A 144179-nucleotide genomic window follows, 5' to 3' on the forward strand; every position below is an offset into this window, starting at 1 on the left:
TGAGTGCGAGCTGCTGACCTTACCTTTGGACGGCAATTAATCTAGAAATGAAGTGGAGGAGGCATGTGAGTTTAGTCCTGTTTGCTTTGTGAATTTCACTTTTGTGAGTGTTGGTTTCCTCAACTGAAAATGAAAGTAGTAATACCTACTTTTCAAAAACAAATAGGAGGATACTCATGAAGTATCGAACTCCTGCGCCAGAAACTTCTAGTTGCTTGGTCAATACTACCTTTCCAAGGGGATAAGAAAGATGCTAGTACTCAAGTCTTCAAATTAATAAACAAGAACCAAGAACCATTACGTCTGGTCAAACAAATCTGGCCAGGCTTCCGGTAAGATTGGCATCTGGCCTGAGGCCTGAAGGATAAAGACATTTCTGCATTTGAAGACTGTAGCCGTGGAGTTAATTTGTGCCTCACATTGTTAAGAGCAATTTACTCACTGAATACTCACCAAAACAGGCTCTAGCTGCCAGCCGCTAGCGCTGTCATCCACTTTGCAAATGAGAAAATCAGGGCACGGGGAGGGCAGGTGGCTGATCCAAAGTCCCACATAGGGTTGGGGGCAGAGCGGTAACTAGACCCAAGTTGTGGGGTTCCTGGGCTTGAACTCATAACCTTGGCATGGAACAGGACGGGGCGGAGGCCGGGGGTTGCAGGTGGGAGGTAAGAGGGTTGGGGGAGGCCTGTATGGGAGCAGAGAAGGTGAATGAAAAGCTCAGGGTCTTCCTCTCCTGAGGAGCAGCGCATGAAGAGAAGAAAGACGCACGGTCAGAAGGAGATGGTGTGTGTTGAAGAAGCTTTGGGATACAAGGGCTGGAGGGACAAGGCTTGGCACTGTGGCCACCGAGAGGTCACAGAGAATGGCCTGGCATTGAGCCCTGTTAATACCTTGACTTCGAAGGCAACAAGAAGGAGGGTTCCAGATTTTGCAAAGGCAGGCCAGATTTAAACACAGGGCCTGGGTTTTCTTAGAAGGCCACCTTGTCTAAGAAAGCAAGGTTAAGTCTTTTCCTTCTCTGTCCATGAAATGCTACTGACCCTTGACTTACACCAGGGACTCATCTGAAGGGCTTTCCTCCAGTGTCACCGTTCATCAAGTCTTGATGATAGTGTATGCTTTTTTAAAAGGTTAGACTCGCAAATTTTGTTATGAGCGCATAATAGTGTGTTTTGTGCTCGTGTTTCATCAATCACATCGGCATCTAGACTTTGAAATGTACTTCAGCAAAGTACAGGGAAGGAGACAAGAAACACCTGTCAGTCTTTCAAACGTGAATTGTTATAAAAATGCACGTTTCCCTGAAACATAAAGCCTCTGAGTACATCTAGTTTGTATTGTTATTTTGCAGAAGATCTCCTCTCCTCTTTCAGGCTCAGAGTCGTATGGACACAATTTCACGAGGCCTCAAGTGTTGGGCTTTCTTTTAAAGAGAATCATGATGTCTTTATACAGCCCAATATTGTTGGCATTTAGATTCAAGGTTGCTTCCTCTGCAAAAGTTAATTGGATGGGATGATGGTTATTCCAGGATCATACATTACATTGCCTTAGTGTTACTCTTGGGCCTGGCATTTCATTAACAGTCCAGAGAGCGTGTCTCACTAAGGCTTCTTGGCTCCCCATCACGAGCTCACCTCTGTATGCAAAATTAGAGCCACTGAAAGGTAGTTCGCATAAATTATTCCATCATCCAACCACAAAAGCATCTTTTTTTGGGCAAAACATTTATGACTTTCAAGTCACTTTCTTGTATGTGCATTTCTGCTGCCTGTCCAATGAAGGGAAACCTAATGTTCTGTTAGAGTAATCTAAACAATGGCTTGTTTTTTGCTCAAAAGACCCAAAGATCTACTGGGAATGTCTTCTCTTCTTCTTTTTTTTTTAATTATAAGATTTTATTTATTTATTTGACAGGCAGAGAGAGAGGAGGAAGCAGGCTCCCTGCTGAGCAGAGAGCCCGATGTGGGGCTCCATCCCAGGACCCCGGGATCATGACCTGAGCCGAAGGCAGAGGCTTTAACCCACTGAGCCACCCAGGCACCCCTACTGGGAACTTCTTTAGTGTAAAAATAAAATTACTGTAAAAACTACTTGCTGGAAATTTTGTCAGTTTTGTTCCTATAAAGATAGATAAATACCACTGGTGAGTAATATATCAAGGAGAAGGGTGAAAGTTATTTGTTTTTCGTCTTCCTACAATGTTGATTTTCCCCTCCATTTCCTTATTTCAGAAACTGCTTCAAAGGGGATTTTTTTTTTTTTTGCCACTAATCATTATGTATCCCAGAACAAAGGCTTTATTCAGTCATTTATTTATTCATTCAACCATTTATGCATCAAATATTATCTGAGAACCTCTTAAGTGCCTAGCGCTAGTCAAGGCCCTTGGAAATACATTAGAGCAAAAGAAAATTAGTGGAAAAGATTCCTGCCCTCCTGGAGCTTATATTCTCAAGGGAGATAGGTAATAAACAGTAAACATAGTAAGTAGGAATAATATAGTACCTAGGAAGTTCAAGTGTTCTGGGAAAATAAAAATAAAGACAAAAAGGAAGGTAGGCTAATGGGGATGGCGGGCTAGAGTGTGCATATGTGGAGACAGGTTAAACAGGGCCACCAGGACAGGCCCTGTGGAGAGACCAGGATGAAGAGAAGCAAGGCAGTTGGCCAAGGAACATCCAGGTTAATGCAAAAGCTATGATTAGAGTAAGGGCCCCAGGTGGGAGGCTGGTGTCTTTCTGATTTGGGCAAGAAAGTCAGAGTGGTTGGAGCAGAGAAGACAGGAAGAGGAGGAGCCTTGCAGCCATGGGGACAGAGATGGGGATGGGGGACGGGCAATATAGGGTTTTTGAGCGGCCACAGGACATGATCTGTAAGTTTAAAAAGATCCCTCTAGCATTGGGTTGAAATGGACAGTGGAGGAAGGTGAGCATGGAAGCAGGAAGACAAATGATTTCTTAAACAGAAACCACATCAGAAAGTATGAAAACCTCTTTGGTTTACATTGTTTTATTTTTTTTTTAAGTATTTTTATTTATTTGAGAGAAAGAGCAGTGGGGAGGGGCAGAAGGAGAGGGAGAAGTAGGCTCCCCGGTGAATAGGGAGCCCAATGTAGAGTTCGATCCCAGGACCCCGGGATTATAACCTGAACCAAAGGCAGACATTTAACCAACTGAACCACCCGGGCGTCCTCTGGTTTACCCTGTTTTAAAAACCAGACTTTGAACTAGAAGACCAAAAACATAATACCGTCTTCGGTTCAGCCCCTCTCTTGTGCTCTATGTTTTGCACAGAAAACTTGGCCACATTCTTCAACACAGGCTGCAACGTCCCTAACATCTGGCTTCTTCCACTCAGGTGGGGCATTTCCTTTGAACTAACTTGGTAGTTCCCTAGGGGGATGAGGGGCATACAGTTATATCACAGAAGACAAAGCACCAAGTCAAGGGGCACTGAGGCAAACATAGGGTTGGAAGTTCCAGAGTAGTTCTGGAATGCTTGGTGATGCAAGCAAACAACACAAAAGGAGGCCAGCACAGGGCTCTGGAGTTAATGTATCTAAATTATATAGTGGATACATAGAGCTGCTCTTGGTTTATTTTTGTTTTGTTTTGTTCTGGGAATAAAAGCAGGGAAGTAGCAGGGAAGAGAGAATTTTAAGCAGGCTCCACGTGGAACCCCTTGCATGGCACTTGATCTCATGACCCTGAGATATGACCTGAGCTGAAATCAAGGATTGGACACTTAACTGCCTGAACCACCCAGGTGCCCCAGAGTTGCTCTTCTTTGCATTTAGAGTGACAAGATGTGATATACCACACCATTCCTTACTCAGTCATTGTCTTTGAATTTCGTGAGGTAGTTTGGACTGGTGTCATCTATTTTTTTCCTTTTTCAATATCTAACACTAGGGCATTACAGATGTAGTTGAGAGAGAGATCACTGTTACAAAAGAGACCATCAAACACCAAGACACAAGAGCTGTGGGCGATAGTAAGGTTGAACCTGACGCTTGGAAAGAACCGTCTTCATGGTCCATGTCACCATCAGGAAGACAGTGAGAATTCTTAGGACGGAGAATGTAGGAGCACAGCTATTAGAAGAAATTCTGCGGGACATCACTGCCCTAGAAAGGGAGGTCTCTAGGCCTCTGCTGAACCAAGTAGAGCCATCAGAAACTTTAAATGGGACCACAGGGAGATATCTACTCACAAGAGATAAGAAACAGTGTCAGAAGCTCATTTAGCACTAGGATGACAAATAGGTTGCAGACCTCATTGTCTACTGGGAGTAACGTCTAGAGTGCTGAGGGGAGCGATTCTGAGGCCACATCTGGTATTGGTATAGATGTGGTACCATGTGGACAAGTGATGCCTTTCTCAGGGCAAGGGAGTGGGAGCGGTGTACGCAGACAACATATTTGCCCTTCCTGACTAACCGGTCCTTGTGCCTTCATATTCATCTACATTTAAATTGTCTTAGAAAGATGAGGTGCTATTCTATTTTTAAGGGATTTGCGGTAGAGGACATTCTATAAACTGCTTTCAGAAATGCAAAGATTGTTACTTAAAATAAGTTCTCCTTGCATTATCCGAGGCTTTGTTGCTTTAATGTAAAGTTCTCTTTTGTCTTGGCCTCAGTGGAGAGTGGAAGAGAGCCAGGTCCTCGGAACCCACTGTGGTGTCCTGGCCGCCACCACTGTCGAAGACATAGCCCTTGGACTCTCTCCTTGCTCTAAACATTGTCTCTTTTAGTCTGGGGCTTCCCCTCCCTCGGCACCAGCTTCCCCCTCTTTGTCGCCTCTGCTGGCAAACCAGGGTCATCAGACTGAGGAACGGAAAGAGCCCCCTGATGGGGGCAGGGGGTCGTGGAGAACCTGGGCTCTTTTCCTGAGTCTGTCACAGATCCCTTTGAGGTCTTTCTTGCTTTAGATTCCAGAGGCTGATGTTCCTCATCTGTAAAACGAGGGGGATTTTAACCTCTGCACAAGGACGGAACTCAAATGGTATCTTATATGTTTGGTGCATATAGTTCAGGGATGAGAGTTGGCATCTTTTATTGGATTCTCAAAAAAGAGCTGTAACCCCCACCCCATTAAGGGTCAGAGGCAGAGGTGATTCCTAATACTCATTTAATTTGAAACGTTGCATGTAGAGATCCCTTGTCCTGTAAGGGTCACTGTGTCTCCTGCTCACAGCTGCAAGATGGGACCAAGCACTCTTCAAAGAGCAATTTCCAGTTCCTACAGAGAGTGGACCCACCTTGATATTAAAGGACCTATATTAATCAACTTTGTAGAAAATGACTAAGGGGGACCAAAAATGTAACCTGTAGGAGAAAGAGGAAGTAACGTGAAATTACCCTGAAAGTCCATGAGTTATGAAAGAAGAAGACATTGTTCTAGAAGATTCCCTTGTCTTTTAAGGTTGGGAATCAGAGGCAATATCCACAGGGGACAGGATATGGTCCGTAAAGTTTCCCAGACAAGGCTGTGGCAGCAGCAGACCTCATCCTGGCCGTGGTCTGGGGGAAACAGGTTTTACTGACTTGTATTTAATGTTAGGGCTGCTAGTTTCACAAACTAGGTGGCTGAAAACAACTGGGCTTTATTCTCTCAGAGTTCTGGAGGCGAGGAGCTCAAAATCAAGGTATCAGCAGGGCCATGTTCCTCGCAAAGGCTCCACGGAAGAATCCATACTTGCATCTCCCACTTCTGGGTGGTCCCAGGTGTGGCTCAGTAAATGACAGCCCAATCTCACCCAATCTCTGCCTCCATTGTCACATAGTCTCTTTCCCTGTGCCTGTGTGTGTGTCCTCTTTTCTTTTTCTTCTTCAAGATTTATTTGTTTATATTAGAGAGAGAGTATGAGTGAGCAGGGGGAGGGGCAGACAGAGGGAGAGAGACAGGAGGAGACTCTACGCTGAGTGTGGAGCCCAATGTGGGGCTCAATCTCATGACCTTGAGATCATGACCTGAGCTGAAATCCAGAGTCAGAGGCTCAACTGCCTGAGCCACCGAGGCACCCCTCCTCTCATCTTCTAAGGGCACCAATCATTGGATTTAGGGCCCACTCTAAATTAGGATAATTTCATCTTGAGATCCCTAATTACATCTTCATAGGCTCTATTTTTCTTCTTTTTTTTTTTTTAATAAAGGTTTATATTTTATTTATTTACTTGTCAGAGAGAGAGAGAGTGAGCAAGCACAGGAAGGGGAGCAGAAGGCAAAGGGAGAAGTAGATTCCCTGCTCAGCAGGGAGCCTGATGAGGGCCTGGATCCCAGGACGCTGGGATCATGACCTCAGCCAAAGGCAGACAGTTAACTGACTGAGCCACCCAGACAGCCCTTTAGACCCCATTTTCTTTCTTTCTTTTTTTTTTTTTTTTAAGATTTTATTTATTTATTTGACAGAGATCATAAATAGACAGAGAGGCAAGCAGTGGGGGGGAAGCAAGCTCCCCGCTGAGCAGAGAGCCCGATGTGGGGCTCCATCCCAGGACTGTGAGATCATGACTTGAGCCGAGGGCAGAGGCTTTAACCCACTGAGGCACTCAGGCACCCCTAGACTCCATTACTAAATAAGATCACCTCCTGAGGGTCCAGTGAGTGGAGGATGAGATGTAACTCACCACACACCAGCATTGTTTGAAGTTTTGTTTTTTTGTTTGTTTGTTTGTTTTAAAGATTTTATTTATTTATTTTACAGAGAGAGAGAGACTACAAGTAGGCAGAAAGGAAGGCATAGAGAGGGGGAAGCAGGCTCCCCGCTGAGCAGAGAGCCCGATGCGGGGCTCGATCCCAAGACCCTGAGATCATGACCTGAGCCGAAGGCAGAGGCTTAACCCACTGAACCACCCAGGTGCCCCTTTTTTTTTTTTTGTTTTGTTTTGTTTTAATGAGATTGTACTCCTGTAGTACTTAGGATATTAAAAAAAAAAAAAAACAAATGAAATAATCACAGAAAAGAGTGTTCTAGGAAGCTAGTACATGTGTACACACACACACACACACACATATATTTGCTTGTTTACCTTGGCTGAGTTGCAGGTGAGGCAGATGAGGGGAAGGGAAGGAATATACTAGAAACCCCTAACACTGTAGGGTGCTTTCTACTTGCCAGACACTGTTTTAAGTGCTTGCTTTTACCTTTCAAATCACTTAATTCTCATAGCAATCTTATAAAGCAGGTGTTAGTATCATTCCCATTTTACAGGTGAGAAAACTGAGGCATAGACAAGTGACGTTACTTGCTCAAGCTCCCACGCGAAATCCAGGATCGGTGTGCAGACAGTCTGACCCAGAACCTGTGTTCATAGCTGCCCTCCTGTCCTGTGCAAGGCTCAAGTAGGAGATGTAGATCTGTTTCAAGAAACGTCTCACTACCTCCTAAACACACACAGAGCCACATGCTCTCCCTCCTCTCCAAATAGAACAATCATCAATGAGTGGTGGCTTCTATGGTTAGACATGTTCGGAGCATTTCATCTGCAGAATCTATTGAACAAGATAAAGTCAGACATTTACTCTGAGCAATAAAAGCCAGTATGGGCTGAGTTCGTGCATAGCACAGACTGCCTTGCAGATTCCTCAGACCACACGTGATTTCCACCAATCAGAGTGGGACGTTGCCCTGGTCAAAGAGTAGCCACAGATGGGGGGGTGGGGGTTCACTTAGAGCAGCTTCTAGCAAATTGGTGCTCAGCAGCAATTGTGGTTAACTTGGTGCCTTACAAGCAACACACACGGAGGAAGGAAAGGGAATTCATAGGCATATTTAAAATAAGAATGATTAGAGCTTAAATGCTGGGCACTGTGCTGGGTACATCACACATTCAGTCCTTACTGCAACCTTCTGAACCATCAGTAGCCCCAGGGCTGGGATGGTGACTAATAAAATAGAGGTACATTATCCTTATCATAACATTGACTGTGGGCTTGTTCCTGTAACTTGCTCCAGGGGCTCCCCAACCTCCAGAGCACACTTGGCTCTCCAGAGCCCCACACACACCCAGGGAGGACTAGATCTGTATGGCAACAATTACCTAAACAAACATTCGGGATGATTTTCCCTATGGGAACTTGGTGTGTGTGGCTTTTCAGGTAATTTTGCTCAACTAAATAGCTTCTTGAGAGAAGACAGGTCCTTCAAGTGCACAACCTAAAGCTCTGGGGGGAAGGTTGCATCCTCATCAGCAGAAACTTCGGGCTAATGCAGCCTGGGCTGTTCAGACCCTCAGCAGCCAGATGGAGAGCAGGAAAGCGCACATACCTCCTGATTTTTCCTGCTCTCCTGTCGGATCGGGCTTGATTAGCAAGAGCATCCCGTAGGGACTGACTGCAGTGCTGACCATGGAAGCTGAGGCACGGGCTCCAGAGTCAAAGGGCCAACTTGCACCAACTTGCAGATGCCAGCTCCATCACTTCCTGGCTGTCTGACGTTAGCAAGGTCTTTAACTCTGGAGGCTTAGTTTCTTTATCTGTCGAATGGGTATAACAATGAAAGGTATCACGCAAGGCTGGTGTGAGGATGAATGGGGTTACTCTGCTGCATGTGCTCTGCGTAGGGCTTAACGCTTCGGGCCAGGAAAAGCTAGTCACCATTACTGGGATAGTAACAGTGCAATTCCGTGCAATTTCTTCCCTTCCGGAGTTGAGGTGTGATGGCAACATCATTCAGTCAGGCTCAAGAGAGTTACTTTGTGCTCAGTTCACCCCCTGTTGTATAAGGCGTCATCACCCATCTGCCAGCATTAGGTGAGAACTAGACAAGGAAAAGGAATCTTTTCAGAGATTCATTTTAAAATGTCTTCATCTTACCCCTTTCGAATGGAGGGCTGATGGGGAGGGTCCATTTTCCCTTTCTGTAAGTCTCATACGCCCTGCTGGTGTTTCTTTTCTGTTAACTAGAGCAGGTTTCTCTCCCCACAGGGGCCCCTTTCTTTCCCCTGAACCAGAAGGGAAGGTCCCCTTTCTCTCTTCAGTAATGGGCAAGAACAACGTTCCATTGACAACGTGAATGGAGCGTTTCTTACCCTGAGAGTCTTCCTGCTGTGGAGGCAGGGACCTTTTCTCTCTCCCTTGGCTCCCAAAGATGATGATTCCAGTTCTCCAGAGGCGGCCAAGGCAGGGCGGTTCAGGATTTCTGCTTCCAGCATGATCTGAGGGGGGGGGAAGCTGATCGGTAGCAGGGTCTCTGTAACAGGCCATTTTCCCTAAGATTTCAGACATTTGCAAGTGCCAGAATTTTCCCTGTGTCACCGCCTCTGGGCCTGCCCTGACCACCCAGGAACACCCCTCCTTTCACACTACCTTCCCTTACTCGGCTTCCCATTAGAGCGCTTAGCCCCACTTCGTCTGTTTCTATTAACGTGTTCATTGCTTGTTCTTACTCTTGTGGGAGAGCTCCAGGAACGTAGGGACTCTGCCTTGTTCGTTGCCCAGTCCCTAGTGGCTGGGACAGGGCCTGGCAGCCAGCAGATGCTCAATGGAGGTTTTGTAAATGAATGAATGAATGATGGATGAAAGTCATTTCTGGTTTTTCTCTAAAATCTGGAAAATGCCTTTCTGATACATGGATAACTGAAGTCTAGTTGCAGTCGTTCTTCCAGAATGTTCTGGGGTTGGATCCGTCAACCAATGGCATGGCCCTACTAGGGTACTAGGGCTTAGTAAACTAGAAACACAGGTTATGACCTGATGATCCCTGTTCTTTGAGAAAACAGATTTTGGTTAATATGACAAAAGCTCACAAAAGACAAGGTACAATGAACACCAGCAGACAAGAAGGTCTTCAACTGCTTGGACAGCTGTGTGTGTGGGTGGGAGGAACAGGTCTGTAGCCTCTCTGCTTAACCTAGTGTCTTTGGGGAGAAGGAAGACAGGTGACAGCCTGGTTCTGAGGGTCTCGGGTTGTTCAGGTGTCTAGTTTCTTGGCGCTCTCGGCCGAGACTACCCAGAAACCACACCGATGTTTCCAGGAAGTGGGCACGAACTGCATATCTTCTGTAGGTTTTTTCCCCTCTTCCTTTCCTATCTCACTGCTTCTTGCAAATTAAAAAGCAACTCAGAAAGCAATGTTAAAAATAATCAAACCACAGCTAAAGGAAGGCACGATCAACAGAAGAAAGGAGGAAAAATTGAGTTGAATATTATTCCGTGGTGCTTTATACACAGACCCTCTGATTATTCATTCTGTGAAACCCTGAAGGCCTGGGGGAACTATGGGGCCACCATTACTTGCCTTCTGCATTGCTTAAACGAGCTACAAAAATGAGCATTGGTTTAAGGACCACAAGCAGGAAAACGTCACACTATGGGGAGGGGAGCTGTCAAGAAAGAGGGAAAACCCGCAGTCCAGTTTTTCAAGATTGTAAATTCTCACTCTTGTCTGGTAACACCTCTCTTCATCAAAATCAGCTTGGGGTATCAGGGAGTCCTGAAAGAAAAGAAGATATGAAGACCCTAAGAAGATAGAATTAAGCCTCCCCAACAGCCTGGGCTCACCAGTCCGAAACTGGGTGTCTGAGGGAGGACCCAGAACTTCTGAAAGTTTAACGCTCCAAGCTAGAGCTGGGCAGAGAGGGGAGGAAGAGGGAACTTGGCACTGACCTCAGAGAATGTTTATGCCCCTTCAACATTTTCAAGGCTTCCAGTTTATTAAAACATGAAAAGATGTCAAAATAGAACCACAAAAATTGTGGCATATTTAAAAATAATTATGCTTAACAAATGAGACATTTTAATACCTAATCAAACCAAGAAAACAAGACAATGCTACTATTCACAAAGTAAATCCAGGACTTATTAGAAGTATGAATTCAGGGTATGTGGCAGGTGGCAAGGATGGACATGCGTGTGTGTCTGGCAATATCTTCTTTCTGTTCTTTGGTGGATCTTCTTGACCCTGTGGGTAACTCAATTAGAGATTATTGTTAAGTCTAAATTTGAGTCCTGCTTGAATGGGGAGCCCTCCCCTCCTCACTCCGATGCTCTGGGTAACAAAGTCACTTCTAGCTATCCTCTGATTCTTGTGAACGCTTGTTCGGCTCTGCTGTCTGAGCAGAGGGCCCTCCTTTCTGGGCCTGGCCTCTAGGCGCAGAGGGTGGGGTAGCCTAGGATGAGTTGGCAGCTCCATCGCTGGCTCCTTGGGGCCTCTCCAAACACCAGGGTTTGTTCAGGACATTTTCTCTGACTCACTCTTGGTGATAAGACAGGCAGGAGCTTCTAGAAGCAAGTCAGGGTTTTAGATTCCTACCATCAGAGGTTTGATTTCAGAATTTACAAGTTCTTTAACAAAACTCTAGTAGCTTGGACAGAGCTGTAGTTATTCCAGGAGCCAAAAGAGCAGAACAACAATAAACAGAACCCAGAATCCACTGCATATGATTGAAGGAAGTTTTATTCTCACTGCTGTGTTCATTTATTCATTCAACCAATATTTACTAAGTCCCTTCTAAGAGCCAGGTTCCATGCTAAGTGCTGGAGGAGTAATGGTGAACAAATGTGGACTGAGGCCCCTCCTGAGTCAAGTCCACTGTTTAGTGTGTGTGGAGAGGGGTGGATTAGGGACCCTAAATGAAAAATCACAAAGCATTGTAAATAGCCACAGCAGCAAGTGCTCTAAACGAGAGGTACATGCTACCTTGAGCACCTATTATGGGGTCTGGCTTAATTAGGAGGGACAGAGAAGGATCTCTGAAACCAGATATTGAGCTGGATTTAAGGAATAAGAAGGGAAAGGGAGGGAAGTCTCTTTTTGGAACCAACAATGCATGTGCAAAGGCCCTGAGGTGGGGCAAAAGAGAATATAAAAACGAAAGAAGGAAGTAGGACTGGAGCAGGGTGGTAGAGATGGGAGCTGGAGCAGGGTGGGGAGGCCTAGCATGGTCTGCAGGAAGAAGGCCACTTTCAAAAGGTTTCTGGGCCTCCCAGATTTTCTTTCAGCCAAAGAGAATGAGAAGTCACCCCCTGAAAGGCTTTAAGCAGGGGGAGGAGACTAGGGATGCCTGAATCACATTAACATTTTGAAAGATCAGTCTTGCTGCAGTGCTAACATCTCTGAAGGTGATTTGTGCTTCATAAGCAGGGCCAAGATTCAGTTACTGGAAGCAGAAGCTGGGGCAGCCCAGCCTAATGTGGGTTTGAATCCCAGCTTCTTGCTTCCTTTCCAGCGTGGCCTTGGGCAAGTCAGCATTTCAGACTCTCAATTTCCTCCTATATAAAGTGGGGATAATAATACCTCCTCGCGCGTTGGTGTGAAGGATAAGCAAATTCAGTAATAAATAGTCTGGCCTGACACACTGTGAACTTCCCTTGGGATTTTTAAAAGTAGCAACCTGCTTTGATATTATACAGAATACAAAAAAGCCAAAATTCATCCCGTCATATGGACTTTCAGTTTTAAGTGTAGAAAATGTTTTGGACTTCACCTGAACTTCAGCTATCCAGATGGGTGGTCTGGAAATACTGTCTGCGGCTTCATTCAACAACACGATAATAAAACAACCCCACAGTAAACTGTTTGTACAAGGTGCTGCGGCCACGCCTTCTGATTTTGGCATTTATCAGATGACAAACCATGGAAAGGTGAACAACCAGAAAACATACAAATGCCAAAGGATCATCACACACAGGGAAGCAAGGCATTGGCTGTGGGTTAAATGCATTTGTTGGTGATGAATAAGTCTGCTGAGTGTATTATATTTAGCCAGAGTGGGACTGGTAAGTGAGCCTCTGTTTTGATCAGGTTGGACATTCCAGTGCTGTCGTCTTCTAAGCAGCCCAGGGCCCTGCCATAAGGGTACTCCAGGTGACCTTAAGTCAAAGGTCTTATCAAAAAGTCTCAGGAGCCTCCCAACAGCCAGTGATGAGACAGTGGAAGCACCAAGGATATGAAACATATCTAGTAGGTTTAATTTCTTGAGTTAGTCATGACATTGACAAACATGCTGATCACCATTGCAAGGAGACAGGAAACCAATATATTATTTTGAAAATTTGTGAATAAAGGGATCAAACATTTATCCTGTCTTTCTGACAAAAATCTGTGCCAGAGAGTAGCAGAGGGGAAATATTTCAGCTGAGAAACAGAGAAAGAATGACAGAGTCATTCACTCTGTGACCCTTCATAAATTAAGCGATCTAGATATTAATCATCAATGGCTGCTAATAGAAAAAGATAGAAAGAACCCTCCCCTCCCCCCCATTAGGTGCTGCCTGATGGAAGGAGACAAAGAAATAAAATTTTGTCGGGTGCCTGGGTGACTCAGTGGGTTAAGCCTCTGCCTTCGGCTCAGGTCATGATCCCAGGGTCCTGGGATTGAGTCCCGCATCGGGCTCTCTGCTCAGCAGGGAGCCTGCTTACTCCTCTCCCTCTCTCTCTCTCTCTCTCTGCTATTTGTGATCTCTCTCTGTCAAATAAATAAATAAAATCTTTAAAAAAAGAAGAAATAAAATTTTGCCAAGAACCACAAAAGAACTGAACCGGAAACAAGGGAACTGGACCCACCCACATGTTAAATAACATAGGCTGTGGAAAACTGTAGGGCAAATGGCCAGTTCCTTAAAAAAAAAAAAAAAAAAAAAGGAATTACAAGGGAAAAAGAGATAAGAGATAGAGTGGAAACACAAAGACTTTAGTACCCATATATTACCCACTACATGTATGAATTAAAATAAACTATAAGCATTTTTTTTTAAACATCAATGGGAAACTTCATTTTTTGCTGAGATATTTCATGATTCTTAAGGAATTATTGTTGGGTTTTTAGGTGTGCTAACAGTATCCTGTTTCAGTTTTAAAAAGTATTTATTTATGAATGTATGTATTTTAGCAATTGCAAACTAATGTATGTGCGGATGAATGGTACGCTATCTGCAATTTGCTTCAAAATAATAAGAAGGGTGAAGGGAGTTTGGGATGGGTAAAAAGCACATTAGCCATGAGCTGATAATTATTGACGATGGGACACAGTCTCATGGGAGTTTGATATTTTCCCTAATAGAAAGTTAAAAATCCATTGACCATCCAATCTGTTGATCACTTTCTTGTAATATTTAGCTATTATTAATAGCATTTTATTAACATGAAGTCTCACTTGGGTGTTTTGTCCAGTTACTTTCAAGGGATGTCTGAGGGCTGGCCTTGGCAATTAGGAAATGTGCGTTCTAAGCTTACTTTCCCATTCACCAGCTGAGTGATTTCAGAACTTCAGCTCTCTGGGTCTCCCTGCACTCCTCTGGGAAAGGAGGGGCAGGGACGATTTCTCTCCTCCTGCCGGCTGTGTTTGCTTAGAGCGATGAAGAGATTTGGGTCTTACCGTCCGACTGTCTGGGTTGGAATCCCGGTTTTCCCTTATGTATCCTCCAGTAAATTTACTTAATCCCCCAGAGCTTTAGCTTCCAGATTTGTGAGATGGAAAGAACAGGAGTGCCTACCCCAAAGGGATCTTGTGAGGATTAAATGAGATACTGAATGCATTCATTCTGGGAACACTGAGCACGAGCTTCCAGCTCTGGGAGGGGCAAAGGGTGGAGGAGTAGTGAGGAAATTCTGGAGCCTAACGGGGGATCCCAGACAGCACTAAGTAAACACCAAATAAGCAGCAGGATTTCAAATAGCTAGCGCTAGGAAGGAAATCCAACACAGCTATTTCAGGGAGGGCTACTTTCAGGAAGATGGGTGGCAATTTTAAATAGGTTGATTGGGTTAAGGAAGGTTGCCCGCCAGACGTGCATAAATGAATTGACTACATCTCAGTCTCCCCTTGGCAATGTGTGGGGATTTTGGGTTGCCACATGTAGGGTGTGGGAAGGGGTCATTCTGTCATCTAGCGGGTAACGGTAGGGATGCCATGAAATACCTCTCAACGCAATATCCCCCACACCAAACAATTATCAGTCCAAAATATGAATAGGGTCCGGGTTGAGAAACCTTAACAGAGAGAGAACAGCATGGCAAGGGTCCTGGGTCAGAAGGGAGCTTATCATGTTTGGGGGACAAACGGAAAGCCAGTGTGGCGAGAAACCGGGATGGGGACAGAGGTAGGTAGGTTGGGTTAGATGAGGGAGCACCTTTTAGAGTACGGTGAGGAACCCTGGAATTATCTCCAAAGAAGTGGGCAGCCCTTGGAGAGTTATGAGCAGGGGACGAAGTTAAGTTCGGTGATGCGCTTAGCACATATAAGCTCCCTAATAAACACTATCTATCTTCACCACCACCTTTGCTTTGCTGCTTCGCCCCCGCCCAAACCCGGGCCTCAGCGCGGCCGCAGTAACTAACTCCTCCTGGCCAGCAGAGGGCGCCGGCCAACACTTGGCTTCCGGCCGCCCAGGGCGGGCCTTCTCTTGCCGTCCCCCTTCCTCCTCTTTTCCCCTCAGGAGAAGTCGGGAAGGTGGCGGTCGGTGGTGGTGGCGGCGGAGGAGGAGGCGGCGGCGGTGGCGGCGGCGGTTGTCCCGGCCCGGCCGGTTGGTGTGGCCCGTCAGCCCGCGCTCCGCAGCGTCCGCGCCGCGCCCAGCGAAGTCGAGTCGAGCCGAGGCGGCCAGGTCCAGCGCGGGCGGCGCGCGCTGACGGAGGGCGGCGGCCGCGGCCAGGGCGGCCCGTGGGACCGCGGGCCCCCGGCGCAGCGCCGCCCGGCTCCCGCTCCTGGCCCTGCCGGCCTCTTCCCTCAGCGCCGCGGCCATGGCGGCCAGCGCGAAGCGGAAACAGGAGGAGAAGCACCTGAAGATGCTGCGGGACATGACCGGTCTCCCGCACAACCGAAAGTGCTTCGACTGCGACCAGCGCGGCCCCACCTACGTGAACATGACGGTCGGCTCCTTCGTCTGTACCTCCTGCTCCGGCAGCCTGTGAGTGCCGGGCGGCCGGGCGGGCGTGGGCCCTTCCCCCGTGTTGGGGGGCGGGGGAGCGGGCAGCAAGGCCGGGGGGGGGTGTGGGGGGGGTGCAGGCGGCGCGGGAGGCCAGCGGGGGCGCCCGCTCGGGCCGGCGCGGCGGTTGGGGCGCGGGCTCGCGGGGAGGGGCTGCGGAGGCCGGCGGGTGGGATGCGCTCTGCCCCTGCTCCCGAGCTGGGGATGCGCTTTCGGTTTCTCTGGGCGAGGGTCCCGGCCCAGGGCAGCCTTCGTGGGTGGGGCGTGGGCGAAGGTGGGTTAGCCCGCGGCGAGCATCGGTTCCCGGCGGAGCCGGCGCTGTTTCCCTCGGGCCTCCGCTTGTTCTCCAGGGCACTGACCCGATGGGACTGTAGGGGAGACACAGGAGTAGGCTGGGAGGGCCGTGCGGGTCTTTTGTGTGCCCCTCTGGGCGGCCCAGGGTGGCGCTGAGGTTTCCAGTGAGGCACCTGCAGGGCGCCCGTAGAAAGGGTGGGGGAGAAGCTAGGGTGGGTAGGGTGGGAAAGGGCAAGGATGAGTAGCCTGGGTTTTGGTGGTTTTTTTTTTTTTTGTTTGTTTTTTTTTTTTTTTTTGTTTTTTTACTCGGGTCGAAAGCACCTAAGTCACTGGGAGAAAGGAAGCTTTTCGGAGTAGTAGCGGGATTAAAATGTCTTGATGGCAGAGATTTGAATCCCAAGGGAAAAGTTCGAGAGGCTTAATTGCGAGAGAAGGAGGCAGAGAAGCAGATGTGAGATTGTGGGGTTTTAGTTTTATGGTCCAAAGAGAGTCTTGAGTTTGGGGAAAGTTTTAATGGAAATAAGATATTGACTAGAAGCTGTGTCATTGTACATGTGGTAGTGTCTGTAAGACTTCTATCAGTACCGATACAAGGCTGTATACAGAAATTGGGAGAGATGGGAAGACAGCATTGCTTCAGAAAAATGGAGACTATCGTCTTGAATTATTGGGATGGTTTGCGTTCTTTGCTTCATTAAGCTTTATTTTTATAATATTTTTGTTACTTTGTTACTGTGAAATTTTCGTTGGAAAGTTTGTGGATGATTTTTGGAACTGATAAGTTGCTTTTATGTAATAATGATTTTGTATTTAAAGTAGTCACTAAATATTCTTAAAACCTTTATTACATCAAAACATCTACTTAAGTTCTTTCATTTGTAGCATTTCTTCATAGAAATTAATTTGTAAGATTAATACTGAGACGGAGTGCATAATATATTAGAAAACTCGTTATTTGGAAAATGCAGGACATGCCCAGCAGTGCTCCATTTGGTTTTTTCCCTTCATGTTGGGGATCAAGGCATTATTAGTCTTCCATGAATGTTTTTTCTTCAGCAAACATGTACTCGGTGTCTGCTGTGTTCTGTGTAAAGCCTTGAGATGTGCTGATGAATACAGTAAAATCCCTGTTCTTTTGGAGCTACATTCTGCTAGGGGAGATGATAATATGTAAGTCATTAAATGAGAAAAATGTCTGGGATAAGTATGCATCAAAATAGTATGATAACAGAGCCCTTGTTTGAGAGGTTACTTTTAGATTATAGTTAGGGAAGCACTCTGAGAAGTAGACAGTGATATTACTGAATTCCAACAGAATCATAGAGCTGGGTGGAATCTAGGAGATAGTCTGGTTCATACTTTTCATTTACAGATAAACTGACGTGGGTTAGGCAACTGTGGTTCTAGAATGAATTCAACAGTACAGTGTTTTAAGTATATTTGATTTTTATTATGTGCATAGTAAATATGCCCTGTGTTTACTAGACACAAGATCCTTTGGTACACATGAAATACTTGGTTTGAAAAAAATGTATGTAGTTACTGTTTTGAATTTCTGGCATTTCTCGTGGTTCTTCACAAGTCTAGCAGGGCAACATTTTCTGCAGCAAAAGTATGAGATCAAGAAATATTTACTCATTTCCTAAAACCCACATTTCTGAAGCATTGTATATAAGACAATATCTCAGTGTAATGACAGTTGTTTATTTTAAAGACTTTAATCTGTGAGAGATAGGACTTCTATCTCCATTCAGGGATAATTTTACAAATGTTTATTGCTTGACTGGCCTATGTCATACATTGTGGGAGGCACTGGTGTTCCTTGGATCCTCTTAAATTTAAGGAGCCTGCATTTTAAATAAACAGTGATGGTACATTGTAATATTTCCTTTCTTTAAATGAGCTATCCCTGAAATATGTAAATGGATAGAAGAGGCTTCACAAAAGATGTGATGCCTGAGCAAAGACCTTTAAAGACAAGATCCATGGGACACCTGGGTGGCTCAATTGGTTGGACGACTGCCTTCTGCTCGGGTCATGATCCTGGATTCCCGGGATCGAGTCCCGCATTGGGCTCCCAGCTCCATGGGGAGTCTGCTTCTCTCTCTGACCTTCTCCTCGCTCATGCTCTCTCTCACTGTCTCTCTCTCAAATAAATAAATAAAATATTAAAAAAAAAAAGACAAGATCCATGTGGCTGACTGCTTCATGTTGTTGAAAGAATAAGACTCATGAGTTGAAAACACATGTTTTCTTAAATCCTGGCTTTGCGTATTAGCTGTGTGGCATTGGCAGTGTCACTTAGTCTCCTTGAGTTTGAGTTTTCTCATCCATGAATACTGAGAATAAAGTTTACCTTGTAAATTTTGGCTGTAGATTAGTTTTCAGTATTAGAGATAACATGTGTTTATCTCTAATCTCATTTGATGCCTGGTACGTAATAGCTGCCCAGTAGATGGGAGGTATTAACTATATAAGGGGGGAAAGGATATTCCATGAGTAGGGAACAGTATTGGAAAAACATTGAAACAAGATGTAACCCCTTTAAAAATCTATGAGTTTGGATTTTTCTTTGTTTTAAGTAAGACTTTATCTAGTGGCTTGATGATGTTGCCTAGACTTCTCTCATCTGTGGATGGCTGCTTCCAGCTCCGAGGGCTGCATATGGCCTTATTTTATATTGGTGTCCCTCCCAACTTTTACAGAAGTTTTGCACTTCCCTCAGGTTATATAGCTACCTTAAAAGCAGTGCCCTGATTGGACTCATATTCTACAATGACTTCATTGAAACAACAAAGATCTCCAAATAGAATTCTCAAGTCAGAAATCTGGGGTTCTTGGGAAGGAAGGAATAGATGCTGGATCAGATATCTACTGTAGAAATATTGAAGGAATCTATTGAAGCTCCTAAGGATTTCTGTTCTTGAAAACCAGGAATAAAGGAAAATCATTTGAGAAGAATTGAGTAACTATTGAGTAATTATTATATGTTTTCTATTTTGATGATATGGATACTTGGAAGACAGTAATTTTGAAATCAGATTCTGACATTGCCACTAGCATTGAGACTTAGGGCAGGGTATTAAGTAAGCCTGGCCACCATGTGTCAGTTGACCTGGATCCATCTCTTCAGTCTTAGTTTCTTTTGCATTAAGAAGATAATGCATAGCTTAAGGTTGATATAAGGATTAGATTGTACAATTTGAGTAGTTATTGAACATATACTGTATGAGAGGATGAGGCTAAGCAGTGGATTTACAAAGAATAAAGCTTCTAGCTACCATTGGGAAAACTTGATTGCCTAGAAAATGCTTGTATACAATAAAGAGTATCTGCGGTCATGAATTCTAAATTTTGGAGGTTAGTCACATACCTTTTATCATTAACAGTATTTTGCTTAAACAAATTGAACAAGCATCTTACTGTTTATTTTACTAGACTCCGAATCTTCTTCTGGGTGACTGTCATATACTTGTTTGGTGCTCATTTAGAGTATATAACTGAATTCAGTTTGTGGAACTTTAAATTTAGAGGCAGTTTTACTGTTTATTAATGAGGTAGAATGGGGGTATTGTAACAGATAGATTTGTCACTTTCTTTCATGTTCTAGCTACCAAAATACTTCAAATTATGAATGGCTAGCCTACAACAAAAACATTGGCCTTCATGCCAAAGAGATTTAGTTGATTTAAAGACGAGGTTTAGACCAAATTATTTAACATTAGTTTAATCAGTAAATAAGAATTGTTCATCTTTAAAAAGCGATTGACAAGTTTTTCAGAGAGGGTTTAGGGAAAGTAAATTTTAAGAAACATTGTCTCAGTTCCAGCTATTTTATGTGGACAGAGTATTTAAAGTGGGAATTTCATAGGTGTATAGATAGAGCTTGATATTAACTTACATGTTAATTTTATGTGTATTTTGACTTTTATGGTGAATATTGCATGAATTTTTAAAGTTAAATGAAAAGGCATTTAATTCATTTTTATACCTTTATTACCATTAGAGTGGATTGAAATCAAATACTTTTTGGAGCTCTTTTTATAATATTCGAGACGTTGTGAGGTAATAGTGGGCAGTGATTTATATCTTTAATTCCTTTTTCATTTTTTTTTTTAGTACTCTAATGTGGCTATATTTGATGAGGTATTTTGAAAATATAGTACAATTTCAATTTAGTGTAAGTGGGAAAATTATTTGATCCCATTATGAAGGACAATTTTTAGCAGATTGGCACTAGTACATATGTTGGGGATATAAGATAGTATTTGTTGAAATGGAAAATATAATAATAACTATTAATCACATTTATTGAGTGCTAGCTGTGTGTCAGGTGTGATTCTAATAAAAATCTTATGAAGATTCCTCCCCTGCCCCCAATTTCAAATTGTAAAATTTGCTTACATTCTTAATGCTTTGTTGTGATACCCTGATCTAGGTATCCAGAACTAGTGAGATCCACCACTAACAAAGGTATATATGTTACTCATGAATTATTGTAAATTATTTGTGAATTCTGTATTTTGGGGATTTAAATAGTAGATTTTAACTTCATGTTTATTTTAAAAGCAGAACAGATAATTTATGGATGTACGTGCATTTTTGCCTTATAGCTATGCTTTTTTAAAAAAAATTTAAAGGATGTTAGCTTTTCTTAACTTTGTGTTTTCTTTGGATTTTATTCTGAAACTGCTGTTGTGTATTGTGAGTATAATGGGAATTCGGTGGTGCCTGTTTTGAATTTGGGCCATCTATCCTGCCATAAATGAATTCTCTTGCTATTTTCTTTATCTGAATTGTAATTAAAACATCTCGCCCTATGCATGTAGGATAGATAGTGATTAGATTTATTTGAAAGTAAATTATGTATGTATGCATATATGTGTATGTTTTTATATACTTAGGTTTTTTTTATTTTAACATAATTGTTAATTTGCCAGTCTTTTTTTAACGTAACACCTAGTACTTCTCTTTGAATGTGGTTCCACTGATTAGATTCTTTGTCCCATTGATATAACCCAGACTCACATTGTGTTTTACAGTGCTTAGAATTTTAAGTTAACTTTTTTTTTTAAGATTTTATTTATTTATTGGACAGAGAGAGAGAGATCACAAGCAGGCAGAGAGGCAGGCAGAGAGAGAGGGGGAAGCAGGCTCCCCACTGAGCAGAGAGCGTGATTCGGGACTCGATCCCAGGACTCTGGGATCATGACCCTAGCCGAAGGCAGAGGCCTTAACCCACTGAGCCACCCACACACTCCTAAGTTACTTTTTAAAGTAAGTCGAGGGCTGGATTGTTCTAGATCTTTTTTTCAGTCTTTTTTCAGTTCTTGTTTACAGTTAAGTAACAGCTTTTCATGGCAATTGAATTTAGTTGTCTCTAAAATACTTCGTTTTTATGGGAACAGTTCTCACTTGTGTCAGTATTTCACACAATACTCACTTCAACTATATATTTACCAAATTCTGTGCCAACTGTATTACCAAGTTATTATATTAAACAACTCTTGATAAACATAAAACTCAGTTGGAAGGAGCAGGAGAGCATGCCCTCCTAGCTATGAATGTTTGTTGTGCAGTAGGCCTTTGCTGAAGGTTTTTCAGCAGGGAGGAGAAACATGGATTCACCTCGCAAATTGATTAAGAGGGACTCTTCTGTGGTACTGTGAACATCATCTTGTCCTGGGAAAACTCTTAAGCATATGTGGTATGGTGACATCATATTTTCACTCTTTTCTATCCAACATGCATAATGTTCATATTCTTGAGAAACTCCTGTGGAGATATTCAGGACTGGAGCTGTTACCTTTGCATTTTCCCCCAACTCATTAATGGATTTCCCACTTCATATAGTCAGAGTGATAATTGGTTAGGAATACCCATATATATAAAAGGGGAATCATTCATAACTTTGGGTACTTTAATTAGTAGCAGATTGCTTGTGACATTTTTTATAGGCCCACACACCTGAGAGCTCTTGCCCTACAGACCCCTGATTGGGTGTGTTAAGAATGAAATTCAATTACTTCTATTACAGTAAGGATGGGAAACTTGTTTAAATTGTTCAGAATATGAGGAATGATAGGGTTTTTTTTGTTTTTTGTTCTTTTTAAGTTAGAACATATTTCTTTCAAAGACTTCCTGAGTAAGACGTGGTCTCTCTTTGATTGGTACTATGCTGTTTTAGAGGGAGGGAAGTCACAATTACACCTTGCTTTTATTCTGGTTGCTTCTTTTAAGAGGTATATTAACTATAGCATGCTCTAAGGAATTTCATCAGGATGATAAGGAATCTTAAAGCTATGTATGAGGAGAACATTTGCAGGAGCCAGAAATGTTAGCTTAAAGAAGAAAAGACTAGTGGGTGCGGGGAGCTGTACATATGGTCACTATCTTTGGGTAATTTTAAGGCCTATATGTGAAAGAGGTAATAGATATATTCCCTAGGGGGAGATAGGAGACAAATGTATGGAAGTTACAGAGAAACATGCATGTTTACAAAAGGAAGAGAGGAGTTTTTCTTGTTGTCAAATTCTAAAGATTCTTGTTCTTCCCCCAGTTTTTGTTAGACTGTGCAAGCTCTTTGATGGGGAGAGTTAAAATCAGTGGAACTAATAATATGGGAACATGTGAAAACTCTTTTTTGTCTTCAAAGCTTTATCCCTTACTCAGTTAATCTTGGTGGCTTTAACTTCGAACAGTTGTGTTCAGTAGGTACCTCTACAAAAAGATCTCTGGTGTCTAGTAAAGAGACTTGATACTTCAGAAATTTTAGAAGTTCCTCAAACTTTTTCATCAAAGATAATAATCTATAAGTGTATGTCAGTTAAATTTGGTTTTGAAGAGCAAGAACTGTTCATCTCCATTCTTGTTTGTGCTCAGTTTTTAATTCAGTTTTAATTTTTATCGAAAGAACACATGCCTGTAATTTAAATAGGCAAAGGCTTTAAATGAACAACAGTAGTCACCTGTTCCCTTCCTCCATTTCTGGTTGCCCTAGACAGTGACTGTCAACTTTTATCTCTGCCCTCCTTCTATGTTTACCTTAGTATTTCTAGCTAACACACAACTGTTTAAATTTTTTTTCAGTTTGGCTTTATATATTGACTTCTGCTGTACGAGGAGGAAGATAAGGATTTGGTCCTCTTCATACTTCTTTTTCCTTTTCTACCTACTGTCTCTACCTCTTCCATATAACGTTATCACAGTTGTTGGCTAAATCACTTATTTGGTATTTGCCTTGTTGCAAGTATACGTATTGTTCTCAGCTGAGTCATACAGTATATTGCTATTATTTTCTTACTTGTACAGCCTTTTTCCCCAGGAAGTTTATACTTGTGTAGTTCTCATCTTTTCCTTTTTCATATATGTATCATTAATATATCCCAGATAAAAAGTCTCCAGCTGAGGCATAAAACTTCTTTCAGTATCATCAGATACATAAGGTACCTGTTTATTTTTGTTTTAAATCGGTAAATCTTTTCTGGGTACTTTTTTCATCATCTAGTCTGGAAATGCTGCTCTCTAGACCTGCTATGCAGTGATCATCCTGGGACTTTTCTTCTGCCATCATTCTGGAAATTCTTTTCATGCCTAACCAGTGTTGGACCCTCTGTTTTCAGGACCCCCACATCTCCCTTGGCCTCCTGATTGAAAGTCACTGGGAGGTTATTTTGGGAGGTGTATGGCTATAAATGTCTCTCACTCCACTTCATTTTTAAATTGATAGTCTGTACCTATTCATAAGGTGGAAATACTTTATCCTTGAGGTTTTAAGGCAGTGCTTAATTATCTTCATATCCTTAGTATCACTGTTGAGAAATCTGATGCTATTTTGTTTTTTTTAAGAATTTATTTATTAGAGGGAAAGAATCTCAAGTGGACCCCATGCTGAGTACAGAGCCCAAGTTGAGGCTCCATCCCAGGACCCTGGGATCATGACTTAGGCTGAAACTGAGTCAGACTGTTAACCGACTGAGCCACCTAGCACCCCCTGATGCTCTTATTACTGATTCTTTGTGCCCCATTTCCCCCCTCCCTCTTTGGGATTATATATGATCTTTTTTTTTTTTTTTAATTCCTGCTTTTCTGAACTGTACATGGAAACATTTTGGTTAGGTCTTTTGTTCAATATTGTAGCCATTCTTTTGGACTCATTGGTTTGGAAGTCATGTGTTTTTTGTTGTTGTTTTAAGTTCAGAGATATTTTCTCCAATATTCTTTCTTGTTGGTGACTGAAAGAGCCTGGCTGCCATTTTTCTAGGATCCAGTTGAGGGAGGAAATGAGGGGCATGTAATCAGTCATTCAGTAGGTAAAGTCTCACTTAATTCCTTAGTTTTTAGCAGGGTGCCTAATAACAGTCCTTAGTTATGACTGAGTCCGGAGTCTTTTTGGATAACCTCTGCAGATTAAATTGTCGTTCAGACTTCTGCGTAGGACCTGGTAGAGGTAGTCTTGTGGCTGAAGGGGAACTGGAAGTTTACTTTTGACCCTATGTGAATCCCCCTAACCTGCCTCTCCTTCCTTTAGTGAATTTTTCAGGGGTTCTCTAGTGGGAATCAGCTTCTAGTTGGCCTCTCTCTGAAGGAGCTTCTGTTTTGCTTTTCTTTACTCTGCAAAGTCAGTTATTGTTGGTATATTCACTTTTTATCTTCGAAAACTTGTTACTGGAGACCTATAATATGCCTTTGGCCTCCTCCCTTATTCTCTGCCTCTCTGTCTCTGCAGGTTAATGCCTTTTTATTCTTTTGCTTTCATTTCAGTGAGGTTTGGAGAGGTTTGTGAAGATTTTCTTGGGCTTTGTCTGCTTTTTTTTTTTTTTTTTTTTGAGAGAGAGGAGGAGAGAGTGCATGCATAGAAGCGCATTAGCAGGGTAGGTGGAGAGATAGGGGCAGAGGGAGAGAATCTTAAGCAGGCTTCCCAACCAGCGTGGATCCTGGAGCTTGATGGCAGGCTCAGTCTCACAACCCTGAGATCATAACCTAGGCCAGAATCAAAGAGTTGGTGCCCCCTCTTTTGGGGGTGGTGGTGGCAACATTTAACTGGGATACCTTAATTAGGTTTAAATTGTTGCTTGAGCATTATTTTTTAGATGTCTCTCCTAAGTGTTACAAGCACTTTACAGTGTAGTTTTGTGACTTTCAGGGAAAAAACAAAACAGAAAACGAAAATAACAAATGTGGTTTACGTTTTGTGTGTGTGTTCTGTATTTTAAATTGGGTTCTGGATAGACTAATAGTTTGGACTGTCCAGTACATATAGTGCCTTGGCATCAGTAGTTTGTAAAATCTAGATGTCCTGTTAAAGGCATCGTCCATCTGTTGTAGACTTTAAGTATATAATTTTTCTGAATTAAACATTTATAGGATTGGGATAGATCTAAATGTCAAATTAACTTTATTACTTTATGTCAGGATTAGCAACCACATAAATTTTCACAGTCTATTAAAATATTTTAGCCAGCTTCTCTCCCAGCAGGAGAAAAGTAATGAATAAAACTAAATAAGCTTTCTTATTCATGTCACATACATTGTTATTTGAGTTGAACAAATGGCTATTTGTAAGATGGTTTGAGGCATAGTTAAGAGCGGCATACTGGTGGACATATGGAATGAGTCACACCATCTGGTTACAGTCATACCTGGGTGGTGGTCGTTAAAACTAAAGCTCCTGGGGATCTGCATATGACTTAATTATACTGCTGAAACATATTGGGCTTACTAGTAGGTGACTTTGGAACTTCTTGAAACCAAATAACTGGCAAACATGCTTTCAAAATATCAATACTGTTGTTACTAGGTGTGTCATTATTTATTTTTTTTTTTTTTTTGCACTTGAGACTTAAAATGTGTATTTTAGGATCTGAAATGGTCACTATATTGGCACTACAGATTATGGGGCTTACTTGTCCAGCGCTCCCATCCTGTAGTTATGACTAGTGTCATTACAGTCGGCTGTTTTATAAACATTGAATTCACATGACAGCTAGACTAGACTTAGCAAAAAAAAGGAAAGTGGCACCAACGTCCACAAATACTCCTTTGAAATAACTAGATAAGTAATTCAGTTTTGATTAGATTTCATTCAATTAAATGATCAGATTTGGTAGGTAGAGAAGAAGGTAGGTCCACTAATGAGAAAATATTTAATTAGTGTAAAAATTGTGGTTACTGTGAATAGTAACATAGAATCAAGATGGTAGTGTTTTGTTTCTTTAACCTACATCAGTATTAACTTTTGGTATACAGTTATAGGAGTCTTTAACGTGTATGAAATCATGTAACTTCTGCCACAGTCAGCTGCCACCACCCCTGAAGACTCTTCTTAACCCTTATCTGTTCTTAACCCCTGCCAACTACTGTTAGTTCTCTCAACATTTTAGTTTTTCTTTCTGAGAATGTCACGGAAATTCTGTCCTAGGTATGTAACTTTTTCAGATTGGCGCCTTCACTCAGCAGAGGATCTTTAAGATTAATCCAAGTTAGTTGCATATTCCAATAGTTCATTTCTCTTTTGTACTGAGTAGTTAGTATTCCGTTGCTTGTGAATTTATCCATTTCCCATTTGAAGGATGGTTGGGTTTCTAGTTTTTGATTCATATGAATAGAGCTGCTACAAATATTTATATACAGATTCTTGGGTGAACATAAATTTTTTTACTGGGTAAATAAGAGTGGAATTGCTAGGTCATGTGGAAATTGTATATTTAATGTTATTTTAAAAAAATGACAGTTTTTTGTTTTGATTTGATATGATTTTCCCTTTCTACTGGCTTGAAAGCTGTAAAATTCCATGTACTTCCATGGTCATCATTGAAATTTAATTCTCCATATTGACATTCTAGAGTTAATCTGTATTTTAACCTTTCCCTAATAACACAAGGTCTTTAAAAATACAAAGTACCCTCGCTTAAGGGCTGTTGTTGGTGAGACATTAAATTTGTCCCTGTTCTTATAAATTGGACATTTTAAAATCAGATGATGTTTGGTTTCACCTAAAGGTGTTTACCAGTTTCTTTCCTTACCTCTTTGCATTTCAGGACCTTCCTGGGGTCCTTCTTCTATTATCTGTATTTTTTCAGTGAGGATCTTCTGGGGTAAACTCTTGGTTTTTGTTTATCTGAAGATAGTATTTTGATCTTATACTTTCAGAGATAGTTTTGCTGGGTTCGCAATGGTTATTTTTTTCTTACTACTTAAAGATAATGTTTTGTTATCTTTTGGTTTCTATTGAGAAGTCTACTTTTAGTCAAATTTTGTTTTCTTGGTCTTTTCTGTCTGACTGCTTTTAAGATTGTTATGTGTTTGAAGTTTCAACAAAATATTTCTGAGAGTGGGATTTATTTATCTTGTTTTTGATAAGCTATAATTCCTGTATTTGTAGATGCATGCCTTTCACTGGATCTGAAAAATCTCAGCCGTGATCTCTTCAAATATCACCTCTCTTCATGTTTTTCATTTACACTCTCAAAAGTAAGAGTGTTGATTAGAGGGCACCTGGGTGGCTCAGACAGGTTGAGTGTCAGACTCTTGGTTTCGGTTCAGTTCATGATCTCAGGATCCTAAAACCTGAGCCCTCACTGGGCTCTGTGCTCAGTGGGGAGTCTGCTGGAGATTTTCTTTCTCTCCCCTTCCTTGCTTCCTATGCCCACTCTCTTTCTCTCAAAATAATCTTTAAAGAGTGTTGATTAGATATTTTAGACTTTCTAATATCCTTTTTTCTTCCTTTTGTCTTAGTCTGTGCTACTTTCTGAATTTTTTTTCCTGTCTTTTAATTCACTGATTTTCTAATCTGCCCTTTACCTTCTTTGTTGAGTTTTTAATTTCCACATTTATAATTTTTCATTTCTAAAAGTTCTGACTTTTAAAGTGCATGGTTATTCTAATAACTACATATATCTTGTTTATTTTTATGCTGTCTTTTATTTATTACTATGTTTCCTATATACTATGTTTTCTGTTTTGTATTTGATCATTCCAATATCTAAAGTCTTTGGGAGAGGTCATTCTAAAGATGTTTCTACTGACAAGCTTAGTGTCATGTTTTGTTGCTGTGTGATGATTTTATTTTTTCCAAATCCTGATAGCATAAATGGAAATTACATTCCTTCTGAGAGGATTTGCATATTCTTCTGCTGGGACCAGGGATACTGCAGCCTGAAGCAGCTTTATTTCTTATCCAGGGTCTTAGGTTTAACAGGTTTGTTGTCTTGTCTCTGTTGTCTTGTCTTAGCTGTTGTTGACTGGTATTTGCCGTCTGAGCAGTACTAAATTTTGGATATAAAATGTGTCACTCTTCTGGTTTTAGCTCAGTTTTTAATTTTTAATTCTTTTTTCCCTTTTGGGTGGGTATCCTTAGAGATTTCCTTTACTTTGTAGGTAGCTCAACAATATGTTAATAGGATTTTTTTGTTCATTTTGGTTTGTAACCCTACAGAGTATCTCTCATATTTTAGCAGAGGAAACTTTTCAGAATATCTGGTCTGCCATACAATTGAAAGTAGAAATTGGATGAGATTAAATAAGCCTTATAGGTACTTTATAAATAATTATTTTGTTCTGCCTTATTAACTTACATTTTGCCTATGCATTTGTATTAAGCATGCTTGACATTAATACAGTTCCATGTTTGTTTGTTTGTTTTGTGGACACTTAGTATTTTCTAATTTAAATTTAATATGTACAATACAAATTTTAATCTTGTATTATTTATTTTGTTATTATTTTATAGAAAAAATGTACATTTCTATTTTCTGTTCTTCTGAAAATAATGAATTACGGGAAAATTCCAACTTTTTTATTGTATATGGGGTGAATGTGTAGAGTGTTTTTTGTAGACGATTAAACCTAGGTAGGGTTTATATTCAATAAAGATCCAAAGGAATTCCAGTAATTTCTTTAGCTTGGCAATTAACATTTGGCTTATTTAGAGCAGTGATTCTCAACTAGAGGAATTTTGCTGCCTGGGGGAGATTTGGCAGCATCTGGAAACATTTTTTTGTTGTCTCTACTGGTTGAGGATGCTACTGGTATTTAGTGAGTAGAGGTTGGGGTGCTGCTTTACATCCTACAATGCACAGAGCAGCTCCTTTGCAATAAAGTTACCTGGCTCAAATGTCAGTAGTGCCCAAATTGAGAAACCTCTGATTTAGAGAAACAAAGTGAAGATAAGGTGTTGATGCTGATAGATATATTTGGGAAGAAAGGCTTTCCAGTTTTTTTTTAGAAAAAATGAAGGAAAGCCTTAGAAAGGAAAATTGTTCTCCCCTTCCCATATTTTCTTTCTCTAATTCTTCAGCACGTACATTCACATCCATATTTCCAGGACTTGAAAGTCCAAAATCTTTGACTACTGCTACTAGTCAGTTGGACTCTCTGTTATTTCTTGCTGTTTCTTTTTCCTCTTATAGAATAATGCATATTCATTGTAGAAAACTTGGAGAGAATAGAAAATTATAAATAGAAAAAAAAAATCATCTTATCCCTATCATTTATATGCAAGAACTGCTAACATTTGGGGATATTTAGTTTGTTTTCTTTGCAGATATTTTTTATATAGTTCTGAGAATACTATATAATTTGCATCCTAAAAATTAAAATATAACCATAAGTATGCATAATGTTTACAATGTTATTGTCATTTAATCACTTCCTCTTTGATACTGAGGTGTTCCTGATGTTTTCCTGTTATAAATCCTGTTTGATGAACATCTTGGAGATAGCTGTGTTTCAGATTCCTGTTTTAGAGTAGTTTGTTAAAGGGTACTACTAGATCAAAAGGTGTGAATGAGGTTCTTGATACAGATTGGTGAATTTATCCTACCGTAGTGTATGAGATTATCAGCTTTCACTTTGGACTTAACAACATTTTAACAGAATTATTTTATAAGCATGTAATATCTTTATAAAACTTTTGGAGACTAAAAGGGGAAAAATCTGGGTATATCCTTGCATTGAGCGTATGGTTAATCTGCTTGGGTAAATGGGATATAAAAGGGTGATTAGAGAAGGCAACATGAACAAATGTAAAATTTCCTCAGAGTTAACGTAATTTGTATAATTATTGTGGCCTGGCAAAATCGTGTCTTGCAGTTTTGTAAATTGAGTCCTATTTTAAATGCACCGAGTCAGCTCACTTAAAGAAGTCCTGTAGTAAATGTTCTTGTTTAGTGGGGAAAAAAAATGTCTTTTCATAATTTGGTTATGAGTTCATTCTGGTTGTATTTGTTTTGTAAGTTCAAAATTTTGTCACATATTTAAGTAATATGAATGCCTTCTTTATGCATAAGTAGACCCTGTGATACCGTAGGGCCATGATATTTGTAAGTGAATAAGCTATACACTGTACTGTTCTTATGAGAGGACATCTGTATAATATAACTAAAAAAGAATCAGAGGTTTCCTCATTTAATGTTCTGAGAAATACAGGGGCATAATTCTGTGCTCTAAAATTTCTTACCCAAAACATAAACCATTGTAATAGTGCTTGACATTATTCCTTTGCCTTTTCCTTTTTTTTTTAAAAGGATACTGTAAGAGAGGTGGAAAAGTAAACGCTTGGCTGGAACAAAGAAGGACGTATTAGGAAATAAGGAGAGATAAAGTTGCTAAGTTAGAGGGAGAAGTAGTAAAATTTAAGAGAACAGTAAGTTAATTCCTTCTTAAGTTATGTTGGAACAAGGTAGGATGTAATTACACATCATAAATTAATAAGCTTCCCTGAAAATGGCGAATCTAGTCTTGGTCTCATAATACAGGTGAATTGGAAAAAGAAGCCTACTGCTTTAATTGAATAATGGCTTTCCTACATTTTCACTTTTGGAAATTTGGAAGATACTTTTATTTCTTATTTTTATTATCTTTTAAAGATTTATCTACTTTATTTTACAGAGAGAGAAACGTGTGAGTGGGGTGAGTGGGAGTGGGGAAAGAATCTCAAGCTGATTCCCCACTGAGTGTGGAGCCCAGGGTAGGGGTGTGGTGTGGGGTGGGGCTTGATCTCACAACCCTGAGATCATGGCTAGAGCTGAAACCCTAAGTCAGATGCTTAACCAGCTGAGCCACCAGGTGCCCCCTTGGAGATATTTCTGAAGCCTTAATTTATGATTGCAGATTTACTTGGAAATAATTCATTCTGTAGTTTTTTTCATAGCAAAGTTTGTAAGTTTTACAAGGATGAAATTGCTGTACTCAGTTTTTTCTACTGTGCAGTCTTTGTTTCTGTATTTGTAACTTAAGAGTTAGAAATAAATGAGTTAGTTTAAAATTTAAACAAAACAAAACAGCAACAAAACCCAACTTAATGATTTCCTCCTTCAAAATATGAGACAGATAAAGTACTTTGCCCTCATTCAAAGCATGATTCAAAAGATGTACCATCTATCTCTGACAGTTCTGTCAGAGAGAGAGGAATGGGATATGATAATTGAGGACTTAGTTCTGAATTTCTCTTGTTGAATTACAACATTGTGAATTTCCAGGATTATTATACACCGTATTTATTCAAAAATGTTTTCAGGTTATTTTTGGAAGACCTTTTGCTCATTTATTATTTTACATTGTTGTTAAATCTCTCAATTAGCATGATGACTATGACAAAATATGTAAAAGTACTAATAATCTGTTCTAGAACTTGGATTCCAAATGAGGCCTTTGGCAGAGGACATGACTTAAACATAATTTTATGAAACTTTGCATAGGTTACTTGTTACTTTGCATAGATTATTTAGCCCTTATATTTGTAGGTGGTAGAGTATTATATATACTCTATATTATAGTTAGACAAAATATATATATAGTTGGACATAATATATAACTTATGTTGTAGTTGGATAAAATGTAAATAGTTTTTACTCTTCTCTGAGTGCTTTTCTATGAGTTTTTTATATGCACTGTAAACATTATCAAGAAACATAGAGATAAAGTTTTCTTAAGGCCATCTATACAGAAAGGCTTTAAGACTGTAAAAGAACTTCAGAGGCATTTAATCATGTATCCAGGTATTTCTCGAGTTCCCTCATGTCTTTTAAGTTTCTTCTTGAGCACTTACTACTTTCTGAGGTGATTGAAAATGTCCTTTACTATAAATTTCTATTTGAATTGAAGGAGAGGTGAGACTTCATTCTTATGGGTTAATAATTTCCAGTTTTCTTGGGTTAGTTTTCAGTTTTCAAATCAGCCTCAAGCTTAAATGTAATGGCTATTTGATTAGAATATGTGTATAACTCCAAGCTTAACAAAATATTGTCATTTTCTTAGGAAATGTGAAAATATTTAAATGGTTAATTACTTTTTGAATTCTTTACCATAGAGTTCTTACATAGTCTTCTTCCATTAGAAACACAGTAAAGCAATATTTTATTTCCTAGAAGCTCATGTGTTACAGGTGCCATGTATTCCTAACTAGATGGCACTTGAATTTATATTTAAATGCATTATTTAATGTGAACCTAACTTACCTTGACATATCTGTTATGGGGATTAATAGTTTAATACTTTTAGTTTATAAGCGAACACTCTTCACTTTAAATGTTTAAATGTGCTATTAAAAATGTTTTACATTGATGTGTAATTTTTAAGATACATAGTAATAAATTTGTAAATATTTTATCTTTTAGGAGAGGGTTAAATCCACCACACAGGGTAAAATCTATCTCCATGACAACATTCACACAACAAGAAATTGAATTTCTGCAAAAACACGGAAATGAAGTAAGTGTTTTTATAATTTTTAACTTTTTTGTTGGCAGTCATTTTAATAAGATTTAATAAGTTGCTTAGAATGGTGAATTTCACTGTCTAAAAAGTTATCTTTGTATTCTATATTTAGCTATTTTAGAATTACTCATTTAATAATGTACTTAGAATTAATATCTACTAAATATCTAATAAATGCCTTTATCCTGAGGTGAAACATGCATCCAAAATTCATCAGTGTTGAATGTAAAAGGCATTTTTGGAGGACATCTAGTATTGGAGTAACCATTAGTTTTTGCTTTAAAAGGCCAAAAGAGAGAGAACAAGAAAGAGAAATAACTTTGTGGTACTGTAGTAAACTTCTCTTAGGTCATTGTGTGATCAGCTTTTACTTGAGGTCCCCTCATGCCTTCTTATTATATGCCGAACTTTCTGTTGAGCAGATGCTGGGAGGAAAGGGGGCTGGCAGTGCTGGGGGCAGCCCATCATTAAGGGGGAACCCAGTAAGAATTTGGAGGGGAGCTTTTTCCTTCTAACTCTGCTTTAATGGGTTTCCAGTAATTGCATTCTGATTGTTTGCTTTCTTGTTTTTGGTTTTATGGTTTTACCATGCTGTTGGTAAAAGTGGTGATCTAATAATTGAAAAAACTATAAAATTGACAAGAAAAGTGGACATTTTGGGATAAGATTGAGCCAGTCATCCTAATTGATTAATAATAACCATTATTCCTTATTTAATAGGAAGGAAATACTACTTTAGTTATACTATTCTGCTTGCATATTTTTGATAGAAAGTTGTTTTAAGATTTTATTAGTTTTAATCTTTTTCATCCTGAGATGTTATATGTAAACATTTTATAATTTGCCTCTCTTTCTTCCTTAACATTTTGATAGTAGTATCTTAAACTTGCTGCCTTCTTGTTATGCACATGTCATTTTGGTTCTAAAACAGTGAAGAAGTATAAATTAAAAACTATGAAATATTTTTAATACATGATATAGAGAAGTGAACACACTATTTTGCTGATAAAAAATTATTTTGCATAATCAACTTCCAGACTGATGGGGAAAATCTAAAGCTAGAGGGAAGGGCAGACGATTTGTAATGGCTGTAAGTATAGAATAATATATTTACCAATTGAAATACAGTTTGAACTATTTATATATGAAGTTTGAGGTTAGACCTGTAGTGTAAACTTTTAGCTGCACTCTTAGAATGTTGGCCTAGAGTACAATATTTTGGACATCAGAATGTGGAGTTAGAAATAAATATTATTCTGGGGGCACCTGGGTGGCTCAGTGGGTTAAGCCTCTGCCTTTGGCCCAGGTCATGGTCTCAGGGTCCTGGGATCAAGCCCGATAGCGGGCTCTCTGCTCAGCAGGGAGCCTGCCTCCCCACTCTCTCTGCCTGCCTCTCTGCCTACATGTGATCTCTCTCTGTCAAATAAATAAAATCTTAAAAAAGCAAAGAAAAATATTATTCTGTTCTTAGATTAAAAATCTAAATTCAGAGTATTTATTCAGATAAATTCAGAGTTGTAGAACTAAAATAGTAACGGTCCATTGGAGAAGAAAGTAAAAACATCTGTACCTGTCAGGAAGTAGCTAAGTTTGGGTGAAGACTGGTCTCCACATACTAAGATTGAAAGAAACTTTAATTTTGGTAAGAATGCTTAACATAAGATCTCCTCTTTTTAAAAAGTTACAAGTATCAATACAGTGTTCTTAGAAAGAGGGATAGTGTTGTACCTTAAGTCTTTTTAGAACTTCCTCGTCTTGCATAAGTGAAGTTTGTACCCACTGACAAGCAACCCCCATTCCCCCTTCTGAGCCCTTGCCATTTGCCATTCTACTTTCTGCTTCTGTGAGTTTGACTGTTTCAGATACCTCATGTAAGTGGAATCAGACAGTTTTTGTCCTGCTGTGAGTGGCTTATTTCAGTTAGCCTTGTGTCCTCAGGGTTCAATCATGTTGTCAAATATGGCAGTCATTAAGATTGATAGCAAAATAAATTTAGAATATATACAAAGACATCCTTGATTTGGGGCAACTCATATAAAAATAGAAAAAGAATGTAAACTTAGAGATGACTGGAATGGGTTCATGAATATTAATCCTAAAAAGAGTTGTACAAATCGGTAGACCACTTAAACACTCACCAAGGCACTTGCTGTGCTAGGTACTGCAGATGCATTTATAGGCATTTTTCATAGGCTTAGCTGACAGCTTAAAATCTAGTTGGGGAGACAGATAATGTAACAGTGATAGTATGTATTAGATAATTAATGGTAACAATAAAAAGTTTCAGAAGTATGAATATGGAAAGAGGCTCAATTTGTTGGTGAAAAGGACAGGATTGGAAGATCTCATAGAGATAAAACAGTTAGGACCTAAGCTGGCAGGAAGATACTGGTTTGGTTCATTTGTTTTTAAGTTTGTTTATAAGTAATCTCTACATCCAGCGTGGGACTTGAACTCAAGACCCTGAGATCAAAAGTCACATGCTCTTCTGACTAGCAAGGTACCCTGTGGCAGGAAAAGATACTGAAGGCACATCAAACACAGTGCACAAAGAAGGGAAATTTATACTATTAGAAAATATACCAACTTTTTAAATGTTTGTTAAGGAAGACACACACACATTGTGTCCCTAAGAACATCTTAGAACCAAAGTATTGTGCTGGGTATATTTAATTCTTAACAATAGTAACAGTATCTGTGTTTTTAAGAACTTAAGAGATGCATAGAAGGTGAGGATTGATAGGAAATGCAGAGTGGTTAACAACTTTAAAACTTCATAGACTTCAAACGCAGATGCTTCATTATCAGTTTACCTTATTTAAACATTTAAATCATAAATATAACATGCATAGAGAAAAGTATACAAATCTTAATTTTTCATTCCAAAACATGTTGCCGTATTCTTCGTGTCATCTGTCAGTAGTTTGGAAAGGGCCATACTTAATCACTTAAATTTTGGTTTAAAAAGATACTACTGTTGTGGCAGTAGTGGCTCAATGGGTTAATAAGCCTCTGCCTTCGGCTCAGGTCAGGGTCCTGGGATCGAGCCCTGTGGAGCAGAGAGCCTGCTTCCTCCTCTCTCTTGCCTGCCTCTCTGCCTACTTTTGATCTCTGTCTGTCAAATAAATAAATAAATCTTTAAAAAAAAAAGAAAGAAAGAAACTACTGTTCTATATCTTGTGCATGAATGGGTCATGCCTGAAGAGAAGTGCTTCACCAGTTAACAGTAAACTGACTGACAGCAGTCTGGGTTCTTCTACTCTGTCCAGGGGGCTTAGTGTTCTGAAGGGCATATTTGGTTCATGATTCCAGTATTACAGGCTTAAGTAGGTAAGCACAGTGGGTGTTGGATGACTCAGAGAGTGATGAATTAACCTATGTTCCACATGCTTTGAATGTTCCTCCAGTCATTTATATGTAGGAAAACCTGTGCAGTCATTTGTGTGTTTAACTTTAATCTGTTTTAATGCTTGCATTACAGTTGTGAAAAACCTACCAAAGAAAATCATGCTGCCAAATTTGGGAAAAAGAGTAGGAGGGCACTGCCAAGTTACAGGGCAAAGGACATGGATACAGGAAAGCCATTTAATTCACCATCAGCGCAGTGGCCTAGCACATGTGTATATCTAGGGAAGATTTCAGTTTTCCTTCATTACTGTATTACGGATTATTCATTGTTTTTGGAAAATCTCAAAACTGATGGCAGTGCCACTTATGGTATTTGAGTCATTAATAAAGAACATCTGTATTGGTCTGTAAGCCGTGGTAAGCAAATAAAATTATTACTATTTATAAGCATGTACCAAGGACATGCTTAGTATTTATAAAAATGCATCATTAGTTTCTATATATGTAGTTTACAAAATACTTGAATATTACTTTAGTATCCTCAGACGACTACAGTGAGTTCAGTCGAGCAGATATGTACATTATTACATTATAGACCATAGTATGCCAGATGTTAGTAAAATATTTTGCGGTGAAGCACTTTTTACTTATTATTTGAGGAAATTGTTTTAACTTTTTTTTTCAAAAGTAAAATATTTAAAAAAAATCCACGTATTTATCTTGCAATACTTTCTTTTATATCATGATGTTAACTTTGAAAAAAATCTTTAGGTAATCTTTGGGTAATTTATGGTCTCTAGTTGAAGGAATTTCACTATTGGGTTAACTTTTTTTTTTTTTTAATAGATTTTTATTTATTTATTTGACAGAGAGATCACAAGTAGGCAGAGCGGCAAGCAGAGAGAGAGAGAGAGAGAGAGAGGAGGAAGCAGGCTCCCTGTGGAGCAGAGAGCCCGATGCAGGACTTGGTCCCAGGACCCTGAGATCACAACCCACTGAGCCACCCAGGCGCCCTATTGGGTTAACTTCTGATTATTAAAGTTAATGGAAGGAGGGCTGGGGATCAGAGCTATACATAATTCAATAAAAAGAAAATGTATTTGTAATTTTATTTGAAGCATCAGTTTTTCTTTTCTGGTGCAAATGAACTCTTCATAATTATGTTTTAGGCCTGAGAATAAAAGAGTTACTACTGATGCTCCATAGGCATACAGTCTACACAGAGAAAATCATGTGTTTTGACAGTATTTGGTAATTTTTATGCTAGATTATTAAAATAACCCACAAAACAAACTGCTGCTTTAAAAAAAAAATCCTTCTAAAACAATAAACCCATAAAGTAAGGTGTTCTTCTCTGTTAACCATTATGATGGATTCATTTTTCATTTTTGAAGTAGAGATTCATTAATCACCTACTGTATACCAGGGACTATCCCCTTGGGTACCAGAGATACAGGGATAAGCAAAAGCAGGTATGATTTTGCCATTATGTAACACTAAAGAGTTTAGTGGGGGGAGAGAGACAAGAACAATTATTTCTGTCAATTCCATTTTGGTTGAAGAGTAAGAAGGGGCTTCAGGGTGCCTGGGTGGCTTAGTCGTTAAGCATCTGCCTTCAGCTCAGGTCATGATCTCAAGAGTCCTGGGATCGAGTCCTGTGTCAGGCTCCCTGCTTGGTGGTAAGCCTGCTTCTCCCTCTTCTACTCCCCCTGCTTGTGTTCCCTCTCTCTCTGTCTCTCTGTCAAACAAATAAATAAAATCTTTAAAAGGGGGGGGGGGGGGGGTTCATTTGTGAGTTGCAGGTGCTTTGAGAGTACAGAGACATAATATTTTTCAGGAAGTTATACTTATGATTAAATAGGCCTTATTTTATGAATGAAACTATTCAGAGCTTTTAAAGGGCAATTAAATTGTATCTTTGGGAAAGATTGGAGCCATTTATAACCACAGGCAAGCACTACCACAAAAAAATACTAGTTTCTAAAAAAAATGTAAGATTCTAAATTCACTTGCTCTGATAGTTTTGCTGGAATATCCAGGTATCATTTTATGATATTTTATATATACCTAGTCTGTTATGAGGCTAAACAGCACACTAGTGGTTATTTCCTAAATCATCCAATCCTGTAATCTATAGTACGTAATGGTGGTTCTTTGTACAGAATCATGGACTCTGAAAAGTAGATAACCAATATTAGGAAGATTGTTTAGGACATTATCAGAGCAAAGACAGTGAGTTTTTGAATGACTTGTGAATCAGCTTATGGAAATATCATGTAGGTTCAAAGTATTGTATTCATCTCTTTTTTTGTTTTTTTTAAAGATTTTATTTGAGAGAGAGAGGGAGAGTGCGTGAGCACATAAGCAGGGAGAATGGCAAAGGACAAACAGGCTCCCCACTGAGCAAGGAGCCCAAGGAGCTCAGTCCCAAGGAGCCCAAGACCCCAGGATCATGACCTGAACCAAAGGCAGATGCTTAACCAACCAAGTCACACAGCCACCCCTAAAATATTTTGAAGTCAGGCAACCTATGAAAGCTTTTAGTGTAGTTTTTGCCAAGTAATGTAGATATTTATTTATGTATCAGATGTTTATTGAGTACAAAATCTGAGATAATAGAAATTATAGGGGAAGGATTATCAATATTTTCACTCCCTGCGCTGAGTGGTTTTATTATTTGAAAGATTTTTTTAGTTTTCATAGAATTCAAAAGTGTATACATTAATATTTGTTTTATGTATTTAAACTCTGGGGATATTTTAACCTTTATGGTGAGCTTAAATAGTAATAGCAAAAGTTGGCTCTTATTTTAGTAACAACATATTTGATGTCATTATTGAGTGCAGAGCTAAGTTACAGACTCGTTATTCCAGTATTTACACTTACTGTGTTGCTTTTAGCAGAAGTTTGCAAACTATTTCTGTAAGGGACCAGTAAATATTGTAGGCTTTGTGGGCCATCTACATAGTCACTGTTTCATATACTTGTTTGAAAAAAGCATTTAAAAAAATAATCCTTTAAACATGTAAAAACCATTGTTAGATCAGGGGCAGTGCAAGAGCATGCTGATGTCCCAATTTGATCTACAGGTAGGTGGTGGGCTTAAGACTCCTGGTCTGTGACATTCCAAAGTTTTCTTTTCTCAGTGTAAATCCTTTTATAACCTTCCTATTTAATCTTGCTTCATTCCCAGCAGAAATGTTTTAACTGTAGTGATCTCTGTTTTGTTTTCCATATTTGCTGTCTGTATTCGTTTTCTTGCCCTTTTGCCTATGCTGTTTTATTTATTGTGAATCTTTTTTTAAGTCCTATCAAATTTTTACTCTCCTGTCAGGTCTTCCAAGAATATAATGTGGCTGAAAGGGACTATAAAACCCCCACTCATACTTTATATATATATATATATATATATATATATATATATATTATTTATTTGTATGTGTATGTATATATATAGTATTCACTCTAAGATGCTGCACAAATTTTTTTTTTAAGATTTATGTATTTGAGAGAGAGCTAGAGAAAGAGTGCCTGAGTGAGTGGGAGGGAGGGACAGAGAGAGGGCGAAGGAGAGAATCTCAGGCAGACACCCCACTCAGCAGAGTCCCACATGTGGCTTGATCCCAGGACCCTGAGGTTATGACCTGAGTGGTAATCAAGAACTGGTCACTTAACTGATTAAGCCCCCCAGGAACCCCGACACAAAATTTTTATTGCTCTTGTAGTTCTTCTGTGTTGGTTTTATTACCTTTGAAACATAAGAGACATTTCTGTGGCATAATCTTATATACCTTTTCATTACACATACAGCAGTGAAAAGGTACAAGACTATATATACCCAAGGGAGTTTGAAACTTAAGATCCATGTGAGTTTCATTGGAATTACTCTTCGTAAATTTTTTTTAATATTTACTTTTCTGTGTGAAAAGTCCTGGGTGTTACTCTCCAGAGATTCTCATCCTGGCTGAGGGAAAGGACTGTCTATTTGCATTTTTGGCCAGAACCCCACTGTGATTCTGAAGCTGAGGGCTAGGGACCACCATTTGAGACAACCAGTATAGCAACTAAAGACACCTGACTACTCAAAATAATTTGTGGTCTGGTTTCAGCACCACTAATAAAATGAATCTTGTCACTTTGGGCAAACTCTTTCCCTGAGCTTCGTTTTCCTTTGTAATCTGTGAGAAGTACCTGTTTTTTTTTTTTTTTTTTTTAAAGATTTTATTTATTTATTTGACAGAGATCACGAGTAGGCAGAGAGGCAGGCAGAGACAGAGAGAGGAGGAAGCAGGCTCCTGCTGAGCAGAGAGCCCGATGCGGGACTCGATCCCAGGACCCCGAGATCATGACCTGAGCCGAAGGCAGCGGCTTAACCCACTGAGCCACCCAGGCGCCCAGAAGTACCTGTTTTGTACCTTTGTTTTGCATGCTCTTTTCCAGTGGTGGCTGAAAACCCAGAGTACTGAAGAAAGACCTAGATGTTAGGTTGTAACTACTGTTCTGAGCATTTATTAAACTTTTTTTTTGCACTGGTATCCAAGTTCACATGATTTATTTCCTTCTAGTTTATTGGCCTCACCCATTTTAGCTGCTTTTTATCTCAGCTTTTTGTTTGTTTCTTGTTATTAGTGTGTTATCTTTTTAAAAACTTACTTGGATTTAATTAAAAATAGAAATTATTAGTCTTTTTTTGTTCCTTTTAAAACTTTTTATTGTGGAGATGTTCATATATCTATGCAAGGAGACAGAATGATATAACAAACTTCTACCAACTCATGGTCTTGCTTCTCCTTTATTATTTTGAAGCAAATCTGAGACCTATAATTTCATCTATAAACTCTCCAGTGATGTTATCTCTAAAACACAAGGACTTTAAAAAAATATATAATCACAATATATACCATTTTCACATCCATAAAAATTAATAATAATCTAGTTATCTAGCATATCTAGCACATATTCAAATTTCTTTCATTTCATAAATCTCATTTTTTCCTTCTTATAAGAGTTTGTATAAATCAAAATACAAGTAAGGTCCACATGCTGTGAGTGGTTAATATGAGTTTTGAAACTGTACTGCTGATAAAGGATCAGAGACTAGATGATCACAGTCTGACCAGGCAACTTCTTGGGCCCTGTATCCCTTGGACTCAGGGAACAAGCCAGTTTTGCTTCTGAGAGTGAGGGCCTCAGACCAGTGGAGCTGGATACCCTGTAACCTGGAGGCCCTGCCATCTTATGTCCCTGGGAAACATAACAGCTCAGATTACTTTAGGCCTTGCAGTCAAACCTACGGCACAGGTACCCTGTGGCACACCTCTAAGGCATAGTCCCTCATCCGTGTTTCCTCCACTGCTCCAGTGTCAGCTGTTGTACAGCTTCCTCATGATTGATGTTTAATTCTTAACTACAGAGCAGGAAGTCTGTTTGGCTTCTGTGATAGCAGCTGGCATTCATCTTGGCAGCACAGGGTGCCATCTGGTTGTGGGGTACTTTATGAACTGTTAAGAAGAAAGTTGAAACAGGCTCTGGGCTCATAGATTTTTGAGGAATTGGTGATGACATTGAAGACTTCTTCATCTGTTTCATGAAAGTCAAGCCATCCTGCACAGGCAAGGTCAGCTTTGGGAAGGAATAAGCAAAGGCCATGCCCAGCAAGAACTTCATAGAGTTTTAGATTGTGTCTTGTTAGTCCTCTGTTCGACTGTGGGCTCCACCGATTCCCCAAGGACAGTCTCATATTGGCCTGTAACTCTAGGATCTTTGCAAGGATGGGATGATTGTGAGCAGTCATCTTCTGTTGGAGAACTTGTTGCAGCTTCATCCTCTAGATCTTACTGAAGGTGAGTGGGGTCTCCCAGTAGTGCGAGCGCTGTGATGGAGCAGCGGCTCTGCTTCCCACGTTGAGCTACGGGCTGCGGTGCCTCTCAGAGCCCCTTCTCATGGATGGTCGTGGCACGATCTCGTCTTAGCAGAGGCTGCTCGAAGCCGCAGCACAGTGACCAGATTTGCCTGTCTTCTGCCCCTCCGTCTCCTAACATTTTATTATGAAGAATTCAAATATACCTAAAAGCAGAAAAATTACGCAGGTACAGTAGATACTGTGCTATGTTTGCTTTAGCATATATGTATGTATCTGTGCATTAGTCAATCCATCTTATATTTTTCTTATATTCCAAAGTATGCTGCAAACATTGGTTCACATCACCACTTAAATCTTTAGGATATCATTAATTGAAATTCAGTATTTGTTAAAAATTGTTTGAGGTATAATTTACATTATAAAAATCTTACCTTGGGAAAGAGTTTTAATAAGTATATCCAGTTTGACAACCCAGACTCCTGCAAAAATAAAGAACATGACCATCTTCCCACGAAATTCCCTGTCATTCCTTCATATTTAATCCCCTCCAGAGGCAACCAATGTTTTGATTTTTATTTGTATTTATATAAATAAAATGTGTGCTTTTTTTTGTTATTTTGAAAGTTATGGATGTGGATACATATAGTTCCTTATTTTTTTATTACCTAGTACTTTTCTATTATATGATTAGATAAAAATTTGTTCATTCTTTGTAAGATCTGTGATTAGTGAGTATTTTCTTTGTCTATGGCTTTCTCATTTATTTTCTTATTGGGGTCTTCTGACAAGCAAAAATTTGTCTTCTTGATGAATTTTATATGTTTCTAGTTTTATAGTTAGAGCATTCTCAGCTCTATTTTAAGAAATCTTTGCCTTCTAAATCATCATAATCTCATTTTATTTTAGAGGCTTTGAAAACTTTGGCTCTTACATGTACATCTATGATCAATCTCAAATTAATTTTAGTATATGGTGTACTAGAGGTTGAGGTTCATTTTTTTGTTGTTGTTAGTCACCATACATTATATCATTAGTTTTTGATGTAGTGTTCCATGATTCATTGTTTGCTTATAATAATACCCAGTGCTCCATGCAATACATGCCCTCCTTAATACCCATCATGGGCCAACCCATCTCCCCATTCCTCCCCTCTGAAATCCTTAGTTTGTTTCCCAGAGCCTATAGCCTCTCTCAGTTTGTCTCCCCTTCTGATCCCCCTCCCTTCATTTTTCCCTTCCTTTTCCTAATGTCCTCCATGCTATTTCTTATGTTCCACAAATAAGTGAAACCATATGATAATTGACTTGCTTTGTTTGACTTATTTCACTTAGCATAATCTCCTTTAGTTCCATCCATGCTGACATAAAAGTTGGGTATTCATCCTTTCCCATGGCTGAGTAATATTCTATTGTATATATGGACCACATATTCATTATTCATTCGTCTGTTGAGGGGCACCTTGGCTCTCTTCACAGTTTGATTGTTGTGGACATTGCTGCTAGAGGTTCATATTTTTCTATGAATATATACAGCTGTTCTAGCTCCATTTGTTAAAAACACTTTTCTCAATGGATTGCCTTGAAATTTTTGTCAAACATGAAATGACCATGTAAGAATGATTATGTTTTAGGGTTCTGTGTTCGGTTTCATTCATTTATTCATTGGTCCTTACACCAGTGCCACATCAATCAATCTTGAGGTCAGCTAGTGCAAGTCTAGTTTCCCTTTCTTTGAAGAATACTCTACATGTCTAGATCAGGAGTTGGCATACTGTGTCCCCTGCACCTCCACCCAAATTTGGCCAGTTACCTGTTTTTATATGTCCCACTTAGCAGTCTACTGTTGTTTGACATAGGGACCAAGCCCAGGCTGCCCCCCTGGCCGTCCCCATTCCCCTTCCCCCTGTTGGTACCTTCTGTACCAAGTGTTGGGATCTTAACGTGGGAGTGGGCGACTCCCATCATCTTTGGCCAGCTGCTCAAGTTGAGATGACTGGGGTCTCTAGGACAGGAAGAATGCTGGGATCTGAGTGTCACTGGGGCAGAGAATGAAAGTGACCACTGTGGTTATTCAGATTATCTGTTTCTTGTATCAGTTTTGATGATTTCTATTTTTCAGGGAATTTGCCTGTTTCATGTAAGTTGTCATATTTATTAACATTAATGAGAGCCCCTTTTAAAAGTGTACAGATTCTATAACAGTTTTGCTCTTTATTATTTTTTTCCTTCTCTTTGCTGTGTTATTTGCTCTTTCTTTGCTTAAAGTAGAGCCTAAAATCATTGATTTGAAAGCTCACTTTTCTAGTATTTTAAAACAATAAATTTCTCTCCTCTGCTTTATCTGCTTTGAACAATTTTCGATATGTTGTGTTTTGTCATTCAGTTCAAAATGTTTTCAGTTTTCTTGTGATTTCTTCTTTGATCCATGGATTATATAAAAGTGATTGCTTAATTTCCACATGTTTGGCATTTTTGTAGGTCTTTTATTCTAATCAGCTTCTAATTTACATCTGTTTTTGTCAGTGAACAGTCTCTGTATGTTCTCTCAACACTTTCTTACTTTTTGAGACCTGTTTTATGGTCCAGCACATAGTCTGTATTGGTGAACATATGATGTGCATTTGAAAAGAATCTGTTTCTGAAGTTGTTGGGTATAGTATTTTGTAAATGTCATTTATAGGTTTGTGGTTAATAATGTTGTTCAGTTCTTGTAGGTCTGCTTTACTGATTTTGTCTAGGTGATTTATCAGTTACTGATAGAGCAGTTAACAAATGATTGTGGATCTGCATATTTCCCCCTATTTTATTGTTTGCTTCATTTATTTTGAAACTGTTGTTAGGGACTGACATTTATTACTATGTCGTCTTGATAAAGGTGTCATTGTGTCATTACACAATACCTCTTTTTATCCTTGGTAATATTCTTCTTTGAAAAGAGTATATTATATGATATTTATATTGTTGTTGCTCTGTAGTGATAGGCCATTTTAAAGCTCTTTATCTTTGTTTTCTAAAGTATGACTATGATGTACCTATGCATGCCTTGCAAGTGTATATATGTTTGTGTTTATACTCATAGTGTTTGCTGAGCTTTGTCTTCGAGATTATTTTATTTATTTTAAAGATTTTAATTATTCATTAGAGAGAGAGAGAGAGCACAAGCGGAGGGGAGAGGCAGTGGGGGAGAGAGAAGCAGACTCTCCGCTGAGCAGGGATCCTGACCTGGGGCTTGATCCTAGGACCTGGAGATCATGACCTAAGCCGAGGGCAGACGCTTAACCATCTAAGCCACCCAGGTGCCCCCCAAATTATATTGAAATTGAGACTTCACCGGCATATATGTTAACATTCTGATATTGTCCTACAAGTCCCTGAAGCTCTGTTAATTTTTTTTCTCAATCTTTGATTCTTCACATTTCTATCAATTTATGTATTCAAGTTTACTTAGCTGCTTTTTTCAGCTCCAGTCTCCAGTCATCAGAATGAATAATTTGTTTTTCCCCACCTGACTCTTCTGTTATCTCCATACTGTAGTTTTTTTTATTTAGAATTAATTTGATACTTTTCATTTCTAGAATTTACAGTTGGTTCTTCTTCTTTTTTTTTTTTTTTTTAAATTGACATATAGTGTATTATTTGCCCCAGTTGTACAGGTCTGTGAATCATCAGGCCTATACATTTTACAGCACTCACCATAGCACATACCCTCCCCAATGTCCATAACCCAGGCACCCTCTCCCTATCCCCCCACCCCCCAGCAACCCTCAGTGTGTTTCATGAGATTAAGAGTCTCTTTATGGTTTGTCTCCCTTCCTGATCCCATCTTATTTCATTTTTTTCCTTCCCTACCGCCCACAACTCCCCATCCTGCCTCTCAAATTCCTCATATCAGAGAGATCATATGATAATTGTCCTTCTCTGATTGACTTATTTCGCTCAGCATAGTACCCTCCAGTTCCATCCATGTTGTTGCAAATGGCAAGATTTCGTTCTTTTGATGGCTGCATAGTATTCCATTGTTTGTATGTGTGCGTGTGTGTGTGTGTATTATATATATATATATAAGATGTGGTGTGTGTGTGTGTGTGTATACACACATCACATCTTTATCCATTCATCTGTTGATGGACATCTAGGTTCTTTCCCTAGTTTGGCTATTGTGGACATTGCTGCTATAAACATTGGGGTGCAAGTGCCCCTTTGGATCACTACATTTGTATCTTTAGGGTAAATACCCAGTAGTGCAATTCCTGGGTCATAGGGTAGCTCTATTTTCACCTTTTTAAGGATCATTCATACTGTTTTCCAGAGTGGCTGCACCAGCTTGCATTCTCACATTTGGTTCTTTTTTATAGTTTTTATTTCTCTGCTGAGATTTCATAGTTTTATTCATTTTAAGCTCTTGTGTATGGTGATACCATCAGCTTCAAATCATTGTCTGCTAATTCAAAAGTCCTCGTCATATCAGATCTGTCCCTACTGATTGCTTTTCTTTTGGTTGTAGGTCACACCTTGCTATTTCTTTGTGTGTCTAGTGATTTTGGATTATATCCAGCATATTGGAAATGGTAGGTTGTAGATTCTGTGGATTCTGTTTTGTCCCTTAAAGGTATTGGTTTTGTTTCTTTTGTTCACTTTTTTTTTTTTAAAGATTTTATTTATTTATTTGACAGATCACAAATAGGCAGAGAGGCAGGCAGAAAGAGAGAGGAGGAAGCAGGGTCTCCGCGGAGCAGAGAGCCTGATGTAGGGTTCAATCCCAAGACCCTGGGATCATGACCTGAGCCAAAGGCAGAGGTTTTAACCCACTGAACCATCCAGGCGCCCCTCTTTTGTTCACTTTTTACTTTAGCACATACTGCTTTTCATGAGGATACCAGTTAAAATCTCTGCTTTAGTTCTTTTAGTCTCTAATTGCTTGGAGTGGCCCCATACATGATTAGGTTAAGGGTGAGCCAGAGATCTGGGTAGAGTTCTGCAGGTTTTGTGACTCCTAGTCTCTGATTCCCTCCCTCCCTGGATTTGCCCCCCCCCCCCTTTTTTTCCCCCCGTTACTGTGGTTGCAGGAATCTCCTTTTTAAGAATTGTGAATTTCTGTTCAAATTTTACACAGCTCTGGTTGACACTGACTGGGTCCTACTTTCTAGTGATGATCTTTAAAAAAACAAAACAAAAAGAAAATACCTAGTTTCCTCTCCAGTTTCTGTTTGCTGTGGTTGGTCTTTAGTGTCTTCTGATAGTTACTGTTTGCACAGAGTTTATAGTTGTCCTCTGCTGGAGGGTTGGGGGGTTAATATAAGCTATTCTGACATTACTGGAAGTGGAAACTGTTTTGCTTGCCTTTTAAATCTTCTCTTTTTTCTATAAGGTTCTCCTCCAGCAATATTTACTCCTATTCTCTCCCCCTCTCTCTTCTTCCTTCTCCCCTCCCTTTCTCCTCTCCCTCTTGCTTCTCTCTTCTCCCAGCCCAGTTATTTGTTCAGTAGTTTCCAATGTCTGGATTTCCTGATTCTGTCCATGTCATAGTGTCAGTGTTCCTCTGTCATCATGGTTACCTGTAAATTGGTAGTTGGATCTAGTAGCTTCTTAAGGTTCATGTTTAATTTGGAGAAGGGGAAGATGCGATGTTTCATAGGCCCTCAGGTGGTATGTTAGTGTGGTGGTGGGTGGTATGTTAGTAGCTGTTATTGCAGTTCTCTATTCCTAGATCCATTAATTTGGGCTTAAGGTGGTGATTTCTAATTTAGTGATTTTCCAAGTGCAGTCTGGGGACCTGTTGATCATTCTTCATTCAGATCTTTTCAGGGATTCTATAAAGTCAAAAATTTTTGATAATAAATACTTTATTTTTTATTTTTATTTTCATTCTCATGAGTATATAGGAGAGTTTTCCAGATGCTATATAACATAAAGATGCAGAAGCAGATGAGAAATAAGCTGTCTAATGTTCAGTCAGGTATTAATGAAATTTGCAAAGATGTAGAACAGTGCCACTTTTTTTCACTAATGGTTTTTAGTTTTAGAAAATACAGCTGTTTTTCATAAATAAAAGTCATTTACAATTAGCATGGAATGTTTTTATTATTTTTTTAAGTACATCAAACTACTTCTCATACATATCAGGTATAGTGCACATAGAGCTATTTGTGGTTCTCAATATTTAACTGTTTTCAAAATGAGTTAGTTCCATTGCATCTTCAACAGTGACCAACTAGGTGTGTTTTTTTAAATATCATTATGACATTACTTGATGTATTTAGTCTGTTGTAGTATTCCTAGTAATGCTCAAATTGTCCCCTTTGGACATGGAAATAATCTCTTTTGGAAACCTACTTAAAACTCAGCTCTTCTGCAAACCTCAAGTCTGCTTTGAAGAGCTTTGCCTGAATATTCCTCCTTTTTTTTTCCTTTTTTATCAACCGATGAGTCACTCTTGTATTTGCATATGTTTAAAGAAAACTAAATGTTTCTTCTTCTGATCATTCATTTACATAGAATATGGTAGAGAACAGGTTTACTTCAGAGGCTTGTTTTGCATTTGGGGCAGTTTAGTCTCTCTATTCCTCAGCCAAAGGCTACATTCCCAGCCTTAGTCAGCTGTCTGGCAAATGCATGCCTTTAGTCACCAGGACAACCAGACAATAGCAGTGTCAGTACAAATCAATTATTATCGTTGAGCCTTTGAGTTAAACACTGAATGAGTAGTGTTCTTGTTAGAGTTGGTTCGCTGTTATTTAATGCTATCCTTAAACCACTGGTAATCCACAAACAGTTCTTATTTCATATCATGGCAAGTAAATAAAACTGGTTCTTAATATTCAGTTCAAAAAGAAATGTGATTATGTTAACTTGCCCATTCTCCTCCCTTGCTCAGTACCTTGTCTATTCTAGTTATATTCTGGAAAATGTAAAAATTGAAAACTTTCTCTGTGGAGAGAGAGAAACCAAAACCTTGGTTAATCTTCCTTCTTGGCAGTCTGGCATGTAAGATTCATAACTGGCTTTGGGAATGAGAATGCTGTGCTTTAAGAGGTAAAATTAACTAGGAAGAAATTGTAAACCGAAGAAGAAATAAGATTGGCTTTACTTAGATACTAAATGTATCTGTGTTTATAGGCAATAATTTGTAATATAAACGTGTGGCAACTACAGTAGTCTGTAACTAGACTAGGCACAGATCGGTAGAGTAGATTCTGAGATATGCTATAATTTCTCTCTGTATTAGGTGTATGAAGTTATCATAAAATAAGTGAATTTCAGCAGTTCGGTATGGAAAAAATTGTTTATTCAGTAAAGGGAAAGTCAGAATGTTAATCGACAGAGTATATCAAAATATATTTCAGAAGTATTTTTAATTTGAAAAATTTTTTATATTTTATTTATTTATTTGTCAGAGAGAGAAAAAGCACAAGGAGGGGGAGCAGCAGGCAGAAGCAGGCAGAGGGAGAAGGAGGCCTGAGCAAGGAGCCTGATGTGGAATTTGATCCCAGGACCTTGGGATCATGATGTGAGCTGAAGACAGGTGCTTAACTGACTTACCCACCCAGGTGTCCCCAGAAGTACTTAAAGTTACAATTTAAAAGCCCCCAAACAATAAAAATATAGAAAATGTCTCAGAGTATCTCCCTATAAGATTTTTTTAATCCCAAAGGGAAAAATGTGACTTTATTTTGGAGAAACCTGGTTTATTTCACTTAACATCACCCAGGAATGGGATTAAGTCATGTTGTAAACTCCTCAGTACATATCAGGAGCACTGATGGACATGCACTGAGGAGTTTACATCATGACTTACATGCATGACAGAAATTTTGTTTTGAGAAAACCAATATAAAGGAACATACTAAAAAATAACTGGCCTGTGCTCTTCAAAGATGTCAGGGTCATGAAGGCAAAGACGCATGAAGGAACTGTTCACCAAGAAACTGTTCCAGATTAAAGACAACAAGACGGTATGGATTCTGTACTGGGTGATTGATCCTTTTCCTTTTGCAATAAAGGACTTTATTAAGATAATTGACTAGTCTGTGGATTAGATAATAAATTGACTAGTCTGTGGATTAGATAATAAAAACCCCAAATATTTATTTCCTTATTTTGATAATTTTGCTATATTTGTCATATAAAAGAATGTCCCCCTATTTTTAGAAGATACATTTAGGAAAAGAAGGTCCATATCTAAATGGCTCAGAAAAAATTTTGTCTATCTCAAGAGAGAATGGTAAAGTAAATGTTAACATTAGAGACTTTGGGTCAGGGATATGTAGGAGTTCTGTTCTATTGCACTTGCAGCTTTTCTGTAAAATAAATTATTTTATGGCTAAAAAACAGACTAAATTGTAGTATTTAAGGTTGTATATGGTTGGTGGTAGACAATTAAGAAATCCACAAGTGATTACCATAAAACTTAATAGAAAATATAGCTGACAGTTTAACATTTAAATTTGTAAGGACTTTATATACTAAAAGCAGTGGAAAAATCACAGAGTAAATATTGATAAATTTAACTAGCTAAAACCAGGAAGCTTTTTAAAGATTTATCATACAAAAATTATTAGACCCAATTGTTTTGTTACCCATACAGGATAATGTACATATGTCATCTTAGTTTGAGAAGTTAGGGCAGATGATAATCTTTCTCCACACTAATGTGACTCACTGAAGTAGTAAATTTTACATTTATAAAGCTTTGTATAATTTGCAAAGCACATTTATGAATCAACATGTATTTTGAGTTGAGGAGTCCTTACCATGCTCATGTTCCTTGCTGACGGAAGAAAGAGGGAAGGCTCCTTTGCTGTCTTGGGAAAACCACAAAATAAGGACACAAAACACACAGTTTGTTGGACCAGGAATGGACAGCTAACCCCGGGGGCCAGTGACTAATCAGATCCTCCCTCTTTTAAGAAATTGAATTGAGGTTCACTGGAGGCTGGATTCAACTGATGAATCACTTAAACCGAAGACAGTAGGTACTTGGGCCATGTGCAATCTTAACAAATAAACAGGAAAAAAAAAAATCAAGTACTAAGAGAGTAACTTTATAGACATACTGTGAGAATCAGAGGTAATAAACTGTTTGATGGGACAATTTTGGAGAGGGGTTTTGGAAGCAGATACTCAGACTGCCTAGGTCCTAGATGGCTTTCTCTTTACAGGCTAGGTTCCCAAAAGTCTTTGTTTTCTTGAAGTGTTGCTGTATGCGTCCTGTGAACTTGTTTTATCTGAACTATTGTGGCTGGGTTTTTGTTTTTTGAAACCTGTCTGGAATACTGTCTGACATTAGAGACTTTAAATGAAAATTAAAATCCTGGGAATGCGCTGTGTATTGTATACTGCATTTTACTAAGTGGCCACGGTAGGTTTCTGAGTTAAAGCTCCTGATCTCCTTCACAGACCATGGATATTTGCAAGTAAGTTTTACTGTGGTTTCCACTGCATTTAATTTCTCTCTAGTGTTCTAAATATTTGCTGCTTTTATCTTTTCTCTTTGTACTCATTAGTTACTTAGAAAACAATTGTTAAATACCTATTAATCCTTACATGAAACTTACTCTGATACTTTTTCTCCTTTATTCTCTAGGGAATAAATTTGCCCTTATATAGTCCTCATTCTTGGAAAGGGGTCATTTTAGTTTCATCTCTGTTATTCCACATACACAGTATGATACCTGCCTCTAAAATAGGCTTTTAGTTATTATCCTATTTAAATCATTTTTACTTTTGGATGCTGGGATGGTATCCTAGTAAAATTCATACTTGCAGGTAAGTAAGGGGTTGGCGGACCTTTTCTGTAAAGGGTCAGACAGTACATATGAGGTTCTTGTGGACCATACAGTCTCTGTTGTAGCTACCCAACAAAGACAGTAGATAAACAAGTGCACGTGGCTGTGTTCCAATGAAACTGTAGCTGCTAACCCCGTAGGCCAGATTTAGCCTGTGAGGTCTAATTTGCTAACCTCTGGTCTATATAGAATGTGAGAATTTGGATCAGTGAATTTATTACTTCTGCATGAGTAAGTTGTTAAGCTAATGTTCTAGGTCAGCATGTATATTTTAAGTGGAATGAAGGGCAAACACATTTCTGCATCACATATATTTCAGTGGCTGATAGGAAGTTGCTTTCACTCATGCACTAGGTTATTTATTTCATGTCTGCTATGTGTCAGACACTGAGAATACAAATAGCGGTAGAGAGAAGCTTCCTGCCTCATGAAGTTTACATTTATTAGCTGTGAGATAAAGGGGTGAAAGTAAATAATATGTTGTAGTAATGTATATATGAGGTTTGGTGTGGGGGTTTTTGCCCCCTTTGGATTGGATGTTCAGGGAGGACTTTCTGAGGAGAGGCCAACATGACTAGAAAGAGTGATGATAAGACGAGGAGACTGTAGAGGTAATCAGGGGTTGGCTCCTTTGGAGCCTAAATTGTTGAAGAATTTGATTTTTATATAAAGGAAGCCACTATAAAGTAGTTTGTGCTTAAATTAAAAAAAAAAACTAAGATTAAATAAATTGGATTTGATATAGGTCTAACTTCCTCACAATCCATTGATGTGTCTGGTTCACAGAGGCTGTCTCTTAGTTATCTGCACATAAAGTTTGTGAGTTCCTCTTAATGAATCAGTTGCATATGTTCTAATTCTGGCATGTTTTTTTAAAACCAAATTTTAAGTTGGAATATGCCTTTATAGTCCTAAAAAGATATATACACAGAGAACTATTTGTTTCTCTTGCATAACTCCTAGGAATAGTGTCTTTGTTTCTCAAAGTATTATTAACTAATATATATCCTTTAGATAGGCTATCACAGAGAAATACCTACCAGTCTAGAAGTATTAGCATAATCATGCTAATGTAGGTTGGATGGGTATAGTAAATGTTAATAATGTACTTATTTCTCCAGTATTTTACTTGAGTCATGACATGTTTTTGAGCTATTTTTCTCATTTTGGATTTTTAGGGGAAAATAAGGCAAAAAACTGATTTTTCTCCTTTTTGGGGCAAAATAATATATTGGTGATACATGGTATCTCTCTCTCGAGAGCTTTTTTTTTTTTTTTTTAAGATTTTTAATTTTTATTTATTTATTTGAGAGAGAGACAGTGAGAGAGAGCATGAGCGAGGAGAAGGTCAGAGAGAGAAGCAGACTCCCCGTGGAGCTGGGAACCCGATGCGGGACTCGATCCTGGGACTCCAGGATCATGACCTGAGCCGAAGGCAGTCGTCCAACCAACTGAGCCACCCAGGCGTCCCTCTCTCGAGAGCTTTTAATGGGATTTTCTGTTGTTAATATTTATTTTTTCTCAGTTTTTCTGCATGCTTAGAAAGAGTAGGTATTAGTTACTTGTTCATAAACTTTTCAGTTCTTAAATCTCATTGTTTCTGTATTTTATGGGCAATATTATCAGATGCTGTAATTATATCTTACATAGAGTCAATAATTCTCCCATCTCTTCACTGTGGAGTGAAAAGACAAAAAAAGTAGTTGGATATATATATATATATGTATATTGGATTAATGAAAAAAGATTCTCTAATTCCAGAGCATCTTTCTCTCCTTTCCTTATTTTTTATCTTTTTATGTAGAAGTTGCAAACAGAGTCTTGTCACAATCTTTATTCTTTGTATCCTTTTTGTGAAGATAAGGGTTATAAAGGTAAATTCCCTCTCACACAAATTTTCTGCTCTATTTTGCTGTCCCATGAAATGGTAATAAAGCTGTACCCTCTACCCTTCTCAAGCCTGATGCAGCAGTGTTTTCTTACCCTTTCTTTTTTATAGGAGTAATTGAAAATTGGTATGGATGTTTCCTTTCTCTGGTGTCCGTAATTGACTTTGTTAAATTGCTTGCACTGCATATATTTATTACCACGGTTTGGGTGCTGTGCTGGAAAGCTTCCATCTGCCCTTCCAGCTCTGGTCTTTACCCTGCTGCTTCAGGCAGCTGGTTTATCTGGATACACTAATGGGCTTTCTTGATTCCTGGCTTCCATATGGGTATATGGGTAGCATTGTTGGGGAGCATTGTCAGCGGCTCAGAGAAAGAAAGGAAAGAGGGAGAGGTTAAAATATTTACATTCTTCTTCCCTGTGGGATTTCTTGTATCCTTTCTGCATCCTTCCATTGAAGGTCAATCTCCCATCAAGTAGCTCTCTTTCTTTTAAGGTTACTGACCTCTTATTCTCCTCCTCCCTTCACTGCCAGTGGGTAGGGTTGGGCCCAGCTGTTACTAATGTGGGGCCCTGTACTCATGATTTCCTTATAGCCTCTGTGCTTTGTAAATAGTCTATTAAACTTTTTTCAAATTTCCCAAATTGAGTATGCCACCTGTTTTCTATGGCAACCTTTACTAATAAATATGCTTTAAAATATTTTAGGTTCTGTCAGTGGCTATTATGATTGCAATTCTAAAGTGGATCAGCACTAGAATAAGGAAAAAATATTCTGGCAATTTCGTGGGTTTATGGTGTTGACTGATATGTAATTTTATTATAAAATAAATGATGTGTGGTTTTAAGCATTATCAGTATGTTGAACACAGTATGGCACAACCCATTTTTTTAAGCACTGGGAATTCAGAGTACATGAGACATGTGCAGTAATTTAAATATGAAGCAGTAATGAATCTCATGTGAGAGGTACAAAGTGCTATAGAAGTTTGGAGGAGGGAGATTATTTTATCAAGAAGACTTTGGTTGTGTCTGTAGCAGGAAAGAAAGGAGACTCATAGTTCCCGTGTTCTTGAGGAGACCTCTGCTTTCTAGCCTTACTCACTTTATTGTACCATAACCCACCTCTGAAAGTGGTAATAACTAATAATAATTAAAGTTCACTATATATACCTGTTGTGGAGTGGAAAACACCTATTAACTTATTTAACCCCTCCACCATCCCTGTGAAGCAGCTGCTATTACTAAACAGAGTTGGAATTCAAATTCAGGCTGTCTGGTTCCCTAGTCTAGGCTCTGAGCTACCTAGCCATCCCATTATTCTATAATTAGAGCTGATTATCCAGCTCCCTCAAAGAGATTATCAAAACTAATTACGTCATGAGTGCAGCTTTTGATGATGGTGACTTTTCAGATCATTCTTGCCTCCCCAGTGGCATTTCTGGTCACCTAGCTGCTTGTTTCTCATGCAAATAGGTTTTATCAACCGCTGTGGCTTCTTGTTGCAGTTATACCTTTGAGGCCCCTCATTCATTATAGATTTTAGCTTTTTACTTAGTGTCTTTTCTACTACTGTTAATCATTTCTGCCAATCTTAGTATCTGCATGGATAATCTGGCCTCCTAATTCCTTGACTTCTTAATCTCTAATAATCCTGCATCTTATTTTAGATTTTTTATTTATCAGTAATTGAATCACTGCTCAGAGTTCAGTTTCAAACATCCTGTTCTGTGAGCACCTCCACTTTTTTCTTCCCAGCTCATTCCCTCTAATTTCTAACTCCCAGTAACTTTGGTACAACCTGAGGCTAAACTTCTTTGGTGTCCATCATCCTCACCATATCTTTGTTTTTCTCACTTTAGATTCCTTAGTCTGTTATAACTATTCTGTTTTAATTTTTGTTGTATTTTACCTTGGCTAAAGCCAACACTTGACTACTTTCTTACTTTCTACCTAGATAGCCAGATGAGGCTGGAGGGAAACACAAAACTTTGATGACTGGTTTCATTTTAGTACTCATGACCACATACCTCAGTACTGCTTGCTGTGTTAGTAATTCATTCTCCCATTCTCCTTTAACTTTAAAAAACTGTCCCTTTTCAGTTGATAGTATTTATTATTTTACTAAAAAAACAAACAAAAAAAGAGAACTTTATATGTTTCTATCAAGAAAATCTATAAACCTGAAAGAGCAGTTTTAGTAAAATAGTTGTAACAGAAGCCAGCTTTTCAGGAACTAAAATGTGAATGGGTCTTAAAGATTTAGAGACTGACAGTTTCCCAGATGTGTTCCTGGAACACTTGCTTTCAAATGAATCTTGCCCAATAATAGGCTGAGACTACATAATTTTAAGAAATACTGAAAACTATATGTAGTAGTGTATATATATATATATATATGGAAAGGAAGTTTCCATTTGCTGGTCTAAATTTTAATAAAACATTGGTTTTCAAACCTTGGTGTATTCCCTAGTTACTCAAAGGGCTTACTGAGATACATGGTTGGGCATCACCTCTTGAGGTCCTGATTTCTTAGTTCTTGATTGGGTCCTGGAAGTTTGCATTCACAAGTTCTTAGGTGATGTTGATGCTGCTGGTCCAGGGAGTTAGAGAGTGTTGTGTTGTGTTACAGGTTTTTTTTTTTTTTCTTTTTTTTTAAAGATTCATCTATTTCTTTTTAGAGACAGAGGGCATGAGCTGGGGGAGGGCCAGTGAGAGAGGGAGAGAGAGAACCCAGAAGCAGACTCCCTGCTGAGTGCAGAGCCGGACTTGGAGCTCTAATCCCAGGTCCTTGAGTAGACAGCCCAAAACCAAGAGATGGGGATGCTTAACCTACTGAGCCACCCAGGTCCCCCTAGGGAATGCATTTTGAGAGAAACTTTACTTAGGTATGAAGGTCCAAAGTTAACTGACAAGAGTGGCAATTACGGTTAGGATTTTGAGCAATATAGAAAATAGTTATTGTGGGCTAACAGTCAGAAATAAGGACTGACTAACGTTAAGGGGCTTTGATAGTGAGATATCGTGAATTTGTAGTGAACCAAAGCAGCTAGTTTTAATGATTTTTCCAGTCAGAGAGCAGGAGCAGGACCATAGCAGTTAGTACAGAATTGTGAGTGGCAGGGCTGATCAGGCTGCTGATGCCAGATATCTATAAAGTTTACCATCAAGTACTTCATCTTTATATTACCATGACGAGTGTCAAGACAGTAACTTAATGATCTCTCTTCAGCCCATCTTCTTTTTATTCATTTGTGTATTTGTTATTTATTCACTATTTGTTTGTAGTTTAAAAAATTGTATATAGTAGTTAATGGGGATTTTTGGAATGTAAAGACTAAATGTTGTAAAGTGTCCTGAACTAATTGTGTCAGTTACAGTTAATAATTCTTTGGCTTTGGGCAAATGATTACCATATCTCTTGTTTTCTCATCTGGGAATTTTTAAGGTAGAAGAATTAGAAACTTCCAGTACCCCTTTATAAATGTAATTTTAAAGCCACAGCATCTTTCAAAATTACATTTTTGGAGAATCATTAGTCAGGTTTCTGACTAAGGAGAGTCCCATGTGGTTCCTTTTAAGTTGTTAAATAGTTTTTGGAGAAACTGACCCTCTACAGGGTTGATACTATTTCTGGCAGTAAGTTGCATCACCATTTCTGGAAGTCTGCACTTCTTGGGCTTTGCCACTGAAAAATTTTTATAATGATACTGTGTGTTAGCCTAGAACTTAACATGTGTCAGCTAGACTGCCTTAATGATGGTATAGTATCTGTATTGAGCCTGGAGTAGGAGGGAACCACAAGAAAGTTTGTCTTGAAACATGCTTGGGGTATGTCCTTTTTCTTTTCGTTCTCCCTTACTCACTTCAGTGAACAGGGTAAGATTGAGAGGTGTGCTACTGCTTTTCATTCCGATTCCTCAAATCTTTGTCGGGCTCTTTGAAGGTAGATACTGTGTTCCCTTCACAGTGTCATAATTGGTTATTTTTTAAAATAATGTGATTTTGGGAACTTGTGGACTAGTTCCTTATAGTTTTACTGAAGAATAATTAATTACAATAATTTCTGTGTGTTTAAACTATACAGTTTTGATGAATTTTGATATATGTGAAACTATCAGTATAGTGAAGACAACATACATTTTCATTATCCTGAAGAGTTTTTTGGTGCCCATTTGTAATGTATCTGCTGATCTGCTTACTGTTTCTATTGATAAGTTTATATTTTCTGAAATAGAAATGAATGGAATCATACAGTTTGTACCTTAGAGGGGGAGGTCTGGCTTCTCAGTCAGCATAATTTTCTTGATGTTGATTAATGTAGTTGGCCTGTATCAATAATTTACTCCTTTTAATTACTGAATAATATCCTACTTGGGTATTCCAAAATTGATCTATTTTACTTGTTGATGAACATTTTGGGTTGTTTCCGCTTTGGAGTAGAACTCTAAAACAGCTGTGAACATTGTATGCATATCTGAGTGTGGACATGTGTTTTTTATGTTTGTTGGGTAAATACTTAGAAGTGGAATGGCTGGGTCATCTGGTAGGTAGGTATATATTTAACTTTTAAGAAACTGTCAACAGTCTTCCAAAGTGGTTGTACCATTTTAACATTTTTGAGAGTTCCAGTTGTTCCACTTTGTTACCCACAACACATGATACAGTTAATCTTTTTATTCTTAGCCATCTAGTGGTATCTATGGGTGTCTGTGGAGTCTTGGTGTTCTAATTTTCTGCATGACTAGTGATTTTGGGCTGCTTATTAGTGATATGTGTGTCTTCTATGAAGTTGTCTGTTCAACTTCTCTGCCTACTCTTACCAGTTTTTTATAATTGAGTTTTAAGAATTTTTAAGTGTATTTTGGATTCATGTTCTTTTAGGTTCTTAACACATTTTGCCAACACTTCATCAGTTGGTGGCTTTTCATTTTTTCTTTTTAAGTTTTATGAAATAGCAATAGTTGTAAATTTTGAAGTTCTCCTTAACAGTTTATTCTTTATACTTCTCTTTTTGTATTGTATATGAGTTCTGCATCATTTCATTTCTGTAGTTTTTCTAAAAAGTTAAATATCTTAAGATTCTTACTTTTTAGCCATTAGGGGTAAGAAAGCATAGGAGGTAATTATAAAGCTAGAGTTGAAACTGCCTTGTATTTTTGTTATTGTTATTATAATTTAATTATTTATGATTCCAGTACTTTATATTTGGGTCTTTTTTTTTTTGGGGGGGGGTTAAATTTTTTTTTTTTTTTTTTTAAATTAATCTCTGCATCCAACATGGGGCTTGAACTTACGATCCTGAGATCATGAGTCACATGATCTAAAGGCATCTGGGTGGCATAGTTGGTTAAGTGTCTGACTCTTGGTTTTGGCTGTGGTTGTGATCTCAGGTCGTGGGATTGAGCCTCATGTCGGGCTCCATGCTCAATGCTGAATCTGCTTAAGACTCTTCCTCTCCCTCTGCGCCCCCACTCCCTGCCGCGTTCAAGCATATGCATGCGCTCTCTTTCTCTCTCAAATAAATAGATAAATCTTTTTTTAAAATAAGAGTCACATGCTCTACTTACTGAAACCAGCTGAGCACCCCTTTTTTGGTTGATATTTTAAATCTGTCAAAGATCCATGAAATTGCTGCTGATCTAATTCTTCTGTTTTATGGGGTGAAGGAACAGAGGTTTATAAAAGTAACGACTTTGCTCAGGGCTTACAGTTTATGGTCGTTTCAAGACCAAAAAGTCCCAGATCCCCTCAAATCCCATTTCATTAGTTGTTTCCCTGTGAGGTGTTAATTTTTTATACCGTTGCTAAGATTTTATTGCATATTGGAATATATTAAAATAAATTTACTTCATTCATTGCTTCATTTTTCTTTGTGATAAATATTTTCATTGAAAGCAGTGGTATTAAGTAGGTTAGCTTTTTGAAAGAATCCTAATTTTCCCTTAAAATTTCATTAAGTTAAGATGTTGAATTTAACACTTTTGTTTTTTTTAATTCTTTCCAAAGGTCTGTAAACAGATTTGGCTAGGATTATTTGATGATAGATCTTCAGCAATTCCAGACTTCAGGGATCCACAAAAAGTGAAAGAGTTCCTACAAGAAAAGTATGAAAAGAAAAGATGGTGAGTGAATAGTTTGTATTTAGAGTAAAGGCTCCCAAATTCACATTAATTATGGGTAAGATTAATCTGAAAACAAAGGAAGGAAATTCAGGTAGATAGGAAATGAGGAAATAGGTGTGCAGGTAGATTGATCCTTATTATATTTTGGCATTTTATTGGATTTGGTTTCTAAAAGCCTTGACTTCTACTTAAGTCACCTCTGCCAAACAGCAGCTTGTTCCTCATTCCTTAACTTTTTGGAAAGTTAGGGATCCTTCCTTCTAATCATTCTTTAGTCCTATTAGCTTCTCAAGACATTCTAGTTTTATACAGCCTCTTTCTTAAAATCATCATTCGTCATTCATTTAGCAAGTATTCAGCATCTTTTATATACTAAGCACTATGCTAAAGCTCTTGTGTAGTAATCCGTCCACTTAATTGCATTTTGCAGTTAAGTCTTTGCTCAAAATATCCTCACTTCTCACCCAAGAAATCATCTTACTACCTGGTTAAAAAGGGAGCCTTTATGCTCCCCTGACTAAATCCATCAGATGTTAATTTTTAAAAAGAAACTAGAACAGGTTGAACGTGTGGCTGGTAAAGCCCTTTAAAAAGCAGAGCAGGAAATATGTCTATAAAACTAGTATTCACCTACTCTGGAATCATCATTTTTAGCTATATTAACACAATTCAGTTTACTAAGACTATTCATTGGTATATATTTCCTTCTTGGGGGGTTAAGAGGATTAACGAGAGTCACAACTAGGGGGAATAGATAAGGAGGAAGTAAATGGTTTCTTGTTTCCCTGAGGAGCTGTATTTTAACTCAGGGATCCTAAGAGGGTACGTGCTATGGTTCATGGGTGGTTCATATCTCTACTTTTATTCAGTGAGCACAGTAGAAAGAAGTGGCTTTCATTTGTGTGCCCTGTGAACTTTGAATTCTTATTGTTCTCTAGAGGAGACTACTTTTTGCAAGGCAAGATTAGCCATAGCCAGGGCTATATTCAGCAGCACTAGATATGTTCAGTATGAATGGAGATAAAAGCATACCAGCACAATTTTAAAGATTCTATTTATTTACTTGAGAGAGGGAGTAAGAGATGGGGCGAGGAGCAGAGAGAGGGAATCTGATCTCGAACTTGATCTTGGGACTCCGGGATCATGACCTGAGCCAAAGGCAGATAATTAACCAAGTGAGCCACCCAGGCACCCCCATACTAGTAAAATTTTAGATCAAGAAAGAAGAAAATCTTTGTGGGGTGGAGTAATAGTAAAAACATGGTGGCATGAATGATTCTTAAAATGAAGTGTATATTTATCCATCATTTTAGCTCTTAATTTCCAAGACCTTGTATCCTGTAGTTAGACCTTTCTACTTGCATAGCTATAGCCTGATTTTGATTTTTTCACAATAGTTTTACCAACTCAGAAAGTTAGTTTGAATAGAACTTAGATGGGATTTCAGATGGTTTATCTTTAAGCAGCAAAAGTAAAGTATGCATTAGTAAGAGTTAATAGATTTAAAACCATTGATTCCCTTCTTGCGTTTTATGATGATAATAATAAAATTATTAATTCAGACTGTAACCCAAATAACTGTTAACCTCAAATAATTATAATTCATGTTACTTTTTCTGTCCTGAGAAACAGGGTGGTAATGACAAGAATAAAACAAATACACAGTTGAAAGATGGGCACCTAGACCCTAGATGGGCCAGGCCCTGTGCATTTTAAACTCACACTTCTGCATCCCTGGGACAATGTAATGAGAGAGCAGTGCAGTGGGTTTTTAACATGACATAAGTACTAGCCAAATGCAGTCTCTCTAAATATCCTCACTGTACTTAACACCATGAGGCTATTGTCTTACATCTGAAGAGGTTTTGAAATTGACCAGTTTTCAAACTCACTTCCTATGCTGCATAAGCCTGGTTGCTTTACTTTTAGTCAGGCGAGTGTTTTGAACCAAATAGGTATTATCTGGTTGTATCCTTTGATGAGATTTGACTGTACTCAAAAATTGATATCAGTGAATACACCAAATTACGGAAAAGCACAACTTCCTGTTTCCATTTTCATATCACATCTGTCTCATTTATTGGGAAAGCAGTTGTATTGTTTGTCATTATTATATGATTTGGTAAGAGCTAACAATTATATAGCTAATAAACCTGGACCGGGAACTGTTCTAAGTATTTAATGTTAACTCAGTTAAACCTCTTAGCAACTATCTCCATTTTATAGATGAAAAATTGGAGGCACAAAGGGTGAAGTAGTTTGCCCTAGGTTTCATGGCTGTTGAGTGGTAGAGCTGGGATTAGAACTCTGTCTCTAGAACATAAAGATGCTCTTAACCACTGTGTTTTCCTGTGTCCCCCAAGTAATATTGGGGGTGTGGGTTGGGAGAAGGGTAGGGTGGGACAGAACCTAGAAGTAGAACTAAAGTTCTCACATGATCCCAGCCCTGGAGGTTAGCATTGGCAATGTTTAGGCATTATGTTCTTACTGCTTCTTTTTCCTGTCTTTATGCTCTTCCTCCTGTAAATCTTGTATTACATGACTGAGAACAAACCTGAAAGACCTGTGAAGTCTTAGGGATATCTTTCCATGTTAAAACAAGAGTAGCTGTGTAGCATTTTATTATACAGATGTTAACATAACCCCTTTAAGTATTTTTCTCCTGATGAATGTTTGATATGTGGCCAGTTTTTTGAAATTATAAAAAGAGCTGATAACATGCATGCACATGTATCTGTGTTACTTATCCCATTAATCCCGAAGGAAACGTTTCTGGAAGTTGTATTTCTGGGACACAGAGCATACTTGTCTATATATTTTAATAGGAAATAACAAAATTCATAAAATTTATGCTTGGAGCAAATGTGAGTGATATTTTAATTTGCATTTTTATGAGTTTTACAAGTGTTTTCCATTTCTTTGTCTCCATTTGTGAATTGTTTCTGCTTATTTAAAAATTACGTTGTTATTCTCCTAGATATGTAATAGACTTTTATATTTTAGACTGTTAACTGTAATATAATAAATATTTTCCCATTCTTCTGCTCTCTTCCCAAATGTTATTTATGATCTTTTGATAGTTTAGTTTTTAAAAATTAAGAGTTTTAACTGTTCATCATGAAGATTAACTGTAGGTTCTCTTTTAAAAAAAAAAAACAGTATTTTATTTATTTTCTTAGAAAAATTATAAGTAAATAATTGAAACAAGATTTGTAGTTAGTCTTTCTTACCCTTTCTGAGTATTTCAGTTAAATACAGTCTGAAGCTATCAATTCTAAGAGGGTTTTGAAATAAGATTAATGTTGAAGTAGTCTCATAAAAAATGATAATTAAGTCTATCATTTTAAAGCATAGTATTCCCTACATTTTTTAAGTTAACTACCTGCTTAATTTTTCATATGTTTTAGGTATGTCCCTCCAGAACAAGCCAAAGTGGTGGCATCAGTTCATGCATCTATTTCAGGGTCCTCTGCCAGTAGCACAAGCAGCACACCTGAGGTCAAACCACTGAAGTCTCTTTTAGGAGATTCAGCACCAGCACTGCACTTAAATAAGGGCACACCTAGTCAGGTGAGTAGTCTTTGTAGAGGCTTCTACTTAAGGAGGTTAGTGAGTATCATGAATCTGAGAATTCTTTAAGACAGTGGCATAAACTTATATGCCAATAGCATTCTGTCCTAAAGGTTTATAATAAGTTAAAAGAACCTTGGGTAAGTGGTTGAAAAGTGCATATTTTTGTTCCCTTTTGCTACTGCAAATTAGAGTTTCTTTAAATGCTCCACAGGTTTGTAAAGATTTACAGGAATGTTGTTAATAGCTGTCTGTCATATACATTTAGTAAAACATGTGTGTATGGGGACCATCAGTGTTAGAGCAGAATAGTCTCTGCAGTGGACTTTCACAAGAAGGAATTTCTTAAGCAGTAGAATTTTCTCCCTGACTGATGGTGAAGTATGTTTATCATTGAAACACAGGTGGCTTTGCTTTATATGCCTTATTTTATTTAAGATTTTATTTATTTATTTGACAGAGATCACAAGTAGGCAGAGAAGCAGGCAGAGAGAGAGGAAGGGAGACAGGCTTCCTGCGGAGCAGAGAGCCTGATGCGGGGCTCGATCCCAGGATCCTGGGATCATGACCTGAGCCGAAGGCAGAGGCTTTAACCCACTGATCCACCCAGGTGTTCCTATATACTTTATTTTAAAAAACTAAACAGACTGAAGTTTTTTCATAACTTGGTAAAGTTTGTGTTTCTGCGCTTTATTAGAATTGACTCAGCTCTGACAGATTCGTTCCTCTCTGGCTTACGTCTGTCCTACGCAAGAGTGGTTCTGAGGTGTAGTATTATTTCAATTAAAGTCTACTGTTTTTTTATAATGCACCCCTTGGGCATCTGGATAAAATAACAGTTTTCACAAGAGGTTGGAGTAAAAAATAATTGCACTCTTCCCATCATATAAAGGATGTGTTTTGTGAAAGTCTCATCACTGTGCTCTTAGCAGTAAGTCTGTCTTGTGTTAGAAGGTGTAACAACTGTTGTAATACAGTATGTCTTTGCCTTTGACTTTGCACTTAGAATTGAGAGAGAATTTGGGAAGATGTTGAAAATATCAAAAGTATTCAAGACTACAAGTAAAAGATTATGTAATCTTTAAAACTGTGTTTTAAACGTGGTGAATTGGAAATAGTGTTACAAAAATGTACCTGAACTGACCAGAAGCTCTTTATAGTTAATATGTGGTTTTAGTCCCCAGTTGTAGGTCGCTCTCAAGTGCAGCAGCAGGAAAAGAAGCAGTTTGACCTTTTAAGTGATCTTGGCTCGGACATCTTTGCTGCTCCAGCACCTCAGTCAACAGCTACAGCCAATTTTGCTAACTTTGCACATTTCAACAGTCATGCAGGTATGTGTTTTTTTTCCAACAGTTTTTTGCCAGACACATGTATATAGCACCTCGAAACATCCATTCTTTTTAAAACTTAAGTATCAGTAAATGTGTTACATTGAGGGAATGGGCCTCATAGCTGTTGAGGTGTATTATGTAGCCATTGTGCTCCCCCCCCCCAAAGATTTTATTTATTTATTTGACAGAAAGCATGCACAAGCAGGGGGAGTGACAGGCAGAGGGAGAGGGAGAAGTAGGCTCCCTGCAGAGCAGGGGAAGCCGGACATGGGACTTCATCCCAGGACTCCGGAATCATGATCTGAGCTGAAGGCAGTGGCTTAACCAACTAAGCCACCCAGGTGCCCAGCCGTGGTGCTTTTTTAATCACAGAAGAGATTATACCTAATGTCAGACAGATAGTGACATGACCTCTTTCCAGAGAAAAATGGGAAAAGACTTTTTAATGTATTTTTTTACCCTTTTAATAAGGAAAATTGCGAATATTCAAAAGCAGATATTTATAACCCTTGTGTATTCATTGCTTATGCCTAATCTGGTTTCATTTGTCATTCTATTCATTTCCTTTTCTTAACATTATTTTGAAGCAATTTTAGACATATTGGTTTATCCCTAAATATTTTATATATATCTGTAAATCAGAAGAACTTTGTTAAACATAACTGCAGTAGTGTTACCACTCCCTAACTAGTAATAATAATACTTACTATTATTCATTAGTCACTATTCATATTTTCCATTCCAGTTCATTGACACACAAACACACACACACACACTTGAACACACAGAGGTTATTCAGATAAGGTTTACACACTAGTTGTGACATGTATCACATAGCCTGTGGTTTCTTCCTCTATCTCATTTTTCTCCTCTGTTATTTGTTGAAGAAATCAGGTTATTTGTCCTGCAGACTGTTTAGTTGATTTTACTCTGAATTTGTTGATTGCACCACTGTGGGATCCCTTGACAGGTTCTTCTCTCTGTATTCTCTCTAAATTGATAATTGGTTCTAGATATATGATCCGTTACAGGTTATATTTTTGGAGGGGTGCAAACTTGGTATTTATGGTTTAAGAGGCACATATTATCGATTATTTCTGTTCTTGTAAGGTGAGCTGTTGATGCTCTGTCCCTGGGTCCATTATGCAAAATGTTGATATTCTAAATTTATCATTACTTCATTTATAAGCTGAAGTATTTCTTTAAAAATCTTTGGTTACCCAGTGGTATAATTTGTATAGGAAAGTTAATATATAACTAATTCTGACCAGTCATATATCAGAATGGTTGAAGCCCCACCATATTTTAATGATGATCTGTTTTTTGTTTCATATCATTATGGATTCATAAATTTAACATTTGCTACATCTCAAATCTGTTGTCATTATTGTCTTTATTGATGTTCATATTATCCTGTTTTTAGAGTAGCAGTATCTTCAGGTTGGCTCTAGAAGATACAACTTCTTTTTTATTCCCAGACTTAACATGTTTGTTACAAAGAGTTAAATGAACTTCACTGGAAATTAGAAATTATGGAGTTTTGTTTTGTAAATGAATATATAAACATTGCAGTTACCTAGGTAATATTTAAAAGTTGATTATTAAAGTATAGATGTAGTTATTTGTGCCTTTCTAATTGTAATAGTAAATAACTGTAATGAACAATGAATGGCATATTGTAGTGAAAAGAAATAGGCTTTGGATTCAGAATGAGTCTTTAGAGTTGTTTCTTAATGCTTCCTTCTACATTTTTTCAAAAAATAAGTTCTGATGTAAATGGTCTGAAAGCCTACATTGTATTTATATCAGAGATATGTGTGAAATAATCTTTGAATGCCAGTAAGCTTTGTGTGTGTCATAGAAAGTTTACCTGTTTGCATTTGTGAGTGGTTGAGTAAGCAACAAAGCGAATGTGGAACACTAAAATTAAGAATTGATTTAGTCATTTTGTAGCCATTTTATTTGAAACTTTGCTTTATATTTTTGCATGTATGTTTAGTGTATTAACTCATGTTTTTTACTGTTTGTCATTGATTTCCATATTTCAATTAAACAAGAAAAATTCAAGACTGTCTTTCCAAAACTTGGATTTTCACTATTTTGTGAGCATAGCTGAAACTAGCACTTAACAGAATTGATTTCCTACTTGTATTTTAGAACTTATTTTCCCTTCTTTTACTCACCTGTGAGATTGTGATGCCGTCCCTTCTTTTTAATTTGACGACCTGGCTTATATAGTTGGATAATAATGGCATGCAGTATAACACGTGTGTGTGTGTGTGTTTTATATATATACACACACACACACAAAATGTACTGTTTAAGGTAGTTCAAAAAATTATGGAAAAGCTGCTCTTCAGCCACATTTCTTTTTAGCCAGCATTAAGAGTTTTTGTTTTAAATATTACTGAGAAAAAATAAGTATTAATAAAAGTATTTTCTAAGGGCCTGCTACGGAAGGAAATTATGGTGTAATTTATGTATGTTTGCTTTAAAAAGGGATCCTAGGTTGAAGAGGATATCTTTCTCAGCAAAGTTTATACTGAGAAGGGTAAGAAATCAGGAAGCTTAAGATGTTGGGGCTGTGGTAGGTGAGCCCCCAGCTCTCTGTTGCCACCTGTTGCTTTTGAATGCTGGCAAAAGGAGTTAAAGAATCTAAGAATATAGAGTGAAACCTTCTGTAATTCATGAATAATTTGCATTTATTTCAGTTTTACACTTACTGAAATACAATTTGATGTGACTGATAAGTAACTACCAATTTCTTTTGTAAACTTTCAGTTTATTTCATGTTTCCCTTGTGTTTTTGTCTTTAAATGCAATTTGTGAATATTCACTATTCAGGGAATTAATGCTGTATTCTTCCAGGTAGCCTTATTAGCCAAAAATAGGTAGCCAGAAATAGTTATGCAGGTCAGTGCAGCTCCACAAGCTGCTTTGTACCATGATTGCAGTCATAGCATCAATAACTCCTTTAAAATGCTCTTTGAAAATAATAGCTATTATTTAATTGTAGAACATGTTAAAAAAAAAAAGAAATGAAACGTGTAATTTTATCAGACTGATTTAAGATAGATCTTAACTATTTTGTCTCTTTTCCACATGTGGTAGAAAAGGTAGGAACGATGAGTCTGTGAGGATATAGTTTAATAACCACGTCAATTAGGTCAGGTTGCCTAAGAGGAGTAGTTTTTTAGCCTGGAGTTCTTATTTACAATATACCCTCAAATCACCCTTTTTTTTTTTTAAACTCCATTTGATCCCAGGAGAATAAAATATATACACATGCTACAAGAGGAAGCTAAGAAAATTAATAATTTATTTCTTCTTTTTCCATTCTGTCTTTTCCCCTAGCCTTTACAAGAATCCTGAATCTTTACTTTACCATATATGGTCCACAAATGTCAAATCATTGATAACTGAATTGTCACCCTGGAATTTTCGTTTTTTTTTTTTTTTGATTTTTTTTTTTTTTTTTTTAATCACAAGTAGGCAGAGAGTGAGAAGGAAGCAGGCTCACTTCTGAGCAGAGAGCCTGATGCAGGGCTCGATCCCAGGACCCTGGGATCATGACTTGAGCCGAAAGCAGAGGCTTTAACCCACTGAGCCACCCAGGTGCCCTGAAATTTTTGTGTGTTGTTGTTTTTTTTTTTTTTTTTTTAAATTTTAAGATTTGTTTATTTGAGAGAGAGATGTGCAAGTGAGCAGGTGTGCAGCGGGTGGAGGGAGAGGAAGGTGAGCATCCTCAGTAGACTCTCCCAAGGGATCATGACCTGAGCCAAAAGCTGAGTTGGACATCAACCAACTGTTACCCAGGCACGTCTTTTTAAAAACTTTTTAAGGTGAAAATTTTTTCCCATACAGATTGATATGACAAATGGAACTTTTAATAGCAAATGATAATTATTCAGATATGCCAGTCTAGTTAGCATTATTTTATAGGGAAACCTGTTATGTTTGCAGATAGTTTAATGGCTTAAAAGCCAGACATCTTCATCAGAATATTCTGGTTGACATGGTATGTGAGGATGTGTATCAGTGGTGTGGTTATTGCTGTGTTCAGGAAAACTCAACTTCTACAGAAGTACTGGTGCAGTTAGAAACGTAATTAACTTACAGAATTTAAGAGTTATTTTGCTTGGTAATAAACATACCACAAACTTATGAACTATAAACTGTCATTGATTTTTGTCACATTTTGTACTAGGGGTGTTAAACTTCATTGTCTTGCCACCCAGTTAACACTAGTGAGTAATACTATGAAGGAACCACATGCAAAGGGGGATGTTCTAATCCCCTGTTGCCACATGGATACCCAGGCTCAGGATTACTAGATACAATGATTTTCTTTTAAGAGAAGCAGGAAAGATTTATTTAATGTGAAATGTTCTCTTTCTAAGTGTTGAGGTTGAAAAATTTAAATATGTGTAGATGAAACAAATTCAGCTGAATTTGATGAAGGTAGTCCATTTCTACTTTGGTCTCTGTTTATCTTCCTTTCTCCTGAGTACCCCTATTTCACTGGAGATGAAAGACAGTTTTCAACAAGGTTTAGGCTCATTAACTTTCGTGCATTAAATTCTTAAACAGATTACTTCTTTGTGGTCTTTGAGATAAGATTATATTTAAAAAGCATATTTCCTGTTTTACATTCTGTTCAGTTTTTATTTCTTTGTATAGAGATTGCTTGAGGTTCCAGATAGTAATTTTTGTATTATTGAATTTATTAGTGTTTATTTTCCAAAATTGTGGTTTTTAAAATTTCATTCTATGATACTTAACAGTTTTAAAAGTTACTATAACCAGTTGTTGAAGACAGTGAGTAGATTCAGTGTCTCCATATAAAAACTGAAAGAAGCATTACAAAGTGCTGCTTTGCTCTCATGAATAGGTATTTGATTAATGTGTTTGGTGCTCTGGTTGGAAAACACCAATGTTTATAAATGTGATAAAGTAGACTTGACTAACAAATTGGATTATGTTGAACTGATTTGTTTCCTGATGATGTTTCAAAAGTGTTAAATGTATATTTTCCCTATAATGGTCTAAATATAAGTTAACTGTAGAATATATATTATTGTAGACTACATACTCACATATATTGGCGGTTATAAGTGATGAACCAGCATAGGGACCTAATTCCTTTTTCTCCAAGGTATAGATGCATTTCATTTACTCTCAAATGTACAACTAGGTTGTTCAAAAAACTTAGAACTTGTTTTTTGAAATACAACCTACTCTAAATTTGAGAACTTCCTGTACCATATTCTTTCATTCTTTTGGTTGATAGCTGTATTATTTATAAGTTAAATATTCGACATCCTTTGTCTTTTAGTAGAATTTCCTCTTCTGGGCCTAGTGTTCCAAAGTTATTAAAAATTAATTTCCGTTGTCCTATAAATTATAGAATCATACTGCTGAATTTGTAGTCATACTGCTGGATTTGCAAGTACAGGCCATTTACTGAATCCTGTTGTTTTGCTAGTGAATAAACTGGTAGAGCTTGAGCAGTTGAGGGACTTGTCCAAGACTGTACAATTTTTTTTTAACATTTTATTTATTTATTTGACAGAGATCACAAGTAGTCAGAGAAGCAGGCAGAGAGAGAGAGGGAGAAGCAAGCAAGGCTCCCTGCTGAGCAGAGAGCCCGACTTGGGGCTTGATCCCAGGACCCTGAGATCATAACCTGAGCTGAAGGGGGAGGCTTAACCCACTGAGCCACTTAGGTGCCCCAAGGCTGTACAGTTTTTATGTTAAGATGGAATTCTCTGATTAGTTTAGATTCCCTTTTCACAAGCTTATTTGGTTATACTAAGTGGTAACTAGGTTTAAACTTTTATTTATATTTATGATTTAAACTTGTGTACATATTTCTTCCAAAATATTTTTCAATACTTTTATCTTTTATTTATAACTTATTAGTTTATCTTTCATTGTATTTATTTTTGGGAAAGTAAAATATCAGCCTGTAAAGAAATTGAATTTTATTATATGAAGTAGAAATAACAACAAAAAGATTTCAGAGTATCCAGAAAATGCAAAATTTATTTTGTTATGTAATAAGCAGCCTTTTAATTTAGATACCACTGTATAATGTTTGAGAGCTAGGACAAATGTGTTTAAAAAAGGTTTTTCAAGAACAGAGTGTGAGTAGTGATATGTATATATAGCATAGCACTTCCACCTGTCAGATGTGCTAGATGTGAGGACATAGGAAGGGAAGTGGCTCGGGTGTCTAGTAAAAAAAAGGTCTACTTTAGGTGCATTTCCCCCTGCTGCAGTCATACCCTTTCAGATAGACACAAAAGAATAATTACATAAAATGCTGTAAGTTTTCCTGATTATCTTCCTAGGATAATGTTTTACTTTGTTAGTAGAAAATTTCTTATTTAGTAACTTTTTTTGGGTTTGTGTAAGTTAGAATACATATTTATTGCAAACGGTTAGTAAACTCAAGCAAACAAAGAAGAAAATGATAACCAAATCTGGAAATTCACTACTTTGGGTAATGAAAATACAGATTTTCCGTGCGTGTGATACCATGCTAACAAAATTGGCAAATGAAATGTATTTGGAATTTATTTAACCTAATTATCTTACTTACTTTGTGATAAGCATTTTTTAATAGAACTACATATTCTATGTGTGTGTGTGTGTGTTTTTTTTTAATGGCTGCCTTATATTTCTGCAGTGTTCTGTATTATATTTAATTGATTCTGCATTACTGGCCATTTGAGTTTTTAATTTTTTTCATTATTATAAAACTCATGTTATTTAACTGTTAGATATAGCCATACTCATTTACAAGATTTTTTCTACAGGAACTTCCTTGAAGTGATACTGCCTGCAAAGGATTTAAAGTGGCTGACTTTTACTATGTTGATGGCGTTTAACCTTTATCTTTTGAGCATGCTTTTCATTCTTCCCACTTAACATTCCCTTTCCCGCGCATCAGCCACTTCTCATTATATTCTCTATAAAAATCTTATTCAACATCCATTTTAGCCTTTAAAAAAAAACTTTTGTGTTATTTTACTTAGCTACATGGTTTAAGTTTAGAGAAGCCTAAAAATTTGCTCTTTTTTTGTTGATGACCTGTGGGAAGATACCAGTTGGGTCTTTTTCACTGAGTCTGAGGTACACTAATGTTATAAATTTTACTGTTTTCATCATTTCTCAAATTTTAATATATATGAAGATTGGCAGGCTTTTAACAGAATGTGGATATCTTTGATTTGTTTGGAAATCATGTCCCTGTTATACATTCAGTTTTTTAATTTTTATATGCCATGGTGTAAAATAGTTGTAAGCTTAGGGAAAAACCCAAAGAATATTAAAGGAATTTAAACTTCTTTGTATCATTATTGTAGATTCACATAGCTGATGAGTCACTACCATTTTAAATCTGAATTTTTCAGAGTGTAATCTATAAACTTACATCTGTGTTTACATCACTGTAATTCATGTATTTAATGCTCTTAGAGTTTCCTTTAATAGAATCACTTTTATTGTACTATTCTTGAGGTTATTCAAAGTGTATTGTGTATGTACACATTTATTATTAATACAAAGTGGGGAAATTTTGGGATACTTTTTAATGAATTGCTGGAAAGTGGGTTCAGTAAACACTGGTAGGATTTAAGATTTGATTTCTAAATGTATTCTCTTTAAAGTGAGTTGTGAGACAGAAACTTTTCACAAATTTCATTTGTCATATTTTCCATTTATAATTTTCATATTCATTAACATATATTGTTCCTTACCATTTACAGCTCAGAATTCTGCAAATGCAGATTTTGCAAACTTTGATGCATTTGGACAGTCTAGTGGTTCGAGTAATTTTGGAGGTTTCCCCACAGCGAGTCACTCTCCTTTTCAGCCCCAAACTACAGGTAGAGCTTCTCTGGCATTATGCTTCAATGTTTACTTTTAAAACACAAAACTCTCTAGATATAGTTTGAAGAATTATTCTGAACTTAAATTCTATAAGCCTTACAAAGCTCTGGGGAAACCTGAAATATTTATTTTTCTCCATGTTCATTTTGTTTGTTTGGTTGGTTTTGTTTTAAATTATCTGGTGTGTTATCTAATTCAGTGTCTACTCTTTTCCTTTTCCTGCATATGAATCTCCCTTAAATTTCTTTATGAACAGGAGCAGTACAGAGATAAAAATTTGTTAGAATCTCAGGCCACATTGATTTAGGCTCTGAATAAAGGAAGCTAATGGTTTGCTTCCATAGATAGAAAAATATAAGCAATTTTCAGGGCAGCAAGCTTGAGAAGATAAATACTAGTAGTCAAAAGGAGACCTTTGAACAATCACTCTAATCAGACTGGAAATAGTTTTCTGTGCAGGAATTGGTCTTTAAACATTGAGTACTCTCTCATAAAATGTATTGTTTTCAGAATCTCATTGAACCCTCCTTTAGATTTTTGGCTGATTATTTTTCTTTCAACTTTTAACTCTGTGTATTGTCTTAAAGCTTTTTCTTTCATTTTTCTTTTTTTTCCCCCTTCTTTAAATTCCATCATTTACATAATTTCTGGCTGTCCAGCATTTAGAATGCTTTCATCTAGCTGCAGTTTTGGTGAATTTACTTCAGCTTTTCCTCTCCAGGCTTCCAACAGTAAGTTCTGTTGTCAAGTAGGCATCTTTTACTAATTTGTATGTTTTATGTTTCATGGATTTTTTCCAATTATAGAATGTTACTCATCTTTTAATGATAATCATTCTGAAATTCTCACTTTTATTCTCTTTTCACTATTACTAAACTCAGACTTAGAGAACACAACAGTATACAAAAAAAGAGTTGACTTACTGAGTTTTTAATAATTTGAAGTAAATTTCATCAAATTTTAAAAGCTTAGTATTATGTACTTTGTTCACCAGCTACTTGTAACAGATCAGTGTTCGGTATCAACACACATTACTTAGTTTTGATTGAAAACAACTGGAGTTTAATTCCTGAAAGATATTTTATCAGTGTAAATTTTACAATGTCTATAATACTACTTGTTGGAAAAGTGTGTTCTCTTTTTTCAATAGAACTGTATCTTTCTGTTTTTTAGAATATCTGTAATTGTGCTTTGCTATCATTTAATATTTAATTGTATATACTATTTTGATTGCTGAAACTAATACGTAGGTGTAAAGAACTAATACCAACAGTGTAGCATCAAAAGCATAGAATGAAAATAGTCTGGCTTTAATCTTTTGATAGTACTTTAGAGAAGTCTCTAGAGGACAGAATAGTCTTTAAATTCTTAGCAGGCTATATACAGTAATGACCATTAGGTGAATTGTGATCTATAAATTTTTAAAAAATGGTATGATATTTAGATTATGCATTGTATACTATAAATTTTATTCTTTGAACTATATAATAGGGCATGATTTTACTGAGGACAACCATGATATTATATGTACATTAAATTATTATGTGGAATTAAATATTAGCTCTTCAAGTAAAATAAGCCTAAAGCTCAAACACCACATTTTAAGAAATTATGGATCAAAATAGTACATCTTAAACATTTTAAATCTGTACCCTGGGATTTGTTTCAACCGTGTCTCTATTGGAGCTTTAAGAACTTAGAGTATAAGATACTTTGTGTCTTGCTTATGAAGACTGTTCAGGAAGAACCAGTAAAAAGTGATAGTACATAGATAACTGAATAGTCTATAAAGGAACTGAGTTTAAAACCCAGTTAGCATGGAGTTACTCTTCTGGTTATTATTCCATGCTACCATGGAGTAGCTTGGAATAATTACTCTTCTATGAATTAGTCTTCACTTCAGTGTAGATAATACACAGTAACTTGCTACCCTACATGTTTCCATTGCCTTTGAAAACGTAGTTTCCCAAACTATAAAAAGTCATACATAGATGATTAAAGTTAAATGCCATTTGCCAATAAGATTGTTTGTAGAACACTTAATTAAGGAAGAAAACACATAATCTATCAAAGGATTTTGGGAGAAGTCTAGAAATTTTAAGTGTTTTGTTTATTCTGTTACAGGTGGAAGTGCTGGATCAGTAAATGCTAATTTTGCTCATTTTGATAACTTCCCCAAATCCTCCAGTGCTGATTTTGGAACCTTCAATACTTCCCAGAGTCATCAAACAGCATCAGCTGTTAGTAAAGTTTCAACAAACAAAGCTGGTCTACAGACTACAGACAAATATGCAGCACTTGCTAATTTAGACAATATCTTCAGTGCTGGGCAAGGTATTAAGCTTTAAACAAAATAAATACAAATTTGTATATTAAACAGTTCTCTACATGTGGTTGTATTTATTATAATTTAAGGTCACTATGCTTTTCATAGTTGTGAAGAAATTTTATCTGTACTAGAAGTTCATGAGTATTTACCATAATCCAGTAAGAGGCCTTTTGGAAGTCCTAGAAACTATTTGTATGCTTCTAATTTTAAAAGAAATTAAACAACAAAATTTAATTTTGTCTTAGAAAGCATGCTTCACTGTTGGAAGGTGGTGGAGGACCAATAAATCCTATTAGTAATGCTGACTGGAGGGTTATGTGGTGGTTTTTGTAATATATTTATTTTGGACTATTTTTGCTATTAATATTTTGGTATTTTAAAAAAAAAACTAAACCCATTATTTTTACAGTATATATTTATAGCTGGTTTTGATCTTATGGCCAGTATTTTGCCTTTCAAAATGCATAGTGTGGTAGAGCACAGCAGAGGTCTGCTTTTGGACTGGAGTCTGCATCCTGATCTATCTCTGACCATGCTTTCTCATCTCCAGAATGAGGGTAGTAATAGCATTGAATTTTTTATGTGTTGTTGTATCTCAGTCGCTTAGAACAGTGCCTGGCGCATGGTAAGTGCTATTGAGAATGTTCCCTTTTATTACTGTCTCTAATTTTTTCATGGACAACCCTGGGAAAATGATATTATTAATGAGTTGTTCACATTGAGTCTAGCATTTTATAAATCTGAATGTTCACTTGAATGAGAATCACCTGTTCTGGAGATGTTAATGTAGCACTTTGAGAATTTGTTCTTTATACATAAGCTAGACATGTTATTGTTACAGTGTTCATTTTTGTTACAGAAACAGCATTTGTTTTCTACCACAGTGGTATGTGTAGCAATTAATCTTATCCAGTGGTTTCTAGGTAGTTAATTAGAAAAAACTGTGGAGTTCTGTCCATTTATTTGCTTAGCTTTAAATCAGCTTTAAATTTACACATGTTTCATGGCAAATGTGGTTGATAAATTGTAAGCATAACTTAAAATTTCAGTGTAATTTTTTTTTTGTTCATTTATAGGTGGTGATCAGGGGAGTGGCTTTGGGACCACAGGTAAAGCTCCTGTTGGTTCTGTGGTTTCAGTTCCCACTCAGTCAAGTGCATCCTCAGACAAATACGCAGCCCTGGCAGAACTAGACAGCGTTTTCAGCTCTGCAGCTACTTCCAGTAACGCATATACTTCCACAAGTAATGCTAGCAGGTACCTTGTCTCAGTCAGTGTTCCTGCTTCGTGGTGTTATCTTTTTTTCCGACTCTGAATAATAATGTTAAATAATGACTGGTGATATATTTTTTAAATTCTTGAATATTTTTATAGTTTGCAGAAACTGAGTTTAATTTGCTAATTCAAATATCCTTGAGTAATTGTCATTTTATCTTTTTATTTAATCAAAGGTTTTGTTAACTTTCTTTCTTGAACACTAAAGTTATAGTTGAGGGTATGTATGCATCTCAGAGTGAGGAGTTATATACAGATTTAATTATACTGAGCAGAGAATCCATTTCGAAAATTACATACTTTTAAGGTACAGTTTTTAGTCATGAAGACTAAACACTGAAAGTAACATGTTGTAGCTTAAGTTGTAAATAAATATTTTTAGAAATGTTTGCAAGAGAACCCAAGATCCAATTTTGTATCTCATCGGTGTCTAAATATATCTGATGTGAGGGTATTTTTGGCAACAGGAAGTCTTAACACATTTTAACAGCAATAAAGCTTTAAAAACTCTTGTAGTTGTAACTTTTATATTTCTGAAAGAAAACAGATGCAGAAGTACAGGTGACTTACCACCACAGTACTGTTACCTGAGTATCTATTTGTTTCCCTTCAGTATCTTTTCTAGAGAGAAATGGGAAGATTGTAACACTAACTACTTGGATTCTCCAGTAATTAATTTTCTATATGCCAAGCAGGAAAACTGAATCCAAGAAGTAAAGTTTAGAGTATTTGTATATATCCTGTTTCATTAGGATGTCTGTGTTAGACATAAGAAATAGTGACCTATAGCAAAGTAATTATAAATTAATTAAATTAATTAATTATAAAGTAATTATAACTCTGGAAACATAGGTATACATAACAAATGGTTTATTGATACTATATTACAGTATATTAGTGGTTCCCACTGTGTGGTCCATGGAACATTTAGGGTACATGAGACCCTTTCAAAGGGGTCTTTGAAATTAAAACTACAGTCATAATAGTTCTCACAGGTTATTTGTGTTTTCGGTATTGACATTGATATGATGGTACAGAAGCAGTGACAAGTAAAAACTTGCCAACACTTTAGCACAAATTAAGACCGTGATACCAAACTGTACTAGTAGTCATCTAATTGTCATTATATTTCTTACCAGCACATACTCAGTTTTACTTGTGGATAGTCTTGATTTAGTTTTTCTTCTGAATATTCTTTTTAATTATTTTCATGAGATGTAATTGGTATATAATATTGGTTTCGGGTGTACAGCATAATAATTTGATGTTTGTGTGCATTGTGAAATGATCATGTAAATGTAGTTACTATCCGTCCCCATACATAGCTAACTTTTAGGATTTACTCTCTTTATAACTTTAAAGTATGCACCTTAATATTATTGACTGGTCACTGTGCTGTACATTACTACCCTGTGGCTTATTTATATATTCCTACAAATATTCTTGACAAAACAGTTAATTTTACTAGGGTGCCTGGGTGGCTCAGTTGGTTAAACGTCTGACTCCTGGTTTCAGATTGGGTCATGATCTCATGGGTTGTGGGATCAAGCCCCACATTGGGCTCCAACCTTGGCAGGGAGCTGGCTTGAGATTCTCTCCCCCTCTTTCGTGCCCTGCCTAACATAAATCTTCTAAGAAAATCTAATTTGATTAAATCCTGACCTTTAAATAATGTCCTCTTAACTTTCTATGTGTTCAAGCAAGGTATTTATCAAGTAATTTCTACTGCATGTTGAAGTATTGTGGGTAACTTGAGGAAAGTCAGCGTGTGTGGTTGTTTAAGTTGTGGAATGAACCAGCCACACATAATAATGACTACATCCATTGTTTTATGGAACACTGGTTTTCCTTAAAAGTAAGAATGATATACCATGGTTATTCAGATTTGGATATTTGGCAGAAAGTTTCTTAAAAATGAATATTTAAGTCTGTCACTTTAAGGAAAATAATTGGTAAAATTCACACGTCCAAGCAAATACTAGAATTTTAGAAAATTTTTCAATCCGCCATGAGCTTGACAGCTTCACATTACTTTTCTAATAAAATGAGTGGTGATATTAATGTAAATTTTTGATTTTTGCTAAGGTCCTTCGGTTTCAGAAAATATAATTCTCTATCATAAAAATGCTAGTTACGTGAGCATGTAATAGCTTTATGGTTAATTTTAAAACAATGACATTTAAAAAATTTTCTGTTTTAATTTCTTTACATATTGTTTTTATACAGCACATTTACACAAAGACTCTTTGGAATTCTCAGTAACTTTTCAGAATGTAAATGAGTCCTGAGACATATAGTTTAAGAACTGCTATGATACATAGTATTCTCAGTATTAACTGTTTCCACATTTTATGGCCACTCTTTAGACTGATTACCTTTGCTTTAAGAAAATAAAAAGAACTCCTTCTGTGTTTGTTTTCAGCAATGTTTTTGGAACAGTGCCAGTGGGTGCTTCTGCACAGACACAGCCTGCTTCTTCAAGTGTGCCTGCTCCATTTGGAGGTATGTGTTTCTGGGATGGATAGATAGATAGATAGATAGATAGATTTTTATAAAACATATAAAGCTTATATATACAGAGTATTGCATTTTCTTAGGTGTACTGGAAGACTGTGAAAGCAACAATTTATCAAAAAGCTCTAGTTTTCTTTCTTTTTAAGATTTTATTTATTTATTTGACAGACAAAGATCACAAGTAGGCAGAGAAGCAGGCAGAGAGAGAGGAGGAAGCAGGCGCCCTGCGGAGCAGAGAGCATGACTCGGGGCTTGATCCCAGGACCTTGGGATCATGACCTGAGCTGAAGGCAGAGGCTTTAACCCACTGAGCCACCCAGGCGCCCCCAAAAGCTCTAGTTTTCTGTCCTCATTAATGTATGAACAAATATTTTTGATAATTGAATACAAATATATTAGATTTTATAGTGTATTTTTATAATTTCTTAAAGCTACGCCTTCTACAAATCCATTTGTTGCTGCTGCTGGTCCTTCTGTGGCATCTTCTACAAATCCATTTCAGACCAATGCCAGAGGAGCAACAGGTAAGAAATAAGTATAGATTATAGAACAGAAAACTTGGAAAAGTTGTTTATTTATTGCAAAGACGCCATGAGAAGAACATCAGAAAATAAAGTTCTTCTTTCTTCCTGAAGTGGATGGAAGAGTTTGTCCATAAAGAGTACACTAGCTAAAAATTTATAAAATCCTGGACTTTAATATTTGAGAGGGACCCTAGCAGTTCTCTAGCAGCCCCCATGGATCAGTCACAGCTTTCATTCTTCAGGTGAGGCAGCCCCAAGCATGGAGATGTGACTTCTTCCAGCCATGCCATTTTGTGACTGAGATGGGACTTTTGAATACAGCAATTCTGACTCATTTGGTGGTCTGGTTTTGGAATTACTGGTTATTACTCACTCATGCATAATAGGAAAAATTTGTGAGAGGTTTTTTTTGTTTCGTGTTTTGCTCTTCATGACTTGGTGAGGAACACATTAGCTTTATTACATGAGGCCTTAGCAATTAGGTCTTCTAGTGCTTTTCTCTTTGAGAACATTTCACATTTTTTAAGTTGTGCAAACCTGATTTGATTTGGGGTGTAATATTTGAATATTCTCTCTTGATAATTTTTTAATCTTCTTTATTTTTTCCCTTTTATCATTTTGGTTCATGTTGCACACCAGCCACATAGCTTTTATATTGCATTTCTTTGATTTTTGTCCTGTCACCCTGAACACCAGAACTATTTGCCAGTATCTTGGGGTGTCAGCAAGTGTACATGGTATAGCATGAAACCCATTAGTTTAAAGTTGGCCAGCTTTGTTCTTGTGCACATGTCCCAATAATTTTAGAACTAAATCTTTAAGCATATAGCATATATTGATGTGAAATCTTGAAAGAATAAGGTGTTTGTAACATAATTTGTGCCTTAAGAATTGGTAATTATTAGCAAATTTGGTCATTGGCAAGATCAGGAATTGTGGTAGTAGGAGTTTCTTCAGTCATGATTTGTTGGTATCTCACATAATAGATGTTTAATAAGTATTTTAATTTCAAATAATTCTTTAAATTGTTTTTGTTTTAATTCAGTTATACTTAGTGATTTAATTTCTGTTTCAGACAGAAATATTCATCAGTTAAAATATATGGAACATTTCTAATTATTAGCATATTATTTTGACTTGGTGGAATGAATATGTATGATGTCTCTGGGCACAAAGGGTTCTGTACATTGTCTTATTTAGTCCTCTTAACTCTCATCAAATACATGTTGACAGCTGAGGAAAGTGAGGCTTAGAAAAGTTAAGTGAATATGTTTTGGGTGCAGCCAGACTTGTGTTCAAATCCTGACTTCATATTTACATGTTTGATGATCTTAAGATATCTTTTTATATATTAATTTCATAATGAGTAGAGTAAAGATGTTAGGAAGATGTACTAACATTTGTTGAGTGTTTAAAATTGTTTGCAAGGTAGTGTCACTATTTTTATAGCTATTGTAATACCATTTGACAACTGAAGGTTGGAAACCCAGATTGTACCTTGACTAAGCTTATATTGATCTAACTTTTCTGAGTCTTAATGTTACCCTTTTCTATAGAATGTGAACAATATTCTCCTACTGGCAGAGTTTTTGTGAAAATTACAAATCACTGTGTTTGGTCTTTGCATTATCCTATATAGTTGGTAAATCTTTCGATTATTTTGCTTTCATGATTGTACCTCCAAATTGGTTTGTCATTAGAGTTAAGGGCTTTCTTAATTTCTTTTAACTTCTGTTTTATGTAGAGTATGAAAGTCCTTTAACGTTAAGGATCTGTGTAGGATGTACATGAATATAAAAGGTATGATGTATGTTCAGATGTTCTAAGGTGATCTTTAGTATTAGGCTAAGCACAGGTTATTGAAAGGAAGTTATGTAGGTATGATATATGTTCAGATGTTCTAAGGTGATCTTTAGTATTAGGCTAAGCACAGGTTATTGAAAGGAAATTATGTCCCCAAATTTTTATTTCAAGGTAAAAAATGTTTTTCATTATAAACCGCTTTGATTTATGACATTGATCACCTTTGTTAAGCTTTTATAAACTATTAAAAGTAATTAAATGTTAACTACTAATTTTTCTATTGAAGTTGTAATATAAAAAGTATTTTGATAAAATACACTATGCTTAGAAATTTCCCATGTCAAAATTAATATTAGTTCTTAGGACATATTTTTTGTTGCTTTCAAATATTTTGTTAAATATGAGGTAGCCTTTGAAAGAGGGTATTGCATAGTAGTTCTTTGAAAATTTTAAATATTTTACAAATATTTCTTTTTTTTAAATGTTTCTTTCTTGAAATACATATTTTAATAATCATTTTTCTTCTGCATTTATAAAGCTTTGGGGCTTTAATTTTCTTTTACTGTATTACATAGAAACCTTCATTAGGATATTAACCAAGATGGCCTAAGACCTTTTTCATTTTAGGATTCTATAATAGCATTTTTTATAGAGCTTTTGAGACCTTAAATCTAACAGCTAATATAATTCTCAATTATTATGAAATTCTCTTATAATTCTTAAATTTCTCCTTTCCTGAGGAATGAATAGTCTTTATTTTCCTAACTTCATTTTAATGAATGAATGAATGATTTAAAGGATTTTTTTTACCCTCTCCCCCCCAATGAGATAAACTTAACAGACATGTAGAGGTGAAAGAAGCATAGTAGCATCTAGGCCAGCATCCTTATTTTATTACCTAGGTGGAGATTGATTGATGGGTTTGCCTTAAACTTTCAGAATTGATTAATGACTAATCTAATAGTTGTAATAGTTTAGAACCCTTTTAAACCAGCACTGTTTCTGCTGGTTCCACTGATTCCACTCATTAAGAAAAATACCTAAGAGAAATGAAAATGTACATCTATGTAGAAACTGGTACATAGATGTTCATAGCAGCATTATTCATAATAGCCAAAAAGTGGAAACAGCCCGGAATGGCATCAGCTGATGAATGGATAAACCAAATATGTTAAAATCACAATGGAAATTTGGTTGGTAATAAGCAGTAATGAAGTCCTGACACATGCTACAACATGGATGAACCTTGAAAACATTGGCCTAAAGGAAGCTAGTCATAGAGTAACGTATAGCCTGTGATTCCATTTGTAAGTGGTATGTCCAGAATGGACATATCTGTAGACCTGTAATGGAGGGGAGGGGAGAGGGAGGGAGGGTGACAGCTGGTAGATAAAGAATTTCTTGGGGCAGGGGTGATGAAAATGTGCTACAGTTCCATTGTGAGGGTGGTTTTACAACCCTGGGAAGATATTAAAAAGCATTGAATTCTACACTTTAAGTGGACAAATAGTGTGATAATGTAGATTATATCTTAAAAAGCTCTTAAGTCTGAAAGTTTTATAGCAGCAGGACTAAAACTTATGAGGCATCATTGTTGCAGACTGAGGTTACGGCAGTTAATATTGGGTCACAGTCACTGTTGACTAAAGGTCAGCTTGTACCGAAGTGTATTTTGGAGAGCATGTCTCTTGAGATGTTATCAAATACTCCGTGGAAAAGGGTTCTATGCCCAAACATATATGGGAAACACTGGTGCAAACAGTTTAATCCATTACTACTATTAGTGCAGGACTTCTCAAGAGACTTACGGATTTTAAGAAAGGAAATAAACATAGAGTGACCTAACTTATTTATTATGATATCCTTCTTCCTCAGTTACCCTCTTGTTGAATTCAGAACACAGTACTGATGTATCTCTTAAGTATCCATCTTTTAAAGTTATTAGGAAGGAAAATATATCCTTTGAGTATTTACAGTACTTTTTAAAAATTTGTTGTTAAATTTATCTTCGTGGCAGCTTTTTCAGGTAGGTACTATTATCCTTCCCTCTGCCTCCTGTTTGCAAATGAGGAAACAGAAGCTTGTGGAAGTTAAATGACATTCTGTAGTTAGAAAATGACAGAATGAAGACCCTAACTACTCTGATCTCTCACTGGTTCTGTTTTCCCACATTTAATTGGCTAAGTACACTAATTTAAAATGCATGGACGTATATTTTAGAAACATTTCCACTCCAGATGTTAGTTAAAACCAACAGAAAATTTCTAGTACTTAAAAACCTAATTTGCTTTCTGTTTCTTTACATGTATTTATGTGTAACCTCTCTGACCTCATTTATGCCTGATAAGATTTACACAAGATGGATTTTTCTCTTCTCTTCTCTTTTCAGCCATTACATTATAAGCTGAAAGTTGTGCTCACCTTTCTGATGATTTACACTAAATAATTTCCCACTCATCATACTTAGTTGACTTGAGTTATCTTTATGAATTTCTAGGTAGTGTACAGAACTGTAAATAAAATAATCAAACATCCTTCAGGTGCTGTCCACAAGATTTGACTTTTTAGATGTGAAAGTTAGATTCTAGGTCATTTTAGATAATCCTGTGAATAGCATAGGGTGTAACTCATGAGGCCTACAAAGTCTTTCTATGGCCGTAGTTTATCTTGACATGAAAAAAAATGTTAGTGTTTAATTAAAAATGGGTTTCATAAATGTTTTTTTCATTTGGTATTTCTTTCCTCTGGTATTTATTATGCTAATTTTCCCTTTTTTTCAAACAGGTTAAATATTAGTGTCATGAATGTTGAAATTAAAGGACTTTATGGATATGTTTTTATTATATATTCTTATGCTACCCACTTTGTAACAGTATATTCTAATTTTAGTACTTTCTAATGAAACAAATTTACTTTTTTTTGACAATAGTTATCCTTAAGTTAATTGACATTGGTCTCTTTATGGCTTTCCATAAGGCCTTTCTGGAGCAATGCATTCTCAAGTGTTCCCTCACGCTCATTTTGGTAGGTGGCCACAACTGATACCTGGATTTGTGTGGCAATCTGTCTACCTGCTTGTGGAAGCTTCTGCTAGTGTTTTGGATCCTTGCATGTGGAATTAAGTTTTTTCCATGTTTTACAATGGAGTGGGCATGGATGTGTGGCATTGGGGTTACATTATATTTAAAGTTGCATAAAAATTGTGATTTGTGTTTTAATGCTGAAAAGCATTATCGCTTACCTCCATGGTCACATTAGAATGTTAATAGCTTTTTTGATTATTTTCCTTGAGTTTGAATTCATAGCACTTTTGACACATTTTTGATACACCAAAAACCATTTTACCACATTATTCCATGGGGTTTGGTTTTGCTTAACTTATACAAGTTTCGCTTTTTAGTGCTTTCTTAAAAAGTGATTTGTCAAAGTTTTGTCAGTGCATTGTTGTCTGTTATGAAACCCTTCTGTTTCCTTTGCAGTGTGCTTATTATTCTTTAATTCACTTGCTTTCTAGTGGCTTGTTTCTCCTGTTTTCTCATCAATTGTAATTTCAAAAAAATTTGACATTATGATTAGGTTCATTGAGACAAATTGCATAGTTATAAACAATAGGATATGAGGATTTCTTTGGGGAGTATCTATAACATGACTTTCAAGGTTTTTTAAAAATAAAATATAATCTGTGTAACATGTTTAGTATTAATTCCTGTACCTTAAATAGAGATCAAGTTGGTAAATTTAAAAAAAATGTTTAAAGCAAATACAGTGAATTATCATGTTTTTGATAGCGTCATGCCAACAATATTTCATTATTTTAAATTGCTAGTATTCTGTGTTAAAAGTACCACTATTGGCTCTTACTTTACCAAGAATTTTTCTGGAACATACATTCAGAAGGTGCTGTTTTTAATCTTCACTAGCAGTTAGTAATATACTGTTTTGCTACTACATGCATTCCTTTTCAAATTTTTTTTTGAGAGAGAGAGAGAGAGAGAGAGGCAGGCAGGGGAGTGGTAGAGAGACAATCTTGGGCCCTGCGTAGAGCCGAAAGCCTGATACAGAGCTCAGTCTCTTAACCCTGAGATCATGACCTGAGCCAAAATCAGGAGTCAGATGCCTAACCTACTGAGCCAACAATGTGCCCCTACTACATGCATTTCTATAATACAAATTAGGTTATAAGTAATTCATAAATGGGTGAGTGATGGCAGTGTACCACATGTGTAGTGATTGTTAATACACTGATTTCAGTGCAGTCTAGATTACTATGCTCATTCACCCTATATCAATCTTATAGAATCAGTAAGAATGCTATTTCACTCCCTTTTCAATCTTTATGCATTTTATGCAGTCTTTATGCACCTCTACAACTTAGCAGTCCTAACTTTAAACCCCTTATTCCAAAGCAGTGTACTTATCTTTCAAATAAGATATGGTGGTCCATATATTTCTTTTGGAATTGATGTATTAAGAACCTCACATGTTCTTTTAATTGTCTTAGTGGTTTTATTAGGGAAAGCCATTCCTCTTCAGCCCCTTTTGGGCTCTGTTTACAAAGCTGTATAGTTTTTAAGAGGCCTGCTTCTAACTCTGTTTCTCCTCTAAGTCTTGTTATTTTCAATAAACTATTTTTTAGAAGTTTAAAAGTTGTTTTTATCAGGAACATACTTAACTATGTTATAGCAGACAATTCAGTGGATAAAATTCAATTTTTGGCGATTTTACTGTATGCAGCAAAATAAAATTAAAAACAAATGTATATTAGTACACATGTGACATGCATGATGGGCTTTAAAAAAGTTGACTGCTGTTTAGACTTTTAGTTACTTTGAAAAATTTTCTTACGATTTCAAATGATAGCTTTATTAGTGTCATTCTGGTCATGGGTTTCAGGAGAACAACATTTATAGATTGTGTTAAACTGTATAGTACTAAAACTTATTACTAATATTGTCAGCGTTTTGGAATTTAAGGTGCCTTTAGTGTACAAGTTGATGTTTTTCAAGTGAAATCATTCTGTAGTGCGTGGTATGAGGAGCAAAACCTGCTCTTTTGTGAATTAGTTATCAGCCCTTGCTTTCTCCTGTCAGCTGCAACCTTTGGCACCGCTTCCATGAGCATGCCTGCGGGCTTCGGAACTCCTGCTCCCTATAGTCTTCCCACCAGCTTCAGCGGCAGCTTCCAGCAGCCTGCCTTCCCAGCCCAAGCAGCTTTTCCTCAACAGACAGCTTTTTCTCAACAGGCCAATGGTAAGATCTATCACTTGGCTAGCTGTAAGTCCACTTTAGATATCCTTTATGTATCATAATCTTTTATGTTTGGACAGAAAAACTTGTCCAAAGAATGCTGTGGCACTGTCTGCTAAACATTTACTACACAAATATAGATGCCTTCGTTGCTTTGGGCCTTAGAGAACTGAATGATTTGGTAAGTTTTTGTGACCAGGTTATAGATTTAGGAGAAATCAGAGACTCTGTAAAGAGTACCCCTTCTTAGAATCTCCAGTGTCTTTTATCTTTTTTCTTTTTTAAAAAAGATTTATTTTAGAGAAAAAGAGAGAGAGAGAGAGAGACAGAGCCTGTGTGTGAATTGGGGGAGGGACAGAGGGAGAGAATCATCAAGTGGACTCTCCTCTAAGAGTGGAGCTGAAGAAGGTGCTTGATTTCAGACCCGTGAGATCACAACCAGAGCCGAAACCAAGAGCCGGATACTTAACTGGCTGAGCAACCAAGGTGCTCCCTCCCCACTGCCCCAGTCTCTTTCTTATTAATTTCTCTTGTTTGTTCTAATATGTCTGTTGATTTTAAAAGAAAACTTTGTAGGGCACCTAGGTGGCTCTGTGGGTTAAAGCCTTTGCCTTCGGCTCAGGTCCACAGTCCTGGGATCAAGCCCAGCATTTGGCTCTCTGCTCAGCAGGGAGCCTGCTTCCTCCTCTCTCTCTGCCTGCCTCTTCGCCTGCTTGTAATCTCTTGTCTGTCAAAGAAATAAATAAAATCTTTTAAAAAAAAAGAAAGAAAACTTTGTATACCTTGAGTGTTTTTGTTTTGCATCAGAAAACTTGTGGATCTGCTCTTTTGTATAATCTATGTATGTGGGAGACATAGACTTAATTTTCCAAGTAGGCAACTGTATTGTGGTTAGAGTTTACTTGTTCTAGAAACCAGGGATTTTTTTTTTTTATCTATTAAGCTTATTTGCTGAAGTTTGAAAGTCCATAAATTTGAAGATTATTCTTAAATTATAATTGTGTATCTATATTTAGTGTCTCTGGTTAGATAAAAATTTGGAAATAAGGTCCATGGCAGAGCCATAATGATAAAATATTTCCTAACAAATATTGTGCTGTTCACATGAATCCATTGTGTTTTGCTCACATCTAGTCTCAGATAGTCGTAGGTCATCTATTAATTCCATTCTTCAGATGTCAGCAGCTTACATAGCTGAGACACATGAGAAGAAACCATTTCTGAGAAGCTGTATGAACTGTTACATGTGCCACAGGAAGTTTGTCTCTGGTATTTGAAAGCATGAGACTCAACAGTTGAACATTGATATTTTATTATTGTTGCTCTAGTAGGAATTTCTCTGAAACATCTTATGAGTCTTTATAAGCAAGCATCAGATTGTCTCTGAAAGGTATAGGTTTTAATTGGTGATTCTGTTTTAACAAGGTGCAGGTTTTGCAGCATTTGGACAAACAAAGCCAGTGGTAACCCCTTTTGGTCAAGTTGCAGCTGCTGGAGTATCTAGTAATCCTTTTATGGTAAGTGAGATGCAATTTTAAGCACTTTATAATTTGTGTGTTATCTTCAAATTAGGAGAAGCAAGATGTGACTATTCTACTGATGTGACAGTAAAAGATTTTGCAAATTGAGGTAGCTATCATGCATGATCCTTTTTTTGACTTAAAAAAGACACACACACACATTACTTAGTTGCAGATCAAAGCACTGACAGTAAATAAGCTATTTTATAGCATGAAACTGTTTTCTTGTCTAAGTAATGCTTTATGAAAAGCTGTAGATTTAGTGAACTGTGTGAAAAGGGCTTGGACTCAGATTTGGTTTGAATCATAAATGTGTTTTCTTAAGGGCCAAGTCCTTTCTTAGATTCTGTTATAAGATTTATGTGGAATAATGGGTATTAAAGCCCATAACAGAGCTTCTGACACCTAATAGTTTTATTATATCATGTTGCTAATAACAATAATGAATCAGTATGATTGCCAATAACTATAAAATAATTTCTAATCTGAATGTTGTTGTATTTAATTAATCAAAGTTAAATCTTCATAGTTTCACATGTATACCACCCTTACTTGTGTTTTTATTTTGTCTTGTGTTTTCCTTTAGACTGGTGCACCAACAGGACAATTTCCAACAGGAAGCTCATCAACCAATCCTTTCTTATAGCCTTATATAGACACTTTACTGGAACGAACTTTTACGTGGTCACATTACATCTCTCCGCCTCTTGCACTGTTGTCTTGTTTCACTGATCTTAGCTTTAAACACAGGAAAAGTCTTTAAAAAGCCTGCATTGTGTATTAAACACCAGGTAATATGTGCAAAACAGAGGGCTCCAGTAACAACTTTTAACCTGTGAATTGGCAGAAAAAGGTAGCGGTATCATGTATATTAAAAATTGGCTAATATTAAGTTATTGCAGATACCACATTCATTATGCTGCAGTACTGTACATATTTTTCTTAGAAATTAGCTATTTGTGCATATCAGTATTTGTAACTTTAACACATTGTTATGTGAGAAATGTTACTGGGGAAATAGATCAGCCACTTTTAAGGTGCTGTCATATATCTTGGAATGAATGACCTAAAATCATTTTAACCATTGCTACTGGAAAGTTACAAAGTCAAAATTGGAAGGTTTTATTCATTCTTGAATTTTTCCTTTCTAAAGAGCTCTTCTATTTATACATACCTAAATTCTTTAAAAATGTAGAGGGATACCTGTCTGCATAATAAAGCTGATCATGTTTTGCTACAGTTTGCAGGTGAAAAAAATAAATATTAGAAAATATGCTATTGTTTTTGTGTTCTTGCTGCAATGCCTTTACCAAAGTGGCCTTAAAATATGAGTAGTGAATTGAGAACATCTTGAATTCTTAAATTAGAATTTCAGAAGACTTCTAGTGATTAACTTTTATGTCTAAAAGAGAAAATTTTATAAAAAAAGGCCATGTAGAAAATTTATTAAAACTACTATGACTGCTATATTCAGGAATATGTCAGTGGTAAAGCATTTAAATGTAGCTTGTCAGATTCACCGTAATCCTTCTAATTTCTTTGCAACTTCTTAATTTTGTGAAAATTTGTATATATGAAGAATTTGCATGTATGTGTATTTACAAATTTTTTTAAGTATCTTGAATTCTCAGACTGCAGAAGTCCTATTTTAACTATTGATTTTTAAACAAAAATACTGTCTTTGAATGTATTGGAAGCAGACATGCATTAACTGTGACATGATTGCACCTCAGTTTTTTTTTTCCTTTGTTTGGACAAACTGATATTATTAAAATAGGACATTTATTTATGTTCCATTTCTGGGAGGAAAACAAACTGGAACCCAGTGTTACCTTAAAGTTATAGAATACTTTGTTTAAAAAGGCAACAATACTAATGTTTAGTTATATCTTTTTGTTAATAGATGAACTTGTTTAAATATTTATGTACAGTAATGCCTCATTCATTAAGATGTACTCTAGCAGTCTTCATCAATACACAACACAGCTGAGAAACTTGGAATAATTCTTTTTAAATGCTTTTGAGCAACACACATTAGTCACAAAGTGTCTATATGTTTGTTTTTATGTGAAATTTTGATTATTTCATTTCCCAGTCCTAGAGTATTATTAGCAGTTCAGAATGACAGTTTGGAAGGAGATAGACAAACCATGAAAATCTGTCGACCATTTAGTTTAAGGACAGCCAGGCCAGCCTCGAGGACATCACTGTATGACATCATATTCTGATAATAGTCTGGTACTTTGACTCTGTGTCATCAAGAAAAGGTAAAGTTACGTATACAAATATGTAATACGTGTTTGGAAAGTTTTATCTTACCATGTTTAAACATTTTTTTTAAAGCTTTGGTATTAAAAGAAATGAACATCAGTTTCTTCAAACATTTTATTTGTGTTGAATACCTTTTCCAGTGGTGACTACATGAGTTGTTACACAATCTTGAAGTCTGTGTAGTGTTTCAGACTTGGTAAAGCATTGCTGTCCATTGCATCTCTAGCTCAGTGTGTAGTTTGTCTGAACTATTTTGATGAGCAAGAAGACGGAAATTTCTGCCCCTTTTTGAATGTTATGCCTCTTCTCTTAATATTGAAAATGCTGCAGAGGTCTTAGCTGTGTGTGGGTATAACTTGAAATACCTACAGTTTGGGGGTCTCTCTCCAGCCATTTTTTCTTGGAGGGACTACTTAAGAAATGTCTTTGAATTTCTATGTTTTAGATTGTATTGGGTCCCAGTCAATTCATATGTACAAAGTTATGCTATATGATTGTAGGCCATTACCTAAATAACCTTCCAGGCTTTCCATCTAAGAAATAAGTTAATTAAACAGTTGTTATTAAAATGATTTTAAAGACTATTTTTTCTGGTACCATCTTGAAGTTTTTAAGTAAATGAGAACTTTTACTGACTTTAAATGAGTGCTTATAAAATAGAAATCCTTAGTTTAAAAAGTGATCCAGCTTTAATGTGGATTTAAATCAATTCTTTAGACTTTCATATTCAGATTTGGTTTTGGTTTTACATAAACCCATCAGAGTTGTGTTGAGTATTGAAGAAAGAGGAGGACGAGGCTGAAAACCTTCACATTTTCCTGGCTTAATGGTAGAATCAGATCTTCTCTCCTGTCTTTGCTCTGGAAGGAAAATTTTCTTTTAGGGTGGCAAACATTGTTGATATATTGAAAGGCATATTTTTTGTGACAATAGAGATTAGGCAATCACTTTCTTCCTTAAAGTAATTCCTTTTGTAAATTTGAAGACGCCTGTCCGTGTTTTACCTATGCATTGCCCTAGCCCCCAGCACACACTGTGTTTGGAACAGTTCCTGAAAGTTGGAAAAATGAAGAGAAGACTAACTGGTTGCTTTTGTGTGGCAGCACTCAGTCTCTTAGATTACTGAAGATGCCCAGAGAGCTTTTGTTTATGTAGTTTGTATCTATCAGAAATTACTGTATTAGAAATTAATAACTGAGATACTTAGCCGTGTTCATTCATTTAAACATAATAATAAAACCCACTGCATGTTAACATAAATGCCATTTTTAAACATTTTTAAAAAATTTTATTTATTTACTTGACGGACAGAGATCACAAGTAGGCAGAGAGGCAGGCAGAGAGAGAGGAACCAGAGAGCCTGACGCAGGACTCCATCCCAGGACCCTGGGACCATGACCTGAGCTAAAGGCAGAGGCTTTTAACCCACTGAGCCACCCAAGTGGCCCCATAGATGCCATTTTTTTAAATAAAAACTATAGTTGTCTTCCAAAAGCAGTTAATTAATGAGAAGAACATTATTTTATGTTTTGCACATCTTTGTAGCACCTGGTTTGAGAAGCAGCGAGTTTCTCATGCTCCCTTGGTGTCACAATGATTTTTTCCGTCACGTGGCATGTGGGCCCTACTGTGTACTTGTGAACTCAAGAGACAGATCTGTAACATCTTAGTAGTAGTATGAAAATAGTTGTGACACTTGGCTTTTGAGGACTTTCAGAGGTTCCTCAGACCACACTTTTAAAACCACTGTGCTACACTTTAAATTTCAATTTTCCAGAATAACAGTATGTGGTTGTAGGGTAAACATACTGCTCCTTGAACTTGCCAGTGGTTTTCTTTGCTTGGTGGGAAAAGTGGAAAGTTGAGTTGAAACTGCAAATATTTTTAATATTGTTTTCTAGACTTTCTCCTACTTTTATTTAAAATTGTTTTAATGATGATGATATTGGTGAATATGTCCTTCAAGGATATTACAGTTTCTGACTCATGATTATTGATGTTTATTTTGGAATCATTACTATTCTGACCACTTTGAAATTGTGTCATTGTTTAATAGCTATCAAATAGCTATTTTAAAAATGAAAAAATGCTTTGTATTTTTTGAAAAGTTCAAAGTGAATGAATAATTTATCTCTCATGTTTACAGCTAATAATTTTAGCTATAATTAAAGAATTTTTTAGATAAAAAGTGGATTCCTGTAACAGAAATCATTACCCTCCAGGAAGTCTGCTATTACAATTAAAGGAGTGTGTTTGCTGCTTTTTTAGAAAGAGGTTTGCTGTGGTTTTTCTACCAGTGGCTTTTTATACCTTGTTCATCTATGAAGAGAGCAGTTGCTGTTGCTTCTCATTTAAACAAAATGTTTCAAAATTCTTTTGAAGTGTTTGAAAGATAGTTCACAATAATTAGTCACCACAGACTCTGGCTTTGTTGCTGCCGTTGTTGGCATATTGTAAAATAGGCTTTTCTCAGCTAATACTCCGTTTCCATCCCCAGGCCATCCTGCGCTTTGCTTCTTGGGCCTTCTTCGCCCATGTGTTTATTCTCCTTCACTGAGTTTGTGTTCAGAGTGACTCACCTCATCTTTGGTCTCCACCGACAGTGTCAGACTTCCCTCAGAAAATCTCTAGGAGACCATTGTGAAAATACGTTTTTTTTTTTAAAAAAGTAATGACTTCAAAGTAATGTGGTGGTATTATGGGGTGTGGTTTATTAAGCCCTTTAAATGTATGAGAAACTTGCTAAGTGCTTTTCATGTATTATACAATCCTTAAAGTGGATGCATACTTTAAGGATGAGAGAAGGCAAGACACAGAGAGGTTAAGCTAGTGACAGAGCTTTTGCTCTAGGGAGCAGGTATTTCATTGTTGGATTAAAGGGCTGTCACATTTATGTGTAAGTAGCCCTTTAAAAAGTCTTTGAAAATTCTAATTTCTGTATCCTTTGTACCTAATAAAACTCAGTTATTTGAGTTCCATTCATAATTGGTGAAATCAGTACAGTTTATTCACTAGGTTTTTATTTAAACTTTTCAAGTTAATTAATGGGGTAATTAGTAGAGCTTATTTTACTAAAGAAATATCTGAAGTATTACAAGGATTCCTATTTTTGAGAAACATTCCAACTTTTATGGATATGTTTGTGTTCTAGGTGATTTTAAATTTTACTTTCTAAAGGATGCTGTTATTAAAATTTGTGTTGTTATCCTGTTATATGAAATTCATCCTCATTAGCTAAATTTTTCCTTGTATATTTTAGAATATTGTAATGTCATTAATGAAAAGCTTGCATTGTATATTTGAACAAGTGAGTATAATGACCAAGATGTAGTTCTTAGTGTTATGCTGATGAGACTTTTTCTCTCATGAAAAAGTACCCTGTTTTGTACTGTTTACTGATATTTTTGGTGTATATACTCTCACAATGGCTGATGTCACCTATCAATCTGATGTCATTAAACTTGGAATTAGAAAGAGATGTGCACCAGGCTCCCAAACCTGTGCAGGCCAACTGCAGCGCAACATTCCCAGTTCCACGGCTCGTTCATTAAATTTATTGGTGATGGTATCCGATATTTGAAGAGCCTTTTGTTTTATATTGTTAATTCAGCAAGCATTTGGACACTAATTCCCTTTTATAAGTGGACGGAATATGGAGATACTTAATCTGGAAAGATTCAAGTATTGTGAACCCAGGTGTTAAAAGTCCAGTTAAAAAGTCCAGTTATGGTAAGGCTTGTACAGTCATGACATGTACTCTGAATTCTGTCTGTGGTTTTTTTGTTTGACCAGCACAGTGTTTCACAAACTTGAATTTTGCATAGTTTTAAAAGCAAGCATGCTTAAGATGGCCACTGGCCTCCTACTCCTAATTTTCTTAGCCTCGAAACATTGAAATGTATTTTAAGACCTTCAAGTTGGCAAATCCCATGTCTAGGTAAGGGAGTTCCTATGCAGCCTTCTTGTTCTGATTTTGGAGTCCTGAAGGATTTGAATTTATGATATTATTTTCCAGTGAAGACTTTTGCTAAGAGTGTGTTTCTTTTCAAACTTGTGACATCTATGTATTCTGCTTATGTTGTGGTCCTGCATAAGTATTCAACATGTATTTAAATGTATTTTTGAAATCTGTGCTTGTCCAACTCAGAGGGCTGTGGAGTTTAATGAAAAGAGAAATGTTGTGACTCAGGCTCTTGTAAAAATGAAAAGTGATCTTGGATAAAACATTTTAATTAGTGATTAAAATTCTCATTTAAGTTAATTTTGTCATTGGTTCTCTGGAATCTTGACTAGGTGTCATCCAAGCCACAGTTTAATCATTGCAAGTTAAGATTTAAACTCTAAATTCTCAATATTTTCCCTTAACCTTGAGTGGAGAGAGAGTAACCTTGAGTGGAGAGAGAGAGGAAGCATGCACCCAAGTAGCCTTCTAATTTTGACTAAATGACCATTAAATAAAAGGCAGCAAAGGATTGTAAACTGACGTTATACAGTCAATGTTTCCTAGAATGCTGTAGGTACAATCAGGTTTTTTAAAGACTCTTAACTTTTTTTATGTTACAAAATAATACATGCTTACGATTTTTTAAAATTATGTGATACATAAAGGGTATAAAGTGAAAAATTAGATCTTGTGTCCTTCCTGTGACTTCATTCCCACACCCCAGGGGAATATAGTTTCTTGTATTCTTCTATAGTCTTTCAGAAATGTTATCGTTTATTTCATATGTCTCTGTATACATATATACTCCTCTTCCTGTCATCCCTTATTTTAAATGTACAGTTTTGTAACTTGGTTCTTTTTATTTAATTGGTTATCTTTACATATTAGCACATCCAGCCCTAACTCATTATTTTAACGGCTACAGGATTTCATTATATGGATGTCCCTTTTGAAGAGTATTTGTATAGATTTTTCTACTAAAACCATTATTAAAATTGAGGACATCCTTACGCATATATGAAGATAAATCTTGACCCTGCCTGACTGGAAACTCAGTCAAGACAGACCTCATTCAATTTTGAGGCTCACCAGTTGTTCATTTTCTTATGCTTCCATTTAGGAAATTCTTCCAGTTAAGGAGGCAGGGGAATCTTTCAAATTGACTATCTGAAGATATTTGAAAAATTCTATGCTTTTTAATTAAACTTTGAAGGTTTTCAGTCAGTCATTGAAAGGTTGTGCAAGTTCATACCAATTTTGCACTTTAATTTTTCCATTACCCCTACCCATGACTCTGGAAGTTTCTAAAAGTGCTCTTTTCGGGGTGATTTTCTATTATTGCTTGTTGGTGTTGCACCTTATCAACATTTAGAATATGCCTTATATTTCAAAGGAAAAGGTATAGATTTACTACAGTAAACTATACTGGCACAACCATGTACTTTAGTCTTCAAAATTAGTTCCCTTTGCCTTAGAAAAGACTTGGATAATAACTTAATAAGTTCTGATTCTTACTTCTCAAAAGACTAGAGAATTTCTTAATGTGCATTTACTATTACCTGTGTTAGTCAAGACAGGATGTGCTTCCTGAAGTTTCTTTAGGAGGACTAATGTCAGCCCTATTAGCTGATAGCGAAAGTACTGTAGCACCTTCAGGCTAAGTGTAGGGAGAGAGAGGACTTACTGAGAAGTCTGAAAGAAAGGAGGAGAGCTTTTTAGCTAGCAAGACAGGTATTGGAAGATATGTTTAACGTGCCAACATTTATGAAGACCAGTCTTAATGCAGGAGGTGGTTTTAGGTATTGGGACGAAAACCTGCTGGCTTATTTCAGTATTTATCTCTTAAAGCCTTTTAGTATAGTAGATAAATTTGGTTGAGTTTTTGTTCATTGTAAAATATTGTTGGAAGACTTTTTTTCAAAATAAAGACTCTTCAATTTGTATACCATTTGAGAATAGCCTCTTTAATTGTCACATAAGTATTTTTTGTAAAGCAGCATCTACTTCCAACTTAATCTTTTCTATTCCATTAATTATACCTTAGTAAAGTTTCTCACTTTTTGTCTTTTTACATTACAAAACGTTTTTTAAAAAGCACCTATTTTTACTGTTTCCAGTACTGAATTTTTTTTTTTTTTGCCCCTAAAAGGTGACTTTTTTTCCTTGAGATACATGTTGATCTGGCTTGTTTTTAAGATAGATTTATTGTAATTGGGTTTTACACACTCTATTACCTATAGAAATTTAATAGGTAAATCGTGAACTACCTGCCTGGTTCTTTACTCCCCAGTTTTTGTGGTAGCTGTCACTATTATTTGTATCCATCCTGATTATTCTGTACATTTCTGTTTATTTTCATTAATAACCATCACCAGAACCCAGAAGAAAACGTGCTTTCTTTAGAATCCTTATTTCCACCATGACCCACCAGTATCACCTCCCTTCTCCTGGGGGAAAGCTATTTTAGTTTCATTTTGTGGGAAAATTATTTTAGTCTCATTTAATGAGAAAAGATTAAAATTCTTTTTTTCCTTTTCTTTCCCCACGTTAAAGTGTATGCTAACAATTTTTACTGAACTTGATTGGGACTCTGGAAAAAGAAACCAGAGTCAAATTACCTGCGTTCAAATCTTAAGTTCTGCTATTAACTGGCCTTCAGGCCTGTAATTTAGATCCTTTCAGTTCCTCAACTTCAAAATGACACCTCTTCCAAATGGTGAAGTAGGATTTCCCTCAGCCATTAGAATACGTGTTTAAATATAGTGATTAGCTCTGGGAATTCTAATTCATACAGTTTAGAGTTTAGTATTTGTTAATTACCCGTGACCTGTATCTCATGGAATTGCTATTATTTAATAGTCACAACAACTGTTTCCAGGCAGTATTTGTGACAGAAAAGTTGACATTTAGGTATTTATATTTGGCCAAGATTATAGTTATTTAGTAAGTGGCAGGAGTAGAATTCTGTCTGACTTTAAAATTCATTCTCTTCTATATTCATACTTTGAAACTTCTAGTTCCAGTAGTTCTAGTTAGAGTGGGTTTTTTTTTTTTTCTTTAAACAACCTATTTATGGAAGTAAAAAAACAGCTTTCTTATCCTAAGTGATCTAGTTCTGGCTGTTTTTCCCCTTCCTATTTGCTCCTTTCCCATAGCAGGTCTTGCATTGTGATCATAACCAGTTGATTTTTAAGGTACTTTCCCCACATGGCTATGTTCTTCCAAACTGGAAATGCATTTATGATTTTTCTGCTTGTAAGAATAATATGGTTATTGTAAAGATTCTGAAAATTGAGAAAATTAGTTTCTTTTTTAAAAAAAAACTATACTCTTGTGTAAATATATTGTAAGTACTTCTGGATTCTGTCCCATGTATAAGTAAATATGAAGACCTCTTCCAGAGTGGAATCATGCCGTGCTCACTATTTTGTAACCTTTTCCTCAATATACCATGGGTTTCTTTCAGTGTCAAACGTAGATCTACATTCTCTGCCAAGGATGTTTTGTTATGTGGTGTTTGCCTCCTTATGGTGAACATTGAGATTGCTTCTAATTTTTCAGCATCAGAATTTTTACCTACCCCTTTATACACTTAGGGTTGGTCATCAGATTTTCTTAGAATTGTTGAGTGAGTAGTGTATCTCTTTGTTACTTATTATTCATAATTTAATGTTAATTGAGTATTTTGCTGTGTATAACCTTTCATTTGTGTTAGGTCTTGGAATAAATTCTTACAAAGTCACACAATGGTGTATAAGGATTAACATTTTATCCTCTCAACTAAATTGCTATTTAAAGGGATTGATTTAAATTTTTACAAATACCTAAAAAGGCATGTAGCCTATTTTTACCTTATATCCAGTTGCCAGAAGGAATTCTTTTTAATGATTGCTAATTTAAGGGATATGAAATAATGCCTCATCTTACTTTTCCTTTCTTTGATTACTGAACCTGATTTTTCCCACGATTTCCTAGTTGTGGATTGTTTTTAAAGTTAATGTAAAAATATTAATTAGGTCACCTAAATTTATATCTTTTTTCACATTCTGTATTTGGGGATTACACATACAAAGGAGAACGTTTCTAATGCTAATGATGTCATTTAGGATAAATAACCTCATTTGTAATGGGATTTCAAATCTAGAAAACTGCTGAGATTCCTTCTAGTTTCATAATTTTTTTCTTTTTTAATCTGAAATGGATTATTTCTAGGGTGCCTGCATGGCTCATGTGGTTAAGTGCCTGCCTTTGGCTCAGGTCAGGATCCCAGGACTCTGGGATCCAGCCTGTATCCGGCTCCCTGCTCTCTCTCCCCCCTCCTGCCTGCTCATGCGCTCTCTCTCAAATAAATAAAATCTCTTAAAAAAAAAAAAAAAAAAGATTGCTTTTTCAGATCCCCTAGTTGAACTGGCCATTATGCAGGCCCATGAACTCATCTTTTCTCCCTTCCCTGAATTTGCAACATGCAGAAATGGCTATTTTGCAGGATGTACTATCTGGTCATTTTAAGAAAAGAGTGCAGATCTACAGAACTAGTAAAGAACTAGTAAAGTGGCTCTTTTGTAGGATATATCAGTTTCACTATGGGGTTTGGTTGTAGATGTTTATTTTTTTTTTATTATTATTATTTGCATGGAATTTGATGGTCCTTGAGTTTTTACCAGTTCTACAAGTTTCTTCATCATTCTGTCTTCAAGTGTCATCTCTGCCGTATGCGCTTCTACAGTAATGTTCAAGATTTTGAAAGAAAAATTCTCTGTAATCCTAGAAGAACTTTAAATATTAAAATTTTTATGGTTATAAATAACATTTCCATGAAATTATCACAGAAGGATAGTGTATATTTATAGACTACATTAGTTATGATTTTGGAACAGTGCAGTTCCCCTCAGGCCTTATTTTCAGTTACTATACATATTTGGGTGGCTCTCTCAGAGAGAAAAGTGAGGAATTGCCATATCTTCCAGATAAAGATATCCAACATCCTAAATAAACTGGGAAGTTCAGAATAGAGAAACTTGCAAGTCCCGGGCCATTCAGAAACTTCAATATTTTGAGTTTCTCCTATTTAGAAATAATATCTTAAGTGTTAATTAAAATATTTAATTAAAATGTTATTAATTAATGGTATTAAGAATAGTACCTTTAAAATGCCTAACATTTTAAAATGCATAACAATTTTGACTTAAGTGATGTTTGAGAACTAACCATGTAAAAGAAATTAAGTGCTTTATGTCCTTGTCATTAGCTCCCATTTAGTGTCATTTTGGTGCTACTTTGCTAAATAATTTTTAAATATTATTTCCAATAATCCTCACAACCTTATATGTAGGAATGACTTGTATTTTACCAGGCAAGACAGGCTTAGAGATGGTGATTTAATTGCTCAGGTAAAGTGGGTGTTAGCACTGACTTCTGAATGCAGCTCTCACTCGAAGCAGGTGCTCAGAACCACTTTACTGTCACCTGAAGGAATGGACACCCTGGACCTGGGGGGTGGGGGTGAGGGAAGACTGATGGATGCATTGGTGCAAATCAAGGGCAGGGAAAGGGAGCTCTGGAGAGTGGGGAAATCTCAACCCTGCCTGATGTAGCCTTGACAAAGCAGTGGTAGCCTTGAATGAGTAGGATTTAAGACAGTGGTAAGGATGAGCAGAAGTGGAGGGAAGCAGGATGAAGAGTTTGTGTTGTGGGTACTGCATAATGACAGAAAAGCAGCTGTTAGAAACACTTGGGCCAATTTTTCCCCAGGGTGTTGAAGCATTAGGCGAAAGGATAATATATATGTGTGTGTGTGTGAAGAAATACTTGTTGCAAATACTTATCTTTGCAAAGTAGTAATAATTTGGATTTCTCTACATCTGTATTGAGGCTGTTGCATTAAAGATGATCAAGGTTATTTGCTACTCGAGAGTGCGGTCTGCGGCTCTGTAGCCTGGATGTTGCCCGGGAATATGTTAACCATGGAGAATCTCATCCCCCGGTAATAAGTCAGTGCATTTTAGTAAATCTCGGGTGATTTGTACACATTGAAGAGCTCGAGATGCACCGCTTTTGGTCCTATGTTAGAGAAATAAATTTTGCATCTAGCTTTTTAAATCTTACAATTTTTTTTTGCTAAAATTGCCTTAGAGAATCTTAAGGTAGATAAGAAAAACCAAAAGAAATTATGTAAAAGCACATTTGGATTCAGTTCCCTTTGACTCAGTTTTAAATGTTTCTAGGAATCAGGAGTGAGTGCAGAGGGTATTTTATTTGTTGAGAAAATAATTAGTAAAGACATATGCCGATAGGTGAGGCTGTAAAAGGAGGGTGTGCCTGAAAGAGGTAAGCTTTTCTCTTCAGAGGGCGATGAGGAAGAGGGGAGTTCAAAGGAAATGGGCTTCAAGGTCACAGCTCACTGAAGGCAAGCAAAGGAGGCTCTGCAGATGACAGAACAGAAGCAGCTAAGGATGCCGGAGGTGTTTCTTGGTAGTGACCGCTGAACTGTAGCAGTGCACGCTGGAGCAGTTTGCACAGAAGAGCAGTGACGGAAAGGAGGAGGGGCCCTCCCCTGCTGGCCTAGGGGCTGCCCGGGCGCTGGACACTGGCTGAGGAGGGGCAGTGGTTCCCATGATGATTTCGAAGAAATGATTTCACATTTATTTTCTTGTACCCCAACCATTTACCTTTAAACAAGTAAAAGCAGTTACTTCATAGATCTGTTATTTGCATTTTTACAAAAGTAAAATCTGTTCATTGAAGATAACTTTAAAAGAGCCCCTCCACCTCTAAAGAATAACCTCATCACCCCGAGATCACCAGTATCCACATGTTGATGTTGAGTTCCCCAATTATAATTGGGGGTTTTCAGGCATACAATTATGGAAATATTCTATCTACTTTTACATTTTAATAATTGAAATGTACTCTTCCATTATTAGAATATAAAGTGATTTTTAATGACAGAGATAATTTTTAGTCAGGCCATAAGTTTCTTTACTAGTTCTGTAGGCTAGGGGTCTGCACCCTTAAAATGACCAGATAATACATATTTAGACTTTGCAGGCTGTGTGGTCTCTGTCCCAACCACTGGGCACTGCCTCAGTGGAACAAAAGCAGCGCTATGGAAATGGGCCAGCTGCACTATGTGCAAGTGACACGTGACTTACAAAGCAGGGCCAGCAGGCTACATTGCCCACTGCCCCAGTGAACCTGGAGGCTGTTCGTGTTCTCTAGGAACCAACTTTCAGAATCTTTGCTTTGACTGCAGTTCCATAAGTTAATCTCTAGAATGGATATTGGAGGATGAATATATTCCAAATAGGAAAAATGCTCCTTTACTAAACAATTAAGAAACATACTAAGGATGCGAATAGGAAAATCCCCCCCCCCAACAAAAGGAACTAGAACCAGCAAAGAGACTTGAGAAAATAGCTTCTTTAGCAGTTTAAATACAATTTAGACAATGAGATACCAACTTCTGCTTATAGTAATACTAAAGACTACTTAAAAATTCCCCATCAGTAAAGATGAAGCAAAATGAACATTCACAACCTGATGTCAGAGTGTAAACTTAGTAAAATGTCTTGGGAGGCCGTTTGGTAATAAGAAGCAAGACTTGTGTATAGAAAATCCCAGGAAGCCTATTCCTGGAACTCTTTTTCTAAAGGTACCACTCTATGAACACACAGATTTATGTATAAGGATATTTATTAAAATATTTTTACTAATGCAAACTGGAATGTTTAATAAATTATTGCATATCTCATGGAATACAATTTAGGTCTTTAAAATCTTGTTTTCCCAATATTTAATGATGTGGTTCAATATATGTATATAACCTGCTTTGTTCAGACTGATATAACTGAAGTTTTTCAATTACTTATCATTGGAAAAAGATATGTGGCCATTTTACATGTGAAGAGCTGAACAGGTGACTGGATATTTCCATTGAGAAATTACTTAGTTTCCTGTAATAAAATTTAAGTATATTTGGCACTTCTATTGAAGAGTTCGTAGAGCCTTTCTTTTTATGATAACTATGGCCAGAACTGAATTCCCTAAGTATCAATTTATTTTAAAAAAATTATTGAGCTTGAAAGAACAAAAATAAGCTTATATATGAATTCTAAACTTGTATTTCCAGCTTGGTATAACGTAATGTGTGCCACATTCCTTTTTGTACTTTAAACTGTTTGGAGCAACTCTTAAAACTCAACAGTAAGAAAGACAACCCAGGGGCACCTGGGTGGCTCAGTGGGTTAAGCCGCTGCCTTTGGCTCAGGTCATAATCTCAGGGTCCTGGGATCCAGCCCCACATCGGGCTCTCTGCTCAGCGGGGAGTCTGCTTCTCCCTCCTCCTCTGCCTGCCTCTCTGCCTACTTGTGATCTCTTTCTCTGTCAAATAAATAAATCTTAAAAAAAAAAAAAAAGACAACCCAGCTAAAAAATGGGCAAAAGATCTGAGCCGACGTTTCTCCAGTGAATATATACAAATAGCCAATAAGCTCTTGGAAAAGATGTTCAACATCATCAGTCATCAGGGATATACAAATCAAACTCACAGTGAGACGCCACTTCACATTTACTGGGCTGGCTCTGATAATAGAAGATGAACCAGCCGCAAGTGTTACCGAGGAGGTGGAGAAAGCAGAGCCCTCACACACTGCTGGCGGGAGCTTAAAATGATGCGGTAGCTTTGGAAAAGAGTTTAACAGTTCCTCAGAAAAGTTCGGCATGGTTACCGTATGACCCAGCAATTCCAGTGCTCGGTATATACCCAAGAGAACCGAAAACATGTCTACACAAAAACTTGTACATGAATGTTCGTAGCAGCATTATTCATAGAAGCCAAAAAGTAGGCCCTGCCCAAATATCCATCAACTGAGAAACAGATAAATAAAACGTGGAATAACCAGACAGTGGAATATTTTTCAGCCACAAGAAGGAATGAAGTACTGTGCTGTAACATGGATGGATCTTTGGAAACATCATGCTACATGAAATAAGGCAGACACAAAAGGCCACCCATTTATTATTTACTTATTTTTAAATATTTTATTTATTTATTTGACTGACAGAGAGAAAGGGAGGCAAGCTCCCTGCTGAGCAGAGAGCCCGTTGCGGGGCTTGGTCCCAGGACCCTGGGATCATGACCTGAGCTGAAGGCAGAGGTTTTAAACTACCGAGCCACCTAGGCGCCCCTATGATTCATTTAGATGAAGTGTTCGGAACCGGCAAATCCATAGAGACAGAGAGTAGACTCGGCTCAGCAGGGCTGGGAGAAGGGAGGAATGGGAATGGGAAATGACTGCTAATGGGTGGAGTTTCTCTTTGGTGTGATAAAAATGTTCTGTCATAAAATAATGAACTTTATGAATATGCTAAAAACCATTGACTTTTCAAAAGGTATATTTTATGGTAGGTAACTTATAACCCAATAAAAAATTGAAAAAACAGAACCCCTATATGTGGGTAAGTTGCGCAAATAAGGACTTCCTCTGAATCCATAGCAGCAAATCAGTGCCTAGAGGCACTGTTCCCCCGCCCCTTTGAGCAATTAAACAAGTGGACTAAATACATACGTTATCCTAAACTGAAATCCTTTGACTCATCTCCCAGGGGTGATAAAATTGTGTCCCTATGACTCATTTCCCATTGATGATGTGGCTGCTTCCCTCCCAGAGCCGCTTTAGCCATCAGCCACTCACCAAATATTACCCAGTTGCTCAAGTGGTGTGGTATGAGCAACCTAGTCCTGCGGGGTTGTATTCCACCACTCTGTTGATGATCATTCCAAGATCTCATACAGGACACCAAGATCGCATGAATGAAGAAACGAGATGGGAGGTTTCCTCAGTGAAAGCATCCAACCGTCACAGTGTTGCGTGTGGGTTGAGAGGCTGTGGGAGGAGGAAGAGAAGGTACAAGTGAGAAAAGGGATGGACCAGCCCAGGTGCAGATGAGACATGGTCCTGTCCGCAGTTTAGAAAGAGCCTGGTATTTACTTCTCTCTGCTACTTTTAAAGGGGTAGAGCACGGACATTGCTCAAGTCCAGAAAAGGTTTAGGTCTCCTTCAGATAGATCTTGATAAATTGGTTCTCCTTATCCAGAAAGAATGGACAATGTTACTGCTACAATATACAAAGACATCTGCTCATCTCAACTGCCATTTACCCTTGTTTGTCCAGCAACCCAGTGTTCCCATGACTGCTGGTGTTTGCAGCAAGCCCACTAAGTGTGGGCCGTAGAATCCCTCAAATCTGGATTGTATTGCCAGCGCCACTCCTCAGAAAGCCCTGCCCCTTTGGTAGCCCTGCCCTTTTGGTAGCTTATTTCATTTCCTTGAAAGTTTCTTCATTTGAAAAATGATCGTGTTGATCTTTTAGGATTGTCATCAGAATTAAATTTTATTATGTGTGTGCTCTATAGGTCTTAACTATTACTATATCTTCATTATCAGCATCATGGCTCAAGTTTTTTCTTGTTCAGAGTCTATATTTTTTTAGGTCTGGCCTAATTTTTAAGAATAAAATTTGGGTCTATATGCTTCTATTAACTTCAATTAAAATTCTATCATCACCTGCTTAACCGCTCATCAGGAAAAGAATAATTGAAATAAATTCACACATTAATTGTATACATCAAATTAATAGGATCAAGATCTTCAATTCAGATCAAATAAAAATAACTCCTTTTATATCCTCTAGAAAAATGAGTAATTCACTAAACAAGTCTGTATGTGGGAAATTATCTGGTTAAAACGGACAATTCTGAATGATCTGAACTCAGCTCACTGAAGAATTTAAGAGCTTACAGGATCAACGGGAGAGTCTGAGCCAGTGTTTCTAAGGGGAAGAAATGGCTCTTGAGAGAGGACTGGTGACTCACTGATAGGCAGACAGCTGATCGTGATACAAACAAAACCAGATTCCCACTCAATGCTTGTTTCCAGGCACCAGTCCCCATGTTCAGGAAAAGACAAGGAGTGATCGTGGTCACTTGGCCTTAGGGTTTTCTCTTTCTGTTGTCTCTGCGGTTCCCCATTTGAGATCCCTGGTGTACATCTTCCATCTTTCACGCCCCCTGCCCAACCCATTCTAGTTCATTAGCCTTGCAACACCCAGGCTCTCTCCTGACCTCCAGTTCACAAGGTTTCAGAGAGCTGCCAGTGGTAAGCATTGCCTCCCACACTGTATTCCTACAGTCTTATGAACAGTTACAGAGCTGCTTATTTCTGGGTAAAAATCCTCAGCCCCGAATCCTATGGCTGTCGTGGAGAAGCGTTTGATGGGATTTTGGTCTTACCAGCTGGCTCCCGGTGGGTTAGCGTTGTTGCCCAGACACCTGTTTTATGTTCCCTTCAATGGATTTTAGTTTCTAATTCTTTATTCTATTCTTTGTCAGATTAACTCAAAGAGAAAAGTAAATCCACTAACATCCTCCTTGAAAAATAGTTAAAAGCCATTTTGAAGACATTGGGTCCCAGGGAATTAGGTGTATCACTTTGTTCTTGTCGTGGTCCTGCTGGCAAAACTTTGTATCCCAGGATCAAGAGGTTGGTGAATGAATCGGACAATGGCACTGGCCCCTGGGGCTGGTGTGGCTGGGTGCAGCGTGGCCAGCAGGTGCGGACTGGGTGGGAAGCAGCAAAGAGAGAGTCTTCTTTCTGGAGGTTAAGTTTCCCGCCCATTGAAAACTAGTTAAGACACGTGGTTAGAGGATGTTATGCAATAGCCACAAAGATTAGACATTTTAGGTGCCTCATTCCAGAGGTTTTCTTTTTATTGCCTATTTGGCTTATCTTTTTTTTTTTTTTTTTTTTTGGGTAGCTCATTTTTGCTTGTATCTAATTACACATTTTTGTAACACAAGAAAAGCCACAATAACAATAAACGAGAGGAATTAGGGGATCGTTTTAAAGCATCTTTAAAAGAGTATTAACATGATCCTATAACAGCACAGATTTTTAAAAGCCACGTCCGCTTTTAAGATGACTTTATTCTGGGAGTTTCCCTCATCCACTTTGGTTCCCTCCTAGAGACTTGGTAGACCCCAGAGTCCACAGGAACATCCCTTATGGAAACCATTGATTTTAATTTGAGTGAAATTTGTTGTATTGTTTTTATGGGGTTTTTCCTTTCTCTGCTGCTTTAGATGATAATGCCTTTTGGAAGAGCGTTTCAATTCAAACGATTTCTAGATGATACAACTGTGCTTTGGGTGTGCAGCTTTGCTCCTTTTTTTTTTTTTTTTTTTTTGGTGTGTTTTTTGTGAAACAGGTCTTTGGCCAGAAGCTTCCTGACCCTGCCGAATTGTGTACTTTAACGAGAAGGAAGTGTCAGGTCTCCTGTGCCTGACCCATATGCCCCACATAAGACATGTTCAATATCCATCACCACTGGCCTTGTGAATGGCTGTAAATGGATTGTTGGTGATGGGACCACCTGGTGTCAACCCCTGCAAAGAGGGTGAAGTCATCATTCATCAAATATTAACCCAGGCCTTCTACAGTGAAGGGGCCTGGGAACAGGGGCCTTGGCAGCACCGAACGTACAGTTCCTGCCCCCAAGGTCTTGTAAACAGGCACGTGTGTGACTGCAGGACCAGTAAGATCGTGGAAAAGATAGGTGCCCACACAGGGGAGGCAGTAACTGACTCTGAACTGGGGAGGAGAGAGACGGTCAGAGCTCCCTTCTATTTACTCAGTGGGCATTACTGAGTTACGTGCCTGGCACCGCCGTGAGCAGCAGGAACGCAGCGAGAGCGCAGATGAGCTGACAGAGTTCAACTGTCATGCGGAGGCAGAGAGAAAAATAAGGAAGGGCCAACAAACAAGCAAAAATTGGGTGTTTACCAACAGATAACCCAGGAGCTGCTTCAGATCCAGTGACCAAGGAAGATCACTGTGAGGGCATGGGATTTGAGTTCAGAACTGGAGGTTAGGCAGGAGTCCATCGTGCAAAGATTTGAAGAAAAAATTCCAGGCAGAGGAGACAGCTCAGGCAGAGGTACTCTAGTAGAAACAAGCTTTCTGTGTTTGAGAAATGGAGAGAAAGCAGGAGCGGCTGGGGTGGGGGGCGGCGAGGCTGAGGAAGGGGACAGTGGCAGACCACAGGGCACCGGCCGGGCGGAGCTAAGGGGTGATGGACCAACCCAGAGCGGAAAGGGAACCCGATTTGGGGGATTGTCCCCATGCATGTCCTGTGCTGGGCAGAAGATGGCATTTAGTCGGGGCGAGAGTGAAGCCTAAGCAACGGTGGCGAGCTTGCACGAAGACTCCAGGAAGGGGCTGGCGGCGGCTACCAGGGGTTGCTGGTACTGGAACAGGAGATGTGTGGATGGAAAGGGATGCAAGCGTCCTCGGTGAAGGAAGGACCCAGGAGACCCAGGAGGGGGTCTGGGAGAGTCAATATCAACTGTCCTCAGGGCTGAAGGTGAGCAGAGGGAGTGGCCATAGAGACACAGGGACCGAAGGCTTGGTGCCCCGATGCCGTATTAATCTTGACATGTTTCGTGCAGGTTTTTAGAACCAGGAGTAACATCTTGCCAAACCGCAGTACGATATCGCAGCTGAAAAACAGTACTGGAGGCTGTGTCTGGCTTTCCTGCGATTTTATCATGTGTGTAGATGCGAGCGACTGACCCCACAGGGAAGATGCAGAACAGTTCAGTCACAAGGACCCCTGGCACCACACCCAGCCACTTTCTTCAGTTCAACCTCTAGTAACCAGTCATCTGTTCTCTGTTTCCCTACTCTTCTTCTTATGTTATGTAAATGGAATTATCCGGTAAATACCTTTTTGCGATAGGCTTTTCCCCTCAGCATAATTCTGTTGAGATCCTCCACGTTTTGCAGGTTCCTTTTCAGAGTGGTGGCTGAAATTTTCCAGTGGGGGGCTATTAGACCATTTGTATCTAGGTTTTTGCCTGAACACAAGTTTTCATTTCTCTGGGATAAATGTCCCAGGGTACAAGTGCTGACTTCTTTGACAGCTTAGCTTTGTAAGAAACTGCTGGAACGTCTCCAGAACGGCTACACTATTTTGCGCTGGTACTAACAAAGAATGCGTGATCCAGTTTCTCTGCATCCTCAAACGGCTTTGGGTGTTATCACTATTTTGTATTTTAGCCATTTTGGTAGGTGTGTAGCTGTAGCTACTTGCAGTTTTAGTTTTCATTTCCCCCATGGCTGAGGGTGTTGAACACCTTTCTATGTGCTGACTTGCTATCGGTATATCCTCTTCAGGGAAAAGTAAGCTCAGGTCTCTTGCTTGTTTTCTAATTGGTTGTTTTCTTTTACCATCAAGTGTTGAGAGTTCTTTATGAATTTTTTTTTGTAAGATTTTATTTATTTGACACAAAGAGAGCACAAGGGGCACCTGCATGGCTTCATGGATTAAGCCTCTGCCTTCAGCCCAGGTCATGATCCCAGGGTCCTGAGATTGAGCCCCGAATCGGGCTCTCTGCTCAGCGGAGAGCCTGCTTCCCCGCCCCGCCCTCTGCCTGCCTTTCTGCCTACTTGTGATCTCTCTCTCTCTCTCTCTCTCTCTCTCTGTCAAATAAATAAATGAAATCTTAAAAAAAAAAAAAAAGAGCACAAGCAGTTGGGGAGGTAGAGGGAGAAGGAGAAGCAGGGTCCCTGCTGAGCAAGGAGCACAATATGGGGCTCAATCCCAGAACCCTGAGATCATGACCTGAGCCAAAAGCAGATGCTTAACTGACTCAGATGCTCCTCTTTACATGTTCTGAAATGAGTCCTTTGCTAAATATGTGGCTTGCACGTGTTTTGTCTCAGCCTGTGGCTTGGCTTGTCTCCTTGTTCCACCGTCAAGCAGGCCTTTCACAGAGAAAACATTGTAATATTGATGAGGTCTGACTAATCAACTTTTCCTTTTATGGTTTGTGTCACAGTCTAAGAACTCTTCCTCTTGGGGTGCCCGGTGGCTCAGTGGGTTAAAGCCTCTACCTTTGGCTCAGGTCATGATCCCAGTGTTGTGGGATCAAGCCCCGCATCAGGCTCTCTGCTCCGCGGTGAGCCTGCTTCCTGCCCTCTCCCCCGGCAACCCCCCCACGCTGCCTCTCTGCCTGCCTCTGCCGGCTTGTGATCTCTGTCAAATAAATAAATAAAATCTTAAACAAAACAAAACAAAACTCTTCATCTTGCTCTAGGTCCTAAAAATGTTGTCCTACTTATTTTTTTTAATGTCATTGTTTTATGTTTTACCTTTAAACCCATGATTGACTTTGAGTTAATTTTTGTATAAGGTATGAAGTTTAGGTTGAGATTTCTTCCTTCCTTCCTTCCTTTCTTTCTTTCTTTCTTTCTTTCTTCTTTTTCTTTCTTTTTCTTTTTAAGCTATGGATGTACAGTTGCTCCAGCAGCTTCTGTTGAAACACTATTCTGAATTGCTTTTGCTCTTTCCTCAAAAGTCAGTTGGGCATGTCTGTGTCGGTCCTCTCCTGGATCCCTGAGTCTTGATGCAGAGATCTGTAAGTGGGGCCCTCTTCTTGATTACTGTATCTGTCTAATAATCCTGGACGTAAGAGCGATTCCTCTCACTTTACTTTTCTTTATCAAAATTGCTTTAGCTATTATAGGTCCTGCACCTTTTCATACACACTTTCGAATAAGCTTGTCTATTTCTACAAAACACCTGGCTGGGACTTGGGAATTTGATCAAACCTGCAGATCAATTTGGAGGTGGGTGGAGACTGGCATCTTCACTACGTTGAATCTTCAAATCCCACACACATCATATATCTCTCTATTCATTTAGGACTTTAATTTCTTCCATCTGCATTTTGGAACTTACAAGAATATAGGTTCTGTGCATGTCTCGTTAGTATCATTCTCTTTGGGGCGATTTTAAATGGCATTGTTTTAAATCGTTTCCACATGGGGTTTTCTCGTTGTTGTTAGTATGTACTTGATTTTTGCTCTACCTTCTCCCCCCCACCCATTCTCAGGTAAAAGATTGTACCTTGTAGCAAATATAAATCACCAAGAGAATCACGAGTCCTGGAATTGCAATTTCCAAACACGGTTTCAATCCTGGTTTTCTGGAATCATCATCTGAGTAAGAATTAGACCACCTCTACCTCCATGTTTGGCTGGGAGTCACTGTGAGTCTGTGTGTGTCAACAAAGAGGGGAGCATTGTTTCTAGGGAAAGGGATTTTGTTGTTCAGGCGATCACACTTCTCTTCGCATTAGCTGTTTTTGGCTCTTTGGATCTATTTAGAATTAGGCAGGTGGCCTGAAAGAATGTTCATACAAGCTATATTTACTCTCTTTGATTTTTATATTTTGTTGGGAAGTACCCAGTGTACCTGCTGTAATGACATGCTTCTATTTTCTTCACCTATTAGTTTAAGAACCAGTATCAAATTATAAGTAATTTGAAGGTTGGCAGCTGTGGTCACTGAGGAAAGGGCAAATGCTCCCAGATTATTCTGACTAGCAATCGTGAAGTCAAGAACAGTTATTCTATTTCTTATTGTATATTTGACAGACATCATGAAAAAAATGTTCAGCACTTGGTGTTGTTAGGGAGATCACACTTCTCAACCCCAAACTGAGCATTAGAGTTGAGTAAATGAGTTCTACGTTATTATCTATTGATAGGAAAATTATATGTGTTTTGAAATATATCTATTGAGATGTGAGCCTAGAAGCACCAGGTAATTATTAGGGAATCCTGCGTTTTGGGTTATATTTGTGTAAATTTAGCAGGCGATACAATCTTAGCAAGAAAAGATACTGCTTTCAAAATAGTAGACTTCATCAACTCGTGGGTCTAAGTATAGTTATGGGAAGAAAATCCTGAAGGCAAAGTAAGCATACAAAAGGTGACCAAATAATGAAAATTAGCAAAAAGTTATCTTCTCTATTTTAATTTTTAAATTAAAACAATTTAAAAAAATCTTCTCTATTTTTAAAATATCTTCAGTGGAAAAGTGGGATGGAAATAGTAAATAGGGGGCACCTGGGTGGCGCAGTGGGTTAAAGCCGCTGCCTTCGGCTCGGGTCATGACTCCCAGAGTTCTGGGATCGAGCCCCGCATCGGGTTCTTCGCTCGGCAGGGAGCCTGCTTCCTTCTGTCTCTCTGCCTACTTGTGATCTCTGTCTGTCAAACAAATAAATAAAATCTTAAAAAAAAAAAAAGAAAGAAATAGTAAATAAGGTGCCTATTATGACAGGAGGACACTCCAACTCCAAATGGAAACAAGCCTCTTTCTCGAGATTGACATAGTCAAAAAGGTCTCAAATGTGAACATGGCTCAGAATCACCTGAGGACTTGTTAGAACACAGATTCCAGGGCCCAGCCCCAGACTCTCTGAAATGTGCATTTCTAACAAGCTTTCCTTCTGATGCTGATGCTGCCACGGTCAGGACCCAACTCTTAAATTGAATATAGTTTATTCTTAACTCCACCAAAGGCTAAAATATTGGGGTTGTTAGATTTGACAAGGAAAGGACTGAAGGCTGTCCTCAGGTCTATAAAGACTATGAGTGAGCAGATTTCCAGATGTTACTCTTGGGTCTCTAGTGGGCAAAAAGTAGAGTAGATTTCTGTTGTAGATAGAGAAACATTAAGTTCCAGGATGATATGATAGTGCATTGGGACAATGAACCAAAGAGAGCATGAGTTTTCTATACCTGGAGTCCTTCTAAAGAAAACAGGCCACCGGCAGTTTTTTGTCCTGAATTGTTTGGAAGTTCTCCTGTTTATAGGTAAATGACTAAGTTTCTAAAAATATAGGACATGCCACAAAGGTGGTATAGATCAAGCCTTCCCAATTTCTCAATTAAATTCTTCAGTTGTATAGATGTTTTCTTTCTATGGTTGGCTTGTGTTCCCTTAGTTACAGATGAGGAGACTCTTTCTGGGACTTAAGAACCAGGCACTCGTGATAGGTATGTATATTTGTGGGTGATTTGGTTTGGCCAAGAGTCACTGTGGTCCTTATCCTCATGTCACACAGAGATTTCAAAAGTCTTCACCCTCTTGCTCATGAATGTAAAGAAATAGTTTGGGGGCGGGAATCCTTAGTCAACATCTTAGATCTGCTTTTCACATATAGTTTGTTCTCATGAAAATGAGGCAAAGACTCTCCCTGAGAAACTGGCAAATGCAAAAGTAAAATATTTTCACCGTGTCTAAGAAAGATGCCAGAGTGGGACGCCTGGGTGTTTAGTTGGTTAAGTGTCTGTCTTTGGTTCAGGTTATGATCCCAGGGTCCTGGGATGGAGCCCCCATATCAGGCTCCCTGCTCTGTGTGGGGGGCTGTTTCTCCCTCTCCCTCTCCCCCTCCCCTTTCCCTTCTAGTGCGTGCTCTCTCTCTCTCAAATAAATATAAAAAAAGAAAGAAAGATGTCAGAGTAAAAACGAAGAGACTAGGACTGAAATCCACGGGTAGGCTTAAGTGGATGCAGCAAACGTTGATACCATTTGTATATAATCCTGCTGTCAGTGCATCTTGACCCAACCCAGCACAGAGCCATTTCTGTGTAAGAGTTAAATGCCTGCTTGCTTGACCTGGTCATGACCTCTTCCCAAATCACTCTCTGTGATAAGCATTTTGTGTCAAAGGCCACATTCTTCCCATTGATATTTGAAATGCAAAGATTTAAGGCAGATTGGTAGACGTATTATATTTGTCTTAAGAATGTCCTTTTTGCGGGGTGGTTAGGTGATTTGGGGGGAAAACCTGCTGTTCTACTGGAGCATAAACTAGGTTCATGTTCCTTCAACCCAAGGTGACATGTGGGCCTTTTGGGGAAGAATAATAGCAATCCCATTGATTTCAAAGAACTGAGTGTTGCAGACAGTGAGACTCGAATTGAAGTTGTGTAAATAAGGCTGGTCTAGACCTGTCTGTGACTGTGAACAGGGAGAGAAAGATTCTTCTTGGAAAAGGGAATGGTGACATGCATTTTTCTTTTTTTTTTTTTTTTAATTTATTTTTCATTTATTTTCAGCATAACAGTAATCATTATTTTTGCACCACACCCAGTGCTCCATGCATTCCGTGCCCTCTATAATACCCACCACCTCATACCCCAACTCTCCCCCAACCACTTCAAACCCCTCAGATTGTTTTTCAGAGTCCATAGTAAAGAAAAAAGAGAAAAAGTTTATGTTCAGGAATACTCTGTAGGGATTTTCCCCCCTAAAATTACTTTGACACAGACAGGTACATCCTCGAGAAAGGAGGTTGCACAATAGAGACATCATGTTTGCTTTCTAAACACTTCATTGCATCTTGAGGTAAAGGTCTGGCTTTGCGGTCCCGTGGAGGACACCAAACCTCAAAGCAAAATGGAAGACCTTTTCTGAGAAGACATATATCCGTTCTGATCTTCCTGATGGAATAAGCATTCCAAGGGACCTGAGCAGAGAGAGGTAAAATCTTTACTGCACTATCCTGAGCATCGCTGTGCTGCACCCCTCCACCTCCGACTCTTGAGACGGAGGAAAGAGCCCGCTTTATCAGGCACTGGGCTAACCAGGGGGCGGTGAGAAGTGCCTCTTCTCATAGGCTTTCAGGCCACAGCCCCGCCCCCTGCCCCCCGGATCACGTGTCATCTGAATCACGTGCCTCGTACGGTACAGAGCAAAGCCAACTTTCAAGGACCGGAAGTGCAGTCAGTCACCGTCTTGAGTGCCGCGAACAAGGCAGGGGAGTAGTCAAACAAAAGATTAATAGAAAGATGTCTACACAGTTCGTGGCAGGGATTAAAGATGAACATTGAAATTTCAGCCATGAAAGGGGTTCCTCAATGCCCAGGGGCTGGGCTGCTTGCCTGGAGATGGAGACTGACGTGGAAATCCAATTCTTTTGAGGGTCTGTCTGTCCGTGTGAATTGGCAGAAAACATGACAGAAGAAAACGTATCAATTCCTTTTTTTGGAAAATGGGTCTTCAGGCAAAACTTAGGGTTAGCATCCTTCCTCCGTGGCCCTGCTCCTTCAGCCCTCCAGAGCTTGCAGAGGCCTGGGTCACGGCCGGTAAAGCCTCCCAGGGCAACTGTGATCATAAAGGACAAGACTCCCACAATAGGGGACCGTTCTCCCCAACAAGGGTTTCTTTATTTCGCTTGCATGAATTTATGGAACACAAATGTCCTTTCATAGCAAGACAACAGATAGAAATAAAAAAAAAGAGAACTCAGCCATCCGTGTGTGGTACATTATTCCACTCGTGCATTTGGTTTTCAGCAGCACAGACCTGCCGGCCAGAAGAACAGTAGAAATGGCCTGGAATGTGTGGGCACCATGGAAATGCAGGCACCAAAGTTGTGGGAAAGAATTTCAGAAAAACAAAAAATAAGTTCGTAGCTTTGATCCCATTTTTAGTTTGTTCAGCATGTAAACTGATTCCAGGAGCTGGGATGCCTCTTGTTTCCAGAGTTCTTATCGTTCTTATCAATCGCAGGGTTTTTCTGAAATGATCGATTTGTGATGTAACAGAGAGGAGGGTGCCAGCTTCCACCTCTTGAGGGCCCGGGGCTGACTGCCAGCCAGGTCGTGGGAAGAGAAATGGAGAGCGGTGGAGGAAAGTCACACCAACAGGCCGGCGCCATCTGGGCACACTCTACCAGAGGCTGGCCACCCGCCTAGCAGGGCACTGTTTCTTGCAGTAGCCCTTCCCACCGCTGCAGCCACGGGAGCCACAGCCACGGGAGCCACAGCCACGGGAGCCGCAGCCACAGGGGTGGTGGCAGCAGCAGATCACGGGGGGACTGCAGTCGCCACCACAGCCACCACTGCAGTCACCGCAGCCGCCACAACTTCTGCAGCCACAGCACCCCATCGTTTCAGGAGAGGACTAAGGAGGGGTGAGGAGGGAGACCCAGGGGATGGGGAGGTCTGGTATTTGCCTCTGCCAGGGTTCCTTAAATCCTGGATGGGGGCGGGGGGGGGGGGTTCGCACATGTTATGTATTCAATCTCTGGTTGTTTGACCCATTTCTGAGATGGATGTTTATTTCCTGTTAACTTCCTCATGAGTACACACGACTTAATTTTCTTTCGATTTCAGATGAGTTCACTTTTATTTCAAAAATGGAATCAGAACTGACTGAAAGAGCTAATAGCACGCTGCTTTTCCCCCAATATGTTTGCCTGGGAGTTCTGATTAATATTAGATGATTAAGACTGTGGAGACAGCCTTCCCTCTTCTTCAGTGGATTTGCCTCCCAGAGGAGAGATCCAGACTGGCGTTTTTATCTTATCCTTTATCTTACTCTAATTATATGCACTTTATGTACGTTATCTAATCACTCTTAAAAAGGCAATGATTTTTGGTGCGTAGAGTCTCTATTCAAATGGATTTTATGGTCAAATAAATCCAGGAAGGGCTGTGTTTCCATTTGGGGAGTTAGCATTAACATAGCAGAAGTAATAAGAAGTCCAGGAGGGGGAAAAAATGGGAAAAAAATCAATTTTCTGCAATAAAGAAATTTCTTATACATCAAACATTAATTGAAAATAACAACAAAATTATACCAGTGTGTAAACCTAGTGACTTGCAAGATCTTTAGAAAGAAAATTATTAAATTGTATGGAAGGACATAAGAGAGGAAATAAAATGGAGACATGTACCAGGTTTATAGATGGTAATTCTCAATATTGAAATGATGTTGTGGGTGTGTTTCACGTGTCCCTTTGGCTGGGCTAAGGCTGGCCCAGATATCTGGTAAGATATCTTTTTCTGTGTCTCTGAGAATGTTTCCAGGAGAAATTAGCATTTGAATCAGTAGCTTGAATGAAGAGGACGGTGCTCACCAGTATGTGTGGGCCCTGATGGATCCGAACAGAATGAAAAGGTGGAGGAAGTGCCAATTTGCTGTTTTTGCCTAAGCTGGGATGGCTATCTTCTGCCTGCAGACATCAGAGTTTCTGCCGCTCAGGTCTTCAGATGCGGGCGGAATTACATCACTGGCTCTTGTGATTCTCCAGTTTGTAACACGCTCAGCCTCCAGATCATGTGAGCCAATTCCTGTGGGAAATCTGTATGTCTGTATCTGTATCTGTATCTCCTATGGATTCTGTGTCTATGGCGAACACTGGTTAATGCAGATGTCAGTCCTTCCCAAAGCAATTAATAAATTCATTGCTATTCTATGAAAAACCCTAAGAGATTTTTAAGCTATTGATCTCTTTTCATGGGTCCATTGTTCACTTTTTATAAAAACCGGACAGCTTCCCCAAAAATATGTTTGACAAAACAAGAATGTAAGATATTTAAAAAAAAGATTTATTTATGTATTTATTTGAGAGAGAGAGAGAAAACACACATGTGGTGGGGGGCATGGGAGAGGGAGATGGCAGGAGAGAATCCTCAAGCAGACTCCCTGAGCCCAGAGCTCAAGGCTGGACTTGATGCCTGGATCCTGAGGTCATAACCCAAGCCAAAATCAGAAGCCATCCATTTAACTGACTGAGCCACCCAGGCATCCCAAAACATTTTTTAAAGCAAACTGAGGAGAAAAGTTCACCCATCATATATTGGAACTAATTCTAAAGCTACAATCATTAAAACAGTGTGCTAGTCTGTTGCTGAGGGAGACAGAGACTAATGGATGGGAACTGAGAGCACAGAGATAAAAACAACACACAAATTGTGGAATTTGGTGTATGGCAGAAACACTACAAATATTAGGAGCAGATCGTGGCTGTTCAGTGTTGATACTGAAATAACAGGCTGCCTCTCTCGAAACAAGTAAGATGAGGGTCCCTCGTCATCCTACACATTAAAATAAGTTCCGGACGATGTTAAGATCAAAAAGTGACAAGCAGGGCGCCTGGGTGGCTCAGTGGGTTAAGCCGCTGCCTTCGGCTCAGGTCATGATCTCAGGGTCCCGGGATCGAGTCCCGCATCGGGCTCTCTGCTCAGCGGGGAGCCTGCTTCCTCTCTCTCTCTCTCTCTCTCTGCCTGCCTCTCGGCCTACTTGTGATCTCTGTCTGTCAAATAAATAAATAAAATCTTTAAAAAAAAAGAAAAGTGACAAGCAGAATTTGACATTTTAGGGAGATGTGGAAAATTAGCTCTATGACTTCAAATTCGTAAAGTATTTCTTCAGAAAACAAAACAAAAAATTCGTAAAGTATTTTACTTTACTTTTTTTACGAAAAGTATTTGTAAAGTATTTCTTCTGAAAACAAAAGTTAAAATCAGCCGCAGGCTAAGGAGAAAATCAATTTTAGAAAGGGAAACAGGGGCGCCTAGGTGGCTCAGTGGGTTAAAGCCTCTCCCAGGGTCCTGGGATCGAGCCCCACATCGGGGTCTCTGCTCCGCAGGGAGCCTGCTTCCTCCTCTCTCTCTGCCTGCCTCTCTGCCTACTTGTGATCTCTGTCAAATAATAAAATCTTTAAAGAAAAAAAAAAGGGAAACAATAGAAAATGCGTGAAGGATATGAACTGAAGGGTCACAGAAGACACAGCTCTACATACAAGGAGCAGCTCAATGCAACTAATGATCAGAAAGCTAGAAATTAAGACCACACTGTGGTATGTTTTATATCCACCTGCTTATCAAAATGTTCAAATCTCGGGGCGCCTCAGTCGTTAAGCATCTGTCTTCGACTCGGATTGTGATCCCAGGGTCCTGGGATTGAGTCCCGCATCAGGTTCCCTGCTCATCAGGAAGGCTGCTTCTCCCTCTCCCTTTGCTGCTCCCCTGCTGTGTTCCCTCTCTTGCTGTGTCTCTCTCTGCCAAATAAATAAATAAAATCTTAAAAAAAAAGTTCAAGTCTGATAATACCAAATATTGATGAGAATCTTGGAAGGCTCATACGGTGTTGGATGGAAACGTACATCATTATGACCAATTTGCAGAGTGATTCAGCCACTTCTGGTCAAGACACAGATGTGCATTATCCCGTTTACTCACTTACATCAGGGTGCGCTAATGGAAAGAACAATCCTACTCACTGAGTTACCATCCATTACTGTCATTGTCTTGACGCTCTAGTTGTCCTACATTTTCCCAGTCGTCACACCTTCAAGCTGGTTCCTGTACCTTTTAAAAATATATTTATCAGGGCACCTGGGTGGCTCAGTGGGTTAAAGCCTCTGCCTTCAGCTCAGGTCATGATCCCAAGATCCTGGGATCGAGCCCCACATCGGGCTCTCTGTTCAAAAGGGAGCCTGCTTCCCTTCCTCTCTCTGCCTGCCTCTCTGCCTGCTTGTGATCTATCTGTCAAATAAATAAATAAAATCTTTGAAAAAAATCTTTAACATTTTTTGAGTACTGACTTATATTCTGACACAAGGGGTTCATGGCCCATTTCATCCTTCCCTAGCCCCAGACCTGGAATCAACCTTTCTTCCAAAGAGTCTGGTTCCTTTTATTGGAGAATGATGTTTAGAATCAGGGTGGCAACTATGCTCATTGCAAAGAGTTTTTTTTCTATTTATAGTCGGTTCTGCTGTAACACAATGTGTGTGTTCCAGCAAATCATAGCACTGTACAAAATTAAGCAGTAAAGACCATAGGGCTATAGTTCTCTCCATCTATTTGGTGTTTCTTATCGACAAAGTCCCTCGTAAGAAACACAGAATTAGCATTCTGCTCTAATTGTTCCCTAATACAGCAATCTCCTAGGAATAACATTTTTCTAGCCCTGTGAAGGTATAATTGACACATGAAAATTGTATATATTTAAGGTGTACAGTGTGATGATTTGATATATGTATACATTGTAAAATAATTACCATAATCAAGTTAATTAACACATCCATCACCTTACTGAGGTACCATTTTTTTTTTCCTTTCTGTGGTGAGAAATTTAGGACGAACCTTTTGAAGCAAATTTCAAGGATACGCACAGTATCATGAACGATAGTCCCCACGTTGTACATGAGATCCCCACACCTTACTCATCTCACTGAAAAACTGGTGCCCTTTGACCGCCCTCCTCCCCATGTCCCCTCCCGTCAACCCCTGCAGCCTTTCTGTTCCCTCCTTCTGTGAGTTTGGCTTTTTTAGATTCCATCCGTAAGTGGGAACATGCAGTATTTGTCTTTCTATGTCTGGCTTCTTTCACTTAGCATAATGTCCTCCTTGGAACAAATTTGCATTTTTAAAACAAGTGTCATCGCATAACTGGCTGTATTATATATCAGGAATTATGCTAGGTGTTGGGAATTTAATGAACTGATCTTCTGTATGTTTTCCACTTGGCCTTCTGTGATAGAACTTTTCATATTTCATTATTATGATTTATGTCTGTCTCTTTTTGATGGACTGTGTATGTTCCTTGAGGGCCAGTTTCATCTCTCATTCACCTTACTTCCCTGACTGCTACACAGCATCTGGAATCTCAGAGACAGTTATTGAACTCTTGGTGAACTGATTGAAAGAGGGAGGAGGTGCAGTCCTTTCATTTGAGGTGTTGTCAGTCCAGAGCTCTGCTCTTCAATACAGTTTGAGTTCACCATGTATGGCCACTGAAATTTAGATTAATCAAAATTAAATAAGTAAAGAATTTTTGCTTTTGATCCTCATTAGTCATATTTTAAACACTCAGTAGCCCCATGTGGTAAGTGGTTACCATATTGGCTAGCTCAGAATAGAATATTTCCTCCATTGCCAAAAGTTCTATTGGTCATTGTTGGTTCTAGACTCCAGTGGATGAAAAATTATAGCTCCTTCATTATCCAGATCCTTCTCAGAAGACCTGATGATATCCCCCCACCTTCCCAGGAAAATGACAAAAAGACGATCCCACATTTGGGAAAATATTATTGAAAATATTTCAGACTGAAAGTCCTCTTCAGAAAAATCGGATTTTGAAAGAAGGTTGATCTGTGTAATAAAATCTACAGTATTCCACAAAGGAGTCAAGAAGCTAAAAAGGAAGTGAATTTTTTTTAAGGAGACAACACAAGGCAAGACTGTACACCAAGTCTCGAGCCTCCCAAATAGCCATTTTTTGCAAAGTAGACTGAGGGGAGATGGCAAGATCAGTAGGAGAGAAACAGGATCTTGTCTCATCAAAGCCAAGAGATAAGAGTGTGTCAAGAAAGAGAGATTTGCCAACAGCTCAGTGCTGAGAAATTATCTTGTAGATTGCCTGACGAGCACACTTTGGAGTGAAGCACATGGAGGCCATCTGGGACTTGAACTAGAGTAGTCCCAGTGAAGTGCTTGTCTAGGGAGGAGTGGAGAACTTCTAGATTTTTGGCGAAGATTCTTATTTATTATAGTAAACAAAAAATACAAATAACACCCAAGATATCATCCCCATAGAGTATGCTTTTGAATAATGCGTATGTGTACACTTCCAGAACTCTGGAAGAAAATTATAGTGAACAGTATTTATTTCAGTAACGTGTGATTATGGGGAATCCTTATTTTCTTGGCATTTCTGTGCATTTTTCAAATTTTTTATGATGAACATATATAGCTTTCATGATCAGAAAAAGCAAAAATTGCAGTAAGTCTGCATGTGTGTTATTAAGTTATCAATAATTATGTTCAAATAGTGAAATTATGGGTAATATTTTGTTTCTACATATTTTGCTCTATGGTAAAAGATTGCATCTTACTGTATATCATCTTATGCATATTTTGCTGACTGTCCTTTCCCTCATTCTTCATCCCCACTGAATCCCTATTTCATTTGATTTTTCCCCCAGGTTACTGAGGTAAAGTTGGCAAAACTGTAAGATATTTAAGTTTACCATGTGATGATTTGATATAGATATACGGTGTGAAAGGTCAATTCTTGTTTTCTAATGTCACTGTTCTCATGCCTGTCATCTACAAGGAGCTAGTTTGGGGACAATGCTTTCTGTAAGTGTGGCTGTCAAGGGCAGGGGAGAGAAGAGGAAGTAGCAGGAGGCCGACTGGGCCCTTTCTTGTTTGAGGGTGAGAGAGAGGCCATCCTAAAGGTTTCAGGGCTGCTGAGAAGGGTCCAGAAAGCAGAGGGAATTCATTGCTGTGTCTGCAGTGTCTTTCATGGGATGGACACTTACTTAGTAGGTGCTCAGCAAAAACCTGCGGAGGTAAGAGGTGCATGCGAAAGGAGATTTAAAAGGCCAGAGGGGTGGTCTTCAGAGCGCAGATGGAGGGGCTGGCCTGTGGTGGGAGGAGCGGGGGGTGCACCACCTTGGTTGTAACTCAAGGCAAGAAGGAGAGAGAGGGCACAGATACGGGCGGGTTTATAGAGTCTGTGCTCGAAAAACCCTTCTGGAGTGAAGGGGCTGGAGTAGGCATCGGGCACCTGCAGGAAAGGGATGAGATTGGAAGTATCTCTGGCAGAGGAAGGGGAGCCCAGCTGATGAGCGCAGAGCGGTGAGCGCAGAGGAGGACAGGGCTGAGGGCCCAGCTAGTTCACGGGACACCTTGACGGTGGTGCTCCCAGCTCTTAGCCCCTCCTCGCCTACCATCGTCCTCTACTCAGCACCATTTGCGCCTGTTTTCCTTGCCCGTCGTCTCTCCTTCCTTTATTATCATGTAATGAAAATCCAGCCCAAACCGTAGGACAGAAAAAAAGAAAGATTAATTTCAACTGAAATGATCGGGAAAAGCTAAGATTTGAACTGTGTTTTTAAAAAACAAGAATTTCAGGGGTGGAAGAGGGCATTTTCTGCTAAAGGCACAGTCATGAGGGAGGTAAGGGGAGGATATCTAAGTTCAAATAATGATTATACGGCTGCTGTGGAGAGCAACAACAGGTCTGGGTCACGGGAGAAATCTAGGGCGTGTCTTGTGTCGTCACTGTCATCCCGGAGAATTTTGCTCATTGACCCTGTTCCTTCTTGTGCGGCGTGTTCTTTGCTAAATCTTGCCTGTTTCATCGGTAAGGTCTTTGGTCTTATTACTAAATGCTCCTTAAACTGTGCAGCACACAGTACCTGTACCATAAAGATTAACTGCTAGTCATAGTGCTATTAATTGCCAAGGTTTCCCTCCTCGTGAAGCCTTCGGTTATCCTAGAGCCCCTGACAGATGAGGCTGCAAAGCCTGTTGAAGCCAGATTGTTACTGGTGAGTCTGGACTTCAGTTTAAAGACAGAGGCAGTCAGCCAAGGATTATGGAGTCGGAACAAAATATATGCCCCTGGAAAATATAGCAGCATAAGGTAGGGTTTATATATATTTAATAATAATATATGTATATAAAATTTATAATGATTTTAATGTATAGTGCTTATACATATAAGCACTAAAATTTCATTAAATGGCATTGAGCCATCATAATACCTTATACTAACCATGCATAGAGATTTATTATACTTGATGAGGTGAAAGTTAATAGTTCGGAACATTTTTAAGCAGTTTCTTTCCTCAGGGACCCCCATTTTCCAAATCTCTCTTCTGGTAGCTTCAGTGTGAGGTTCTAAGACCCACGAGGGCCCTGAGGCTGGTAAGATCATCCTTTTCCAACTGGGTATCAGTGTGAGGCTGGGTTTGCTTTATGCGCTTCAACCAAAACAACACAGTCCAACAATTAATGTGGAAGGTAGCTAGTGAGAAGCTGGTCATCTTTGATTAAATCAGACATTAAAGCAACTTGCAAAAGTATAAAACAATGTCACTGCATTCACTAAATTTTTGGGAAAATGTAGTTATTTTTTCCCAAAAAAGTGCTATTTATGTGAGCAAGTAATGGGCTTACGGTGTTATTTTAAAATTCATGCTAACGCTCCGAAGGCAGCCAGCAGATGAGGGCATCTCTGGGCACAGGGGACCTTCCCAGGGCCTGTGAAACTCACTGCGTGGCCACCTTGTCGCCTGCTCTGTGACTAAGACCAAAGCTACCCATGTGACTCAAGTAAGCAGAATTAATGACAAGGCAGACATTTGAGAGTGGGAAGGTCCTGAAGCTGGATCTGGAGACTGTGGGCTTCTCTAGGGAGGATGGTTTTAGCCTTTGCTGAGTGAGTTCACCATTTGCAGCCAGAGCATGTGTCCCGGGAAGAAGGACCCATGTCTGCTGTCTAGAGGGATGTGGCCTCTTTGTGCCATGCTGACCACTGGTAGAAAACGTGGTGGATGTTGCAAGTTCCCTCCTTTACTTAAGGTTCTCTGTATTCTTTCCCCTACTGAAAGGACCCCTCAGAATTTTCTTCAGAGAGGTGTCAAGGGAAATAATAATTCCCCCGGGGGCAAATACTGGTGAGCAAGCGAAATGTCAGTGGGCAGATGCGGTGGGCAGATGCTCTCCCCAGCTCATGGATTCCAAGACCAGCTATATTTGGAAACAGGGATAGGTTCTTTGCTAAATATTCCTGTTGGGTGAAACAGAGATAAATTTAGCTAAACCAAAAGCAGGTGACTTAATGAGACTAAAGGTGTCAGGAAATAAACAGGAAGAGCCTGAAGTTTTCCTAGAGGAGCGCAAATCAACCTCAGGGAAGTGCTCACGTGTCTTCCCTCTCACCCCCACAGTTGGTATATAAGGGGCTCCCCCAGCAGAAGGCGGCATCAGACCTTCCTCACCTCCTGAGTCTCCCTCCTCACCTCTACTGAGTCCTTACTCTCCTGACACCATGGGGTGCTGTGGCTGTGGAAGTTGTGGCGGCTGCGGTGGCTGCAGCAGTGGCTGCGGCGGCTGCGGTAGCTGCGGCGGCTGCGGCGGCTGCGGCGGCTGCGGCGGCTGCGGCGGCTGCGGCGGCTGCGGCGGCTGCGGCGGCTGCGGCGGCTGCGGCAGCTGCACCACCTGCAGGTGCTACCGCGTGGGCTGCTGCTCCGCCTGCTGCCCCTGCTGCTGCGGCTGCTGCGGGGGCTGCTGCAGTACCCCCGTGGTCTGCTGCTGCCGCCGCACCTGTGGCTGCAGCTCCTGTGGCTGCGGCTCGTGTGGCTGTGGCTGTGGGAAGGGCTGTTGCCAGCAGAAGTGCTGTTGCCAGCAGAAGTGCTGTTGCAAGAAGCAATGCTGCTGCTAGGCGGCTGGCGGCTCCACCCCTCCCGGGAGCTGGAGGCCCCTCCGCCCTACGGGTAAGATGGCTTTGCCTCATCCACCTACTCCTTTCCCTTGGCCTCTCTGCCACCGGCTTCCCCCGCTCCTGCTTCCTGGGCCTGATGCTTTATCCTTCTGAGATCTCCCTCTGCCCACATCTGGCACAGGTTTGCCCCAATTGCACAGCATGAAACAGATGCAGCCAAAGAGCCCATGAGAAGACAGCTGGGCAAAGCCAAAGTTTACTGGGAACCCTAGGAGTTTATTTGTTTGTAATGGCCTTTCTTTTATAAATATTCAGGCCTGGCTTTTGGCCGTTTGGGGGTTTTCTGCCTGTGCACTGTCTTTTCTGTTGCTCTGTCCCACATCTACTGTTTTAAATTTCCTAATAAACTGACTTGATGCACGATAACATCTCTCTATTCGTCCGTGTTCTATGAATTTCACCGTGGGCTACTCAAGCCCGCACAGTGAATCCAGCTCTGGCGCTCCCGCGGCTTCCTCACCCAGCAGCCGGTCTGGAGGCCGGACCCTGCATCCATAGCCACTTAGCAAACATGCACACAGACCCATTCACTGCTGCCCTGAGGGGCCTCTGCGCTCACACTCAAAGTTCCAGGGTGGGGTAAAGGTGGTGGGCATTGGTGGTGGTGTGACTCTGTTTCTTCAAACTTATTTAAGAAAAAAAAGAAAAGAAAAGAAAAGGAAAGAAAAGAAAAGAAAGCCCCAAAGGAAGGAAGAAGGCAGGTAAACTACAATTTATCTTGCAATGCTGGGTGGTTTCCCAGGAGACTGAGAAGCATTGGTCCTGGCAGGGAGCTCCAGCTCCGTGGAGCATTCCAGAAGGTTCTTTTCTTGCTAGCATCCTTGGCCATGCCTCTAACAACCGTGTCTTTTCTCTCTGCTTCTGCTGATACTGTACAGCAAACTCTCAGGGCAGGCTTTTGGGGAGGGAAGATGTCCTGTTGCCCAGCTGCTGAGTGCATGGGATGATTCTGCTCAGCTACGGGAGGGGGAGGGGAGCCACACGTTATGACATCAGGGTCAACCCTTGTGGCCAGACCAGCTCCAGCAGCAGGACAGCCAAGGGGTTTTCTCCTTTGGCTTGCATGCTGCTCCTGTGTCCCAGAAAAAAAAGAATGGGTGTTGAGTTCTCCCGGACACCTCTCCATCTATAGTTCACTATAAGTTTTCAAGGTGAGTTGTATTAGACCCATTTCATTGCTGAAGTGACTGAGGTTGAGGCAGTTAAGAAATTCACTGAAAGAAATGCAGTTTATCAATCCCGATTGAATCCCAGGATTTTCTGACACCAAACATGACAATCCTTTTCCTATACCAACACGATTCTCTGAGTATCAACGGGGTTCCTTGTTCATTTATTTCCCCCCTTTTTGGTCTTCCCATGTTTATGCATCCATGTGATGATATCTGTCTGTTCTTTATACTGCCAGGTGGTCTTTGAACACTGCTTCCTAGGTAAGAGCTAGGTTCCAGCAAATTCCTTCTCAGCCATCAGAGGAATTTCTAGGCCACACAAGGGCACATTCTCTGCTTATCTAGGTGACAGCTATTTAACTCATTACTGGTAGGATGTAACCGTCCACCAATGCTTAACGCATTGGTTAAGGAAGAGGGGTCTTTTAGTCTCCAGAAATGGTCTTGAAGTTGGTGTATTTGTTCTGGGTTCCTTGAAAAATGGTATGGGAGTTATCCATTTACCATGCTTACCTAGGAGATAATGGGGCTGGGGCTGGAGGACTTTAGCTCTTTTTTTATTTTTTAAAGTCCTATTTCTTATGCTTCTTGAACACCCCCCTAAGGTCATTTAGAGGTGGCATGGGTTCAGTTTAGGCCCCATCTTCCCCACTAAACATCCCCACCTCTAGGCTAGGAACTTATTTCTCTCTGAGTTCCCATAATGCTTTTTTTTTCTTTAGTATCAAATAATGTATTCTATATCTTATTATTGTTACTTATAAATAAGAGATGACGCTAGATAGTTAGATAGATAGACAGGGACTTTCTTCCTAAAATTATATACATAATTTTTATAATTATACATGTAATTTTTAATAAATCTATCTATAGGTATAATTTTTTCCTGTTCTGTCCCACTGATGTATCTGCGTATTCAAACTCCTGAATGATGCTCATGCACTGTGCCTCTCACTGTGCCAGATGCTGGGACTGGACTATGCTAAGCAATGGCTCCTGGCCCTGGGGTGCTTACACTCTGAGGAGGAAGACAAACAAGTAAATGAGAAATACTCTGTAATATGGTAAGTGCTGTGGCTGAGAGGAGGAGCCCGAGGTATTATGGAAATGCACAAAGACCTAATCCAGGTTTTTGTTTGTTTGTTTTTTGTTTTTTGGTGGGGGAGGTGGTGGCGGTGCCAGGGTCACAGAAAGCTCATGGAGGAAGTGACACTTAAGACCAAGTCAAGAAGAGTTAAGGCAGCTGCTGGGAAGAGGGTGTGTCAGGGGACATGGCAGGGATGGGAACTATTTCAGGTGAGGCAGCAACGTGTGCAAAGGTCAGAGATGAGAGGAAGTATGACCAGTGTGGAGAGCCTGAGTTGGGTGTAGCTGCGGACTTGAGGGTGTGGGTGTCACATGAGGAGATGAGGCCAAGAAGTGAGCAAAGTCCAGGCCAGGGAAGACCTCACGCAAGTGTGTGGACATTGTGTTCCATACTGTGAAAGATTCCTTGAAGGATTTTAGTCGGGAAGTGACGTACTTCAGGGAAAGTACCAGTCTGGCAGCATAAGGAGAATGGGTACAGGGAGATAAGTCTAGAGCCAGAAAAACAGACAAGAAGCTGTGGTAGTGGTCTGGGCGCTGATGAAGGGGGCTTGAACTGCATGCTATGGGGACATTTGAGAAATTTTAAATGTCAAATGGAGAAGCAAATGGACTTTAGGAGAATTCAAGAGTCCCAGGTGAGCTACCTGGGACAGGTGGGAGAGCTGGGGAAATGAATCATGGATCACGGATCATGGTCACCCACCAAGTCAGCGATATTGATGGTAGCAGCTGATACTGCCAGCAAGTCTCCTCCTGATTGGTCTTCACAATCGTTTAGAAGGAAGGTATGAAAATTATCCCCACTGTTTGGGAAATTGGGGCTGTTAGGGGACATCTCCCAGACTCTGCATAGTGGAGCCCAGATCAAATCCAGTCTGCTGGACACCCTGCTGACTCTCTGCTCCCAGCACTGCTATAGAGAAGGAGTGAAGGTGAGAGCAAGGTTTGCTTATCTTTGTGGCCTTCCAGAGCCTGGCACATGATTCACAGTGGAGGCCTCCCTCTTCCATGACTGTAATTGAAAATCTGCCCCTTGGGAAATGGAACCTTAGGGATTCTGCATTCATGCTAACCACATGTATCTTCCCTCCTGCCACAGTCTTTAACAGGCAGTAGGTGGGGCCATGTTTGTGTTTGTGGACTTGTGGACCATTTAAATACCTAGGCATCACTAAACTGTCAAACGCTTGTAAAGTAAGAAGAAGGGTTGGACTAGGGGAAGCTGAGTCAGGTAAGTACATCAGCCAACCCTGTCTTTCAGTAAAATTTTGATACTGTTATTATCATGGACTTTTGCACCAATTTTAATCTTTGAAAATATTGTATTAAAAACATCTTGATGACTTGGTTTTTGGTGCTACCTTAAATTTTTGGTGCCACCTTAAATTTTCACCCCAGGTAAGTGTTTCATTCACTCTATATGAGGTCTGGCCCTGGGTAGAAGCAATAGGTGGAGCCAAATATTCCCCACTACTGTTATTTCTATGCAGATATAAACATAGATTTTCTATATGGAATAATATTCCTATTCGAATTATTATTCTCAGACTGTGACTAGGTATCAGTAATCCCAAGAACTTGCAAATAAATAGGAAAGCCATCCTAATTCTAACAATGGCTTTTATTGAGTAGGTCCCAAGCTCTGTCTTAAGTGTTTTTAGGTATTATTACATGTACATTCCACAATAACCCTCTGCTAGAGGTATTATTCTTTTCATCAGGAAACTGAGATAAAGAAGGATCTGATCCTACCTCTGGAAGTGAAGGGAGGAAGCAGGGTGATCCCAGACTGCATGCTCCAGTCCCCACTCCTTCCTCCTGTTCTACCTGTTCCCATCTGGTTTCCCATTCAAGACCCAGCTTGAGTTCTACCTGCTTCATAAGCTTTCCTATCTTAGCTACATAATTGGAGTTAATTAGCCCCTCTTTGAACTCTTACAAGTCTTAATATTCACTTGGAACTTAAACATCCCACACTTGGAGTCAACTCTTATTTTGTTGGACTATTATTTTAAAGCGTTTCCCCCCTGAATTTACCCAATTATATTTTCTCCTATCTCTGATTAGTCGGAGTTAATTAGAAGTACATTTCTTTCCATTGCCCATATGGCCCGCACGTGAAATGTTTGTTAATGTGGTTTGCTTTGCTGAAGTGTTTATCATTCCAAGTAGAACTATAAGTAGGAAGTTAATTGATAGATGCGCTGCATAGTATCCTCTATTTAGAACAGCCACACCTGGTTATTTTTAACTGGCATGCTTATCCATTCGAACCATGCTTTAGGTAGGAAATTGTGTTACAGACTAATGGGTCACACATTTGAATGCTATAAGGCTTTCAAAGACCTGATTGTACAGGTTGGAGTTGGAATTGTTTTCTATCCCGATGGGACGGAGATGAGCTGACCATCCTAGATGCATTCGGTTAATCTGAATGTAGTCACCATTTGAAAGAGATCTGATCATTGTCCGATGTGATTTTTTCAAAATCTTGGTAAAAGTTCAAGTGAAGCAAAGAACCCAGCAGATGGTATCTGTAGGAGTCTCGTTTAGTCTTTGGGATTCCCACACTCTTTTACAAGGGAAGGCATCATTGGTACAAAAACAGGGGGCAGTAGCAAGTATGTAGGGGGAAGGGGTAAAGTTGTCTAGCTTATTCAACTAGAAAAAGGAGTTAGAAAATCATATAGATAATCACAAGTATCTATCAATTCTGCTTCCATGATGCCTCGTACACTTAGGCAGTGACTGTTCCATATGAACTTCAGCTCGACCGGTCTGGGATTCTGCCATGTCTGGTTAGATCTCCAGAATGGTGAAGTGAGACTGTCCAGGGATACTTGAGATGAAGACTGAGGGGCATATTAATGAAAACAAAAGCAAGGAGGGTCATTTGAAGGGAAAAGAGTCAGGCAACGGTGTTCAGTTCTATGATGATGACCCAGTTACTAGAGGTCTTTTGAGTGGTTCATGTTGGGGACTAAGAGCAATTGGTCTTGGGTCTGAGGCATGTGGAAAAAAGTCAAGGAGAAATGTTCCCAGACAGACATGGAGAGTCTGGAGCATGGAATCAGGTGGGGGAGGACATTCTCTCCATGGCAGCAGAGCGACATCAGGGCAGGATGACACTGGCACAGATGTGGCCGGGAAGGTCAGCACTGGTAGCAGCCACAGCACAGGGCAGTGTCTGGTGACAGTGTTGGCTCCATCATGGTGGAGCTTTGGCTCTGGCTTAGGATCTGCAACCCTTAGGCAGTGCCTGCAGCCGGTGGCAGCCACCATGTCCCGTGATGGGTTTTCCTGCTTGCAAGGGCTCAGAGTTGTATCACCGCCAGTCTTGGGGGACTGGCCAGGGGAGAAAGGGATGCTCAACAGGACCACTGAGTGTGCTACATTCCTGAGCACACTGAAACCTCTTGAGGACCCTCCAGGATCATGGTTGTTAGGGCAGCAGGACTCTGAAGAGGGTGAGAGGGTGGAGCTACATGGCACCCAATGATGAGCAAAATTCAGTTAATCAGATCGACACATTCAACAATAATTATTGGCCACTTACTAAGGGACTGAGTAGCCGATCTAGTAAAACACTGTTTGTTACTGTAAATGTGATACTGTCTTCTTTACTCTGATGGAGTTCCCTGGGGAATGTTCTGTGCCCCACTTACCACTTATTCCTTCCCTCTCTGTCCCCGTCTCTAGAACACTGAGGTTATCTGGCCAACACTGTTGCAAATGCCTTTTAACTGGTCCCAGCTTTTGGGGGTCTCACCTTCCCAAGTCCTGGTTCTGTGGTCGGTCACCTTCCAGAAATATGAATCTTGGGTCCCATGAACCCTACACCCCCAGTGCTTCTGGACCAGCTTCCCCTTGCTCTCTGGCCAGAAGTAGAGTGTTCCTATGAACACTTTCATAAACCAAAGAGACATAAAACTGAAGAAGGAGCAATTATCATTAATTTATCTGGAAACATTTTTGAGGATTCCCAGACTCCCAAAACACCTCTCTGAGGCTTTTATGCAACCTTAGGACACATATTGCCAACAGATGCACACAGTCAATGGGGATAAAGCACAAATGCTCGAGGACATAGTTCAAAGCTCTGGGGGCTTGATGGTGGGATGCTGAGGGTGCTTTCCCAGGAAGGACCTGGGTAGGGTTGCTCTCCCTGCCTCTGGAACAGCTCTATAATTTCGGCTTTAATCATAAAAGTGAAAAGCCTTTTCAGATTTCTTTCCATCAGCAAAAACAGGTGCTAACGTAGGTCTTTGTAAAGCAAAGTAGCCTAACATGAACTTTCAAAAAGCAGGGATACCTGCCCAGGGATTTCTACCCTTAACTCTACCTACGTTCCCAGGCCTTCCCCTGGGTCCCATCCCATAAGTACCAGGGGCAGGCCCATGGGGCTGCTGCCTGGATCACCCCTCACCTGTTCCCATCTCCAATCCTTACTGAAGCCCTTCTTTGGAAAAGAAGCCTTTCCTGCAATAGATGGTCCCTGTCAGAGTTTTCCCAATTCCCCTTCTCCCACATAAACCCAGAATCAACAACTTCTTTCTCATACCTCTAAGAAAGTCCATTGATTGGGTTATTCTGGTTCTGGTGCCATGTTTTGGAATTCTTTTTTTTTTTTTTTTTTTTCCCTCTTTCCAGCATGCATTTCTCACCAGACTGAGAGTCTTGATTCATCTCATGGTGCCCTCACAGTGTCCTCAGAGTTACCCCACCAAGACAAGGATAATTCGATAACTACTTAGTTAATTGCATATGATGCTCCCTCTCCAAGTTGATATGATGGAAAATATTAATGTGCTTTAAGGTAGAAGCTCACAAGCCCTTTTAAATGAGAACAGAGGCATCTTGAAGGTTAGAGAATTGGGGAGAAACATGTAGGAGCTGAAGGCATGGAAGCAGTGCTTCCTCATTGTGTATTTCCCAGGATAGTTATTTTTCAGTTTTTAAAATTTATTTTTATTATTTAAGTAGTTTTGCTTATTTATTTGACAGACAAAGAAATCACAAGTAGATGGAGAGGCAGGTGGAGAGAACTGTGGCGACTGAATTCAGGTAGATGTAAGGATGATTTAAAGGTCTGTACAGTGCCAAACTACTCCATTATCTTTCTTTTTCTGGCTCTCTTTTTAAAGATTTTATTTATTTGAGAGAGAATGAATGAGAAAGAGAGAGAGAGAGAATGAGTTGGGGGTAGGAACAGAGGCAGAAGGAGAAGCAGACACCCCACTGAGCAGGGAGCCCGATGTGGGACTTGATTCTGGGACTCTGGGGTCATGCCCTGAGCTAACGGCAGGCGCTTAACCAACTGATCCATCCAGGTGCCCCTCCATTATCTTTCTGCTCTGAAAAGTAGGACAGTTGCCTTCATAAAGAAGTCATCTTTAAAACTTTTTTTTTTATCCAACTATAATTAACATACAATGTTATATTAGGTTCATATATACAGTATAGTGATTCAACAATCCCATATATTACTCAGTACTCATGACGATGACTGTACTCTTAACCCCCATCATCTATTTCCCCCATCCCCCACCCCCTCCCCTCTAGTAACCAGCAGTTTGTTTTTTATAGTTTCTATATCAGTCTTATTTTTTTTGGTCTGTCTCTTTTTTTTTGTTTGTTTGCTTTGTTCCTTCAATTCTACATATGAGGGAAATTATACGGTATTTGTCTTTCTTTGACTGACTTATTTCACTTAGCATTATCCCACCTAGATCCAGCCATGTTGTTGCGATTGGCAAGATTTCATTCTTTTTTATGACTGAGTAATATTCTATCACATGTATATACCACATCTCTATCCATTCTAGATAGGTAGTTGGGCTGCTTCCATATCTTGGCTAACATAAATAACGCTTCAGTAAACATAGGAGTACACATATTTTTTTAAATTAGTGTTTTTGTAACTACTGGGGTAAATACCCTGTAGTGGACTTACCGAATCATATGGCAACTCTTAATTTTTTAAGGAGTGTCCATACTGTTTTCCATAGTGGCTGGGTCAGCTTGGCGTTCCCCTCAACAGTGCATGAGGATTCCTTTTTCTCCACATCCTTGTCAACACTTATTGTTTCTTGTGTTTTTTATTTTAGCCATTCTTCCAGGTATGAGGTAGTATCTCATTGTAGTTTTATTTGCATTTATCTGATGATGAGTGATGTTGAGCATCTTTGCATGTGTCTATTGGCCATCTGTATCTCTTCTTTGGAAAATTGTCTATTCCTGTTCTCTGCCCATTTTCTAACCAGATTATTTGCTTTTTTAGGTGTTGAGTTGTATAAGTTCTTTATATATTTTGGATATTAACCCCTTATTGGATACATCATTTGGAAATACCTTTTCCTATTCAGTAGGTTGTCTTTTTGTTTTGTTGATGGTTTCTTTTGCTGTGTGAAAGATCTTATTTTACTATAGTCCCAATAGTTTAATTTTCCTTTTGTTTCCTTTGCCAAAAGAGAAGTATCTGGAAAAATATTTCTAAGACTGATATCAAAGAGATTAGTGCCTATGTTTTTTTCTAGGACTTTTATGATTTTAGGCCTGACATTTAAGTCTTTAATTCATTTTGAGTTTCCTTCTGTGTATGGTATAGAAAGTGGTCCAATTTCATTTCTTAGAATGTTACTGTCCAGTTTTCCAAACACTGTTAAAGATAATGTCTTTTTACAATTGTATATTCTTGCCTCTTTTATTATAGACTAACTGGCCATAAAAGCATGGGTTTATTTCTGGATTCTCTGTTCTGTTTTATTGATCCATGTGTTTGTTTTTGTGCCAGTACCATACTGTTTTGATTATTATAGCTTTGTAGTATACCTTGAAATCTGGGATTGTGATACATCAAGTTTTGCTCTTTTTTTTTTTTTTTCTCAAGATGGCTTTGGCTATTCAGAGTCTTTTGCAGTTCTGTAGAAATTTAAGGATTATTCTAGTTCTGTGAAAAATGCTGTTGGTATTTTGGTATGGACTGCATTGAATCTGTTGATTGCTTTGGGTAGTATGGACATTTTAACAATGTTGGCTCTTCCAATTCATGAACATGGACTATCTTTCCCTTTGCTTGTGTCATCTTCAATTTCTTTCACAAAGTTTTATAGTTTTCATAGTACAGGGCTTTACTTCCTTGGTTAAATTTTAAGACTTCTTTAACAGTAACTAAAAAGTAACCAGAAGGGTATCTGGGTGGCTCAGTTGGTTAAGCATCTGCCTTCGGCTTGGGTCGTGATCCTGGGGTCCTGAGATCATGTCCCACATTGGGCTGTGCAGGGAGCCTGCTTCTCCCTCTGTCTTTGCCCCCTTCTCTCTGTCTGTCTCTCTCTCTAATGAATAAATAAATTTTAAAAATATTTAAAAAGTACCCAGAAGAGAGCCCTGTGTTAAAGACCTGGACTATAACATTACTCCAAACTCCTTCAACTCAGGGTCATGCAGGGGGCTGCCAGGACACCTGGGCTTGCCTCATCTGTGTGCCACTTGGACTGTCCTAGGATGGCTGTTAAGACCACTTTCATATTCTACAACAGTCAGTAGAACCTGACCTGCAGACTGCAGTGATTGCCTTCACTATTTCCTCTTAACAGGAAAGAGTCCTCTGAATAGGAATGGCTAATTAGAAGCAGCCATTTCAAGTAAGCATTCCATGGCGGACTGGTCCATGATCACTAGGGACTGAGCAACTGTTGGAAATATACCTTTAGGTTTGTCTTTCTTTTTCTTTTTTAAAGATTTTATTTATTTGAGAGCAAGAGAGAGTGAGAGCATGAACAGGGGTTGGGGGAAGGGGCAGAGGGAGAGGAAGAAGTAGGCTCCCTGCTCAGCAGGGAGGGGTTCAGTCCCACAATCTCAGGATCATGACCTGAGTTGAAGGCAGATGGGGTTCAGTCCCACAATCTCAGGATCATGACCTGAGTTGAAGGCAGATGCTTAACTGACTGAGCCACCAGGTGCCCTACGTTTATCTTTCTTTTTAAACAGGCTGATGACAGCAGAAGGCTCCTTGAGTTTGGCACTTGGCTTGGGAATGTTGTGCTTAGGATGTGCTTCTATCTTCTGGCAGAATGCTAAGGTCACTCTGTCATAACCCCTGATAACACTGGATCCCTTCTCCTCTGAATCAGAGTCTTCTTCTAACTGATGTTACAGGAGGAAGAAACACCCAAGGAACTCAGCCTTGGGATGATGAAACAACGTGACCTGGGATCACCTTTCCCTTTGATTCTCAAAATTTCCCTTTGATTCTGCCTAAAGGGATGCTTCACCATTTAGTAAATGGTTATAAGTGGTATAGGAATGAAAATATCTTGTCCTGGGCTAATAATGACCAAGAAATGTAAAAGTACCCAAGGGAAATTCTGACCCATTCAGATGTCTACCAAAAACCCTCCAACACCCCCCCCCCAAAAGAAAACAAACCAAAAACTGGATATCATAGTTACTTCCTGTCCTATTTTTAAAATGATCTTAAAAAGAGAAGTAAAAGATAAATTTAGCAAAGTTTACAAGTCAGAAGGACCCATTAAGGAAGTGCATAAAAGGCCATGTGAGATTCAGCCATGGATATTTACATCAACAACAACAGGGAAGTGGCCTTGAGTCCTGGGTCAATATTCTCCCTGCAGTGTTGGTATATAAGGGGCTCCCACAGCAGAAGGCGGCATCAGACCTTCCTCACCTCCTGAGTTTCCCTCCTCACCTCTTCTGAGTCCTTACTCTCCTGACACCATGGGGTGCTGTGGCTGTGGAAGTTGTGGCGGCTGTGGTGGCTGCAGCAGTGGCTGCGGCGGCTGCGGTGGTTGTGGTGGCTGTGGTGGCTGCGGTGGTGGCTGTGGTGGCTGCGGTGGCGGCTGTGGCAGCTGCACCACCTGCAGGTGCTACCGTGTGGGCTGCTGCTCTGCCTGCTGCCCCTGCTGCTGCGGCTGCTGCGGGGGCTGCTGCAGTACCCCCGTGGTCTGCTGCTGCCGCCGCACCTGTTGCTCGTGTGGCTGTGGCTCGTGTGGCTGTGGCTCGTGTGGCTGTGGCTGTGGGAAGGGCTGCTGCCAGCAGAAGTGCTGTTGCCAGCAGAAGTGCTGTTGCAAGAAGCAATGCTGCTGCTAAGAGGGCCATCTGGCCCCTGTCCCTGCACAAGAGATAATGGGAATATCTTCCACTTCATTCATCGGTCCTACATGTTGTCCTCTGGTAGTCTGAGACTTACCCTCTTGGGTAGCTTTGGTGACTTTGCTCCTGGATTTAGGTTCCTCTTTTTCCTGCTTTGGGTGTTTCCAATTTTCCTCCCTGAAAAGTTTCCAATTAAATAGGACATAGCAAAAACAAGGACATGAAAATTCCAAAAGAAGAGCTGACATCACGGAGTTCCATCAGATGGGATCACATTATTATTCTTAGATGTATGTGATTATTTCCTTCCCATGTATGTGCTTTTATGTCTACTCCTTTTTTATCTTGTATTTCTATTTGTCAATAACACTTTTTAAAAATTTCCAGTAAAATAAAAACTTTAATCACTAAATGTTTCTCTTTGCCTTTATTTTGATTTTACCTTATCCCACCCCCTAGAACATCTTAATCTCACTTAAACATCCCTTAGAAGATGAGAATAGTTTTCTTGCCACTACTGTCCATGCATTCCAGCTATGAACACCAATGGGACACTTGAAAGAATAATGTATCTATATTCTGAATTCTGTTTTGAAATGACAGTTACAGAGAAACAAGTGTCCCCCGAAAAAAGAAAGAAAGAAAGAAAGAAGTGTCCCTAATTTATTAAGAAATGTGTCCCTAATTCATTAAAAAAAAATCCTGTTTTATTCACAAAGAACCACTTCAAACCCATTTTCAGAAATGTATCTGCTACCAAAATATGGATGGCTTCATTTACTTTAGATTCCCATCTATTGTGGCCATTTACTCTTTGTGTCAAGGGCAGAGTTCCACCCCTGCTGAGCAGGCCCTTTCATTTTTTCCCCTATAAATTCAGCCAGCAGTGCCCATTTAGACTTTTGGTATTATTAGTTTAGCTTTCTATCTCCCTAAATACAAAAGGCAATGCCAGCAGGTTGTGCTAAGTGGGCCAGCTTTGGTGGACATGAGACTTATCTTCATTCTCTTCTGTTTATATTAATTTAACCTCAGTTGGGGTCTTGCTGAGGCTCAAGCTTTCTTTTGACTTTATTTCAAATCTATTTTTTTTTTCTTTTTGAATGGGGGGAGGGACAGAGACAGAGGAAGTGAGAGAATCTCAAGCAGACCCCATGCTGAGCATGGCACAGGGCTTGATCTCATGACCCTGAGATCATGACCTGAGCCAAAATCAACAGTGAGAAGTTTAACTGACTGAGCCACCCAGGCGTCCCTTAGATCTTACTTAACAACTCAAACTGTGATGTGTGTTTTAAATAATTTTTTTTAAAAAGATTTTATTTATTTATTTGAGAGAGAGACAGTGAGAGAGAGCATGAGAGGGGAGAAGGTCAGAGGGAGAAGCAGACTCCCCATGGAGCTGGGAGCCGGATGTGGGACTCGATCCCCGGACTCCAGGATCATGACCTGACGCAAAGGCAGTTGCTTAACCTACTGAGCCACCCATGCACCCAGTGATGCGTGTTTTTAAATTGTATTTCCATTTTTTATAGACTCATGAGCTTAGAGGGGATCTGACTGGTCATTGAATGTGAGTCCTTTTGCCAGACTGTGATAGTCTATTCCTGATAGGAAAACAGTTTTATGAGCAAGATGTTTCCTTTATACCTGGAGCAAACTAGAGTTGAGTTAATCCCCTATAGGCATCATTCACTTGGAAGATACAAACTGAAATACAAATGACATTTTATGACTCAGATCAGGAGTAGTACTTAAAAGGATTTAAATATTTCAGAAGAATCTACTTCTTTCTTTCAGAGAAACTCCTAGATATAAAGGAGGGTCTAAGGTGTTGAAGCCAGTTCAAAGATAGAGTAGTTCAAAGATACCCTGCCTTAGGGTGTCTTTGGGTGGGGTGGGCTGTGTACAAGGAATCGTAATCCAAGGCCAAGTGTGATGCTTGCTGCAGCTGTTTCCATCAGAGGTGGAGAGATAGTTCTCAAAAACACTCAGAGTGGCTTCATAGCACTGTATCTTAAGGCTTTCTTGTGAACTCTTCAGTGTATGTTCTCTCTGCCACTTTTGGTTTACTTTGGGCCAGAGCCAGAAAGTGGTAGAGGTCATTGTCCCTGCAATGGGAAGGTCAACAATTGTTGTCTCTGCATTAATTTTCCTCTTCTTTTGCCACAAGGCACATGTTTCTCAGGTGGACCCAGTACTGACAACAAAAAGATGGATCACAATTTAAGGAAAATATTTCTGTATTTCAACGGAGTTCAGCAAATATTTTCATTTTTCAATCTGATATGTTTCTGCCTTTGTTTTCAAATCCTTATAGGCCCTGCCTATACCTTTCCCAATTATTCAGATCACCTAAATGAAGACCCGTATTTTGCAATTAGATTACAGAGAGGAACATTCAAGAACTGAGGTGAAATGCAGGTTGTGTGCCTTCCCATGCGTTCCAGCCCCTGTCACCAGAGCCCCCATACATGGATCCTGTGTGATTTCCTTGTGGATTCTGCGGTAGCTTCATGTACTGGGAATTAGTGTGGACCACGCTCAGGAGGAAGAAGAGAGAGCTAAGTGTGTCAAGGAAAACCAGGAACCACACTGTGTACATGTGCCACATTGTGGATGCAACAGCAGCATGTTTCTTTCTTTCTGTGTATCAACTTAGAATTTGATGAAGCTCATCTCAGACCCTCTTCTCAAACCTTATCTTCTGAATTTCAAGGGGGGAAAGGAAGACTATCTTTTAAGGGGCTCCCTTTGGAGATTTTACTTGACATGGCTACTCAATTCATATATTGTTTGGTGATTTCATTGCATTTGGTCACTTCAGCCTATGTAAGCATCTAGTTTGTCAGGCTCTGCTCTGAGTGACAAGAAAATACTCCATATGGATTTGTGGTGTTGGAGCAAAAATATCCTTCTGAAGACAAACCACAGGGACTTGTTTTTCCTCAACCCCAGCTTCACCACCAGACCCAGCTGGGAGACCCCTGCCTCCTTTCTCTCTCAGCTCACTGCTAAACCAACCATGATGGATCAAGAATCTGGAAAGCACAGAAAAGAGCCAGGCATCACTATGGGAAATTAATAGAAAGGATGATCAGGAACCCATTTTATTGTGGGTAATGGTGTGGACTCCTTCAGACAATGCTGAGGGGATGGTATGAAAGTTTCCCAGTTTGTTTATTTTGAATCTAATGCTCATCTTCTGACACTACATCTGAAAGCCAATTTTGTAGTTCGTAGTAGCTGACAGACAGACTTCCGTGGCCCCTACCATGGCTCCAGAAGAACTTCTGAGAGAGCTGCTTGGGAGGGTATGGATGCTTAGTGAGGTGGTGGCTGAATGAAAAGCACTCATGGACTATAGAGCTAATGGGCAAAGAGATGTGAGAGATTCAGGGCTTCCATTTATGTTGCCTGTTGGAGTAATTCTCAGCTATGAGGCCATGACAGTCGGGATCAACATGCAGTAGAAAAAGACCCTAGTAGTATAAAAAAGTGAGCATCATAAACGATAAGCCTCAAAAGTGACAATGCTCTTAAGTGGTCAAATGACTACGCAGAATCTGTATGAATTTTCATGTACTCAGACTGCTGTTGCTGACTCTATCAGAAGAGAGATTTGGGAAGGGTTTAGTTTATGACCTTCTGCTGCCAAGATAAAGGATGTGCCCCCTGAGTTCTTTGCTTCTTGATAGACCCACAATGGATTAACCATTTACTAACCCATCTATATCCATTGCAAACAACTTCTCTTGCTTTTAACTCATTGTCATGTTCACCTATACACTACCTACTTCATGTTGAGATTGAAATGCATTGTTCCCAAGGGATAGATAGTTTAGAGACTGGCAAAAACAAACAAACAACAACAACAACAAAGGTCTTTGAGGCTGATTTAGTATAATTTATTAAGAAAAGAGTTGTTTTGCATTTACAGAGATGGCAATGCAATGGTAAAAACAGGACATAAATAAAACAAAGTTAAAGGCATTTCAAGAACACAAAACATTAGCTATCTTGATTCATTTTTGTCAAGGGCAATATTTGAAAGTTAATGGACAGAGGAGGCTGTCCATTTACACTTTGGCCAGTGTTTATTAAATGCAAACAGGATGACAGAAACCACAGAATGTGGGATTCCTATGGGTTGGTGACCAGGCTCAGGTCACGCTTGTGACTTAAAAGTCAGAAAGGAGCTGACAGAAAGGAAGGGGGAAGTCTTACCTATAGCATGGTTACCTGCAGCACTTCCCCAGAGGCCGGCCAGCCGCCTAGCAGCAGCATTGCTTCTTGCAACAGCACTTCTGCTGGCAACAGCACTTCTGCTGGCAACAGCCTTTTCCACAGCCGCAGCCACACGAGCCACAGCCACAGGAACTGCAGCCACAGGTGCGGCGGCAGCAGCAGACCACGGGGGTACTGCAGCAGCCCCCGCAGCAGCCGCAGCAGCAGGGGCAGCAGGCGGAGCAGCAGCCCACACGGTAGCACCTGCAGGTGGTGCAGCTGCCACAGCCGCCGCAGCCGCCGCAGCCGCCACAGCCGCCGCAGCCGCCACAGCCGCCACAGCCACCGCTACAGCCACCGCAGCCGCCACAACTTCCACAGCCACAGCAACCCATGGTATCAGGAAAGAGGACTCAGGAAGGAGTAGAGAGGAGCAAAACTCAGGAGGTGAGAGAGGTCTGATGCCACCTTCTGCTGGTGGAGCCCTTATATACCAGCACTGGGAGGAAAGCAGGAAGACACATGACCACTTCCTTGTCGCTATTTGGCTCTACTTACAGGGAAGAATCCCATCATCTCTTATTTGCTTCCCTTTTAGATATCTTTGTCTTCATCACATGTTTAGTTTATTGTTTAAATAAAACCTTTATTCCAGTTTAACTTTGAAAAAAAACCAGAAAGTTCTAGGGAGGCATTCTGGGAACCCAGAGTGTGGTGAAGCTATCATCAGGAATGGGCCGAATCTCATCTTCCCACGATACCTGTGTCTGTGGGGCTTGCAGACCACACCCTGGGCCAGGTGATCTGTGAGCACCCAGGGGCTGGCATGGTCCCTGACCTCAAAGAGCTTGTAATAGGAAGTAATCCTGGGAGCTGGGATGTGAAAGGCCAGATACCATCATTGCATCTGTTGACCAGTGAAAAATTCTGGAGCTGGAAACTTCGACTCCTTTCCTCTTCATGTGAAGCATAACACTGTTCTTTCTCACAACCAGGTTTTAACGACTATTTTATAACAAATAAATCCACTTAAGAGTCATTTTAATGATGTAAATGGACAAGGAATTAATTTTTAAGTTTTGTTTTTGAGTAGATAAGATCAGTTGATGTCTTCACTAAGGAGTCTGACCTTGGTGGGACGCCTGGGTGGCTCAGTTGGTTAAGCGGCTGCCTTCGGCTCGGGTCATGATCCCAGCGTCCTGGGATCAAGTCCCACATCGGGCTCCTTGCTCGGCAGGGAGTCTGCTTCCCCCTCTGCCTCTGCCTGCCTCTCTGTCTGCCTGTGCTTGCTCGCTTTCTCTCCCTCTATCACTGGCAAATAAATAAATAATCAAAAAAAAAAAAAAAAAGGAGTCTGACCTTGGAGATTTTGAAAGAAGGGTGGGAACTTTGAGGGGTGCAGGTACAGAGGCCAGAGATGCAAGGAGGGGCCCAATGCGGTGAGAAGGAGTGTGAAGTATGGTGAAGTGTGCCGCTGTGGTCCTGGGTGGGACTGGAGGGCTAGCGACTAACAAGGAGGTGATAGAAACATAGACAAGAAAAACAAGAGCACCAGTGGGCTCCTCATCACGTGTGCTGTTGGAGGAGCCCTCTGGCCTCTCAGGGAGTTCTGCAGACCTTCATGGAGATCGTTGGTGGCCAACAGATTCCCCAAACTATGATTTATAACTGGCTTGCTGCCCAGGGCCCATTTTCCCAATCTGGTGAGATTGTTCTTCAGGAATCCGAGTGAGAGGAAATGTTGTAAGGTCCCAGAGGCATGTTGGCATTGCTATTCATGATCTCAAACTATTTTTGAGGTTTGTAGACCAAGGCATGCATTTTAACCACCCAGCTGAGATGCGCCAGGGTGGGGGGTACAGTGGGGTAAGAGATAGAGGAATAGGTTTGAGAGCTTTTAAGGAGGCACAATCACAGAATTCAGTGGAAGACCAGATACGGGGCTAAGAGAAACAAGGGATTCAGAGCTTTTTAATAGATTGTCAGCTCAATGGAGAAGACACAGGGGAGGAATATAGCTTTTTTGGTGGGGTTGGTGATTGGGTTGGGGAGATTATGCCTTGAGCCTGGGGCCTGGGACATGGCAGGTGGATCTGGAGCATGGAGGAGGTTCTAAGTTGGAGGAAGGAATCTGGGCAACGCCCATGGGAACTGAAGCCCTGGGTGTGGATGTGAGCACGAAGGGAGAGAGTGTAGCAGGAGAGACAGGAACATCAGGTCAAGATTTTCAATAGACGGCTTACAAGGTTGAGGAAGAAAAGAAGGTCATTCAGTTTAAAAATAGTCCACGTCTCTTTGGAAATACAGCTGTGAACATGAAACGTCACAAGAACTAATATGGCCCATTTAATGAGGTGTAAGGTTCATGAGAATGATAGATGTGAAAACCATTGGAAAGAAGTGGCTTGTTCAGTCTGGTTATTCATATGGACTCTGCCTCTCTGAAGTTTCTATTAGAACGGGGGTTGGTTTCTGCTGGTGATATGGAGAAAAACCCGTTGAGGAGAGGCAGAAAAGGAGCAAGCAATAATTAAGCGCTTTCTTTGTTCTAAATCTCAAAGGTTCGGGTGCCTGGGTGGCTCAGTTGGTTAAGCATCTGCCTTCAGTTCAGGTCATGATCCCAGAGTCCTGGGATCAAGTCCCGCATCGGGCTCCCAGCTCCATGGGGGATCTACTTCTCCCTCTGACCTTCCCCCCTCATGCTCTCTCTCACTCTCTCAAATAAATAAAATCTTTAAAAAAATTAAAAAATAATTTCAACGATTCATCTGTTTTTCTCTGGAAATGAAGACAACTCCAGAAGATTAGTGTCTCTTTGCCTCTAAAATGACTTGAAGAAGAAAAACTAAAATTAGAAAATGTACTGGGTCAAATATCACCCATAAGAACGCAAACAAGGAATAGCCCTGGATGAGCTTCTTGTGGAAACTACATTGGCAGCCGTGAGGAAGTGCTGGGTCATGTGTTCTGGGTCACTCACTCCATCACCTTCCTCCTCAAGATGGTACATAAGGGGCTCCCCCAGCAGAAGGCGGCATCAGAACTTCCTCACCTCCTGAGTCTCCCTCCTCACCTCTCCTGAGTCCTTACTCTCCTGACACCATGGGGTGCTGTGGCTGTGGAAGTTGTGGCGGCTGCGGTGGCTGCGGTGGCTGTGGTGGCTGTGGCGGCTGCGGTGGTGGCTGCGGTGGCTGTGGTGGCTGCGGTGGCTGTGGTGGTGGCTGTGGTGGCAGCTGTACCACCTGCAGATGCTACCGGGTCAACTGCTGTCCCTGTTGCACCGGCTGCTGCGGGTGCTGCTGCACTGTCCCCGTGGTCTGCTGCTGCCGCCGCTCCTGTGGCTGCAGCTCCTGTGGCTGTGGCTCGTGTGGCTGCGGCTCATGTGGCTGTGGCTGTGGGAAGGGCTGTTGCCAGCAGAAGTGCTGTTGCCAGCAGAAGTGCTGTTGCAAGAAGCAATGCTGCTGCTAGGCAGCTGGTGCACAGGTGCCACCAGCACCCATTCACTTGGTAAGACTTCTGCCTTCCTGTTGCTCTTCTGCCACTTGATGGTCCTGAAAAATACCCTTTTCCTGTCTTTGGTGCCTTAAGTCCTTCCATCAGAAGAGTCCCCGAACTCAGAGAAATCATCTAATGGAAGAAATACTGATGCAATGGAGCACCAGAGTAATTATGCAAATTACTAATGAAATCATGATTACGAATACTTGGTTTGATGGGAATATCCAGTGCCTTGCAGGTTTGTCTTTCACCACTTTTTTCTGTCATCATGCATAGTCCTCCCCCACCCTACCTTTTTTCCTTCCTAGTCATTACATAATACCCTCTAAATTTCCCTAATAAAATAAACACTAGAAATCCATAAAAAGTGTTCTTTTTGTCTTTGTTGTGTTTGAGTGCATGGAATCCTGGTTTGTTCTGAAACTTGAGAATTTACCTTTGCACCAAATTTTTAAAACCCTTGCAGCTGTAGCAGGTTCAAAGCCCCAGCCAGGTCCTTGGTGACCACCCTCTCCCCTCAGTGAAACTTTACTTTCCTGCCAGCCTCCTTCCTCCCTTACAGCTCGGTGTGCCAACTCTCCTAGGGGACACAGTCCTCGTGTACTGATATAAGGACGTGGCCCTTCAGCAGGCATTAAACCTTACATGGGCATTCCCATCAGGACCCAAATTCAGAATTTAATAGTGGGCCTGAGACCATTTGGGCTCTTTTGTGGACATATTCAATCTTTTTCTTCTCCTCTTTCTGTTTTTTGGTGCATGCAGTTTTCTTCTTTCAACTGTTTCAGTAGGTAGTAAACATTTGATGGTAACAGACGTCTGAAACGTTTCTAAATTTTTAAAATGCATTCAGTTGCCATAAATTCTTCCAGTGCCTCTGTCTTCTCAGCTACCTTCAGCAAAAGTAATACATGAAAAGAACCCATGGGGAAAGGGGGTTTCCAATGCTTTTTTGAGGGGGGACATCTTTTCTTCCACTGCTTCAGTTTTGTCCACAAGAGGATAACCTCTTTTCTTTTTCCTTCCTTTCTC

General features: G+C 39.1%; 3 protein-coding genes across 12 annotated transcripts; 2 read left to right on the forward strand and 1 right to left on the reverse strand.

Moving 5' to 3' along the window:
* Window positions 1-15404: 15404 nt before the first annotated feature.
* On the forward strand, window positions 15405-90263 carry AGFG1 (ArfGAP with FG repeats 1). 10 transcript variants are annotated; one of them, XM_045078809.1, is made up of 15 exons: window positions 15405-15850; window positions 32779-32872; window positions 59770-59885; window positions 63293-63455; window positions 64633-64786; window positions 72559-72678; window positions 73342-73413; window positions 74807-75016; window positions 76088-76268; window positions 78709-78788; window positions 79232-79324; window positions 84104-84151; window positions 86218-86376; window positions 87805-87890; window positions 88480-90263. In XM_045078809.1, exons 1-15 carry the CDS (start codon window positions 15684-15686, stop codon window positions 88537-88539), a joined length of 1803 nt encoding a protein of 600 aa, XP_044934744.1. In that variant the 5' UTR covers window positions 15405-15683; the 3' UTR covers window positions 88540-90263. The 10 variants fall into 10 exon arrangements, with proteins under 10 accessions (XP_044934744.1, XP_044934743.1, XP_044934751.1 ...); XM_045078808.1 differs by having other exon boundaries at window positions 15406-15850; window positions 87799-87890; XM_045078811.1 differs by lacking the exon at window positions 84104-84151 and having other exon boundaries at window positions 15407-15850.
* A 33451-nt stretch (window positions 90264-123714) lies between these two features.
* Window positions 123715-124031, forward strand: LOC123391686 (small cysteine and glycine repeat-containing protein 5-like; the record flags this gene model as incomplete). The annotated part of the gene is made up of 1 exon (XM_045078940.1): window positions 123715-124031. A coding segment is annotated over one exon (276 nt), but the record flags the coding sequence as incomplete, so codon positions are not given.
* Window positions 124032-139312: 15281 nt separating this feature from the next.
* Window positions 139313-140044, reverse strand: LOC123391687 (small cysteine and glycine repeat-containing protein 7-like). Its single transcript, XM_045078941.1, has one exon. It carries the CDS (start codon window positions 140042-140044, stop codon window positions 139697-139699), a length of 348 nt encoding a protein of 115 aa, XP_044934876.1. The 3' UTR covers window positions 139313-139696.
* Between the last annotated feature and the right edge of the window lie 4135 nt (window positions 140045-144179).

The sequence above is a fragment of the Mustela putorius genome, unplaced genomic scaffold (assembly GCF_011764305.1).
Source record: "Mustela putorius furo isolate JIRA1106 unplaced genomic scaffold, ASM1176430v1.1 tig00000275_pilon_pilon_pilon, whole genome shotgun sequence".
In the NCBI taxonomy this organism is placed as follows: Eukaryota; Metazoa; Chordata; class Mammalia; order Carnivora; family Mustelidae; genus Mustela; species Mustela putorius.

Bases quoted from the DNA above. Each gene is read 5' to 3' on its own strand.
- AGFG1 (XM_045078808.1), top strand. From the start codon at position 15,684: ATGGCGGCCAGCGCGAAGCGGAAACAGGAGGAGAAGCACCTGAAGATG. The intron at 59,886-63,292 runs GTGAGTGAATAG...CATATGTTTTAG, and splicing joins AAGTATGAAAAGAAAAGATG to GTATGTCCCTCCAGAACAAG. The intron at 84,152-86,217 runs GTAGGTGGCCAC...TTCTCCTGTCAG, and splicing joins GTTCCCTCACGCTCATTTTG to CTGCAACCTTTGGCACCGCT.
- LOC123391687 (XM_045078941.1), bottom strand. From the start codon at position 140,044: ATGGGTTGCTGTGGCTGTGGAAGTTGTGGCGGCTGCGGTGGCTGTAGC.